General features: G+C 34.1%; 2 protein-coding genes across 2 annotated transcripts; both read left to right on the top strand.

The window, feature by feature from the left end:
• Positions 1-99,759: 99,759 nt before the first annotated feature.
• LOC124354618 (ubiquitin-conjugating enzyme E2 R2-like) lies at positions 99,760-114,420 on the top strand. The gene is made up of 3 exons (XM_046805220.1): positions 99,760-99,887; positions 102,376-102,510; positions 113,514-114,420. The coding sequence occupies exons 2-3, from the start codon at positions 102,452-102,454 to the stop codon at positions 113,737-113,739; spliced, it is 285 nt and encodes a 94-aa protein (XP_046661176.1). The 5' UTR covers positions 99,760-99,887; positions 102,376-102,451; the 3' UTR covers positions 113,740-114,420.
• An 8,909-nt stretch (positions 114,421-123,329) lies between these two features.
• LOC124355771 (DNA replication licensing factor MCM6-like) lies at positions 123,330-143,591 on the top strand. Its single transcript, XM_046806925.1, is given in 13 exon segments — positions 123,330-123,533; positions 125,968-126,021; positions 126,023-126,143; positions 126,583-126,707; positions 127,299-127,532; positions 128,717-128,884; positions 129,644-129,781; positions 132,071-132,220; positions 133,489-133,627; positions 141,602-141,733; positions 142,716-142,852; positions 143,432-143,512; positions 143,514-143,591. Coding segments are annotated over 13 exon segments (1,707 nt in total). The 3' UTR covers positions 143,538-143,591.
• Positions 143,592-144,179: the final 588 nt, after the last annotated feature.

Below are 144,179 nucleotides of genomic sequence, written 5' to 3'. Positions count from 1 at the left end.
CGCAGAAATGATAATGTGATTAATGGATCTCTCCCTCTCTCTCTCTCTCTCTCTCTCTCTCTCTCTCTCTCTCTCTCTCTCTCTCTCTCTCTCTCTCTCTCTCTCTCTCTCTCTCTCTCTCTCTCTCTCTCTCTCTCTCTCTCTCTCTCTCTCTCTCTCACTCTCTCTCTCTCTCTCTCTCTCTCTCTCTCTCTCTCTCTCTCTCTCTCTCTCTCTCTCTCTCTCTCTCTCTCTCTCTCTCTCTCCTCTCTCTCTCTCTCTCTCTCTCTCTCTCTCTCTCTCTCTCTCTCTCTCTCTCTTCTCTCTCTCTCTCTCTCTCCTCTCTCTCTCTCTCTCTCTCTCTCTCTCTCTCTCTCTCTCTCTCTCTCTCTCTCTCTCTCCTCTCTCTCTCTCTCTCTCTCTCTCTCTCTCTCTCTCTCTCTCTCTCTCTCTCTCTCTCTCTCTCTCTCTCTCTCTCTCATCTCTCTCTCTCTCTCTCCTCTCTCTCTCTCTCTCTCTCTCTCTCTCTCTCTCTCTCTCTCTCTCTCTCTCTCTCTCTTCTCTCTCTTCTCTCTCTCTCTCTCTCTCTCTCTCTCTCTCTCTCTCATCTCTCTCTCTTCTCTCTCTCTCTCTCTCTCTCTCTCTCTCTCTCTCTCTCTCTCTCTCTCTCTCTCTCTCTCTCTCTCCTCTCTCTCCTCTCTCTCTCTCTCTCTCTCTCTCTCTCTCTCTCCTCTCTCTCTCTCTCTCTCTCTCTCTCTCTCTCTCTCTCTCTCTCCTCTCTCTCTCTCTCTCTCTCTCTCTCTCTCTCTCTCCTCTCTCTCTCTCTCTCTCTCTCTCTCTCTCTCTCTCTCTCTCTCTCTCTCTCTCTCTCTCTCTCTCTCTCTCTCTCTCTCTCTCTCTCTCTCTCTCTCTCTCTCTCTCTCTCTCTCTCTAACTTTAAAACACCCTCAAGCTTTCTAAGAAAACTTTGGATCGTAATATAAAGCTCGGTGTGGCTATTCATTTTGCCTACAATCCGGCATAACGCAGTTTTGGTCTTCGAAGTGGAGTAAATTAAAATAGGTTGGTATTTAACACCTGCATTCCTCCCATTATTCCTTGACACTCTTATTATTATCTCTTTTCCCAGTTTCCCTTGTTCGTTATTTGCACTGGTGGCTGCGTAAAAAAGAATTAGAAAATAACAGATCAAAGAACACGTAGTATTAGACTGGTTAATTTATATAAAGAGTAACTAAGAGGCCATTTTGAAGCTACTCATGCTTAATAAACTTTATCAATCATATTAGGGAATCTACGTTTAATGAAAGGTAAAAGATTAAAAACAAGTAAATAGTCAAACGTCTTCAGGTAATAATTATTAAGAATTTAAGCTTCACTGGTCAAACTATAAATCACTCATTTACTTAACAAGCTTATTTGTTCACATTAACACACCTTTTAGACTTTACTGTAAATACGTAATAGAGAATAAAAAATGGGAAATTTAAGGTTGCCAGGGATTACTTATTAAAGGGAATAAAAGAAACCAATCTGAAACTATACTTTATTAACTTTGTAAAACTGTGAATCTCTCTTTTACTTAAGAGGGCCGGTATTACTAACAACAATATTGCAGACTAAAACTAAAATTTAACTGCAAATTTAAATAAATTCCTATTAGAAAATATTTTTTAGATTGAACCAGAATAAGTCAAATTTATTTTAAAATGTATATATATATATATATATATATATATTTATTTATTTATTTAAAATTAAATTGCTATGAGTAGGAGTAAAGTTGTGTCTTAAAAGAAGCTCTTCTGTAAATGAAAGCCACCGTCGTTGTCGAAATTAATAAATTTGCCATTTGAGAGATGAACTTTTCTAGTGACACTCTAAAAGAGAGCACCTTTCCTTTAAAGAACCCTTTTGTCCCTCATACAAATGGGAAAATGTAATTGACCAAAAGTAATGTTTATTATTTTGAGGTAATTTCCACTGTGGTGTTCTTGTGAGAATATTTTATTGTAAGAACTCTATGTATATACATGATTTGTGACTAATACATCAGTAAAGATTTATGTACATTTTACATTTTTATCTAAAACATGTGAGTTTGTATGTAATAAAGATAACGCGTAACTCACACTTGGAAAACACACGTTTAGGAAACCACTCTTAAGAGTTACAAAATAAAAAAAAAAATTATGGTTGCCTGTAAAGTCGGATTTACGGGCGAAGATTTTACGTGACAACGTCTTTTTATCGGTAGAATATTTATTGATACGAATATTATTAAATTGCACAATAGGAACAAGGAATTGAATGAAAATAAGAATTGCACAAATTTTAACTATAGAAATATATTTTGTTTACTAAATTTGTACATAATTTAGTAAACAAAATTATGTACAAACAACAAATTATGTACATTGTACATAATTTGAAATTAATTAAAATTTTTTATTGTAAATGGTAAAGTTGAATAAAAACATTTACTAAAATTGGAATTTGAAATTCTTGCTAAACACAGTTAAATTCTAACTCCGCGCGTGGTGATTGGTCGGTTTAGTTCGTTTGTTTGGTCGCACTGTTATGACAGGTTAGAGGTTATAATTTGTTATTTTAAATGTTTGACTAGCAATACGCGCTGTTTCTTCTCAATCGACTGAATTACGATTGATTGCAGAGTGATTTAAACTAATAATTTACTTAACACTATCAACATTTGTCAATAGTATGACATAACCTATAAACTCAGTTTCTCAACTTTTGTGTCAATCTAACAATGAATCAATCAATCATAGTTTACGATAATGAAATATCAGTGTACAATTATTTACCTTTATTGTTGTAGTTGTTGTAAATGACGAATCTAAGCAATCCACATTTTCACGAATAAACATAGTTATCTGCTTTATCCCGTGCGGCGGACCCACAGTTATCTGCTTTATCCCGTGCGGATCCCGTGCGGCGGACCCACTGGACGGGCATCGTAACGTTACCGGGCGTTACACTTTTTCATGAGTGACTCCGAGCCGCAACCTAATTTAAGACGTTGTCACGTCAAAAATTACATCATTATACAAATTTTCAATAATGTAATAAAGTATCAATATTCTTTAAATCCGTCATATTCTTATTATTTTGAAATACGCAGTATGAATGGCTTAATGTTTCGTACGAGTTAGATGTTCTCGTACATATCGTCTGTATGATCATTCATAAAAATCACTTATGCTTGTTGAACATACGAGACGTCTTAGTCTAATAATAACCAAACAATATGTAAAAACTTGTGGTTATGAACAGGAAAATTCTTATTTTAAACTTCAACTTAAATAAGCAAGAAAGATCAGAAAACAAGATTGTGAGTAGCTGCTAATCTAGTATGTAAACAATACTACTACCATGGAGACAAAGAGGTTTAGTGACCTGTTTAGTCTCACCCAGGAATCGAAATATTGCGCATATTGTTTAATTTAAATGGCCATTATACGAGCTTATATTATATCTTCTCGTATAACTTCACTAAAGACAGAGAAAAAGAAAAACTGTTTGGTGATTCTGGGGTAAATTGGTCATTTACCAGGGTAAGTTTGTATAAAGGCCAAAAATAAAACATGAGTATTTTCTTCGGAAATGAAATGATTTTAAAAGAGAGAGAAATTACTTTTTTGGATTTAATATAATTTAAGAAAGGAAGAAATGGGTTTTATATATTAAATTTTCAATATCTTTAAAAGTAAAGATGATAAATATCACACCCGTAAAATAATATATACCTTTACTCTTTTATCCCACAGCCATGTTCCTTCGGATCTTATTATAATATTATATTGCTCAATACTTCTCGTTATCATAAATAACAGATGTTTGTTCTTGCCTGTTGATAGGTAAAGAGATTTTTCCACTACCGTATGACAGATATCTAAGATATGTTGTTGCATTTTATTATTCAAGCTTTTTCAGTGTGCTAATCTCAAAATTTGTTATTTTTTCAGTTGAATTTAGATGCAAAAAACACATCTTTTTGTGTATATACTTAACATTATTACTATATAGACTTATTATGTTATGAGAATTTAGTAAAACTATGAAGTTTTAATTTTATTTCCCATATACCAAAAACCGTCGTTCACCACACGGAGAAAAACATGATAATTGAAAATTCAATACACTTCCAATGTCATAGCACAGCCCACACATCGGAGCGGTTGTTGTGAAATCTAATCTGAATATGCTACTGGTAGCAAAAGAATGAGTAATAAATGTCAACATGTTTTATCACTGCAAAGGATGAGATGATTTCGCATTATACTGCTATTATGTGCAAATTTATTATACTTAGTATTTATTTTCAATAGTCCCAATCCTAAAACGGATAGCTATTTGTAAAGCCTGATTTGATTGGTTTTTATGACATAAAGTGTATGTGTAGGTTTTATAGAAGACTATCGCATTTGGAAAATAGATGAGAGTAAATAAACACTGAAATTGAAAATTAACTAATGGATCCTTTCTATTAAATTACAAAATCATTGAAATTGTATCTTGCATCATTGAACTCAGTAACATAGGATTTAGTGTCGATATTCATCTCTTCTGACAATTGCAGCGCTCGTTGAGCATTCCACAACACTTCCCTGTCTGATGCCTGTTATTGAACCCTTATGGATTTGACTTGCTATTGTCGTATATTTCACATTGCTCTATGTATAACTGTTAACGGGTATTGTTCTATTCTGCCTAGAGATCTAGATTCAGGAATTGCTAAAGTATGCATTGGATATATAAATGTGTTTACTACAGCATTCTTCAATGTAAATAACCATAAGTAGCCTAATTTTAAATCTTTGATAAAATCTATTTCGATTTTACTGGTCATAACATAATACATAAATGGAAAAACATATAATTTTTCTTTACCTTTTAATTGAACCAATATCTTCATAAAATCTTATGTATTGTTTACCATTGTGGAATTGCTACTCAAACATATATAAAATTTACTTTACTAGTATAAGAATAAACCAAAAAATATATATTATATAATTTTATTTAGTATATAATATGTATACTTAATTTTGAATTTGTGAGGTCAAAAAGAGTGTTTTGTGTATGGGAACATTAACAATTTGTTAAACAACCTTAATTTTGAAATGCGACATCATGAGAAATACTTACATGATTATGTTCATATAATTACAGTCGTTGCAAATCTGAACTAGACGTTTTACACTAGTATATGTTCATCGCTTCCCGACAAACATGCAGCTAGACACGTCGTTTATTGGGCAGATAATATGATTTCATGTTGATGTCGAGCATTGGTTCGATAACAAACATTCTCCTCTATCTAACATCTAAAATTTCCGGCTCATATCTTGTTGATAAACTAATAATTCTTGAATATTTTGGAATCACTGTCGGAAGCCATCATTTTAAACCGACGACACTACTAATAATACATATCAGCTTATGCAGATGAATTGAAATGCGCGGAGATATATTGTTAATGATGACTGAAGCTTGACCAATCAACAATCAATATAACCAACAGTGATCAATATGGCTTCTGTATCACCGGTTGCAGGCTTGAGCACTACACGATATCTTTTTTTTCAGTTATTCTTGTTCGTGGTCATTGTAAAAGTGTCTGTTGCCATTCTTAAATAATTTTTGACAGCCATTTGTTTTCTCAAATTATATGCTGCAGTATAAAAGTGGCCACCACGATAATCAAATCAGTGGTACTCCTGATGATACTACCGAACAATACAAAATCAAGACGTCTAACCAAATTAAGCCGTTGCTGCTGTAGGCATTTCAAATTACAGTGTATTTCAGCAATGTTTAATAACTAATTTTTATGATTAGTTAAAAACTATATATGTATTTATTAAATGTAACAAATAAAACTGTACAAAAACTTATTTTTTTCTATCATGGATAGACGGTCAAAGCTATTATGAAGGATAGACGTACCGTAACGTGTCTACAAACTTGTGGCACAAATAACGCATGTTCATCGCTATTGTACTTGCATCCATTACTCAAATATTACACAAATGATTTCACTTTGCCTGAATATTATTTGTTTACAATATTTTTATTTAAGACATTAAAAAGGCTGACAGTAACTTACTCGATTGTCTAAGTAATTCTAATTGATATTTTGATTCACTAATTCGATTATCATGGTGGACGTTTATTATACTGTAGCCAAATCAAATTTAATGTTTGGTGTTTTAACTGTATCCCGCTAAGTTTATATATATTTACGTCACTTCCTTACACAGATACGGAGGAAATTACTCGTTTATTGGACAAATAATTATTGCAATTCTGTGTCGGTGACTGGTTTTGTATGTAATGTGTTCCTCCCTTTTGCGTCGCTCCATTAAACAAATCCGCTGAGACGCGTCTCATTGATCTAACAGGTGATTTGATTGCATATCGTTTCTTGTCAATGGTCGTGTACTAAAATATCTCTTCCATATTTATTATTCTTCTTTACACAGACACGGAAATACATGACATACTGATTAAACAGATTATGTTATTTCTAGCTTATCCCTGCCATTGGTTTTGTACGGAAAGTTTTACCCTTTTTCCATTAGACAGATATGCCAAGACGCGTCTCATTGATACTTCATAATATTTTATTGCATATAGTTTGCTGTCATTAGTTATGTAGAAAAAGATCTGTTCCTTGTATTTTGCTTCTGTACGGATGTTTATGCTTAGACATGAATCATTCATATGCTAGATGACTCTATTGCATATCATAGGCTGTCCTCTATCCTTACATAGTTACAGTGTGCATATATCGCTTTGGTTTGACTTATGATTCAAAATTTAATTGCTTATTGATTCCGGTTCATTGTTAATTTACCTACCTGATGACCTACCTAAATGAGAAATATACTTGTACAATTACTTGTGAATCTAGCAACGCCATTTAACAATTATCGTGTAGAAACTTCCAAAAAGACAAAATTGGTCAGACAGTAACTACATCGCACAATACAATGAACAAGAATAACATAGATGTACAAAACAATAAAATTAAAAATAATAATTGTATTTCTTTGTTTCACAGTTTTTCACAATTCGTTACAGTAGAAGTCTTGTATAAATCTTTATATAGCATCATACAATACAAAATAGACACAGTATCATATTTATACAATACACTTTTTATACACTTGCTAACAGATCTACACACCACACAACATTCATAAAATCTCGTAATTATATTTCCTGATCTTAGAAGCTTCCTATAAATTAAATCTAATACTATGTTGGCTTATGGAATGGAACATAATCAAAATCCCATGAATGAATTTTATTTAAAATGCGTTGACAAAATTCTAACCTACATAATATTAAAAATAATAATTTTAAATTAGCGCATCATTGTTACAAACTAAGCGTATTGATGTATTACATTTAATATACCATTTAAAGTTGAAATTAAAATGTATATTTTTTTTTTAATGTATTAATTAAACTACATAGTTTGCGTACTGTATAAACATAATACACCTTAGCTCCCTGTACAATGCAGTTATGTACTCGTTAATATACATTTAAAAAATTTGTATTTTTGTTTTTTTTGCAAATATTTATGTTCTTATTACCTCTTTAAATATTTTAACATAAAACTATAGAGAATTGTATTTATATGCAATTCCTTATTCTTCTGATTATATTATGTCTCCTAGATTAAACAGATAGTAATAGTTTGCTCGCATATTACAATTACAATGATTTCTACATATAGTTCTGCAATTACTATGCATGGCACGGTTTCTACATGTAGTTAACTGATTATGTATCATCATCAGTACGCAATTTTCTACACGGATTCAACAAACAGTTTCCCCCCTCCCCTTGGGGCGGCCTACTGCCATGCATTTAAGCCTCGAGGGCTTTTTGCGCACCCTGGAAACACACCATGAGGCCCACCAGTCTACAACTTCAGCAGTTCAACAAACCGCCGAAAACAACCTATCAAGTCCTCCTGGGAAAATTCACCACCCCTGTCCAAACTACCAAAGATGGCATACCGCTCTCTTGCTATTGCAGGGTCTCCTCCTGCTCATTACACCTTCCACAGAGCGGATCCTCCTGAAGGATGCCAACTCTGTGAAGATGCTTCCTCAGGTGACCATGCCCCGTAATGAGACCAATGACCTTAGAAGACATTGATCTGTTTAATGAGAGAAGGTCCGAAGCCACCTTGGAGGAAGGTGACTGTAATACCATTCTACTCACTCTCAAACCCGGATGCAACCTCCACCTTCTCCCATGCTCCGCGCTAATCCATTTCGAGACAACCCTAGAGGATTCACACCTTGGAACACCGCAGAACGGTTGAGGGCCCGTCATAATTGTCGCTGAGCCCTGGTTGGCCAGGGCATCAGCTCTTTCGTTCCCAAGAATCCCCTCATGACCAGGAACCCAACAAACGGTTACACTGTTGATTCTGGCAAGGGAGGAAACGGCCTGATAGCAATCCCAAACCAGTTTGGATTTGATCACGCAAGAATCCAGCGCCATCAGCGCTGCCTGACTGTCCGTGAAAATGTTAATCGTCTTGCCCCTATATCGCAGACGAAGATTCTCACGAGCACATTCCATAATAGCTGCGACCTCCGCTTGAAAGACTGTCGGATACGGACCCATAGGGACCACCAGCTCCCTACATGGTCTCACTCCCAGAATTCCAGCGCCTGTGCCGCTTTTTGTTTTAGAGCCGTCTGTGAACCATTCGAGCTCCGCTGGTGGAAGAGGTTTCTTCCCCTCTGACCAATCATCCCTTGAGGGTAAAATAATCCTAAAGGGTTTGTCAAAGGAAAACTTTTGTGGCATCTGATCACAGATCATGTGCAAAACATCCTCCTGCATCAGAGTGCTAATTCTGCAGTGCCCACCGCTGCAGCCCAACCAGAGTCCCATCTGCTGAAGACAGTAGGCACTCCTCCTGGCCATAGCTCGAATGATAATGTCCAGGGGCGCGAGATTAAGACAACAGTCCAGAGCCGCGCCTGGCGCACTAGGAAAAGCCCCAGTGATAGCAAGGCAGCCCATCGTTTGGATACCCGCCAGACGAGCTACCACCGTCTTGGCCTCCGTTTTTGGCCACCATACGACAGCTACGTACATTAGTGCAGGTCTGACCACGGAAATATAAAGCCAGTACAAGAGCCTCGGCTTCAGTCCCCAGGGCCCACCTATCACACGTCTGCATTGCATTAGAGACCACTTACCCCTGGCAATGACCCTTTCTAGATGAGGTCCCCAGTTTAGAACCCTATCTAGGATCACGCCCAGGTACTTGACCTAACACTTCAGCTCAACGGGTGAGCCTTTGAATAGAAAGGGACCAATGCCCTCCATCTGTCGCCTCCTGGTAAAGGCAACCACAGCAGCCTTGGTGGCGTTGACGGTGAGGCCAAACTTATCACACCAATTTCCCACCATGTTCAGAGCAGCATTGACCAGTTCCGTGATTGTTGTGTTGAACTTGCCACTCACAAGAATCACAATATCATCTGCGTACCCTTGTGCAAAGACACCGCTGCTATTCAAAGATCAAACAGTTACAAAGACTTTATTTGAGTAAATGAGTTATTTGGGTGTATTGGTGGTGGAGTCTAGAGTCAAAATTAGGTTTTTTTCATCATTCATCTAGCCTTCTGGAAATTTCTAGAAGTTCGAATTGTCCATCTGTTAAGAAGCTTTAAGATACCGGGAGGTCTCACTGAACACCCATATATCGAAGTTTGTTCTAGGAGGCTGGATAGCCCAACTGAACCTCTTAGTGATCGTAAGTTTCCATTAACCGGAGATTCGCAAAGTTACGATGATATCAAACGTTTCTTGGGACCTTAACAGGCAGTGGCTTTTGACAGAGGTTGGAGATTTAACACGATACGAAGCTACAATACATAACAAATCTCAAGCATGAAAGTTTTGGAAACCGTATAATTCCAAAGATAGAACAGACCAGGGGCCGAAAGTTGTAGAGACAGGTAGCTGTCATGAGTCCGAACTTCCCCAGTCCGAGAAAGAGTGGAGTGCAGAGAATGTGTCACTAATTAGCGTGATAGTTAAAGTTATGTATCGATTTTTATTATATTTCATTTACGTCACTTCCTGACCCACATACAGCGAGTTATGACACATTCATTGGACAAGTGACTACATTACACATTTATTCAGGTCACTGATTCTATACGGCTGGTTTATTTCCATATTAACGTTACTTCTTGACCTAGATACAGCGAGAAATTCAACAGTTAGTTTGTTTTAATATTATAATATAATGTTACCGTAATTTTATTAATTTATCATTGCACTCAAGTGCAAGAAATAATATATAGCCTCGTTGCCAAACTTTAACCAAAGGGCTCTTGTTCAATTTGACTATATATTTAAAATAGTATTTAATCTTTTGATTTTTTTTTTATTTGAAGTTAACTTTCCACAGTTTTATCCTCACACTAGTAATAAATGTCATTCCTACTTTTTGAAAAAAAATTATAACAGATGCAAATGAATGGATTACATGGAAATAAACTTGTCCAGTATATATTTTATGACTATAGTGACTATAATTTGCATTTTCAAATTCTTTCAAAAGCATTTTTAATTATCGCAAGAAAATACTTTAAATGGTGTATCAAACTTCAATTATATGGAAATTTTAAATTAGCCTGCGTATTTTAAAATCAAATCTAGTAGACATTTGTTAAATAAAATTTTTTAAAGCGAAACATTTAGTTTAGTACATTTTGAGATAGATTATAAAATTATATCCCCCACGAATCGGACCCGTGAACTATCGGATAGAGCCGCAGTCTTACTTCCAGGCGAAAGTTAAGGTCAATTAATAAATTTGTACAAATTAAGTTGTCTTTTTACTAAAGACAGTTTTATAACTTCCACAATATAATTTTAAAACACATCAAGACACTTTACCATTGAAAATTATGTAAATGGTGAAATTCCATTTCTTGATATTTTGATATCAAAAACAAAATAAAACACAATAAAACAAGATTATTTTACTTTCAGTGGACAGTACCTTAATTATAATTAAATTATCCTCAACATGCAAAAATTGGATCGGTACAAAGTTTGTTTAAGAAGATTGATAATTTGGTGACTGATGAGAAAGATTAAATTTAAAAAAAGGATACTACAGAACTTTTGATTCAAAAATAACTATCCTCTTTTAATTATTGTACTTGCTAAGACTAAAAACTAAAGTTACAAACCAATTAACAAAATAGACTATCCTAATCATCTCACTAGTTTAACTATTCCGTATGTAAAAGGAACATAAGAAAAACGTGTGTAACATAAATTATAAATTGAGAATCCGTACTGTTTTTTAAACTCATCAAACAATCTAAGAAGTTACTTAACAAAATTAAAACCATAAGCAAACGAGATGAAACCAAGAATGTAATTTATAAAATTAACTGTATGTCAAAAAGACTTATATTAGAGAAATATCAAGACCTGAGGAAAGGAGATTATAAGAACATATTTATAATTATAAAAAAGAAAATGTTTAAAAATCTAAATTTGTGGAACATGCTATAAATATAAATGTTAAGTCATCTCGTGTAGTTTTTAAAGAATCGTCCTGAACTTATAGAAACCAAATTAAAAGTTCCAATAAGTGCAAACAAAACTAGACAAAAAGTATGTGGTTAAATTACTACAAATTGCTTCTGTAATGCTAGAAAATATCACTTTCTTATTTTGCTTCAAAATAAGGTCCTGAACTTATCTCACGGATGCTACGGAACATATAGTTGTCCAAACTAATGTTCCCAAGTGACGACTCTGATGAAGACAATGAGAAATGTATAATTCTGCAACGAGACATGATACGTATTGAGCACCGTGCAGATTAAAAAAATAGCCTTTGTTGGAGATATGATAGGAAATGTCCCTGTTTATGCCGGATGTTTCTAAGGCATATTTGAAACATCATGTTGATCAATTAAACTGATTAATTATTAAGATGTATTTTCCTACTAAACACCATCACTTACCTCAGGTACACCATCTCGCTTTTTAAGTTAGCTATCCCTATTTTAGACAATTTGGAATCTATTATAGAACAGCGAGTTATTATCAACGTTACTAAAATATATCTCGTTGTAATGTCTCTGTTAAAGATCATGCCTTTTTTGAACAGACTCCAATAGCCATGCGGTAGCACCTCAGTTGGAGTGTATATTTTATTGTGAAGCGGCGCAGGATGGAGTTCAGAAATTACGATTGCTCTAAATGACAACAAAACATTGATTCATTAACAATATCTTACGTAAAGCTAACAGATTCTTTGACAAAATAACATATCCACTAACGCCACATGCTTGTTTCTGAACAAATTAACCTCCAGATTCCTAATTACAGTACAGTATAAAATCACCAAGCACTAAAAGTATTATAAAATCAGATTTAAAAAAAAACTTTTATAGTTTATTTCTCCCTTTCTCACAATTTTGATAGTAAATGCAAGGAGCGAAATTCAAAAATATATTTTAAACTCAGACATTAAAGTTAAACAAAGTCAACATTACATATTTTTACCGGAGGCACTGATTTTGAACTAGAATAATAATTAATGATATGAAACAACATTGGGTATAATAATTTCAAAAGTAGAACGCCGTTTTTAACCAGTTTAAAAGAGTAAAACTCACTTTTGACATGGTATTATGTACTGAATGCTCCCATTATACCTGTATGTATGAATCTCACTTTACAAAATCTCGTTGTATGATGACATTCACTAGCGTTAGCGTTAGCCGCGAATACGGTAAACTATCGATATTCAATCATCGCATGTGCTATCGTTATCATGTAAAGAACTAAACCGCATGAATTTTTTTCTTATTTTTAATTTTTTACTTTATACTTATAAGAACTGCATTTAGGGTAAATGTTTTTTATGGACCACTATTGGATTACATTTTTTTGTTATTGTATTTCTTAAAATAGGGAACCCCTTATAACATTTATAAATTACAATGACTTTTGTTTTCTTACATAAAAACTTATGTGTATTGTTTATTCTTTCTAAAGGTTAAAATTACACACTCCCACACAATATTTTATAGTATTGTATGAAGTTATGTAACATTTATGCTACAATGTCATTAATTAGGCACATAGTTTATTGATAACCGGGCAATCGTGAAAGCGTAATTTATTAAAAGTGCGTAATTTATGTATCTAATTCAGTCTCAAGAACGTTTAATTAATTATTATTATTATGATAAAATTAAGTTATTCAAAGACATGAGACAAAATTAATTGCCGTAAAACAAACAGAGTTCGCCTAAACTCGTGTTAAACTAATAACGTAACTCTAACGGAAAGTTTCAGACAGATGTTAATATTAGACTCGGCTCCGGTAAAACATCTGCGTCTCCGGTCTTGTGTTGAGGTCGACCTTCATGTTTCCGAGTTGTAAATTGTTTATGTGACATGAATAATGAACAGATCAAGCAATGTGAACACAGCATCTTCAGGAAATTTAAACTAAATTATCTTTTGTGATTTTCATAAATTACGTTAATGAAAATCTGAAAGTATCATTTTTTAATTAACTGGCATTTAAATTTTAAGTTACGCTCGAAAAAACCGATCAACTTGCGGAATGATAATTATAAAACCCTCAGCATGTTATTTTAAATAAAAAAATTATGGTTGCCTGTAAAGTCGGTTTTACGGGCGAAGATTTTACGTGACAACGTCTTTTTATCGGTAGAATATTTATTGATATGAATATTATTAAATTGCACAATAGGAACTAGGAATTGAATGAAAATAAGAATTGCACAAATTTTAACTATAGAAATATATTTTGTTTACTAAAACATTGTACATAATTTGAAATTAATTAAAATTTTTTATTGTAAATGGTAAAGTTGAATAAAACATTTACTAAAATTGGAATTTGAAATTCTTGCTAAACACAGTTAAATTCTAACTCCGCGCGTGGTGATTGGTCGGTTTAGTTCGTTTGTTTGGTCGCACTGTTATGACAGGTTAGAGGTTATAATTTGTTATTTTAAATGTTTGACTAGCAATACGCGCTGTTTCTTCTCAATCGACTGAATTACGATTGATTGCAGAGTGATTTAAAACTAATAATTTACTTAACACTATCAACATTTGTCAATAGTATGACATAACCTATAAACTCAGTTTCTCAACTTTTGTGTCAATCTAACAATTAATCAATCATAGTTTACGATAATGAAATATCAGTGTACAATTATTTACCTTTATTGTTGTAGTTGTTGTAAATGACGAATCTAAGCACTCCACATTTTCACGAATAAAACATAGTTATCTGCTTTATCCTGTGCGGCGGACCCACAGTTATCTGCTTTATCCCGTGCGGCGGACCCACTGGACGGGCATCTTAACGTTACCGGGCGTTACACTTTTTCATGAGTGACTCCGAGCCGCAACCTAATTTAAGACGTTGTCACGTCAAAAATAAATGTTATCTGTACTTCAGTTTATTCTTCAGCTTTATTACTGGGTTGAAATAACCATAGCTATATCATTAAAACCGGGGTGAGAAAATAATCCATACTTGTTTTAGCAACAACTCTGTCTCAAATAATATAGAGAAGTACATCGGTTTTTTCCGATTACATAATCTCTCAACTCCAAAAGTTGTATTTGAAATATACTTTCCTCTAACAATAGCCCCAATCTCGTAGGTTCATTGTGGTATTGAAAATACTCAATACGTTATTGTAAATAAACTGCCTTTGCCAACAACCGAATCTTGCAGGTTTTATTGTCACATTGAAAATAATCAAGAGTTAATGGAAATATACTGCTTTTACCAACAACAAATGTTGCTGTTTCATTGTAGTATTGAACATAATTAAACTATTAATATGGAATTACTAGTCTCCATATAGTTCCATATATCACAAAAATATTTTTCTTTAGCAATTTTCATATTTTTTGTGTAGTTTTTATTGTAGTTTAAATTTGGTTCGTTTACATAATTATCATCATTATAATTCAGAAGATACGTGTGGTTTTCAATAGTGGCTGCGAATGAACGCGTACATTCAGAACAGAATGATTAAAAAAGAACCCCAAAAATTACCAAAAGGCAGTTCCAAACTAAATCCTGTACTAACAAAAAAAATAAATAAATAAATAAATAAAGAAAGCTCAGAGTTCTTTCCTTATATAATTACAATATAAATGGTTACACAAGATGATCATCTAAGATTATGAATTACTCATAACTAAACCTACTCAACCATTTAATTAGGTAGTGTATCGTAATAAGTAAATTTTATTTCGATTAACATTATTAACTATTTTAAAATATACACATTCCTTGTCACTTAGATAGAATTGCCTCTCTTTGCTCCATCGCCTGCCATGAAACTTCATTCACAGTGTACAAAGCGACACTTTGTTCCTTTGATACATAATTAAGGCTGAATTTAAAACTTAATCAAGTCAAAGGACAGCTCAAGGAACTAGATTAGATCATTTCATTTTATATCTCAAATATCTCCTAATTTTTCTCCTAAACTTATTTAAAAACCTTTCGATACTTACATGAACTAAATATTTGTTTATATTTTTTAAATCAAATTAAATTTATAATACACTAGTTGTTACACTCATCACAACTAAATTTAAAAATCGAAGTACTTAGTCTTAGTAAAAGCTCATATGGAGTAATATGATGGAACCCTGCGACATTTTTCAAACTGAAGTAGGCTTATATGAAGTACATATTATCAAATTGCTTTAGAGTTCAGAGTGTAAAGGACTGATTCTTCTTTCAGGTTTTGCAACTGTATGAGCATTTCTTGTTGGAATTAATTACATTTCAGACCCCACACAAGAGCCGGCCTTGTAGCCCCCATTATGAAAATACAAATTTCTTTCAAACCTATTTCGATCAAACTGCGTTTTCTTCCAGCCCAAAGTGCAAGTCAAATACTTGCGGTCTAAAATATTTCAGGTGCCATAGATGAGTCGTTTAGTCCCGTTGAAGAAAGGATACATACCGAAGCATTCGTAGAACTGAGAAGCGTACTTCGGTAAAAATGTGTACTTCCGGCCTTTTAAACTCACTTCAGGTGTCACAGTTAAGTTTGACTTCTTGATCTCGTAAATAAATATGTACGAATGAATATACATATTTCGCTAGACCATCAGATATTACGTACATTACTACATACATCAGAATACTACATACATAGTAACGCTAGACCAATAAAATAGGTCTTGGTAACTAACATTCTGTCTAATGTATTTTCGATGCCACAGTTGGGTTTGTCTTTTCCCGATGATGAATAGAAGTACAATAGAAGCATAATATATCAATTACAAACGTAGGGTTGAGAAGCCTATTACTGTCAAAAAACATATAATTCCTTTTTAGTGGGGAAATCCTTAGTTTGTGTAACATTTTAAAATAATTGTTTATAATTATACGTTTCTTCTTTCATTCGTCTGCTTTTCCTTAAGCCACTGTAAAAAATCCATAACACAACGTCACAAAATCCAACCAGTTTCGAGTACCTTACGTGAAAGCATTCACAACTTTGTTCGCAATTTGGAGTAAAACTTAGATATTAACATTGTTTTTTCGGTCTTCATCACATTACTGATCAAGCACTTATTAAAATTGTTTCAGCCTCTTTAACGACCTTCAACTGAAAGTTGCAAAATCTGTTTGATGTCAGTTACATTTGGATTATGGCGAAACAAATGTGTTAGAGCGCAAAGAATTAGCAGCAACAGGTGCAAATGTTTAAATACAATATCATATAAATAATTTTGTTTCGTTCCCTCTTAGATTCAGCTTTTCATAAAAATTTCAAATTATCTTGTTCAATCATGAAGAAATATCCTGTGTTCAAAACTTATATACATTTCCTATATTGGCTCATGTGAAAAAGCATGGCTTTGAACCCAATAACTGTTATACATGTATTGTACTATACATATAGTATAATACATATAATTATAATAATGTGTTATAATACCGGGTGAGTTTTTTTTAAAGTGATCCAATAGCTAACTTTTTAATTACACGACTTAGCACCACACTTTAAATTTGTAACTTGCTCAAATTTTAGGTTTCACTCAGGAATACACTTTCAAATGTTTTGAAGATGGCCGCCATTTTCCAATATGGTGGCCAACTTTGAAATCTTTTATGGAACACCCTGTAATTTTTTGTTGTTTTTAGATTCTACTCTAAAAAATAAAACATTTTTGTAAATGAGTTTTTCAATAATCTCTAGTGGTTCAGAAGCTACGTGGACTGGAAGTTATCATCATCAGTAGTTGCATGAAATTCCTAAAGCACGTTTAATCAATGTAGGTTTTATGGTTGTTTGTTTGTTATGCGTGTAATTTGTATGTGAATTGAAATTAGACATATTTTACGCTGAGCATTAATCATTTTGCTTTGATATTCATTTAACTATTCGACTAAATATTTAGTAAAAAACAGATTTGAGATAAAACAAGATTTCAGAAGCATCGACTTAGATAGATCGTAGTTAAACAAACACATTTAAATAATACGTGTTTTATTGAACACATTTAAACATTATTTAAAATACTATTATTGTAATAGCAATACCAAAGACAAAGGACAGATCTAATAGCTTAGTAACTTTACAAGTTCAAATCAAATTTTTTAAAGTGCCCGCCCTTCTGCCTCAATGCACTTTTCTGAGTCGTTGCACATGCACTCTTTGCACCCTGATTAAACCGTCTTCGCCAATTGAGCTGCACTCGCTGCGTATCCTTTCACGCATGTCTTCGGAATTGTCGGGGCGTGCGGTACACCTTATCCTTTATGACTCCCCACAGAAAAACAATCAAAGGAGAAAGGTCAGGTGATCGAGGAGGCCAAGCTACCGGGCCACCTCTACCTATCCATCGCTCTTGAAATCTCTCACTCACCGCATTTTCGGGCAGCTTGATCGTAATGCGGAGGGGTTGCCATCTTGCTGATATACCACATGGTGTTCAGGGTCCTGAATAGGAACATCATCCAATAGGACAGGGAGAGTTTCTCTGACAAAATTCAGCATACTGCGGACCGTTTGGGTTTCCATCAAAAAGTGTGGACCAATAATCTTACTGGCTAGAATGCCACACCACACGTTAAATGTCCATTGCCTCTGATGATCTGCGGTGCGCATTCTGTGAGGATTAGGTAGCAGACCAATAGTACATGTTGTGCCTGTTTACCTCACCAGTACTCACAAATTTCGCCTCATCTGAGAATAGAACCATTCCTAAAAACATGGCATTATTTTCAACTTCCAGTAGCAGCCAATTGCACAATTGCCACTACGGAGAAAAGTCTGCATCCAATAACTCTTGATGTAAACTCATTTTAAAAGGATGAAATTTGCGCCGTTTCAATATCTTTAACAATGGAAGTTTGACTTACTCCTAATACATTACTTATTTCACGAGTTGAAATATTTGGACAGTCATACACTGATGCTAAATACATCAATTTCAGCTTTTTCTTTTGTAACTCGCTTTGCACGTTGACGCTTTCGCCAAAGATCCTGTAGATCGGGCTTGTTTTTCAAGACGAGCAAACGCACTAAATGATGGATGTGGTCTATCAGGATACCTTGCAGCATACAAATTTGCAGCATCGCGTTTGTTCTTGTGACACTCACCAAATATTAACAACATTATCCCCCTTTTAATCGAATGCCTAACTTTTCAATAATCAGGTTTGAAATTTATTAGAAATTTACAGCGTCAAAATGCAACAATTAGATTTGAAAACAATTTTGCCAACGCAAATTCAGTACGGAACTAAAAATACTCCGAGTCATATTTGTCAAAATATTACTTAATAATTAATCCCACGTAGCTCCTGAACTATTAGAGATATTAAAAAACTCTCATTTACAAAAATGTTTTATTTTTTAGAGTAGAATCCTAAAAAACAACATAAAATACAGGGTGTTCCATAAAAGATTTAAAGTTGGCCACATATATTGGAAAATGGCGGCCATCTTCAAAACATTTGAAAGTGTATTCCTGAGTGAAACTTAAAATTGAGCAAGTTCCAAATTTAAAGTGTGGTGCTAAGTCGTGTAATTAAAAAGTTAGCTATTGGATCACTTAAAAAAAACTCACCCGGTATAACACATTATAGTTATAATGGATGTGCTTAGCCTTATTCTTCCATAAATTAAAGTCATATCGCACTTTCAAAGTGGTGAACTTTTACCTTGATAACAGCTCCAACTCGCACTATGTTATAAAGCTCGTAGAAGATAAAATGATAAATGGGCAAAGTTTTTCAAACTTTCGCAATACCAAGTTGTATAGTATCTTAGAAAAAAATCAAAATGGCACTCTGTGAATTGAATAGTGAAGAATAAAAATTATTATCTTAGCAGTAGAAACTATTTTAATAATATGTTTCATGACTATTGGATATAGGTATTTTATTACTTCGTAGGAAGGCATGTTTTGTGTAAAAAAAAAAAAACAATTTAATCTTCAAATACGCTTTCTTCAATTAAAGATGGAATCATACGTTTTGTGGATTCTATGCAGCTAAAAATATATGAAAACTATTGTAATCTTTTGTCTAATAGAACTGAATAATGATTAATGATTTCCCTATTTAATTTATCAGCTAATACTAGCTGATGACTAACCATACATTTTATCGTACCTCCTAAAAACACATTTATGGCTCTTCACTGCGTTTTCTGGTATAATATCTAGATCATTCCCTGATTTACCTGTTATTCTCATAGTTATTTTTATATTACTGTATTTTATAGAATTATGCATATTTACAGGACAGCTCAATCATTGAAACGCTTTTGCTTATACACAAAAAGCAACATTTAGTCCTTGTTTAAAGTGATGATGAAACAATTTGAAAGGATAGTAAGAAAATAATCAAATAACGATTTCCCATTGTTATTTGTTATAAAAAGGAACTACGTTCCGAGGATAGAATCTAACTAACCTCTTCTTCAGGTGTCAAAAACCCAAATGATATAGGTTTTAATCCTTGGAACGTAGTGCTATACTTTTTTTAACATAGTATAACAATCGCAAATGTCCGAAATTCTAGAAACATCTACTTTTAAGTTCTCTTACTACAGTATATTGTAGAGCCTTGATTGTTTTTTATGCAAATTCTAAACAATTAATATATTAAAATATAGATTCCTAGATTTAATAACATTGGTAGTATACGAATATTTTTCAGATTTTAGGTTATAGCTAACTATAGACTGCAGCTAAAAAACTGTGAACAATACGGTTCATCACGTATTTTCTTAAATCACATACATTCACAACAGGTTGGGCCTGCTACTTTAAGTAGAACACTTTTAAATCATATAAAATACGCAGTATCCTTCTAATATTTAGAATTCTATGAAACAAGAGGTAAAAATTCTATAAAAAATACATTATAAATAATCTAATAAATAAAACAAAATCATCACTTAGTTGATAAAGAACGTAGTTTTAATAAGAATTTGAAAACTTTGTCCCTTTCTATAGTTCTCTAAACTTGGTAGTTGTATGTAAATTTAAAGCTTAATCAAAGATCTTCAAAACCAGAAACTTTTCCTCGACTCAGATTTTTAACTCTCAGAAGGGAAACATAAGTTCAATAGAATACTTAATAGAAAGTCGGCGCCTTTGTGCGCCCACTGCGATGATCTATTGTAACTCTCAAAGGGACTAGCTCTTTGTCTTAAAAACATAATGACCCATTGAATATTAAAGTTATTCTTGCATATGTAAGTAACTTAGAACTGAATCTAGAACTTGTTACAATAACTGAACCTACTTATTGGAATTTGGTAGTGAGTAATTTTAGAGAGAGAGTTATCTTAATGACAAGTACTATACCATTTATCAACAAAAGTGATGCTAAAATTTAAAATACTGGCAATATGGTAGGGAGGATTTAAAGAGAAAGTGCTATCACCAAATATAAGCAGTTTCTCGGAAAAAGTTATACACGTAAATATAGTAATCACTGAAAGTTTGGTAATGAGTGGTTTAGTATACATTATAAGGGCTAACAATAAAGCAATTCAAATAGGAGTACACATTGACTTTAGTAGTGAGTGAAATAAAAGATATTGCAAATTCCACATAGATTCTATTCTGGTTCTTACGAAAGAATTGCGAAATTCCATATTTGAGGACTTTTTAAAATCATTGACAAAATATTTTTCTAACATGTTTTAAAAAATAAAAAGATACTAATCAATAATTAGACGACATCGAATGTACCCAGAAAAGTATAAAAAAAATTGAAAATCTTAAGCTCGTACAATAAGTTATAAAAAAAAACAAGACATATAATACAATGAACCCCTAAATCAACGAAATCAAATTTAATAAATATTAAGGTTGTAAAGGTTGGAGATAGTGATTACTCAGCACGGGACCCGGCATCTCTATTACAGCTCAGCATACACAAGTTAGTATGTGTATGTATATGCTGTGTATAAGTAATAATATGTGTCCTAGCTTACTGGGACACATATTATTAAGTTGTTAGATTTATATTACATAAGGAAATGTTTGAACAAACTGGATTCTTAACTATTCCTTTGGTTTGTATGGAACTTTCTTTGGAGGTAGGTATTTGTAATAAAACCTCCAAATACACTCAAATTTGAAATAATCACTCAGTTATTCTTGGGTTTCAGTTTCAGATTTTTATATTCCATGTGGCAGTAATCGCTATCATTTAAAACCCTTCCAGTAGAAAATTTAATTAAATTTAAAATTGAAATAATCTGATCATTTACAACAAAATGTGCAATCCATTATTATAAAATTATTATTTTTTCAAATTTTGCATTAATTCACAAGAATTACAATCCAGCTAGCTTCTGTGTGTTAATCAGTGCGCTTCTTGTCTGGATCTCGCTCGATTAGCCCTTCTGCATATTCACAGTTGCCTTTAGTAATTTCTAATGAAGCATTGTGTGCGCTCTACATTATGGGGATTGAGTAGATGGTGTGCTCTACGACGTGAGTACAGTCGCATTCTCGTTGAGAAAGTTTGAGTTGGTCAGAGTCAGAGATAATGCAATAGAGTGCTTGCGATCATTTTTGTGGACGTTCTCAGTTTTGTTGAGGTGTATATAAAATATAATGATCCTTATAAATATAAAAGAGTCTCCGTTACACTTGTACCCGTAATATGTATAGCTTATGCCAATGTTATAAAATGGAAATGTAAAGAGAGTCTGTCTTGTTACATGCAAAGCCATCTTCTTTCCTAAATCCTCATCAATTTATAAATCTCTTAGTTTAATGACTTTATATATGAATAAATTGATTCTCAAGACAAAGAAGACCAGATATTTTTCTGGTAATGTATTGTACCTATTCATTCGTTTTGATTTTGGTGCTTAATACAGAACACTCACTGCCATATAAGACCTCATACATTCCAAACCTATTTTGTAATTATTTTCTTGTAATAGCTCTTAAGCTTTTTGAATAACGACAATCTGAAATTGGTTTAATTTTGATATTTTCATACAGACAATATATTACCAACTTTTTCAATAGTTTTTTGATGAAAAAAGGTATTTTACCTCCAGAAGCAAGCAGTTAGAAGGATGTGCTGCAAAATGTGTAATTTTTTTTCGTAGAGATCATTATGTAGACCTTGACATATTTGATTATTTATTTGATTTATTGACTTACCTACAAAACTCTATCTTCCTCTTCAATGTCCGAATCAAATTTGTACCACTCAAACCATGTAAACCATGTAACTCAATTGCAATTTTTAACCCTTCCCTCATATTACCACTAAAATTAATATATTCCAGTATTTTAAAAAATATATATTATGGTATAAATAATATACTGTTGACCATGTGTCATACATTACATGATGATAATGAACAATTATTTTTGTTTTGGAACTACTGAGTTCAAAATTTTAGTTAGCTCCCTAATACTTACTTTTAGGTCTCTATCTCTAAGGCTCTTAAAATCCCATATAGATCTTGTTAAATGCAATTGGCTATATATGTAGGAAAGACAGTCATATTAGAAAAGTTAGGCTACACGATCTTTAGATGCTCTTTACCTTTCAGAATTTCGCCATGTCACCATATGTGTTTCATATTACTTATCGTATTATAGGTCTATAATTACTTAGAGGAAGTTTAGGAAAAATACTTGTATATTGCGGCTAATTTTGATGTCGATCGAAATTATCAATGAAAATTAAACCTAGTGTATTGCTAAATAGCGACACAATGGAGACGTCTAGCAGTCGAATAAACCTCGTCCACTAGTCTGCCACTCGACGAGACAATTCCTAGAGGTAAGCAGAGAGTTCAAAATAATGAGTTACATTGTTGAACATTATTATAAAGGGGACGATAGAAGTAGCTAGTACTTGATTGATGTTTGATGGAGGCAGTCATAGAAATCAGCGATCTTTAAGAAGATAAATATTTAAATTATGTAGTAACTGAAAAAATAAAGTGAATCTGGACTGAATGGTAAAACAAGCAACAGAAAGATTTGTACTGAGGTTGCTCTAGTATAATAGTAAAAAAACTATTTTAGTTTGCCAGAGTAAGATCACCTACCAGACTTCCTAACATGAAGTTGAAATGTTTTCTTACGTGCTGTTTAGTGGAGGAGGTTTTCGTAGACGAAATTAGTTTGCTACACTTTTTCATCTCCTGCATATACAAATATCGATAGGTTTGTTAAAGGTTACATAAAGTAGGTTACACGTCCTTCGGACGTTTCTTTAGCTTTCAGGATTCACCACGTAACCATGGCGTGTTTCATAATATTATATTTTATGACTGCGATAAGATCGTTATCAGGTACAAAACGGCTTCCCCCGACTGTACCCGAGCATTATAACGTGAAGTTGATTAACCATCCGGAAGCACAAACGCTTGATGGGAGAGCTGACTTATCTAAAGTATTCCTTTGAACACCAAACTTCTATATCCGTTAGTAAGTTGTGAGACGGTAGCGTACTAGAACTCAACATCAAGTATCTCCGTTTATCTTTATTAAGTATTTTATTTTAATAGGAATCCCTTAAATCAAAATCCAAATCTGAATATTTCCATTAAAATACCTTTAAGAGTTTTTTTTAATAGGTTGATTTGGTTTAGTATTGAGGTATAAATTTAAAACTATTCAGTTTTTTCAGTACTCTTAAGGACACTAATGCGTTTGTAATTAGTTATGTGTCAGTAATAACATATATCATTTCGTATAGATATATCATCTGTATGCGTATATACTATATAAATTAGTATATAATGTATGAATATGCAAAATATAAATGTTGGTATTTTAGTTGGCTGGAATTTGTATATTATCTCAAAATAGCCCAATAATTTGTTACGGATTTTGAAAAGGTGGTATATCCGAAATATCGGAGTTCTTTACATCTGCTCTAATCCATACAGCTCTCAATATCCGGCAGTTTGAAATCAATTATATGGCAGGAGATTACTACAACATCCTAGTTCAGCGATTTGACCGGTTATTGATGATTGTCGACTATTCACTGGACTGCAGTGAAAAATTGGTTTTGCTAATTGACCATTGTGAATCAAAATCGTTTATACTCTCTAATGTGTACACTTATTTTAAATAGATACAAATTTATACGCTATCTATACTCTTTTTTATATTATTGTATACGATAATATAGTTTTTACTTATTTAAAAATATTCCCACGTGGTGATGCATGAGCACAAGTCACCATTTAGAATATATTTTGTTTGAGTTTTAAACCAGAAGAAATGTTAGAGATTTAAATTGAACCAAAAGAAAAACAAAATAGAATATATTTATGAATATTAAATAAAACAAGGAAAGTCGTATGGATAAAAAAATATTAATGTTACAAAGTGTTTGAAGTAAATTTTGATGATAACGTCATAAGAATGACAATATACGAACCGTTGTATGAGATGATCTTAGACAAGCATATTCACCATATATAAATAATATATAGAGATTATTTATCATGAAAACAAAACAAATTAGCATCAATGAAAATAAACAAAGACAGTAATTACTATAAGAAGCATTAGATGCCAAATTTGTAGTTACCGATTTTTCTTTAGAAATGTTGTGATGCTGTGTATTTAGTGAGCCTCCTGAACAAATCAAGTAGTAAGGTTTTTGCGAAATGATTTTGAGTTACAATGTTACAGAGAGAATGTGTATATAAATAGTATAAAACAATAAAATTTAAATATAAAATATAAAATTTATAAAGCACAGCATATCAAGGAAATAGCAAAACTAAAGAAAATAGCTCTTAGTTTAACTTAAATTTTAATACTCATCAAGATAGAGTGCAATGATCTCTATCATGTATGTGAAGCTACCACCACAATATTTTTTGTGAAAACCCAATGCCAGTTTGCTGCTTTTTGTGAGTGAAGGCGTTTTTCTCAGTTTTTTTAAGGTGTTTACGTAACAATTTTAGAAAAAGTTTATAGGTTTCTTGTGTAACTCAAAACTTACCATGATTATACCAGGGTAAAACTATAAATACAAACCTTCATCCTTAGAATCTATAGACTATGTAAGGCCAACTAAGTTACATACAATTAATTGTCACCTGTTACAGTATCTACAGTTTTAAGTCACACTTTACACGATCTTAACCATTTAATTGTATTTCTGACAAGTGTAATAACACGAACTGCAGGCTAAAAATATCAAAAAAGCTGTAATATGCCAATTGCCAATATCACACAACTTTTGATAATTCATTGGAATGGTCATTTATAAAGACCTGCAACAATACTGATGGCTCATGCATTATTATTGTGTAGTACTTAGATATTTAATTTGGTCTTACTCCAAATTATAGTCTGAGGTACATAATAAAACCGTACCTGTCACACCATATTTGTATATTTCACTTTCGTGGTATTACCTATTAATATTAGAGAGAATTTCGCTGATCAATGGTTAAAAAGTTACCAAACCTATGCCCTGGAGTTTGTCTAAATGATTATTACATAACTGAAACGTTTGCAGAGCTTATTACGTTTAACTAAAGCCATCACTTTGGTATTAGTAAAGTGATAACATAGAGCAAATTGGCGCTTAGACAAAAGCTACACATAACATCAAAGCGATACGGTCGAGTTATCTGCAGTACATTTCACCAAGCGTTTGACTCAGTAACACTAATTATTTAACACAAAGAGTGAGTTAATTTAATTGGTTGTCAAAATTCAGTTCATTATGTCAAACAATATTTGCCTGTAAGTATCTAGTCTTACAAACAACAACGTTACACAAAGTGCTTTAAATGTTTGATATCAAATACTGTTTAAAGACAATTGATATATTTTTTGTACGATTTACACTGATGCGTAGAATACACGGGATAATATTAGTTGTACGATATATTAGTCTTTAAAATTTGCACATCCCAAAAATAAAGATGTATTTATTTTAGGATTGGTTGAATAGATTTATTACGGTTCAAAGGACACACTCAATTCTCTAATTGTTTATATTGAAATATGCATATCAAACACCAATTGCAGTCAATGGCGACTACAAGAATGCATTACATAAACTTTATACTATTATTGTATCCACTAGCTCAAGTCATACAAGCAATTTTCAAATCCATCACTACTTTTGCCCGGATGTTTCAGATATAAACTACGCACCAGCAAAGGCGGACCACTGATTAGGAAATCACCTTGGGCATTTACTTTGGTAAAATTCAGAACCAAAGAGATCAAGGAGACGACAGTTGGTATGGAGAGGGGGTAGTATTTTTGAGAATAATTAAACAATATTGTTCAGTTTAGTTATGCTAAGTGACTATTTAAATAAAAATAATTATTACTTATTAACATCTTGCATTTAGTTAAGTAGTTTGAACATAGTAGCCTCCAATATCTTAACAATGGTAAATCCTGTCTGAAAATTACTGCCTTACATCTTGAGAGTATTATCTAATACAATCAGTGATTTTTGTTTCGATTTGAATAAAGATTTGTAGGTAATTATTGATTTAATTTTTATGTTATGTAGGCCTATGCAAAGTAAGGTTTTTGTGTGTTATTATACACTAGTGTACGGTTAAAGAAATTTAATGAAAAAAATCAATATCTGAAGAAGGAATAAATATATTTAGAAACTGATTGTAACATCGCGTTCCATCCAAAAACTCCATGTGTCGACATCGCCTTTAATTTTTACAAAATTGAACAAAAGTGAATTATATTTCCGACGCCAATTTTGAGTTTGCCTTGTTGCCACGATCAATAAAATACGTCAAAAATTTTATAGTTATGGCCATTGTAATTTTCTTTGTTCTTAATATGTTTTGTTTCTGTAGTTGGTTTTTTTTATTCCTGACCAAGAAAATATATAACACAGATCAGAGAAGCTTACTTGTGTCAAAAAAGAACTAAGAAGGGTTTTATATCAGCCTTTAAATTTATAGTAAAGGTTTTTAAATATTATAGAACATTTAGATCTGGAATTAGTACATTAGTTCAAAAGAATAGTCCAGCAAAATTTCATCTTGTTAACTGCTTCAAAGGGAGATTCCGGTGTCAAACCTTTTTATGTGTTAGGACAGTTTCTAAGGTAGATTAGTACTTGCATAATCACTGAAATCTAAATCGGCGTTAAAACATATGGTTACTTAAAATTTACAAACTATAAATGAAAACAAATTAAAAATCAAAGCCACAGAATTGATCTTCAAGCTCTTATTATTGAATACAACACCACAGACGCATCCTAAAAACAACGAAGCAAAACAAACTCAATAACAGAGGATCGCCCTTCTTCTCCTCGGCCCACTCGATCTCTCGCGACTGCCACTTTAGACACCGTTGAGCTTCGCTTATAGAGGATCTTCACGTATTGTTGGGACCCTTGAGACTCTACCAATTTATACAAATTGTTGGCGATAGGAAAGTGGTTCAATAGTTTGTTTTATGGAGGTCTAGTGTAGCGATGGGAAGTACTACAATAGTTTTATATTTTTTGTTCTCACATGGAATTTCCGTTTATAAACCTTACGTATAAGTATCATATTTTGACAAGTACAACCATTTGTTTTGAACATTTGTTACTGCGTTAGAAGGCCTATACGTAAATTACTATCCAAAGAACGATTTCAGAAATACGACTATCCTTTAATACTTCAGCTCGTAAGTACACGTCTAACTGAGAGCTAAATGTAATCTGATCATGGTTCAGTGATCTGAGAGTTTCTCAATTAAACAACGTTTATGGATCTTAAAAATAAATCTAATTAATTTCACGGAGCGAGAGGCTCTTTAAACGCAATTGAACTTCCACCGATCAGAGTAATATTAATAAAACCAACAATGTGTGTTGAACTGTCTTATTAATGAAACGTATATTGTGAATATTCTAAATTAAGGAATTACCCTCGATCACTTCATGTTAAATTACATAAACTCGGTTTTCATTCCAGTCTATCGGAGCGTTAACATTAAGTTGTTCTCTGACATTGCATTGTTACGTAAATTCGATTTGTAAAGAATCAATCTACTGTAAATATTTAATTAGATGACTTTGTTCAAAACATAAAATGTAAGCTGGAAGATATATTTTCTATGGTTTTAAAACGCCCAAACCTGACGTTTGTGTTTGGTTGAAGTAAATTTCAAAAACCTCGAGTATTAAAAGTAATTGTTTATATAGTTACTTAATGCACTGTTGAAAACTACCTAGTTGATAAATTAGTGTTAAATGTTATAAGGATGGTTTTTTTGTGATTTTAAAATTTGCATAACTTTCTTGATCAAAATGAAATCCTAAAAAGTCAAATTAAGCTACACAAATTATCAGGTAAACAATGTCAAAATACTGTTTTACTACTTGCACTTTTAGAAGTTACATTGTTTATACTAATTGTTTTTGTGACATGAAGGGATTCCGTTGAGGAGAAAGATTAATTTAGATTTAGAAGTAAAATAAAATATTTGTTTCACATTTTTTAATGTAACTCCATACAATTAGAAACACTTTCTATGTTTTATTGAAACATATAATGAATAATCTAATAATATTCTACTTTTCTTCGCAATTTCATTTCAGTGATTTATAATGCATTTTTTTTTTTTTATTTTTGCTTTGAATTTCAATTTGAAAGAGAAGAAGCTTTAAATTAGATCAGATCATCATAAGTAATTTAAAACAAAAATGTAAAAATAATACTAAAACGTCTTTGTTTAGGAAATAAACCAGATGATACCGAATTCTTAGACTATCTGAACGTCTAGTCTATAATACTCACGTAAGGTTTATAAAAATTAGTTTCATTTTAATTACATTTCAAATCATAATTTTTGGATTATACACACATTGGTAATATTTTTTTAAACCATTCTTATACACAAATTTTGTGTATGTCCCGTTGTGAACTATTTAATGACCCTCTCAACTTCTGGGTTTTCCGAGGAAATACGCTTAACATTGATATTTGGAACAAATTATAAAATAATACATAGTTGTATAATAGTATACTAAATATGGTCTACAATCTAGTATTTGATCGTTTTATAAAGCACCCAAAAATCACTGAAAGCTATAAGCCATACTTCAATTAGTTATTACATAATAATTACTTTTCAACTAACATGAAAATTAAATACGAATATTTAGATATGTCAAAAATAACCTTCAAACAAAGAATAGATATGTCCAATAGAATTTTCTAAACAGTTTTATTCATTATGTGAATCAAACAAGTAAAAATAAGGGGCAATGTCCAGTTATATTTTTAACAGCGTTAGTGATTGCGGAGATGTTTATTTTGTTTTGTAATTAACCTCGCACAAACATTACATAACAAAAAAGGAAGAGTAAAAAGTGCGCGAGTAATGGAACTCATTAGTGAGCTCCTTTCTTCCCCTCACAATATACTCTGGTTTCACAGCGCTTCAGGACACTCGGACTTCTGGAGCCAGGAGAGCTTCTACTTGTTTAATTGGTAATCTTGTTAGTCTTCAAGACGTGAGAAAATAAAGCGGTAAAGATTCCGTAGATGATGATGTATTATATAATTGATTTTCATCTTTCGCCACCACATTCTAGTAAAACTTCATGGAGTATTTATACTATTATTTTATGAGCTCAGTTATTTGTATTCTACATAAATGTTTCCTTATGTGTTTTTTTTGCCAGATACTCTACTGGTAGTGTAAGTATGTATGGTATTTATATCGACCACTGTATTAGACAAAACAACTCTGTATTAGTTAGACAAAATAACTAAGTAAGCATCCAATTGACCCTTTCACGTGACAATTACAAATGAAGCACTTTAATAAAAAAAACTATTCATTAAATTTGTGCATTTTAGATCTTGACGCTATACACACACAAACACACACAAACACACACACACACACACACACACACACACACACACACACACACACACACACACACAAATTATGCAAAAGAAAAATGTAGACACCAGTTTTGTTATGCAGGGTTAACTTTATTTAACAGGTTTATTACAGTATATGGTAATAGTGTATTTCTTGACTCTAAACCCAAATTTAAAATGAAAGCCGTGCAGTTTGTATTAAACCTTGGTCCTTGATAATTTATTTCTATTTGTTATATTTATTAAAATACTTTATTTATTTCTTGCATGCTTATCACACCTTATGTTATATTATGCCTGTTAATGATTTCTATGTTGTATTTATTATTGTTATTGCTGTTGTTATTAATTTGTTATTGTTAATTATTTATTATTGTTATTTATTTATTTATTGGCTGTTTTTAATTTACACTCATGTACACAAATGTACTCAATATTGTTGTTTACTTTTGTCACTCATATTTATTGTTATATTTGTTAATATCTAGTCTATCTGTGACTTATGAGTAGCATCTATTTATTACAAATTATTAGTTCGCATTGTGATTGGTTTGCCAACATAGAGACTAAATATTTTTGACTTGTAAGCTGCATTCCCGCACGCGCCTTGCAAGGTGCCTTGGGGTAGTATATAAATGTAACATGTCTTTTTCTGAATAAACGAGTTTGAACTTGAACTTGAACACACACACACACACACACACACACACACACACACACACACACACACACACACACACACACACACACACACACACATATTAGATAGTTTTTATCGTGAAGTATTTTCACTGTTCATTTTTTACATACTTACCCGGATTATGATCGAACACCTGAAGAAGGTTTTATATACCAATTCTCGAAACGTTGTGCTTCTGTTCTTGCAGCTCAAAACTAGAGGAAATATTCGGAGTCCTGTTGTACTTTTAAATATTTCATCGTTAATAACGAACATTAAACAAATAACTGAAACAAAAGGAATGGATTGCCAAACCACTAATTCTGTGTGTAAAGCTAACTAGTGTCATAAAGATAAGACTGAACTTTACAACCAGAATTTACTCTAAATTAGTGTTCTTTCTAAAAGATAATTTTATTCAAGGAATAAGGTCAGGGGAAATCCAAAACCCGAAATTTCTATTATATTGCCGACACCAATGTTTGCCTTGTGGCCACGATCAAGAAAATACATCAAAAAATTGATATTTATGGCCGTTGTAAATTATTTTGCTCTTAGTATGTTTTGCTCCATACTTTTTCTTTCTTGTTTCCCGATCAAGAAAAAAAATATCATAAACCAGAGAAGCCCACTTTTGTAAAAAAGTGAACTAAGATGGGTTTTATATCAGTCTTTAAAACGTATAGTAAAGGTTAGGAAATAACATTGTCTTTTAGATCTAATAATTAATATTTGATACAAATTTACAGTTAAAGTACTTTCTGTAGTTCAGTTTGAATTAGTGTTTAGTTTTTATTAAGTGCGTGTTTTAGAGTTAGTGTGCATGTAATAGACTCACAACATTGATGTGGTTCCTGACTTGTGCGTGCCACAACGCTCTGGTATGTTTTTTTTTTACTTTAACCTAGGTTTTAGTTATGCATTAGTTTAGTTATTTACCTGAAGAAAAGATCAGATTGCAGATCACGAAAACGTAGTGTTACTAATTGTATTGTATCACTGAAAGATGGCAAATGTCTGGAAAATCCTGTTCCCTTAAAAATCCTTCCATCGCCAAAGAAAACTTCAAACAAAGAATACTATCACTATAACCAACCAGTATATGAGAACGTGACAAGTATAATAGATTACCTTTTATAGTATTTACAAATCAACTTCGACCTGTTCTCCGTTGAAGGTTCGCTATCAACTTGTATGTAACATAAGATGTGTTAGGTTCAGTGTATATTCGGTACAAATAAAATAGTACTTCACTCTAGAAAAAGTAATGGCTGTCAAATGTCTCTATTAACTATTACTTGTCATGTGCCAGTTATATCTTTGCAACATTTCTTTACATGCACAGCTAATGTAGATTAAATATGTTATAAGAAAGTCCACAAAATAATACAAATATCAATAACTGGGGTACTTAGATATCTCATGTATAAAAACTAGCATTAGTATTTTAATTGTATTTTATCAAAATATTTGTTTTCAATGTGTAAGTTTATTGTTTATACTAATGGGAATAATCAGTTTGTCATATATAAATTGCAGGCATTGTTCTAGCAAACAGGTAATACATTCACCTCAGGGAACGAATCGACGCAAGCCACTATCAGAAACACGGCAAGTCAATCAAGCTCCAGACTTGTTAACGATCTCTCCTGATGCTAGATCCGCTGCTCTTCAAATCTACGGTAGTATTAAATGTTCAAGTAGTAATAAATAAGTGAAGTTGTTCGGTGTTTATTTTTTCAATCAATGTACAAGTGTATACTTAATAAAAATATTGCACACTAGTAGTCAGTAAAATCGGCCGTTCCTCTTTCTACGATGATTCCATGCTTACAGCATGTTAACTACGCGTTGATGAGGTACAATTCTCTTGGTATGGATGGCCTATGCTACTGAGTATTAATTTAGTCATTGTGGGTGTTTCATCGTATCTGAGAATACGCACTTTGGCAGTAAGCCTTGATGCTGTCTCCATACTCGTATAATAGCAGCCTGAAATCCGGACTTGACTTTACATCAAACTTACTGAGAATATGGCAGCTACACAGTTTTTTTTTTTATTTTCAGTATACATTTATACGCAAACAATTATATATAGTAATTCCCTGTTGGTTTTAAAAACTTATCTTTCCTAAGTCAAGCGATTGAAACCACTGGTGTATCTTCAACAATTTAACGCAATGACCGTGTACTTGCCGCACACGATACCCCATATACCATCTGCTGTCAGCATCCTCTCAACTAAATAAATTGTAAACAACTCACAGGCTACTCCACTTCTTCTCTCTATGTTTTATAGCTTTGTAAGTAGCCTAATACACAATAATATTAAGCCTGCTGATCTTGCCAAATGCCTTTGCGACGTCCGGTAATACACCAACAATCCTTCTGTCATCATTATTGCATGAGTGGCTTTATAATGTTATAGAAACTATGATCTCTTCCTAGAAATTTTTCTATTAACACAAAATAACGTTAATGCAGCATATTTTTATATCGCCCCGACGTAAGATATCTTACGAGTATGGAGGACAGCATCAAGGCTTACTGCCAAAGTGCGTATTCTCAGATACGATGAAACACCCACAATGACTAAATTAATACTCAGTAGCATAGGCCATCCATACCAAGAGAATTGTACCTCATCAACGCGTAGTTAACATGCTGTAAGCATGGAATCATCGTAGAAAGAGGAACGGGCCGATTTTACTGACTACTAGTGTGCAATATTTTTATTAAGTATACACTTGTACATTGATTGAAAAAAATAAACACCGAACAACTTCACTTATTTATTACTACTTGAACATTTAATACTACCGTAGATTTGAAGAGCAGCGGATCTAGCATCAGGAGAGATCGTTAACAAGTCTGGAGCTTGATTGACTTGCCGTGTTTCTGATAGTGGCTTGCGTCGATTCGTTCCCTGAGGTGAATGTATTACCTGTTTGCTAGAACAATGCCTGCAATTTATATATGACAAACTGATTATTCCCATTAGTATAAACAATAAACTTACACATTGAAAACAAATATTTTGATAAAATACAATTAAAATACTAATGCTAGTTTTTATACATGAGATATCTAAGTACCCCAGTTATTGATATTTGTATTATTTTGTGGACTTTCTTATAACATATTTAATCTACATTAGCTGTGCATGTAAAGAAATGTTGCAAAGATATAACTGGCACATGACAAGTAATAGTTAATAGAGACATTTGACAGCCATTACTTTTTCTAGAGTGAAGTACTATTTTATTTGTACCGAATATACACTGAAACCTAACACATCTTATGTTACATACAAGTTGATAGCGAACCTTCAACGGAGAACAGGTCGAAGTTGATTTGTAAATACTATAAAAGGTAATCTATTATACTTGTCACGTTCTCATATACTGGTTGGTTTATAGTGATAGTATTCTTTGTTTGAAGTTTTCTTTGGCGATGGAAGGATTTTTAAGGGAACAGGATTTTCCAGACATTTGCCATCTTTCAGTGATACAATACAATTAGTAACACTACGTTTCGTGATCTGCAATCTGATCTTTTCTTCAGGTAAATAACTAAACTAATGCATAACTAAAACCTAGGTTAAAGTAAAAAAAAAACATACCAGAGCGTTGTGGCACGCACAAGTCAGGAACCACATCAATGTTGTGAGTCTATTACATGCACACTAACTCTAAAACACGCACTTAATAAAAACTAAACACTAATTCAAACTGAACTACAGAAAGTACTTTAACTGTAAATTTGTATCAAATATTAATTATTAGATCTAAAAGACAATGTTATTTCCTAACCTTTACTATACGTTTAAAGACTGATATAAAACCCATCTTAGTTCACTTTTTACAAAAGTGGGCTTCTCTGGTTTATGATATTTTTTTTCTTGATCGGGAAACAAGAAAAAGTATGGAGCAAAACATACTAAGAGCAAAATAATTTACAACGGCCATAAATATCAATTTTTGATGTATTTTCTTGATCGTGGCCACAAGGCAAACATTGGTGTCGGCAATATAATAGAAATTTCGGGTTTTGGATTTCCCCTGACCTTATTCCTTGAATAAAATTATCTTTTAGAAAGAACACTAATTTAGAGTAAATTCTGGTTGTAAAGTTCAGTCTTATCTTTATGACACTAGTTAGCTTTACACACAGAATTAGTGGTTTGGCAATCCATTCCTTTTGTTTCAGTTATTTGTTTAATGTTCGTTATTAACGATGAAATATTTAAAAGTACAACAGGACTCCGAATATTTCCTCTAGTTTTGAGCTGCAAGAACAGAAGCACAACGTTTTCGAGAATTGGTATATAAAACCTTCTTCAGGTGTTCGATCATAATCCGGGTAAGTATGTAAAAAATGAACAGTGAAAATACTTCACGATAAAAACTATCTAATATGTGTGTGTGGTGTGTGTGTGTGTGTGTGTGTGTGTGTGTGTGTGTGTGTGTGTGTGTGTGTGTGTGTGTGTGTGTGTGTTCAAGTTCAAGTTCAAACTCGTTTATTCAGAAAAAGACATGTTACATTTATATACTACCCCAAGGCACCTTGCAAGGCGCGTGCGGGAATGCAGCTTACAAGTCAAAAATATTTAGTCCTCTATGTTGGCAAACCAATCACAATGCGAACTAATAATTTGTAATAAATAGATGCTACTCATAAGTCACAGATAGACTAGATATTAACAAATATAACAATAAATATGAGTGACAAAAGTAAACAACAATATTGAGTACATTTGTGTACATGAGTGTAAATTAAAAACAGCCAATAAATAAATAAATAACAATAATAAATAATTAACAATAACAAATTAATAACAACAGCAATAACAATAATAAATACAACATAGAAATCATTAACAGGCATAATATAACATAAGGTGTGATAAGCATGCAAGAAATAAATAAAGTATTTTAATAAATATAACAAATAGAAATAAATTATCAAGGACCAAGGTTTAATACAAACTGCACGGCTTTCATTTTAAATTTGGGTTTAGAGTCAAGAAATACACTATTACCATATACTGTAATAAACCTGTTAAATAAAGTTAACCCTGCATAACAAAACTGGTGTCTACATTTTTCTTTTGCATAATTTGTGTGTGTGTGTGTGTGTGTGTGTGTGTGTGTGTGTGTGTGTGTGTGTGTGTGTGTGTGTTTGTGTGTGTTTGTGTGTGTATAGCGTCAAGATCTAAAATGCACAAATTTAATGAATAGTTTTTTTTATTAAAGTGCTTCATTTGTAATTGTCACGTGAAAGGGTCAATTGGATGCTTACTTAGTTATTTTGTCTAACTAATACAGAGTTGTTTTGTCTAATACAGTGGTCGATATAAATACCATACATACTTACACTACCAGTAGAGTATCTGGCAAAAAAAACACATAAGGAAACATTTATGTAGAATACAAATAACTGAGCTCATAAAATAATAGTATAAATACTCCATGAAGTTTTACTAGAATGTGGTGGCGAAAGATGAAAATCAATTATATAATACATCATCATCTACGGAATCTTTACCGCTTTATTTTCTCACGTCTTGAAGACTAACAAGATTACCAATTAAACAAGTAGAAGCTCTCCTGGCTCCAGAAGTCCGAGTGTCCTGAAGCGCTGTGAAACCAGAGTATATTGTGAGGGGAAGAAAGGAGCTCACTAATGAGTTCCATTACTCGCGCACTTTTTACTCTTCCTTTTTTGTTATGTAACGTTTGTGCGAGGTTAATTACAAAACAAAATAAACATCTCCGCAATCACTAACGCTGTTAAAAATATAACTGGACATTGCCCCTTATTTTTACTTGTTTGATTCACATAATGAATAAAACTGTTTAGAAAATTCTATTGGACATATCTATTCTTTGTTTGAAGGTTATTTTTGACATATCTAAATATTCGTATTTAATTTTCATGTTAGTTGAAAAGTAATTATTATGTAATAACTAATTGAAGTATGGCTTATAGCTTTCAGTGATTTTTGGGTGCTTTATAAAACGATCAAATACTAGATTGTAGACCATATTTAGTATACTATTATACAACTATGTATTATTTTATAATTTGTTCCAAATATCAATGTTAAGCGTATTTCCTCGGAAAACCCAGAAGTTGAGAGGGTCATTAAATAGTTCACAACGGGACATACACAAAATTTGTGTATAAGAATGGTTAAAAAAATATTACCAATGTGTGTATAATCCAAAAATTATGATTTGAAATGTAATTAAAATGAAACTAATTTTTATAAACCTTACGTGAGTATTATAGACTAGACGTTCAGATAGTCTAAGAATTCGGTATCATCTGGTTTATTTCCTAAACAAAGACGTTTTAGTATTATTTTTACATTTTTGTTTTAAATTACTTATGATGATCTGATCTAATTTAAAGCTTCTTCTCTTTCAAATTGAAATTAAAAGCAAAAATAAAAAAAATGCATTATAAATCACTGAAATGAAATTGCGAAGAAAAGTAGAATACTATTAGATTATTCATTATATGTTTCAATAAAACATAGAAAGTGTTTCTAATTGTATGGAGTTACATTAAAAAATGTGAAACAAATATTTTATTTTACTTCTAAATCTAAATTAATCTTTCTCCTCAACGGAATCCCTTCATGTCACAAAAACAATTAGTATAAACAATGTAACTTCTAAAAGTGCAAGTAGTAAAACAGTATTTTGACATTGTTTACCTGATAATTTGTGTAGCTTAATTTGACTTTTTAGGATTTCATTTTGGTCAAGAAAGTTATGCAAATTTTAAAATCACAAAAAAACCATCCTTATAACATTTAACACTAATTTATCAACTAGGTAGTTTTCAACAGTGCATTAAGTAACTATATAAACAATTACTTTTAATACTCGAGGTTTTCGAAATTTATTTCAACCAAACACAAACGTCAGGTTTGGGCGTTTTAAGACCATAGAAAATATATCTTCCAGCTTACATTTTATGTTTTGAACAAAGTCAACTAATTAAATATTTACAGTAGTTTGATTCTTTACAAATCGAATTTACGTAACAATGCAATGTCAGAGAACAACTTAATGTTAACGCTCCGATAGACTGGAATGAAACCGAGTTTATGTAATTTAACATGAAGTGATCGAGGGTAATTCATTAATTTAGAATATTCACAATATACGTTTTCATTAATAAGACAGTTCAACACACATTGTTGGTTTTATTAATATTACTCTGATCGGTGGAAGTTCAATTGCGTTTAAAGAGCCTCTCGCTCCGTGAAATTAATTAGATTTCTTTTTAAGATCCATAAACGTTGTTTAATTGAGAAACTCTCAGATCACTGAACCATGATCAGATTACATTTAGCTCTCAGTTAGACATGTACTTACGAGCTAAAGTATTAAAGGATAGTCGTATTTCTGAAATCGTTCTTTGGATAGTAATTTACGTATAGGCCTTCTAACGCAGTAACAAATGTTCAAAGCAAATGGTGGTACTTGTCAAAATATGATACTTATACGTAAGGTTTATAAACGGAAATTCCATGTGAGAACAAAAAATATAAAACTATTGTAGTACTTCCCATCGCTACACTAGACCTCCATAAAACAAACTATTGAACCACTTTCCTATCGCCAACAATTTGTATAAATTGGTAGAGTCTCAAGGGTCCCAACAATACGTGAAGATCCTCTATAAGTGAAGCTCAACGGTGTCTAAAGTGGCAGTCGCGAGAGATCGAGTGGGCCGAGGAGAAGAAGGGCGATCCTCTGTTATTGAGTTTGTTTTGCTTCGTTGTTTTTAGGATGCGTCTGTGGTGTTGTATTCAATAATAAGAGCTTGAAGATCAATTCTGTGGCTTTGATTTTCAATTTGTTTTCATTTATAGTTTGTAAATTTTAAGTAACCATATGTTTTAACGCCGATTTAGATTTCAGTGATTATGTAAGTACTAATCTACCTTAGAAACTGTCCTAACACATAAAAAGGTTTGACACCGGAGTCTCCCTTTGAAGCAGTTAACAAGATGAAATTTTGCTGGACTATTCTTTTGAACTAATGTACTAATTCTAGATCTAAATGTTCTATAATATTTAAAAACATTTACTATAAATTTAAAGGCTGATATAAAACCCTTCTTAGTTCTTTTTTGACAGAAGTAAGCTTCTCTGATCTGTGTTATATATTTTCTTGGTCAGGAATAAAAAAAACCAACTACAGAACAAAACTTATTAAGAACAAAGAAAATTACAATGGCCATAACTATAAAATTTTTGACGTATTTTATTGATCGTGGCAACAAGGCAAACTCAAAAATGGCGTCGGAAATATAATTCACTTTTGTTCAATTTTGTAAAAAGTAAAGGCGATGTCGACACATGGAGTTTTTGGATGGAACACGATGCCACAATCAGTTTATAAATATATTTATTCCTTCTTCAGATATTGATTTTTTCCATTAAATTTCTTTAACCGTACACTAGTGTATAATAACACACAAAAATCTTACTTTGCATAGGCCTACATAACATAAAAATTAAATCAATAATTACCTACAAATCTTTATTCAAATCGAAACAAAAATCACTGATTATATATATTTTTTTTTTTTCCTTTGGGATATTGGGGTGGATTCCTAGATCCTCACACGTCAACCTGAGCTTATTGTGTGCCCCTTTGATGTTAGAGGGGTAAGCCTATCTTCGTGCCCTTAATTAGGCTAAGAAAGCTTTTCCCCGATACTAGCATCTGGTTCGTCGCCTGGTTGTTTATCACCGAAAAGAGCCCTTCTCCTTGCTCCCAGTCTCTCACAGTCCAGTATTATGTGTTTTGCAGTCTCTTCAGACTTATTGCAGAGTCTACACTCCGAGTCCTCATTTCGTAAACCTAGAGTGTTTAGGTGTTTCCTGAAGTGGCCGTGTCCAGTGATCAAGGCAATCACTTGCTTAACCCGATCCCTCCCCAGCCCCATCAGCCATCTGGTGAATCCGGAGCTAGAATCGGCAAGCAGTCTTTTGCCGAGTGCTTGTCCTTGGTGACTCTGCCACCGCAAGCGGTGTGTCTTCCTGGACCATTTGTTTATACTTTGATAAGCGGCTGACTTGCTTATAACACAACTCGGTTCTGGACCGGTGTATGGCATGCTTGCTCCGCTTTTGGCAAGCCTGTCGGCGCATTCGTTGCCACCTATGCCTGTGTGGCCCGGTACCCAACCAAGACGCACACAGTTGCGTGATCCAAGCTTGCAGAGAGTGTTAAAGCACTCCCACACAAGCTTGGATGAAATGCTGTTGGAGTCAAGAGCTTTAAGAGCTGCCTGACTGTCTGACATTATACAGATGTTCATTTCCTGGTACCTTCTGGTGAGGCCTAGGTTGGCACAGGCTAGGATACCATAGATTTCGGCTTGAAATATGGAGCAGTTCCGACCCAAACTGCCGCTAAGGGCAGTTCTAGGGGATTGACTAAACACTCCATATCCAGTTCTACCCTTAATAAGCGAGCCATCCGTGTACCAGACAAAGCTCTTTCTTATTGTTGGGATGTTATTTTGCGATTTCCACTCATCTCTGGAGTAGAAGTCAACAGAGAATGGCTTATTGAATACGAACTCCGTTCTCATTGTGTCGGAGACCATTTCGAGAATAGCGCTTGGGTTTACAGCTTCAGTGATGGCGCCATGGCTCGCGTTAGACGCGCCATTCCTCCACAAGCCAGCAACCATCAGCCGATAAGCTGACTTACGCGCTTCAGCTTTTATATGAACATCAAGAGGTAGAAGTCCTAAAGCCACCTCGAGGGTCGCTGAGGGACTGCTCCTGAATGCTCCGGTTACAAAGATTGTGCCAAGCCTTTGTAAGCTTTCAAGCTTGGACTGATTATATTAGATAATACTCTCAAGATGTAAGGCAGTAATTTTCAGACAGGATTTACCATTGTTAAGATATTGGAGGCTTAAGATGTTCAAACTACTTAACTAAATGCAAGATGTTAATAAGTAATAATTATTTTTATTTAAATAGTCACTTAGCATAACTAAACTGAACAATATTGTTTAATTATTCTAAAAAATACTACCCCTCTCCATACAAACTGTCGTCTCCTTGATCTCTTTGGTTCTGAATTTTACCAAAGTAAATGCCCAAGGTGATTTCCTAATCAGTGGTCCGCCTTTGCTGGTGCGTAGTTTATATCTGAAACATCCGGGCAAAAGTAGTGATGGATTTGAAAATTGCTTGTATGACTTGAGCTAGTGGATACAATAATAGTATAAAGTTTATGTAATGCATTCTTGTAGTCGCCATTGACTGCAATTGGTGTTTGATATGCATATTTTAATATAAACAATTAGAGAATTGAGTGTGTCCTTTGAACCGTAATAAATCTATTCAACCAATCCTAAAATAAATACATCTTTATTTTTGGGATGTGCAAATTTAAAGACTAATATATCGTACAACTAATATTATCCCGTGTATTCGGGATAATAATAATATTATTATCAGTGTAAATCGTACAAAAATATATCAATTGTCTTTATACAGTATTTGATATCAAACATTTAAAGCACTTTGTGTAACGTTGTTGTTTGTAAGACTAGATACTTACAGGCAAATATTGTTTGACATAATGAACTATATTTTGACAACCAATTAAATTCACTCACTCTTGTGTTAAATAAGTAGTGTTACTGAGTCAAACGCTTGGTGAAATGTACTGCAGATAACTCGACCGTATCGCTTTGATGTTATGTGTAGCTTTTGTCTAAGCGCCAATTTTGCTCTATGTTATCACTTTACTAATACCAAAGTGATGGCTTTAGTTAAACGTAATAAGCTCTGCAAACGTTTCAGTTATGTAATAATCATTTAGACAACTCCAGGGCATAGGTTGGTAACTTTTTAACCATTGATCAGCGAAATTCTCTCTAATATTAATAGGTAATACCACGAAAGTGAAATATACAAATATGGTGTGACAGGTACGGTTTTATTATGTACCTCAGACTATAATTTGGAGTAAGACCAAATTAAATATCTAAGTACTACACTATAATAATGCATGAGCCATCAGTATTGTTGCAGGTCTTTATAAATGACCATTCCAATGAATTATCAAAAGTTGTGTGATATTGGCAATTGGCATATTACAGCTTTTTTGATATTTTTAGCCTGCAGTTCGTGTTATTTCACTTTACAGAAATACAATTAAATGGTTAAGATCGTGTAAAGTGTGACTTAAAACTGTAGATACTGTAACAGGTGACAATTAATTGTATGTAACTTAGTTGGCCTTGCGTAGTCTATAGATTCTAAGGATGAAGGTTTGTATTTATAGTTTACCCTGGTATAATCATGGTAAGTTTTGAGTTACACAAGAAACCTATAAAATTTTTCTAAAATTGTTACGTAAACACCTTAAAAAAACTGAGAAAACGCCTTCACTCACAAAAAGCAGCAAACTGGCATTGGGTTCTCACAAAAAATATTGTGGTGGTAGCTCCACATACATGATAGAGATCATTGCACTCTATCTTGATGAGTATTAAAATTTAAGTTAAACTAAGAGCTATTTCTTTAGTTTTGCTATTTCCTTGATATGCTGTGCTTTATAAATTTTATATTTTATATTTAATATTTTATTGTTTATACTATTTATATACACATTCTCTCTGTAACATTGTAACTCAAAATCATTTCGCAAAAACCTTACTACTTGATTTGTTCAGGAGGCTCACTAAAATACACAGCATCACAACATTTCTAAAGAAAAATCGGTAACTACAAATTTGGCATCTAATGCTTCTTATAGTAATTAATGTCTTTGTTTATTTTCATTGATGCTAATTTGTTTTGTTTTCATAGTAAATAATCTCTATATATTATTTATATATGGTGAATATGCTTGTCTAAGATTATCTCATACAACGGTTCGTATATTGTCATTCTTATGACGTTATCATCAAAATTTACTTCAAACACTTTGTAACATTAATATTTTTTTATCCATACGACTTTCCTTGTTTTGTTTACTATTCATAAATATATTCTATTTTGTTTTTCTTTTGGTTCAATTTAAATCTCTAACATTTCTTCTGGTTTAAAACTCAAACAAAATATATTGTAAATGGTGACTTGTGCTCAGGCATCACCACGTGGGAATATTTTTAAATAAGTAAAACTATATTATCGTATACAATAATATAAAAAAGAGTATAGATAGCGTATAAATTTGTATCTATTTAAAATAAGTGTACACAATAGAGAGTATAAACGATTTTGATTCACAATGGTCAATTAGCAAACCAATTTTTCACTGCAGTCCAGTGAATAGTCGACAATCATCAATAACCGGTCAAATCGCTGAACTAGGATGTCGTGGTAATCTCCTGTCAAATAATTGATTTCAAACTGCCGGATATTGAGAGCTGTATGGATTAGAGCAGATGTAAAGAACTCCGATATTTCAGATATACCACCTTTTCAAAATCCGTAACAAATTATTGGGATATTTTGAGATAATATGCAAATTCCAGCCAACTAAAATACCAACATTTATATTTTGCATATTCATACATTATATACTAATTTATATAGTATATACGCATCAGTAGCGTAGCCAGAAATTTCGTTCGGGGGGGGGGGAGGTCCGAAACCGGGGGATCCGGGGGACGTTTTGTGTGTTATTTTGCCAATGAGTTCACTGGTAAAAGGTAAATACCAATAATTATGGGCTTTTAGTAACTACGCCTTATAGAAAGTGGAAAGATATAATAGACAAATTCAACTCTCACAGCAACTCTAGTACCACAAATTTTTCTTGTATAGCTATTAACTTCGTAGCTACAGAAACTCTACGAAGTTTGATTCTGGCCGAGTAGAAGGCACCAAAGTGATGTCGGATTCACTGGATAAGAAAGAAAAAGAACAAAACAGAGCTCTTCACTCAAGCGTATAATTAACACAACTATATTCTGTGGAGAAAATGAAATACCCCATCGGGGACATTGAGCCACTGACGGCCGAAAACCCTTTAGAAAAGGAGGGCAAACTTCGAGCGTTGCTCGGGTAAAGATCAAACTAACGGTCGGAAAATGCACCGGAAAAAACTCTAATGATTAGAACTTCAACTACTTCGGACTTCAGTTATTGAGGTAAACGTGGTATTTTTGATTGAGTTAGGTCGACGATTTTTTGTTATCATTAAACTGTACTTGACTACCTATTTAATTATCGAGACAAAAATCAAATCCGAAAGTGATTTTAAAATTTTTTTCGATAATTATATACACGTCTACAGTTTAATGACACTAAAATCAACGTCGTAACTTAATTATAAGCAGTCATTTTACGTCCCCAAGACGAATTTGAACGAAGTGGTCGCTAATTTAAACTGTTCAGGTTACTTTGCGACGTCACGTGACCGCGCCCAATAGAAATACCGTGATTACACTACACTATCCGAAAGGCCGAGCCCAAAAGTATATTTTTGATACTTTACGATTTAAACGAAAGGACAACTCTATTTTTAACAACGGCCACTTTAATAAATTAATTTAATGTTTGTAGACAAGTGTAATGATAACTCGGGTCTTTTATAATATGTCCCCGCATTCACAAAGATCGTAATTAAATATCAGTGATAAACGCGCGCCGCTTGATCTGGGCTTGGACTTTGCAAGCTCGAGTTAATTTTTTATCTAAAAGAGCAAACAGCGCGAAGCGCTGCGCAGCGGGCAAGCGTCGCGTGATCTAACCCATTTTGAAAATTTTGTTGATCCTACAACAGGAGCACACACACAGAGAATCGAATAGCTCTGGGCGTCGGCAAAACGGCGTAATAGGAACGAATGCGGTACAAGTCGCAACTTGCTAGACTCATACTTGTGTGAGTTTCTGTGGAAATATCGCCACCAAAACACAGATTTTGTTCGAACAAATCCTGGAGGACATTAAAGCGTTCTGGCCACCAGAATAGTATATTATATTTAAACATCTTTCATTACTAATTTGTGTTTTTTCGTACAAATTAATAAACTCGTTTTTTCACTTGTTTTTGCAAATTAGTGTCAAAAACCTAACTTAACATAACCTCAATTACCTTTAGAAATTACATTTGTAGCTCTAGTAACGTAATATAACTTATAGAAATTAAAATAGAGAATGCGGGGACATACTAGAAAAGACCCGATAACTCTTCTTTTTTCTCCTGCTCCATGCTTTATTTTTTAATGTCTTAAAATTTCGGAGGGGGTCCGAACCCCCTGGACCCCCCCCCTTCGCTACGCCACTGATACGCATACAGATGATATATCTATACAAAAATGATATATGTTATTACTGACACATAACTAATTACAAACGCATTAGTGTCCTTAAGAGTACTGAAAAAACTGAATAGTTTTAAATTTATACCTCAATACTAAACCAAATCAACCTATTAAAAAAACTCTTAAAGGTATTTTAATGGAAATATTCAGATTGGATTTTGATTTAAGGGATTACTATTAAAATAAAATACTTAATAAAGATAAACGGAGATACTTGATGTTGAGTTCTAGTACGCTACCGTCTCACAACTTACTAACGGATATAGAAGTTTGGTGTTCAAAGGAATACTTTAGATAAGTCAGCTCTCCCATCAAGCGTTTGTGCTTCCGGATGGTTAATCAACTTCACGTTATAATGCTCGGTACAGTCGGGGGAAGCCGTTTGTACCTGATAACGATCTTATCGCAGTCATAAAATATAATATTACGAAACACGCCATGGTTACGTGGTGAATCCTGAAAGCTAAAGAACGTCCGAAGGACGTGTAACCTACTTTATGTAACCTTTAACAAACCTATCGATATTTGTATATGCAGGAGATGAAAAAGTGTAGCAAACTAATTTCGTCTGCGAAAACCTCCTCCACTAAACAGCACGTAAGAAACATTTCAACTTCATGTTAGGAAGTCTGGTAGGTGATCTTACTCTGGCAAACTAAAATAGTTTTTACTATATACTAGAGCAACCTCAGTACAAATCTTCTGTTGCTTGTTTTACCATTCAGTCCAGATTCACTTTATTTTTTCAGTTACTACATAATTAAATATTTATCTTCTTAAAGATCGCTGATTTCTATGACTGCCTCCATCAAACATCAATCAAGTACTAGCTACTTCTATCGTCCCCTTTATAATAATGTTCAACAATGTAACTCATTATTTTGAACTCTCTGCTTACATCTAGGAATTGTCTCGTCGAGTGGCAGACTAGTGGACGAGGTTTATTCGACTGCTAGACGTCTCCATTGTGTCGCTATTTAGCAATACACTGGGTTAATTTTCATTGATAATTTCGATCGACATCAAAATTAGCCGCAATATACAAGTATTTTCTTAAACTTCCTCTAAGTAATTATAGACCTATAATACGATAAGTAATATGAAACACATATGGTGACATGGCGAAATTCTGAAAGGTAAAGAGCATCTAAAGATCGTGTAGCCTAACTTTTCTAATATGACTGTCTTTCCTACATATATAGCCAATTGCATTTAACAAGATCTATATGGGATTTTAAGAGCCTTAGAGATAGAGACCTAAAAGTAAGTATTAGGGAGCTAACTAAAATTTGAACTCAGTAGTTCCAAAACAAAAATTATTGTTCATTATCATCATGTAATGTATGACACATGGTCAACAGTATATTATTATACCATAATATATATTTTTAAAATACTGGAATATATTAATTTAGTGGTAATCTGAGGGAAGGGTTAAAATTGCAATTGAGTTACATGCTTACATGGATTGAGTGGTACAAATTTGATTCGACATTGAAGAGGAAGATAGAGTTTTTGTAGGTAAGTCAATAAATTAAATAAATAATCAAATATGTCAAGGTCTACATATGATCTCTACGAAAAAAATTACACATTTGCAGCACATCCTTCTAACTGCTTGCTTCTGGAGGTAAAATACCTTTTTTCATCAAAAAACTATTGAAAAAGTTGGTAATATAGGCTATTGTCTGTATGAAAATATCAAAATTAAACCAATTTCAGATTGTCGTTATTCAAAAAGCTTAAGAGCTATTACAAGAAAATAATTACAAAATAGGTTTGGAATGTATGAGGTCTTATATGGCAGTGAGTGTTCTGTATTAAGCACCAAAATCAAAACGAATGAATAGGTACAATACCTTACCAGAAAATATCTGGTCTTCTTTGTCTTGAGAATCAATTTATTCATATAAAGTCATTAACTAAGAGATTTATAAATTGATGAGGATTTAGGAAAGAAGATGGCTTTGCATGTAACAAGACAGACTCTCTTTACATTTCCATTTTATAACATTGGCATAAGCTATACATATTACGGGTACAAGTGTAACGGAGACTCTTTTATATTTATAAGGGATCATATATTTTTATACCTCAACAAACTGAGAACGTCCAAAAATGATCGCAAGCACTCTATTGCATTATCTCTGACTCTGACCAACTCAAACTTCTCAACGAGAATGCGACTGTACTCACGTCGCAGAGCGCACCATCTACTCAATCCCCATAATGTAGAGCGCACACAATGCTTCATTAGAAATTACTAAAGGCAACTGTGAATATGCAGAAGGGCTAATCGGAGCGAGATCCAGACAAGAAGCGCACTGATTAACACACAGAAGCTAGCTGGATTGTAATTCTTGTGAATTAATGCAAAATTTGAAAAAATAATAATTTTATAATAATGGATTGCACATTTTGTTGTAAATGATCAGATTATTTCAATTTTAAATTTAATTAAATTTTCTATTGGAAGGGTTTTAAATGATAGTGTACTGCCACATGGAATATAAAAATCTGAAACTGAACCCAAGAATAATTGAGTGATTATTTAAAATTTGAGTGTATTTGGAGGTTTGATTTACAAATACCTACCTCCAGAGAAAGTTCCTTAAAAACCAAAGGAATAGTTAAGAATCCAGTTTGTTCAAACATTTCCTTATGTAATATAAATCTAAGAACTTAATAATATGTGTCCCAGTAAGCTAGGACACATATTATAACTTACACACAGCATATACATACTCATACTAACTTGTGTATGCTGAGCTGTAATAGAGATGCCGGGTCCCGTGCTGAGTATCACTATCTCCAACCTTTACAACCTTAATATTTATTAAATTTGATTTCGTTGATTTAGGGTGTTCATTGTATTATATGTCTTGTTTTTTTTTTATAACTTATTGTACGAGCTTAAGATTTTCAATTTATTTTATACTTTTCTGGGTACATTCGATGTCGTCTAATTATTGATTAGTATCTTTTTATTTTTAAAACAGGTTAGAAAATATTTTGTCAATGATTTTAAAAAGTCCTCAAATATGGAATTTCGCAATTCTTTCGTAAGAACCAGAATAGAATCTATGTGGAATTTGCAATATCTTTTATTTCACTCACTACTAAAGTCAATGTGTACTCTATTTGATTGCTTTATTGTTAGCCCTTATAATGTATACTAAACCACTCATTACCAAACTTTCAGTGATTACTATATTTACGTGTATAACTTTTTCCGAGAACTGCTTATATTTGGTGATAGCACTTTCTCTTTAAATCCCTCCCTACCATATTGCAGTATTTTAAATTTTAGCATCACTTTTGTTGATAAATGGTATAGTACGAGTACTTGTCATTAAGATAACTCTCTCTAAAATTACTCACTACCAAATTCCAATAAGTAGGTTCAGTTATTGTAACAAGTTCTAGATTCAGTTCTAAGTTACTTACATATGCAAGAATAATAACTTTAATATTCAATGGGTCATTATGTTTTTAAGACAAAGAGCTAGTCCCTTTGAGAGTTACAATAAGATCATCGCAGTGGGCGCACAAAGGCGCCGACTTCTATTAAGTATTCTATTGAACTTATGTTTCCCTTCTGAGAGTTAAAAATCTGAGTCGAGGAAAAGTTTCTGGTTTGAAGATCTTTGATTAAGCTTTAATTTACATACAACTACCAAGTTTAGAGAACTATAGAAAGGGACAAAGTTTTCAAATTCTTATTAAAACTACGTTTATCAACTAAGGTGATGATTTTGTTTTATTTATTAGATTATTTATAATGTTATTTTTATAGAATTTTTACCCCTTGTTTCATAGAATTCTAAATATTAGAAGGATACTGCGTATTTTATATGATTAAAAGTGTTCTACTAAAGTAGCAGCCCAACCTGTTGTGAATGTATGTGATTTAAGAAAATACGTGATGAACCGTATTGTTCACAGTTTTTAGCTGCAGTCTATAGTTAGCTATAACCTAAAATCTGAAAAATATTCGTACTACCAATGTTATTAAATCTAGGAATCTATATTTTAATATATTAATTGTTTAGAATTTGCATAAAAAAACAATCAAGGCTCTACAATATACTGTAGTAAGAGACTTAAATGTAGATGTTTCTAGAATTTCGGACATTTGCGATTGTTATACTATGTTAAAAAAGTATAGCACTACGTTCCAAGGATTAAAACCTATATCATTTGGGTTTTTGACACCTGAAGAAGAGGTTAGATTCTATCCTCGGAACGTAGTTCCTTTTTATAACAAATAACGATGGGAAATCGTTATTTGATTATTTTCTTACTATCCTTTCAAATTGTTCATCATCAATTCCAAACTTTAAACAAGGAATAAATGTTGCTTTTTGTGTATAAACTAAAGCGTTTCAATGATTGAGCAGTCCTGTAAATATGCATAATTCTATAAATACAGTAATATAAAAATAACTATGAGAATAACAGGTAAATCAGGGAATGATCTAGATATTATACCAGAAACGCAGTGAAGAGCCATAAATGTTTTTAGGAGGTACGATAAAATGTATGGTTTGTCATCAGCTAGTATTAGCTGATAAATAAATAAGGAAATCATTAATCATTATTCAGTTCTATTAGACAAAAGATTACAATAGTTTTCATATATTTTTAGCTGCATAGAATCCACAAAACATATGATTCCATCTTTAATTGAAGAAAGCGTATTTGAAGATTAAATTGTTTTTTTTTACACAAAATATGCCTTCTTACGAAGTAATAAAATGCCTATATCCAATAGTCATAAAACATATTAAAATAGTTTCTACTGCTAAGATAATAATTTTATTCTTCACTATTCAATTCACAGAGTGCCATTTTGATTTTTTTCTAAGATACTATACAACTTGGTATTGCGAAAGTTTGAAAACTTTGCCCATTTATCATTTTATCTTCTACGAGCTTTATAACATAGTGCGAGTTGGAGCTGTTATCAACGTAAAGTTCACCACTTTGAAAGTGCGATATGACTTTAATTTATGGAAGAATAAGGCTAAGCACATCCATTATAACTATAATGTGTTATACCGGGTGAGTTTTTTTAAGTGATCCAATAGCTAACTTTTTAATTACACGACTTAGCACCACACTTTAAATTTGGAACTTGCTCAATTTTAGGTTTCACTCAGGAATACACTTTCAAATGTTTTGAAGATGGCCGCCATTTTCCAATATGGTGGCCAACTTTAAAATCTTTTATGGAACATCCTGTATTTTCTTCTGTTGTTTTTTAGATTCTAATCTAAAAAATAAAACATTTTTGTAAGTGAGAGTTTTTTAGTGGTAATATCTCTAGTGGTTCAGAAGCTACGTGGACTGGAAGTTATCATCATCAGTAGTTGCAAAAAATTCCTAAAGCACGTTTAATCCAGTCTCTTTACCCACCTCAACACATCAGCCCAACATATTTATGATGTTATGAATTTCCTTGATCTTAAGCATTACAATAATATCTACAATGATCGAGGTGTCCTTCTGGATTTGGTCTTTTCTTCTGTGAACTTGCAAGTCCTGAATGCCTCAGACCCTCTTCTTCCTGTGGAATGTCACCATCCCTGCGCTGGAAATGGACCTGGATATTAATACTTCAGAAAACCTCTACTATAGTGCATTTGTTCTCAATCTAAGGAAATGTGATCTAGCCCAAGTGTTTGACTGGGTTTTCAGCGTCTGAAAACTATCCTGTGTTCGATAACAGTGTTTCCTGTCGAAGACTTATTTTCAGAATTTTGTTTCCAACTTAGCTGCAATATCAGGAGCGCATGTCCATCTAAATACGTTTGGTAAACGAGCCTTTCCTGTTTGGTTCTCCCTGAACTAAAAACTGTGATCATCAGGAAGAAGATACTTCATAGGCGCTACAAACAAACTCTTGATAACCGTCTTTATTATCAATTTTGTGGTGTTCGTGCAGCATGTAGTAGACTAACGAGGGAATGCAACTCAACATATATTCAGTCCATTGACTCATCTCTGAAGAGTAACGTTCGAGTCTTCTGGAGTTTTGTCAATTCTTCCAAGAGGACTCCATCACTTCCTTCTCGATTGCAGCTCGATCATGAATTTGCTGAAAATCCTCAAGACATCTCTAACATGTTCGCCAGGTTTTTTTTTCCTCTGTGTACAAGGCTCCATCTTCATCTCCACCTTATATATGACCTCAAGGCATGTACCACTCTCTCTTCCTGCTGTGTAACCTGTGCTGAGGTGTAGGGTGTACTGAATTCGCTTGATGTGAACAAGGGAGCTGGCCCTGACGACATCTCTCCATTGATTATGAAATTCTGCAGTAGCGTCTTATCTCCTCACCTTACCATATACTTCAACATGCTCATGGCTGCCGGAATCTTTCCCTCTAATCTCAAATTGGGTTATATAGTACCTATCTTAAAGTCTGGTTCTCCCGCTGACGTCAAGAATTATCGCCCGGTAGTTGTTCAGTCATCAATTGCCAAGATCTTTGAATCCCTGGTTCTGAAGAGGTTGTCATTCCATCTGAAGGGTGTTATCTGTGCTGAACAATGTACCATAGTTCTAATTCTTTATGCTGAATCGCGGTAGGAAGTAGGCTCCTGTTAACTAAGACGCGGTGCGTGGACATTGTTTGTTTAGTTGAACCGGTAATCAGCTGATCGGTCTACGTTCCGACCCGGCAAGCCTGGAGAGGGAGAGAAGTGTTCAGTCCAGTCTTGAAGCCACGACGAGAAGGTGTACCGGTCGAGTTAGATGCTGAATTTCTTTCTCTAAACCCAATAGTTGGGATTTAGAGTAATTATTTATCGCGTGTAAATTCAAGTTCAAGTATTTAAATTTTTAGTGCGTTTTATTTTCTGATCTGCCTCCGTAATCTTCAAAGTATTAAGTCCAGTACCAGCGTATAGTTAATATCTTTTATTTTATAATACTGTAATTAAAATTTCTAAAGTTTCCCATCTTTCAGAGTCTGAAAATTTAATTCAATTTTTTGAAGTATGGTGAATTAAATTTTGGTCATAAAGTAAATATCAAGTTTTGTGTTATATTAATTTTGAGCATTTTGAGAAGAGAACTTTTTATTTTGTTTTGTTAATTTAAACCATTTTTGGAGAAGTATACATTTTTAGTTTAATTTTCATTTTAATATCTTTTAATCAGACTCTTAATTAGATTTGTTCGATTGAGTGACATTTGAAAGAAAATTGAATCAAAAGTTTGTAAACTTTGTAAACTTTTGGGTGAACTTAAATTTCGGAATAAAGCAAGTATTTCCGAAAGGTTGTTTAATTTATAAAGTATTTGCTCCATATAAATTTAAAATATATGTGCTATAAAAACGGTACAACAACATGGCTTTTATGAAAGGACGCTCGACTACTACTAATCTACTAGCCTTCCAAGATCACATTCTCACTGCCTTTCTCAGAATTCTCATCAGGTGGACTCCATATACACAGACTTCTCTCTAAAGCTTTCGATCGTGTAAGCCATGAAACACCTGGTGGCCAAGCTTGAAGCTATTGGACTCAGTGGAAGCCTCTTGATGTGGTTGAAGAGCTATCTTCGGGATCGTTCTCTTCGGTTTCGGGTTGCTGGCTGTTTGTCGAAGCCTTTCTCTGCTATATCAGTTGTCCTCAGGGATCGCTGTTGGGCCTTGTTCTCTTCTCAATATTTATCAATGACTTAGTCCAGTACACCCAAGGATCAAAAGTTTTACTCTTCACCGATGATGCTAAATTCTTCAGAACAATAAAAACCCTCAAACGATTGCCAGGCTTTACAGAACAGTATTGATCTGTTGATGAAGTGGTGTTATGATAATGACATGTCATTAAATATTTCCAAATGCTCTATGATATCTTTCTCCAGGTCTAGCACACCTAACATATTCCCTTACACACTTGAAGATCAACCCCTCTCGCGTTCTCTGATGATAAAGGACCTTGGAGTCATGCTTTTCTCCTAATTTAAACCCTCAAGAACATATTAACTATATTTGTAAGAGAGCTAATTCTGCCCTATACTTCGTCATACGGAACAGCCGCAACATGTTCTCTATTCATGCTCTACGGATCCTTTACATCCATCTGGTGAGACCCTTAACTGGAATATTCTTCACCTGTTTGGAGCCCTTACTTGATTGGCCAGATTGATGGACTTGAGAACGTTCAAACCCGTTTCGTCCGTTTTGTTGGTGTGCTGCTAGGCTTCGACTACCGCACTGCTCCAATTCATGATCTGCAACTTCAGTTAAACTTGATGCCACTTCACACAAGACGAATAATCAATGACCTACTGTTCCTGAGGAAGCTGATTAACTCGAACATTGATGCCCCAGATCTACTTGTCAAGCTGGACTTCTGCACTTCTCGACACCTGCGCCACACCCATCCTTTCGCTAGACGTCATGTATTCGACCCAGTACTTGTTCCACAGCAACCTTTCCTCGCCTCCAGCTGCTGGCCAACAGCATGCCGGACGACATTGATCTGTTTTGTACAGGTGAGGAGGCCTTCAAAAAGAAGTTGTTGGACTGGAAGGCACTGCATTGAATCTGTATTCGGCAATCAAAACTGTAGTTATTAGTATAACATATGGTGCATGTTCATTAGTTTTTTTCCTAATTTCTATTTACTTATCATGATCCTCAATATTTATTATAAATTATTGTTATTTATTTGTTATCGTTGTTAAAATTTTGTTACGAATTCTATAGATTCTATTTGTTACTCTAATATACTGTTAATATTTATTACAATTATGTAGATTTTATTTACCTTTACTAGTATAGTTATATTTATTGTAAATCATATAGCTTTATTTATTGTTATTGTTGCATAGTGTTGGCTGTATTGTTCCCTGCATGTTTGGCTTGGTGCTTGAAGCTAGGGCTTAAGCACCAATTAGTTTAAAGTCCAATTGCATGTTTTGGCTTGTCCCTTCTCATACCTTAAGTTTTTTTTTAAGTTTTAAATTCTGTTGCATGTTTGGCTTGGCCCTTTTGTGTTTATAAGTATTGGTCATCTTGAGAAACTATGTAAAACTGTAACCCGTTGTAAATTGGTCTTTTGACCGTTGGAAGTTAAATAAATAAATCAATGTAGGTTTTATGTGTTGTTAGTGTTTTTTTTATGCGTGTAGTTTGTATGTGATTTGATATTAGACATATTTTAAGCTGAGCATTAATCATTTTGCTTTGATATTCATTTAACTATTCGACTAAATATTTAGTAAAAAAAAAAGATTTCAGAAGCATCGACTTAGATAGATCGCAGTTAAAACAAACACATTAAAAAAGTACATGTTTTATTGAACACGTTTAAACATTATTTAAAATACTATTATTGTAATAGCAATACCAAAACAAATCATCATTTTTATCTTCTACGAGCTTTATAACATAGTGCGAGTTGGAGCTGTTATTCAACGTAAAGTTCACCACTTTGAAAGTGCGATATGACTTTAATTTATGGAAGAATAAGGCTAAGCACATCCATTATAACTATAATGTGTTATACCGGGTGAGTTTTTTTTAAGTGATCTAATAGCTAACTTTTTAATTACACGACTTAGCACCACACTTTAAATTTGGAACTTGCTCAATTTTAGGTTTCACTCAGGAATACACTTTCAAATGTTTTGAAGATGGCCGCCATTTTCCAATATGGTGGCCAACTTTGAAATCTTTTTATGGAACACCCTGTATTTTCTGTTGTTTTTAGATTCTAATCTAAAAAATAAAACATTTTTGTAAGTGAGAGTTTTTAATATCTCTAATAGTTCAGGAGCTACGTGGATTAATTATTAAGTAATATTTTGACAAATATGACTCGGAGTATTTTAGTTCCGTACTGAATTTGGGTTGGCAACATTGTTTTCAAATCTAATTGTTGCATTTTGACATTATCCAGCTGTAAATTTATAATAAAATTCAAACCTGATTATTGAAAGTTAAGGCATTCGATGAAAAGGGGGATATGTTGTTAATATTTGGCGAGTGTCACAAGAACAAAGGCGATGCTGCAAATTTGTATGCTGCAAGGTATCCTGATAGACCACATCCATCATATAGTGCGTTTGCTCGTCTTGAAAAACAAGCCCGATCTACAGGATCTTTGGCTCCTCGAAAGCGTCAACGTGCAAAGCGAGTTACAAAAGAAGAAGCTGAAATTGATGATTTAGCATCAGTGTATGACTGTCCAAATATTTCAACTCGTGAAATAAGTAATTTATTAGGAGTAAGTCAAACTTCCATTGAAAAGATATTGAAACGGCGCAAATTTCATCCTTTTAAAATGAGTTTACATCAAGAGTTATTGGGTGTAGACTTTCTACGTAGGTGGCAATTGTGCAATTGGTTGCTACTGGAAGTTGAAAATAATGCCATGTTTTAGGAATGGTTCTATTCTCAGATGAGGCGAAATTTGTGAGTACTGGTGAGGTAAACAGGCACAACATGTACTATTGGTCTGCTACTAATCCTCACAGGATACGCACCGCAGATCATCAGAGGCAATGGACATTTAACGTGTGGTGTGGCATTCTAGCCAGTAAGATTATTGGTCCACACTTTTTTGATGGAAACCTCAACGGTCCGCAGTATGCTGAATTTGTCAGAGAAACTCTCCCTGTCCTATTGGATGATGTTCCTATTCAGACCCTGAACACCATGTGGTATCAGCAAGATGGCACCCCTCCGCATTACGCTCAAGCTGCACGAAATGCGGTGAGTGAGAGATTTCAAAAGCGATGGATAGGTAGAGGTGGCCCGGTAGCGTGGCCTCCTCGATCACCTGACCTTTCTCCTTTGGATTGTTTTTTGTGGGGAGTCATAAAGGATAAGGTGTACCGCACGCCCCTACAATTCCCGAAGACATGCGTGAAAGGATACGCAACGAGTGCAGCTCAATTGGCGAAGACGGTTTAATCAGGGTGCAAAGAGTGCATGTGCAACGACTCAGAAAGTGCATTGAGGCAGAAGGGCGGCACTTCAAAAATTTGATTTGAACTTGTAAAGTTACTAAGCTATTAGATCTGGTCCTTTGTTTTGGTATTGCTATTACAATAATAGTATTTTAAATAATGTTTGAATGTGTTCAATAAAACATGTACTTTTTTAATGTGTTTGTTTAACTGCGATCTATCTAAGTAGATGCTTCTGAAATCTTTTTTTATCTCAAATCTTTTTTTACTAAATATTTAGTCGAATAGTTAAATGAATATCAAAGCAAAATGATTAATGCTCAGCGTAAAATATGTCTAATATCAAATCACATACGAACTACACGCATAACAAAACACTAACAACACATAAAACCTACATTGATTAAACGTGCTTTAGGAATTTATGCAACTACTGATGATGATAACTTCCAGTCCACGTAGCTTCTGAACCACTAGAGATATTACCACAGAAAAAACTCTCATTTACAAAAATGTTTTATTTTTTAGAGTAGAATCTAAAAACAACATAAAATACAGGGTGTTCCATAAAAGATTTCAAAGTTGGCCACCATATTGGAAAATGGCGGCCATCTTCAAAACATTTGAAAGTGTATTCCTGAGTGAAACCTAAAATTGAGCAAGTTCCAAATTTAAAGTGTGGTGCTAAGTCGTGTAATTAAAAAGTTAGCTATTAGATCACTTAAAAAAACTCGCCCGGTATTATAACACATTATTATAATTATATGTATTATACTATATGTATAGTACAATACATGTATAACAGTTATTGGGTTCAAAGCCATGCTTTTTTCACATGAGCCAATATAGGAAATGTATATAAGTTTTGAACACAGGATATTTCTTCATGATTGAACAAGATAATTTGAAATTTTTATGAAAAGCTGAATCTAAGAGGGAACGAAACAAAATTATTTATATGATATTGTATTTAAACATTTGCACCTGTTGCTGCTAATTCTTTGCGCTCTAACACATTTGTTTTACCATAATCCAAATGTAACTGACATCAAACAGATTTTGCAACTTTCAGTTGAAGGTCGTTAAAGAGGCTGAACAATTTTAATAAGTGCTTGATCAGTAATGTGATGAAGACCGAAAAAAAAAATAACAATGTTAATATCTAAGTTTTACTCCAAATTGCGAACAAAGTTGTGAATGCTTTCACGTAAGGTACTCGAAACTGGTTGGATTTTGTGACGTTGTGTTATGGATTTTTACAGTGGCTTAAGGAAAAGCAGACGAATGAAAGAAGAAACGTATAATTATAAACAATTATTTTAAAATGTTACACAAACTAAGGATTTCCCTACTAAAAAGGAATTATATGTTTTTTGACAGTAATAGGCTTCTCAACCCTACGTTTGTAATTGATATATTATGCTTCTATTGTACTTCTATTCATCATCGGGAAAAGACAAAACCCAACTGTGGCATCGAAAATACATTAGACAGAATGTTAGTTACCAAGACCTATTTTATTGGTCTAGCGATACTATGTATGTAGTATTCTGATGTATGTAGTAATGTACGTAATATCTGATGGTCTAGCGAAATATGTATATTCATTCGTACATATTTATTTACGAGATCAAGAAGTCAAACTTAACTGTGACACCTAAAGTGAGTTTAAAAGGCCGGAAGTACACATTTTTACCGAAGTACTCTTCTCAGTTCTACGAATGCTTCGGTATGTATCCTTTCTTCAACGGGACTAAAACGACTCATCTATGGCACCTGAAATATTTTAGACCGCAAGTATTTGACTTGCACTTTGGGCTGGAAGAAAACGCAGTTTGATCGAAATAGGTTTGAAAGAAATTTGTATTTTAATAATGGGGGCTACAAGGCCGGCTCTTGTGTGGGGTCTGAAATGTAATTAATTCCAACAAGAAATGCTCATACAGTTGCAAAACCTGAAAGAAGAATCAGTCCTTTACACTCTGAACTCTAAAGCAATTTGATAATATGTACTTCATATAAGCCTACTTCAGTTTGAAAAATGTCGCAGGGTTCCATCATATTACTCCATATGAGCTTTTACTAAGACTAAGTACTTCGATTTTTAAATTTAGTTGTGATGAGTGTAACAACTAGTGTATTATAAATTTAATTTGATTTAAAAAATATAAACAAATATTTAGTTCATGTAAGTATCGAAAGGTTTTTAAATAAGTTTAGGAGAAAAATTAGGAGATATTTGAGATATAAAATGAAATGATCTAATCTAGTTCCTTGAGCTGTCCTTTGACTTGATTAAGTTTTAAATTCAGCCTTAATTATGTATCAAAGGAACAAAGTGTCGCTTTGTACACTGTGAATGAAGTTTCATGGCAGGCGATGGAGCAAAGAGAGGCAATTCTATCTAAGTGACAAGGAATGTGTATATTTTTAAAATAGTTAATAATGTTAATCGAAATAAAATTTACTTATTACGATACACTACCTAATTAAATGGTTGAGTAGGTTTAGTCATGAGTAATTCATAATCTTAGATGATCATCTTGTGTAACCATTTATATTGTAATTATATAAGGAAAGAACTCTGAGCTTTCTTTCTTTCTTTATTTATTTATTTTTTTTTGTTAGTACAGGATTTAGTTTGGAACTGCCTTTTGGTAATTTTTGGGGTTCTTTTTTAATCATTCTGTTCTGAATGTACGCGTTCATTCGCAGCCACTATTGAAAACCACACGTATCTTCTGAATTATAATGATGATAATTATGTAAACGAACCAAATTTAAACTACAATAAAAACGACACAAAAAATATGAAAATTGCTAAAGAAAAATATTTTTGTGATATATGGAACTATATGGAGACTAGTAATTCCATATTAATAGTTTAATTATGTTCAATACTACAATGAAACAGCAACATTTGTTGTTGGTAAAAGCAGTATATTTCCATTAACTCTTGATTATTTTCAATGTGACAATAAAACCTGCAAGATTCGGTTGTTGGCAAAGGCAGTTTATTTACAATAACGTATTGAGTATTTTCAATACCACAATGAACCTACGAGATTGGGGCTATTGTTTAGAGGAAAGTATATTTCAAATACAACTTTTGGAGTTGAGAGATTATGTAATCGGAAAAACCGATGTACTTCTCTATATTATTTGAGACAGAGTTGTTGCTAAAACAAGTATGGATTATTTTCTCACCCCGGTTTTAATGATATAGCTATGGTTATTTCAACCCAGTAATAAAGCTGAAGAATAAACTGAAGTACAGATAACATTTTATTTTTTTATTTAAAATAGTATGCTGAGGGTTTTATAATTATCATTTTACGCAAGTTGATCGGTTTTTTCGAGCGTAACTTAAAATTTAAATGCCAGTTAATTAAAAAAATGATACTTTCAGAATTTTTCATTAACGTAATTTATGAAAAATCACAAAAGATAATTTAGTTTAAATTTCCTGAAGATGAGCTGTGTTCACATTGCTTGATCTGTTCATTATTCATGTCACATAAAACAATTTACAACTCGGAAACATGAAGGGTTTGACCTCAACAACAAGACCGGAGACGCAGATGTTTTACCGGAGCCGAGTCTAATATTAACATCTGTCCTGAAACTTTCCGTTAGAGGTTACATTATTATTTTAACACGAGTTTAGGCGAACTCTGTTTGTTTTACGGCAATTAATTTTGTCTCATGTCTTTGAATAACTTAATTTAATCATAATAATAATAATTAATTAAACGTTCTTGAGACTGAAATTAGATACATAAATTACTCTGATCATCCTTGTAATAAATTACGCTTTTCACGATTTCCCGGTTATCAATAAACTATGTGCCTAATTAATGACATTTTAGCATAAATGTTACATAACTTCATACAATACTATAAAAATATTGTGTGGGAGTGTGTAATTTTAACCTTTAGAAAGAATAAACAATACCACATAAGTTTTTATGTAAGAAAACAAAAGTCATTGTAATTTATGAATGTTATAAGGGGTTTCCTATTTTAAGAAATACAATAACAAAAAAATGTAATCCAATAGTGGTCCATAAAATATTTACCCCTAAATGCAGTTCTTATAAGTATAATTAAAAAATTAAAAATAAGAAAAAAATTCATGCGGTTTAGTTCTTTACATGATAACGATAGCACATGCGATGATTGGATATCGATAGTTTTACCGTATTCGCGGCTAACGCTAACGCTAGTGAATGTCATCATACAACGAGATTTTGTAAAGTGAGATTCATACATACAGGTATAATGGGAGCATTCAGTACATAACACCATGTCCAAAAGTGAGTTTTACTCTTTTAAACTGGTTAAAAACGGCGTTCTACTTTTGAAATTATTATACCCAATGTTGTTTCATATCATTAATTATTATTCTAGTTCAAAATCAGTGCCTCGGTAAAAATATGTGATGTTGACTTTGTTTAACTTTAATGTCTGAGTTTTAAAATATATTTTTGAATTTCGCTCCTTGCATTTACTATCAAAATTGTAAGAAAGGGAGAAATAAACTATAAAAGTTTTTTTTTTAAATCTGATTTTATAATACTTTTAGTGCTTGGTGATTTTATACTGTACTGTAATTAGGAATCTGGAGGTTTAATTTGTTCAGAAACAAGCATGTGGCGTTAGTGGATATGTTATTTTGTCAAAGAATCTGTTAGCTTTACGTAAGATATTGTTAATGAATCAATGTTTTGTTGTCATTTAGAGCAATCGTAATTTCTGAACTTCATCCTGCGCCGCTTCACAATAAAATATACACTCCAACTGAGGTGCTACCGCATGGCTATTGGAGTCTGTTCAAAAAAGGCATGATCTTTAACAGAGACATTACAACGAGATATATTTTAGTAACGTTGATAATAACTCGCTGTTCTATAATAGATTCCAAATTGTCTAAAATAGGGATAGCTAACTTAAAAAGCGAGATGGTGTACCTGAGGTAAGTGAACAGTTTAGTAGGAAAATACATCTTAATAATTAATCAGTTTAATTGATCAACATGATGTTTCAAATATGCCTTAGAAACATCCGGCATAAACAGGGACATTTCCTATCATATCTCCAACAAAGGCTATTTTTTTTTTAATCTGGCACGGTGCCTCAATACGTATCAATGTCTCGTTGCAGAAATTATACCATTTCTCATTGGTCTTCAGTCAGAGTCGTTCACTTGGGAACATTTAGTTTTAGGACAACTATATGTTCCGTAGCATCCGTGAGATAAAGTTCAGGACCTTTATTTTGATAGGCAATAATGTAAAGAAAGTGATATTTTCTAGCATTACAGCAAGGCAATTTGTGAGTAATTTTAAACCACATAACTTTTTAGTCTAGTTTTGTTTTGCACTTATTGGAAACTTTTAATTTGGTTTCTATAAGTTCAGGACGAATTTCTTTAAAAAAAACTACACGAGATGGAACTTAACATTGTATTATTTTTATCAGTCATTGTTTCCACAAATATTTAGATTTTTAAACATTTTCTCTTTTTATAAATTATGAAAATATGTTCTTATAATCTCCTTTCCTCAGGCTGTCTTGATATTTCTCTAAATATTAAGTCTTGTTTGACATACAGTTTAATTTTATTAAATTTACATTCTTGGTGGGGGGGGGGGGTGGGGGGGGGGGGGGGTGGGGGGGGGGGGGGGTGGGGGGGGGGGGGGGTGGGGGGGGGGGGGGGTGGGGGGGGGGGGGGGTGGGGGGGTTAGACCACGTTCTCAATAACACGTTTGGCGTCTGGAATCGATTTTTGAGTTTTTCATAGAACAGACTGTATCTGGAATTTCAGGCTGTATTAATTATTTTGATGACATGATCGTTACGGGAAGTGGCACCTTTGAACACTTTCATAATTTAGAACAAATTTGTTTACTTGACTAAATGAAAATGGACTTCACTGTAATCTGAAGAAAATGTGTTTTTCTCCAGGAAGATCGAATATTTGAATAATACTAGCTCTGAAAGTCGTGTCTGGAGCCCAAGGTCAGACCTAAAACAAAAAACCTTACCTAAACTAAAGAATCTAGCTGAACTTCTGTCGTTTATTGGGAAAATTACGTACAGGTTACAGATTCATTCCTAACATTGCCACTATTGCTGCTCCTTTGAAGAGGATTAGGAAAAAGAACGTGTTATTTAAATTTGGGAATGAGGAAGAGCCTGCTTTATAAAATTAAAGAAATTACTTGTTAATGCAACAAAACTTGTTACTTATAATAGCAATTTTCATGACGCATTGCGATTCTTCTTCATTTGGATTAGCTGCTGTGCTCTCATTGAAATATCCAGATGGTTAAAAACGTCCTACAGAACTTGCTTTTACTAAGACACTTAATGATCCTGAAAAAGGATAAGCCAGATGGAAAAAAGCTCTGCCTATAATATTTGGTGTCCAGAAGTTTTCATCAATACTTGCATGGAAGATCTTTTGAATTAATCACGGATCAGAACCCTTTAGTGTTACTTTTTCGTCCAAATAAGCAATTACATGTTTATACCTCATCCAGACATCAGAGCTACCATTTTCCATCCGTTATAGATTACGAACACCAAAATTCTGATGCTTTATTTTGTCTTCCTTGTGGTCCTAATTTTATATTTGACAACAAAGAAGATTGTTGCAATTGGATTACAAAAAGTAATTTATGTTTCTACCTTTCCGATAAGTTATAAGCACGTAGCTGAGGAAATAAACTAGAATACTATTCTTGGAAGTGCATTTCTCTTTGTGGCACATTAGTGGCCAGATTGTTCTCTAACAATAATGTTAAATTATACTTCAACCTGTACAATCTGACGTCCTTATATTTCAGTATGACCATCCTCCTCCGCATGCTGTAGTTCTATCAAAGCTTAAAACTTCAATTACTTCATACCGCTCACTGAGGCAGTACTCGTATGAAGCAGTGGTTTCAAATGGACCACGACATAAAGAATGACTCCCAGCCTAATACTCAGTGTTTAAAAGTACAACCGAAACCAAAACAAACATTCAAGTGCTGGTCTCCTAGAAACAAAAGACATGGGAAAGAGTTCACATGGATTGTCCTGGGTCGTTCTGAAATAGTACATAGTCGATTGCTAGTGATGCGTTTTCAAAATTCCTTTTGTTGTTAAAATAAATAATACTACCATTGAATCACTAGTCAATGTAAGTTGGTGATACCGATTTAACCCAAAGTGGGACTAACAGTGGAGGGAAAGGAGTTATCACAAGTAATTCTGGTCAAATAATGTACAAAGTAATACTGAGAAAGGACCGGTAGTTAAGCAACACGAAAACCAATTAAAGTTGTTACAGGCATCTCGTTTTCATGCCCGTAAGGTATACTCGAAAAATATTACTGGGCACACTTAAGACATCTATAAAAAGGTCACAATGGAGAAAACACCAGACAAGTATTCGTACCTAACGGAATTACAACATATTGATTTATCAACACAATAACGATGACATCAGACAGTATTTTCTCATACAGATTTTGGAAATGTTAATATAACCAAGAATTATCCGATTCTTCTCAATTAACTGTAACATTTCAGTTGCCAACATGTGAAGCTAATGAGAAGGAGCGAGCAGCGTTCAGGACTAGTGCACAAACAACCACAACGGTACTCTCCCTAATACAAGGGGAGAAAGTGTTAGACTTGAGTTCAGTATTGTTTTACAGCTGATTTAATTTAGTATTTTATTTGACAGTTGATTTATTTACTGTGTCCCCAGTGTTCTTAGTATTTTATTTTGTTTATTAAACTAACGTTTTCTTTGCAAACTTTAATTCTTTAAATACACTGACGAAGAATATAATGAAATATTTTATTTACACATGTAATCCTGAAGGCATACATTAACACTGTTGCAATGGCACGTTCACTAGCAATGGTTACAAGACCGCTGTGTGGTGCGTTTATGTGTAAACAAGGACGTTTTGGTCTAGGTCAAGGACCACTAATTTTCGTGGTATTTTTTCTGTCCCGTCACTTACACTATACACCACGTTAATAGTCAAAGCTTATTATTAATAGACTAGATAGACATACGCCACGGTAATCGAAAGAGCTCATTAATAATCAACTGGGTTGGCACGCCCAGTTTTAAGCCACGCACGACTCCTTTACCTTTGTTTTGGCCTCACACTATACGCCACGGTAATCGAAAAGAGCTCAATAATAATCAACTGGGTTGGCACACCTCGTTTAAGCCACGCACCACTTATTTGCCCTCGTTTTGGCCTCACACTATACGCCACGGTAATCGAAAGAGCTCATTAATAATCAACTGGGTTGGCACGCCCTCGTTTAAGCCACGCACGACTCCTTTGCCTTTGTTTTGGCCTCACACTATACGCAAGGTTAATTGAAAGAGCTCAATAATAATTAACTGGGTTGGCACGCCTCGTCAAAGCCACGCACGACTTCTTTACCTTTGTTTTGGCCTCACACTATACGCAAGGGTAATTGAAAGAGCTCAATAATAATCAACTGGGTTGGCACACCTCGTTTAAGCCACGCACCACTTATTTGCCCTCGTTTTGGCCTCACACTATACGCAAGGGTAATTGAAAGAGCTCAATAATAATCAACTGGGTTGGCACACCTCGTTTAAGCCACGCACCACTTATTTGCCCTCGTTTTAGCCTCACACTATACGCAAGGGTAATCGAAAGAGCTCATTAATAATCAACTGGGTTGGCACACCTCGTTTAAGCCACGCACCACTTATTTGCCCTCGTTTTGGCCTCACACTATACGCAAGGGTAATTGAAAGACCTCATTAATAATCAACTGGGTTGGCACACCTCGTTTAAGCCACGCACCACTTATTTGCCCTCGTTTTGGCCTCACACTATACGCAAGGGTAATTGAAAGAGCGCATTAATAATCAACTGGGTTGGCACGCCTCGTTTAAGCCACGCACGACTCCTTTGCCTTTGTTTTGGTCTCACACTATACGCCACGGTAATCGAAAGAGCTCATTAATAATGAACTGGGTTGGCACGTCTCGTTTAAAGCCACGCACGACTCCTTTGCCTTTGTTTTGGCCTCACACTATACTCCACGGTAATCGAAAGAGCTCATTAATAATGAACTCGGTTGGCACGTCTCGTCAAAGCCACGCACCACTTGTTTACCTTTGTTTTGGCCTCACACTATACTCCATGGTAATCGAAAGAGCTCATTAATAACCAACTGGGTTGGCACGCCTCGTTTAAGCAACGCACCACTTGTTTGCTCTCGTTTTGGCCTCACACTATACGCCACGGTAATCGAAAGAGCTCATTAATAATCAACTGGGTTGGCACGCCTCGTTTAAGCCACGCACCACTTGTTTGCTCTCGTTTTGGCCTCACACTATACGCCACGGTAATCGAAAGAGCTCAATAATAATCAACTGGGTTGGCACACCTCGTTTAAGCCACACACCACTTATTTGACCTCGTTTAGGCCTCACACTATACGCCACGGTAATCGAAAGAGCTCAATAATAATGAACTGGGTTGGCACGCCTTGTGTGAGTCACATACGACTGCTTTGACTTTTTCAGGCCTGACACACTATACGCCAAGGTAATGTCCAGAGCTCACTAATAACTATTGCTTTGGCTTTATTCAGGCCCGTCACTTTCAGTCACGGTGGTGACAGAGATGACTAATAATCGACTGGGTAGGACTGCTCTTTGTTAGGTCACAGACCAATGTCTCTTGGTTTTATTTTTACCTATATTCACTAGGCTACTCTGTACGCCATGGTGATGGGCAAGGCTGACTGACTGCTAATCGATGGGGTAGACACGCTCTGGCTTAGGTCACGGATCACTGCTTATTTGGCTTTGTTCTGACCCGACGTCACGAACAACAAAACGGTGACAACTAATCAATTGGATCGGCACGCTTTAGTACGGAGTACGGACCAATATAACGCTTTTCTTATGGCTAATATGTACGAAAACAACACACCACGTGTCTGTAAAGAGCTGACTGCTTATCGATTGCCGGCACGCTCTAGTACGGGGTACGGGCCAATATAATGCTTTTCTTATGGCTAATATGTACGAAAACAACACACCCCGTGGCTGTAAAGAGCTGACTGCTAATCGATAGCCGGCACACTCTAGTACGGGATACGGGTCAATATAACGCTTTTCTTATGGCTAATACGGGTATGTACAAAAACAACATACCACGTGCTGTAAAGAACTGACTGCTTATCGATTGCCGGCACGCTCTAGTACGGGGTACGGGCCAATATAATGCTTTTCTTATGGCTAATATGTACGAAAACAACACACCCCGTGGCTGTAAAGAGCTGACTGCTAATCGATTGTCGGCTCGCTCCAGTCGGTCACGGACCACTGCGGGTTTGGATTTCTTCTGATCCTAACTAACTTGTTACAATTCGGTTCCTTCGTACCAAAGGAAGGTAATCAAATGATTTACATATATACTATTATTTAAGAATATAAGCAGATATGAACAGATATAATGCTCTAACTAAAGTTAAGTAACCCATATACGGTTTGTTTTCCTCCTTTAAAATATTTGCACTCCTTTTACACAGTTTTTTTTTAATATGAGATTAGAAACATAGAAGAAATACTGCAATATTTATTGCCACACACTACTTTTACTAATTTAAACACTTTTGTTACTATTGCGAGAAGTCTCTAACGAAAAATTAACAATTTAATTTCATGGTTTATTATAGTCTGTGTAGTATTATAAAGTGCAATCCACAACTATTAAACAACACAGAAAAATATAGTGAGTTTATTAAAAGCCTATGATTGCTTATTGACGGCTCGCCGATAACAAAATGTGCAACCAGCTATCCTTCTCAGATGGAACAGCTAAGGCCTCACAATTATGCGGCAGCATTTACAAAACAACAGTGAGCAATGTTTACAGAGCTTTTCGTTTAAACCATGACACTCGACGTCAATTATATCCAGCTGTGCAATTTGTAATCCGATAATTTGAGTTTGTTGTCAGATGAAACTTCGAACCAGGGATATGCAATAGCACCTGCATATAACAGTGTTTAAATCCCTACAATTAAAAGCGTGCGTATTCCACCTCAGTATCTAATTGCAGTCCGATCTCTACTTTTTTACACATTTATTTTGTGTGATTAAACTATTTACTAACACAGATTTACTCATTGTCCTTGAAATATGTACTACGTAGTTAACTCACAGTATTATGTATAATTTTATTTTGATGTGAAACCGACACTATTAATGAGACTAGGACAGAGGAGTTCGTCAAAGAATACTCGGGGATTCTGTCTTCAGTTAGAATTTTTGTTCGACACGATTGTCTGATGTGGAGCATAAGCTGTGTTGTAGTTTCTGTCTACTTCTCGCCTCGCTGTAAAAATATATATGAGAATTCTTCTTATGAGTCATTCCATATCAAATCAACACGGGGTATAAACATGACCTCTGAGTTTTGGTGAAATTTGGTATGGAAGTAATCCTCATATAGATTAGGAAAATTGCCAAATTTTCCCCAAAGATTTCAAACTGTTCAAAGTTACTGCTATGTGAAGTTTCTCAAATCCCACCAAAATGTGATTTGGATTCAAGAGGCTTGATGTAAGAACAAGCCTACAATGTCCATATCAACACAAAATTTTAACTTATTTCCCACTCCATGAATGGGCAGTTAAAAATTTATCTGGAATTAATTTGACCTTCTCTACCTTCTCTGTGTGGTCTTTTTCCATGGACAGTAGCAGAAAAATGCTGCTCTGCCTCTACACCAAAATCTTGCTTATAGTAGTATCAGTTAATACTAGTGTTTCTTATTTTTACATTGTGTACCACATGAAGAATCTTTTTTGTCACTGACTTAGAGAATTATCTAGACCAGGATCTCCTGTTTATTATTTATGAGTGTCTCCTTAAAATTTTAAATAAAGTTCATCATAAAATAAAACAATTCTTAACTAAAAACAATTATTTTTTAATAACTAAATTGCTGCCTTAAAGGCAGCCTTTATTAAGTACTCAAATTATAATTATAATAATAACCACTATAATAATTAAATTCAGTAAAGTAAGGATACATAGCATAACATTTTTACAAAAACTTGCAAACGCCCTTTCTTAAATTACTATTTAACTATGAACTATTAGCCTCTCACTTTAAAATTTCGAGAATTACTTACAAAAAAAATGAAATATTTATAGATTTGATTTCAAAGTTTTCAAACTATCACTTTTAGAGAAAATCTAGACCAAAATTTTGAATTTGAATTTTAAAAACACTTCATGACAAAGTATGTTGTGTTGTATTTCAAAAGAAAGAGCATTTAAAAGCATTTAAAAAGAGTAAAATGACTACTCCCATTTCTGTAGCTCGATCAGGAAAAAGCTACAGTGATTTCAAAATATGTTGGTACCGAGTTTTTGGTGGATTTTGAGAAACTTAAAACAACCTTAACTTTGAAACCGTGTGAAATATTTGGGGGAAATTGACAATTTTCCTAATCTATATGTGAGGACTACCTTCTTCACACCAAATTACATCAAATTCTGAGGTGGTCAAGTAATTTTTGTGTGTGTTGATTTCATACGGATTAACCCTTATACTATTATACAAGGACTATTAATCGTCAAGAATGTTCGAGATGGCCGCAAGAGTTCCGGATTCTGAGCTACACAGCTTCTATCTTCTAGCCATCTCACACCAAGATCTGCCACGTAACATAACGTAACAGTACGTCACGTTTTACATGGACGATTCACACCACAACAGGTGTTTGTGGAGTACTGGATTCGAGTCTGTAATTATTAGACGCCAGCTGGCTCAGTGCACATGCGGGAGGCCGCGAAGGCCAGCTAGGTTTTCATAATATCGCTCACTTCTCGAACAATTCATGCGACTGGTCCTTAGTTCGCAGGCTCTGTAGACGGGTTTCTCAGCTGTGTGAACAGCCATATTCGAAACAAAGGGACGATTTAAAAATACGTGGGCAACGTAACACAGTTACGTCGTGTGCCTGTATAAAACAATGATTAATTGTTGACCATTTGGAACGAGCTTCGTGAGTTGCAAAGCAAAGGATCATGAAATAGCTCTTTAAATGGATTTCAATATTGGCTAACGTTAAACATGCGCTTACACGCCTTTCAGAGACTATTAATTGGTGACAGTTGTGTTGTCGGGACATATTTTACATAGTATTAATCCTGATATATGCTAAAATTGCAATTGTTCCGAGTTTTTTATTGAGTCATATTATTTCTAGATTGAGCTGAGTACGTGTTAAAAATACCAAGTCACATGAGGTAAATATCCCATACAGGATCGTGGTTAGTGAACCGTCCCTATAAGAAACTTTACGATCCAGTGAGTCGCCCAATTAAAAACACCTCTGCAAAGACAACTGATGTACTACAAAATCGTTTTATTTATATATAACTTGCATACTTTATCTATCACGATCTACGACAATACAGCAAGAATAAAGAGTCCTCACTCCCCCTACAAGCCTAAAAGCATCAGAACCTATGCAGGAAAGCCGACATGATCGTGTGAACAGCGGGTGTTCTATGAAAGGATATTGAAGAATGTACACCACGCTGAGCTTGGACTGCGAACAAAGCGACTGACACCTTACAAATAACCCGGGAAAGACGTAAATCAACTCAAGTAGGCCTTCCAGAAATAGACCAAGAGGAAGTAGGAAGCAGCAGTTTCTAGGACGTACCCCCCCTCCCCTATCGATTCAACGATAGAGTTCTACATTGGGCGGCTATGTAGACCGTTTATGTCAACCCCCATCCCTCTTGCTCGCCGGGTTTATTGGGACAGCGAGATTGTCAAATACACAGGATCGTAAATTCTTTAGAGCATTTTAGACGTCCCCTACTTTGTCAATACGCCTAATCTTATCAAGAGAATGAATAGGTATACACTTTACCCCATTCGAGTTTAAAATACTACTTTCATTCTGCCCATGCAGCAATCCCTACACAATCTTACATCAATATGTTTTAACTGAACAGATTCTTTAATGTAATCTTAACTTCTTTAATGTATGCATAAATGAAGGGTTTCCCAAAGTGTGCGCGCCGCGCCCTGGAGCGCTTCGAAATCCTTCCAGGGGCGCCGCGGTTGAGCGACAGTGATTAAAAAAATATCATATCGTGTGAAAATTTTAAAATATATATTTATTATTGGCTTCACGCGGCACTACATTAAATTATGTCATACCAGATTATCTAATTATCTCTTATATAAGCTACATAAATTACTTTTATATTAAAACAATTAAGCATAAACAAAAGTGATGGCTACGTCATTGCATGAATAGACACGCAGACGCACTCACCACTATTTCTTGGAACCTGTTGTCTTGACGCTACGCATCACGCCACCCAGATAAGCCAATAAGCATGACATTGACAAGCAAAAATGTGTTCCAATATGTAGTCTACTGATAGTTGTAGTTCAATGGGGGCTTCAAGCTTCGTTCGAGTGAAAACGACCATTTCGATTTGGACCAATTGCATGATCCATAGAGAAGAATTAGACGCTGAACATCTCACTTAGTAACTGCACGATATACTAAAAATTGTTATCGGTGAAATCAACCACATTGAAAACATTCCTAAAACGTAGGATTTTTTAAACAAATGTACAAGGACATGTGACCTGATCATTCGTGTTTTATTCGACAGTAGTTCTTGTTCGTTGTCTCTTCGTAACCCCCTGTCCAGGGTATTTGAGCTGAGACACAAAATATATGTTTACCAGAAGGGATAAAACCCGTGTCATTGCCGGTAAATTTATGCATAAGAACTTTCCGTCGAATATACCTAAATGAATACTTTGAAAAGTTGAACATACTAATTAGGTAACTGCAAGAAAGAACAAAAATGTCTGACAAAGTGGAAGATCGAAGGCAAGAAGAAACTCGATTTGCGGAAGGCTGTCAAGGCTAAAGCCCTTAAACATTTTATTGAAGAAAGATCCTTTCAGACGGAGTGTATTTTTATGAATTGTTTTACCTATCGACGTTGCCAAGCCTATAATGTAAAAATACAACACGTTCCTTATAAAAATACACTTCGTTTCTTGTAAATATACTTATAGTTATAGTATTACTGTCAGCTACAACTAACGAATTAAACAATTTGCTGTCACTAAAATACAAATTACACAAAGCAATTCAAAACTAATTTAATATTGTCATTAGTAAGATGGTATAAACCGAAAATCTTAACACATTAAGCACATAACACATAAATCTTAACATTAATATTAAGCTTATTTGACTTATATTACAATTTAACCAGATAGATAATTCAGAGTATTAAGTAAATAAAATAAAACTCATTGGGAAAATTAGAAAAAATAAGTTGAATTGCAATACATACAGCACGGACCAACCGATAACCAATACAACGGATAATATAGAACGTAACAAAAGACGTACAGCACAGACTGCCATTTTACCTTTGGATCCCAAAACGGCCAAGTTGGACCTATGCACCAAGTCTCAAGTCTCTAAGGCCTTTCTCTCAAAAACTACCGTACAGACAGACAGACAGACTGGCATACACACTAACGGACTGCCCGCTGACCTTATGACGACAAAATCAATACGGTTCTTTTTTTGAACCGAGAGGAGTATATATCTCAAGTTTACAGTTTCCATTAATAGTTACAGCACATACAGATGGATGAGCAGACGGATGACGACACAATTTCAATAAGGTCCTTAATAAAAACGATTACACGAAAAACAACCAACACAAATTACGGTGTTAAGACGAAATATAAATAAAACTATCTGACTAGAATACAATTTGAAAGAACTGATTATGTTGCTAATAAGATATAGATTGAGGTAATAAGACGAACTAGGAGTAGCAGATTATGGTGAAGGAAGTTGCAATACCCAAGATCAGACCTCTCTTGATTAATTCAAGAGAAGAGATTAATTGGACATGGCATGTGACGATTATATACGAGATATAAAAGACAAAATAAGTTACAGTGGGGGCATGAAGCTAATATTAAAAAACATTGTATATTGAGGCGAGAACACGACAAATCTAGGAAAGATTACGACGATAAGACGAGAAATCATACCACTTCATATTTGGCTAATAAGACGAAATACCTCTTTAACAGAATTTGATGGTAAGTTGTGATATCAGATAGAGATCAGATTAGAATAATACAAAGAAGTAACAAAGCCGGGTAAGTGTTTATAAAAGAATAAATTCCAGAGGACCGCAATCATGATTCATTGTGTCCGAATGTAAGGTCCAGTTCAAGGGTACTGCTGTATTTTTATTGATGCTTTCTCAGCGCAGGGCTATTTGCAACATGGATGCGAGACGGCCAGTGTAAACTTCGCTGTCTGCCAAACCTCTCCGAACTGAACTGAGGTCCGGGTCGCTGGTCTCATCAACTCATGTTGCATCTCCTTGAAAGCGTGTGGCAATACAACACAAAACATAGCAATACTAAAGATTTAAAGAAAATTGAGAATGACTTATGTACAGTGTTTTCTATTCTATTCTGGTCAGATCCCTTTCAATCCAAGACCGCCCAATAGGAGGTACTATCGGTATTAGATTAGTTTTTAATATTTTAATAATGATGTTCAAGATAAATTTTCTTAAGACAGACACAACAGAAAATATATATATATCATTTTGCGAGAAATGTGCTGGGATTTAAGTTGAGATATATTTTTTAGCTTTGGTTTTATTTATTTTGTAATCGATATTAAAGAAAAGGGCTGGAGAATATATAAGGTACTGTACAGTACAGTATGTATACAAACTATGATAATTGACAATATCATTAGAGCGAAAAGCCACAGATGGTTCTAACTCTTCAAACCGAAGACCTGGTAGAGATTCGTGTATGACACCTCCGTCGTTTTCCCTCACAGAGACATTAAATTCAATTATTTTTGTCCCGCATAAATATCATTTCTACCTCCATTTTTCACAAATTAAAGGTAGAACACCAAAACAAAGTCCCCTCTCTATAATTATGAGTATAGTAAGAGATAGGGACGTCCTTAGAATAAGAACAGTTTACCGTAAGAAAACACACATTGGTCAACATCTAAATTTGTACTCGTACCATCCAACACCTGTCGATGAAAGGAGTATCGCATACTCTTTATTTTACAGCGCTAGAGAGCTTGTGCTCAGGCAAGTATGTGTTAAAAGAAGAAATAAAATATATTGTAGCAGACCTTTTACCCTCAGACTGTCACAGATAAGTACAAACGAAATAATAGGAAACAACCTGATTAATAAAACGGAAAAGAATCATTCACGTACATGTCAATATCTTATCTGCTGAGATAATCGGAAGAAAACAACATTAGAACCCCCTTTTAAAACACAAAACACTCTTACACAAAGACTTGCAAAAACCAAACCAAAATAAATCACACTGAAATAAAAAACTTATGTTTACAGTCTAATATTTTCTTTTATAGGCGAGACAAAAAGATTACTAAATGTAGAGGCAAAAGAAATACCGTAAATATAACTTCCAGTTGAACACATACTGGGTACAGAAAAACATGGTTTGTCACTCAAGAGGAGCAGACCACTTAAAACTCATTTTTTCGTTTTTGCAGTTAGTAGCCTAAAATTCCTCTATAAAACAACATGTAACATTTATATGTTTTCTAATGGTACGTTAGGTTAAAACAATATTTTCTGACGGTTTGCAACAAAGAAATGAGCGCGACGGAACCGAGCTTGCGTTTATCTTACACCAATGCTAGCATATTTTTTTTACAGTACTACTTCGTTAAGGCCATGTCACACTGCCGTGGCGTCGCGTCCGTCCATCTGCGGATGGATTTTTAAAAATAATCGCTGACCATGTTGTCAGATAGGACAAGTCACACTGACATAACCGACGTGGCGCAACGTTCGTCGCGTCGGCCACCGTCTGCTGCGCTATGCGGCTGGAGCGATCCTTGGCCGACGTCGGCGATGCTACGAAGGCTCGCGCATGCGCATAAAGCACTTCCCCAACCCCCTCACCGGGGCACCGCGCGCTCTTGCCACTGCCTACTCCTTTTATTTTATATTTTTAATAATTTGTTTAAAAAACCCTTGCGCGAAGCTCTAAAACAGCCCGACACTCCAGGATGAAATGACCGCCAGTTCTAGGGTTAATGAATACTATGGTGTCATGTTTATATGCAATCATTTTATTTGTTATTTTTCATATTATGTTTGATCTATAACAAAATTAAATAGGCCTTATTTTAAAAACATAAAGTTACAACAAAAACAAAAATTACAAAATAATCCTTTCAAGTGCATCTTATATATAAAAATCAATAGTTTTAAAGACTTATTTAAAGTATTGAATGCCCTAATCACTAAGTTCATAATAGAAATAGTATTGCATGTAATAATGAAAATATAATTTTGATAATAATTATTAATGAATACGCTCCAAGAACAATTAATTAATTTTGTAGAGCTATAACAAACTATTAATTCCACTATCAGTGTATAACTAAACAAATTCAAAGTAGTTGAAATGCATAAGCAACTCCTAGAAAGACGTGGCGTTGGCCGCGGACGCGGACGCGTGTCTGGTAGTTTGACGGGATTCGAGACCGTCGCGGCATACGCGGACGTTCATACTATGGATGGACGGACGCGACGCCACGGCAGTGTGACATGGCCTTTAAGGCCATGTCACACTGCCGTGGCGTCGCGTTCGACCATCTGCGGATGGATTTTTAAAATAATCGCTAACCATGTTGTCAAATAGGACAAGTCACACTGACATAACCGACGTGGCGCAACGTTCGTCGCGTCGGCCACCGTCTGCTGCGCTATGCGGCTGGAGCGATCCTTGGACGACGTCGGCGATGCTACGAAGGCTCGCGCATGCGCATAAAGCACCTCCCCAACCCCCTCACCGGGGCACCGCGCGCTCTTGCCACTGCCTACTCCTTTTATTTTATATTTTTAATAATTTGTTTAAAAAACCCCTTCTAAAACAGCCCGACACTCCAGGATGAAATGACCGCCAGTTCTAGGTTTAATGAATACTACTCTGGTGTCATGTTTATATGCAATCATTTTATTTGTTATTATTCATATTATGTTTGATCTATAACAAAATTAAATACGCCTTATTTTAAAAACATAAAGACTTATTACAAAACTGAAAACACCAACACAAAAATTACAAAATAATCCTTTCAAGTGCATCATCTTATATATAAAAAAAATAGTTTGAAAGAGGTATATCAAAGTATTGAATGCCCTAATTACTAAGTTCATAATAGAAATAGTATTGCATGTAATAATGAAAATATAATTTTGATAATAATAATTATTAATGAATACGCTCCAGAACAATAAATTAATTTTGTAGAGCTATAACAAACTATTAATTCCACTATCAGTGTATAACTAAAAAATTCAAAGTAGTTGAAATGCATAAGCAACTCATAGAAAGACGTGGCGTTGGCCGCGGACGCGGACGCGTGTCTGGTAGTTTGACGGGATTCGAGACCGTCGCGGCATACGCGGACGTTCATACTATGGATGGACGGACGCGACGCCACGGCAGTGTGACATGGCCTTTAGTAATGCTACACGATCAACAGTATTTTAGAGGCATTGAACACTACGGCTTCTGAGTACTAAATTTTGTGAGCTGTTTTTTTTTCGTACTTACAGTTTTATTTTCGGACACATTCTCAGTAACTGTTAGTAGTAACATGAATTTATTTACTTTTTTAATTTTTTAGTCTATTATAACAGAGCTTTATACCAGAGGGGTTGTAAAAATATAACTTGAAAAAATAAACAAAAAAATGTTTAATTTTATTTTTAGGCTATTTTAACATTATACAAAACACAAATAAAAAATTAAAGTATAATTTACAATATCCTCTGGTGTACAGATGTGTAAAGGATCAATGTCAATACATGCAAAGTTTCAATCCTGTAACTTTTAATAGTTTTTGAGTAATGGTTACATAAGTTAACATGGCGGAGACAAGGTTAATAAAAGTGGCTTGCCCCTTCAATCTAGGCAAATTTATGGATGTTCAGGAGCGGCAAATCACTAACCGCAAATGTCGAGATTTTGGGGCGCAAGGATAATTCGATAGATCTAGTTTTACTGCGGGAGGTGGCTGTTGGAGTTGGTGGGATTTGTTCCCTAAGAGTCAAAGGTTCTTGCCAGCCTAGACATAAAGGGTGCGCCACCCTCTACCTTTGACTATAGAGGCTGGTTTTGAGCTGCCGGCTTCTCCTTCTTCCTAGTGAACATCACTTGAAATTAGTGCCCCAAACTTTATCTAATGAATCTCGACAGGAGTCAGCCCCTCCTCTCAACCTTGCCCATCCAAAATATCCTGTCAGTCCGGAAGCAGCGCAAAGGTCCTTATAGGAGTAGGTACAATGTTTGTGTCTTAAGAGAAAAAAAACCAAGGCCCAAGAAAGCTATTTGAATGTAAGAGTTGGAGCTAAAATTGATTTGGTTAGTGATAAAATCAAAAAGGTAGAAGATCCTCCGCTTATTCAGAAATAATAAGTTATCTTTGCGAATGAGATTGGAAAAAAATATTAAGATAAAATCATCTTCTAGACGCACATGGACGGTCGCCTAAGATTGTCGTCGAATTTGGACCCAGTATCGCGGCTGCTGGATAAATAATTGCTTTAACTCTGAGGCAGGAAAAGCTGCGGGATCTGCTAATTTCATTTCACCTCTTTAATGTATTACATGAAAAAATATTCAAGGCACGGCTCATACACACCATTTAATTTCCTCGTCTTAAGAATTATTGGTTTTCAGAAAACCTTTTTTAAGATATAGACCACATTACCGACTACTACTTGCGCGTGGACGTTGTAAATTAGCAGCACTACTCTGCTGACAGTTCCTCTCTCGATAATCAGTTGGCTGATGGCCTGTGAAAAATCTATAACAATTATTATTATTAAAGAACCTTTATTTGACTGAGCTCCGATTCATAAAACCACAAGTGATATCAATTCTGAAAAAAAGTTGAAACTAATTTTAATAAACATATAATGTCAGTCCGTACGAATTTAAAATGGAGACAAGCAACTAATATCGTGATTTACGAATTTTTAGAAATCGTGAGTCTGGACGTACGGATTGAACTCAACCAATAAACTCAAATCACGTTAATCAGACGAATTTAAAGGGCGATACAGACTGAATCCCGCAATATCCGGATTAAAACAGACAACCTACCATGTCCATTCAATAGTCTGTTCGAGTAGAAATGTTGGCACGACCGTCATGAAAACCGGAAAGCGAGTCAGTCGCGATATCCTGACAATGTGAACGAGTAAAGCGGGTGGTACAGACTGAAAATAGCGGGATCTCAATCGTAAAAATACGTTAAAACTCGTCATTCCATGCCAGGTGAAAGGAAGACAAGGAATAAACCAATTACAGTACATATCCAGATTTCAAAGCAAGTCAAATATCGATGGTCCGGAAGATTGAGTGTGGCATCTGCCGATTATACATGTATAATTTGTCTGGTTAACCAGCTAAACACCGATAGGTTTTATATCCATTGTTAATTGTGTAGTTTTTAATTCATTTCCTTAAAAACCATACACACGATGTAGAAAATTACTTCGTATATTGCATTTTATGAGAATCTTACCTATTCCGGTGACGCGACTCTAAGATCTGAAATGTAACCGAACTGTTCGACTTGAGCTCTAGTTGTGTCAAGGTCAGGTCAGATAAGAAGGAACCTTCTCCTTGACAACAACCTTGGGCCGAGAAAGTCACTCAATCGCAAGGAAAACTGGCGGTCGGGTGTTGAGAAAGGTGGTAGTGAGGCACCAAGTCTTCATCTTAGCAATATTTTGTGATCGTACGACCTAAACGTTGACGAGTAAACAATACATATCGTATAAAATACAAATGGTCAATTAAATAACATTCTTGAGACTACAGTATATCTCGATAAAAATTGTTTCCTTCACGATAAGAGATTGTTCTCATATTGACACAATTGCATGTGAATTGGCTTCTTAGAACTTAACTACAAGTGTCGGCGTAATTTTTTTACCCGGAAAATCGTTCTCAATTTCTACCCTAACCAATTCTTTCTAACAAAATATGTAATGAATTGGGGTTCTGAGAACAAAAAAATACAACATTTTCATCACTTTTGCAAACGAGGCATTAAAAGTAATTTCTTGTATTAAGAAAAAAGACCTATATCAATTTTACTGTCAAACAATAACATAAGTAGTGGGATTTCCGCCCATCAACATTTTTTTAATGTTGCTTTGTGATTATATTCCTATTACTCGTGAATCGCCAAAAAGGCCAATCATAAACCCGTGAATTTCAAAAACGTAACACTCGTCTCCACAGAGTATATCCCTTTAGAAACAATACCAAAGAAGACAGAGTTATATACTTTGTAATAGTTGTACAAGTGTTTCGTAACAGAATATAGCTTATAGTAATGAATTCTTTAAGAATTAAATTAATATTCTTTATTAAATGTATTGTTTACAATTCCATCATTTTGTCTTGACAATTTCCAATGCAATGTTGTTTCGTGCTAATAAAGAATCTTTAAATCTTTGAAACGCTAAAACCGCGTTTACCCTGTGTCTTCCAAATTTCTATTTCAATTTATCGAAAAAAAGGTGAAGTGAATCGTATGTTGATGTTAAATCACTCTAGATACCAATAACAAAAAAAAAAGAATTAACTAGAAAACCTGGTCAAATTATAAGATATTAAAGACCCTTTGCCGACAAATTTCGGACACACGATAACTTTGGGATACGGAAAAATGGTATAAGTAAATAATAGGCCGGAAGCGTCTGTCTATCCATCCCTCCCCAACCCACGTCATCCTGTCTTTTGTCGGCTTTCAGGTGTGCCACTGAGCCCAAGGGGTTGTGATGATAAATAAATAAATAAATAAATAAAAATGCCTTTATTTCAAGCGTCTCTCAGTGTACAACTGTTTTACAGAGTAACTCAAGTCAAACTTAAAATTAAAAAACTACACATTATTTTCATGGTGCACATAAATGGTAACAAAAAATATAATTAAGACGTATTCATAAAATGAGATTTTACTCTAGACTTAAATGCTAGGATGCCCATTTGTTTGAGGTCCCAAGGGAGGTCATTATAAAGAGTAGGGCCAAAATAAGAAAACCCTTTTCTACCCACCTCTAGTCTGACCTTTGGAAAATGGAGTAGCGCATCCTGCCGGGTGCTTCGCAGAGCCACCCCCCCACGAGCAACGAGTCTTTCCACCAGGTACTGAGGCTCCTGCTGTACCAAGACCCGGTGGATGAGGTTGCAAGTCTGCATCCTACACACGGCATCAGTTGGCAAAAGACCGGCAGCCTCACGATAGGCAGATATACGCTCCCGTCTACGAATGTTGTAAACGAAGCGCACTGCGGTGTTCTGCAGCCTCTGCAATCGGGACATTTCCTCCCTGGTAATGCTGTTGCCGTATGCAGGAAAACAGTAATAGAGCACTGACAAAACTAATGACTGGACCAGCTGCAGCTTAGCAGATTCTGGCAGTATTGATCGGTACCTGTACAGACCTCGCAGCCTTCCTAAAGCCAACTGGGAAACATGAGTGATGTGATCTGAGAATGTGAGGCCCCTGTCAAGCACCACTCCCAAAGTCTTGACAGTATCACTCACCATCAACATTTTGTCACCAAGTTTAACGTGCATATCTCCAAGCAGGATTTTTTGACAGACAGTTGGCGGGGCAATATGAAGAATCATGCATTTTTCAGCGTTCAACTTGATGAGGGGCGCATTGTGTGTTTCTGCAGTACATTTTCGCTGTTTCGCGAATTTTTGTATGGTTTTCTTAAAACCTAAACCTTGATGTCAGATATGTTTACAATGTTTAATAAAATCTGTTTGCTGTCACCTTTGACTTTGGCGCGTTTACGTGTTTGAATTGGTGTACTTTTTGTCTCTTGGTTATGTTCGACGTTTTGTTACGTTCAAAACAAAGCAAATATTAGTTCTCGAAATGTCGTGTTTCTGTAATAGGGCTGAGCTGAAATGCTTCTCTCCATTCTATCCATGATGAATAAAATGCCTACTCATTAAAAAAAAACAAATGTATCAGTTCTTTGTTTGAAGTTTGTTACTGACGGTATCAGATTATCAAATATTTTCTATCGTTATAACACAAAATTTACAACACTACAATCTGTGCTCCCAGTGACCCACTTTCGCTTGTACGGTGTGACGTGTGTTTGTGCTCTTGACTTTTGTGCATTGACGCCTTAGTTCATTTCTCCTGTCTAGCAGTCCTGTTCTTCAAGCAGTTTTCCGGTATGATTTCTTTTTCTATTTTAGTGGCCGTCCATTGCCGCACGTTGTAAATTTTAAATATATGTTCTTTGTTTTAATTTTCACCTGATGAACAAGGCAGATTTCAATTCTGGAAACCTAGTGCATAGCATTTTATAACGATGGTAAATATATCACGTACTGTTCGTGGTTTCTGTCAACTTTAAAACTTTTGCTTGAAAAGAAGCATAGTTGCCTTAAAAATTAGTTCAGGCCACTGCAAAGACTGCATTTTACAAGTGTTGACTACAACTTGAAGTCTTAGCCAATGAACTTATTTTGGGAAGAATTTTTACCTTGATCCCAACAGTCAATATTAATTTACATATAACATGCTGTGCTTTCCTTGAAGAGTGAAGTATACAACTGCAATTCTATCTTATCAATGTTTTTGATAGTGAGAAGTTGTATATCGAATGTATGATGGTAAATACAGAGTAATAACTTGCAAATATGATATGATACTAGGTTAAGAAAAATGCCACGACTTTTTTATCTCTTGAGCGATTTCAATAAATGAGGTAGTGTTTGTTTCAGAACAAAATTTATACACTTTTTTTATTCTAGTACATTTTTTTATACAGGAAGTAGTTTTTAAGAAATTCCATCATCAACGTTTTAACTAACCACCGTTCTGAATTTGTTGACTAAAATTCTTATTTTTTTTAAATTTACACCTTTACTAGATTAGCATACTTTGAAAATTTTTACTTTATACCTTTAATATTTTAGAAAAAATGTTAATTAAAAAAATCAGACAGACGGAAAACCATCATTTTAGGACATACTTTTATAGGAACTTTTTAGTTTGTTTTAGCCTCAAGTACAACCTCTTGAAGTTTGCCAATTTCAGTTAAATCTTGTATATCTGAGTTTTAAAAATGTGGATAATCCTCCTGTATCACATCCTACTGCCAACAAGAACTTATAAACTCTCTCAACTTATGAGATTGACATTATCTATGTGTTTCTCCTGTGCTTGTTTGAACACGACAGTTCATCTCAAAATCTACAATAATCATGACAAGTTCATAAAAGACATAAGAACTATATTAGAACAATTCCAGTTGTTGACATAATACTACATACATTCTAAAGGGTCACAAGTACCTTATTTTTTACAAGCATTTGCCATTTTATATATCCAACATAGCATTAGTAGTTATTCAACAACCACAAACTTGTTGCATACAGCACAAGATAGACCTTAGGTCAAAGTCAAGTTACTTTCACTTGTGGTTTCAAAAACCTTTTAGCAAGCTCCCCTTACTCTCTTTCTGATAAATCTAATCCTAGCTTTTAAAAAGGGATTTTATAGTATGTTTGGTAGTGTACTCTGTTTTGTTGATAATTCAGGGGTGCTTCAAGGTTCCAATTTGGACTCTCTATTTTATATATGTAACATCTTCAGAGAAGTTTAATATTGTCTAGAGTTGCCAACCAATTAGTGCTGCATCTATTGATTCTGCTGAAGGATATCCTACAACTAACCTCCCATTCAACCACTCAACTCATAAAACGAATTTATTGCATTGAGCAAACCAACTCACTAACTAAACTGTTGTCACTGGGAGCAACAGGATCAATATCATGCAGGATGTTGCTACTGGCAAACACAGTAAGCTAACTTTTTCTGAACACATAAGCAAAAATGTTTAAAAAGTTAAGAGTAACTTGGATCTTTTGATTTGTACCGCCCCATTTTTCAACAACAAAGATTCTTCATTTACAGAACATTTGTCTGGATATATACATATTGAGTATTCAACAATTATCTGAAGTGGAACGTAAGATTATATAGAGCCATAGCAATCAAGTCAAGAAAATTCCTTGAGTGATAATGCATGCTAAAGATTCCTGAGTAAGTTGGATCAGATATGTCAAACAAAGGAACATTAACTTCATATTCTCTCACCTCGTCAAACTATCGTTCCTAAAGAGATCTGAATGGTATACAATATTAAAAAATTTATAAGAATTCAGTTTATATCTTTCACATGCTGGACCCTATTGTGGAGTATGTAAAACAGTAATTAGAGTACAGGTATTTCAAATACCTCGTAACACTTCAATTCTTTGATACCGATTTTGGTAAATTTTCTCTGAACGTCAAAAGTGTCATGTGAGGTATTACTTGAATTTTTGGTTTCTAAGTGTTTATTATTAAGCTAATGTTTCAAAACATCTCAGCTCAAGCTTTTTGTATTTAACTTAAAACATTTTTTATTTTGTCAACTGAGATTTAAAGTTTAGTTGGAATTGCATAAAAAATGTTTAGCTTTGTTTTTTATTCTTTAATATTATGGTGTCATTAGGAGCTTGATAGTTGACATTCGGATTTTTTCAGACTGATGATGAAAACTTCCAGTCCACGTAGCTCCTGAACCATTAGAGATATTGGCGGCCATCTTCAAAATTGTTAAATTTAAAATTGAGCAAGTTTCAAATTTAAAGTGTGGTGCTAAGTCGTGTAATTAAAAAGTTAGCTATTGGATCACTAAAAAACTCACCTGGTATATATATATATATATATATACTATTGTCTGCACTGGAACTATACAAAAAATACCCCGTTGTTTTTGGCCAAATGAATAAAACTTTATGTTACTTTACTCAAATTTTAATAGTTTTTCACACTAGGTAGAAAATATATTTATACTTGCTTCTACCAAGCATCAACTTAAATTATTATTTATCGAAAACCCATAGTCGGTTAGCATTCCAGATAGCTGAAATAGAAGTCAGTCATCAGTCTCTATAATTTTACACACAAGCACTCAATACAATAGAGCTTTATTCAGTTCATAGAAACAAATCAAGAGTAGATTTTAAATCTACGTAAACTTAATAATGCTGGAGAAGAACATGATAACTTTGTCTCCTGCATACTTTGCAAATTAGCACACAGTTTAAAACTCTTCATTGTACAAGACATGTCAAAAGTTTTAGGAAATAATATGTCGTGACAAATAGTGTCTTCCAACAAATTTAACAACCATGAAATGCCACATCAAACATTAAAAAAAAAACTGTAATTCAACTAAAACCTCTTTTGTCAATTTTTAAACACGAGAAATTATTGACATTTATTATCAGATGAATAAAACAACTTTTTATTATTGTGCATACTGAGTTTAGTTCACCTTCCTCTTAATGCAACATATGGAATCTGATATCGTCACAGATTTGACTCTTGGAATTTGGAGTCATGTTTGTCTGAAGATATCCAAAAAAAGTTGGTGACGAATAAGCTCAACTAATCAAGTTGCTATAACCAAGAATATTATAAAATTTAGAGTGAAGTTAATAAGCGCTTAAAACTTTTTATTAATGTTAGATGTAATCTCAATCCAACATCCAATATTTTTATGTTAGTCCGAACCTACACAATCCAACGTAATACTTAAATAAGAAATTTTTACCTGCCAACCTAGAGAATCTTAGCTTAAACCAATCAATGAAAAGAAAGTAATCAGTGTTGTTAAGTATTTATAGAATAAAAATATTAATGATCATATTGTTGGATTTTTATTAAGGAAATAATTTATTTTATTTTAACACCGTTGATATTGATAATAAATAGTTGTTAGAGACCAAATAATTTGACCACATTATTAAACTCTCAGTAAAGTTGTAGTGATATTTAAGAAAGAAGAAAGAAGGTGACCTAAATAATTTAGATCTGTTACTTTTACAGGGTATCATGAATTTTGAACGAGAAGATGAATAGACAGAGTCAGATTTTAACATGTAATATCTTAATGTATTTTACAAGGATATTTTTTGTGGATTATCTTATGAATATCTAACAAATCTATTGTATGCAGACATAAACATTTATTTGTCAGTTTCCCATGATCCAAAAATCATTGAAGAGGTTTTCATCACATCCACATCCATGATAGATATATTTTGAACATATATATATATGTTCAAAGTGACTAAGTGGAAAGCTTGCCACAAAGCTCAACTCACCTATCTATCTTACTGCGTGTCTATCAAATTGTTTATATATATATATATATATATAAACCGGTACATATATGGTTAGTAAACAATTTGATAGACACGCAGTAAGATAGATAGGTGAGTTGAGATTTGTGGCAAGCTTTCCACTTAGTGTTAAGATAAAGTCCATAGGAATTGTACTAGACAATGATCTTTTACATTGTCATCATACCACTCATGCGAGTTGTTGTTGAGCTTGTAAGGTCTGTATATATTCAGAAAAATGTTGTCATAATCCACCATCCATATAGTCCCCAGTTCCTAAAGAATTTTATTGTTGCTGGTTTGTGTATGGTAAGAGGATTTTAGAAGATGAGGACAAAACACAACACAATATATACCAATTTGGCACATTTGAAAACATGTTTCATCCTACAAGCACGGCTTAAATATGCTTTAAATAGAAACAGTATGTGGCATGAACCACTTGCACAATACATAAAGTTAAAAAGTTTGAGAACCACATTAATTAATTTTACAAGAGATTGTGTTTTTGACATTAGATTTCACAGTGTAGTGCCTGCCATGATATACTCGTATAGTGAGGCTTGAGCTGGAAAGATAGCATATTTCCTATTTCCCTGCTGACTCACCATAACACCTTTCCTGAATGTTTAAACCCATTAAGATAGACAAAAGTGCTGGTTATGTGGTCCACATTGCATTATATTCTTGTTTGCTATAGATATCAGCGTTCAACTATAGTTTCAGAGTATTTAGATACAACAAATGACCAAATAATTTAATATCTTTGGGATGGTTAGCATGATTATTCTTCTTTTTGTTTTTGATTTCATTTATCTTATGTTTGGAGGAATTAATTGTGTTCATGATCTAAGACTTCCTTTACATAACATATGGTGATGAAACGAGAAAACACACGATTCTGAAGTTTATTAAGTGTTGTATAACGATTGTGATTAGTAATAATGATGTAACGAAAGCAATGAAGATTGTTGTACTTTCCGCTGCAACTAGAAAATGTTTCAAGGTTAGCAAATGACTGTAATTTAATAAATGAACCTTGTCAAAGCTGTAAACATTCCACCTGTACACAGTAAACAATTTGTAACCTTAGATCTTGCAAATATTTATAGGGTTATGTTTGAAAGCACTTTGACAGTGGCATCCATTCGTTTCAACGAACATTTTAATATACCATTTTTATAATGATATTTTATAAATAGTACATAATTATGATAATTTATGTTTTATACATACACATATACGAGGTGTGTTCAAAAAGTATCGCAAATTTTAAATTTTCACGGGTTACGTATATTCGAATTTCGATTTTTTTGTGGCGTTATGTTGGTACATATGTCTCTCACTTATGTTGGCAATTTCGGCCAATTTGAATGTTCAGTTAATTGTTGACAGCTGCTTTGCTTGCACGTGCTTTGGTTCGTCTTCGATTTTTACCTATTCAAAAAAATGGAACAAAGAACCTGTATCAAATTTTGTATGAAAAACTAAATTAAGTGTGCGGATGCATTCCGAATGTTGACTGTGGCATACAGAGAAGCTACTTTGGACAAAAGCAACGTTTATCGGTGGTACAAAATGTTTTCAGAAGGCCGAGAAGATGTGAACGACGAAGAGCGTGCCGGATGCCCGAGAACTTCAACAACAGACGAAAAAATTGATGAAGTGAAGAAAATGGTGTTGGCCAATCGTGGAATCACCGTTAGAGAAATTGCTGAGGACCTAGGCATATCGATTGGTTCGTGCCATTCGATTTTAATGATAATTTGGGTATGAGACAGGTCGCCACAAAATTCGTACCAAAATTCCTCAATTTCGATCAAAAACAGCATCGCATGAACATTGCTAATGAGATGTTGAAATCTGTCCGCGACGACCCGAATTTGCTCCAGAGGGTCATAACTGGTGACGAACCATGGGTTTATGGTTATGACGTGGAAACCAAAGCACAGTCATCTCAATAGAAGCTGCTGCACGTGGTGGGGGGGGGGGGGGGTGGGGGGGGGGGGGGGTGGGGGGGGGGGGGGGTGGGGGGGGGGGGGGGTGGGGGGGGGGGGGGGTGGGGGGGGGGGGGGGTAGACTTTGGTTTTAAATAAGGTTTAAATTTGTAGGCTGTATCGTATATTTTCACCTTTAGAGTACACACATGTGTCCTATCGTCAGTACATTCCTGTCTACAATGTTAATCTGTCTTTTCTTTGTCCAAATGTCTTTCGCAGTATCAGCTGGACAGTGGTTATCGGCCAGACGGGTAAACGGAGACTACAGGCGACATACAGGCGGTCTGACCACAGCGGTACTCTGTAGACACGTGCATTATATCGACAGTACACAATCATGTACGTAGACGACGTTAAGCTGTCTTTCCTCGTCCAGATTTATGTCGCGTATCAGCCGGACAGTGGTTATCGGCCAGACGGGTAAACGGAGACTACAGGCGACATACAGGCGGTCTGACCACAGCGGTACTCTGTAGACACGTGCATTATATCGACAGTACACAATCCTGTACGTAGACGACGTTTAAGCTGTCTTTCCTCGTCCAGATTTATGTCGCGTATCAGCCGGACAGTGATTATCGGCCAGACGGGTAAACGGAGACTACAGGCGACATACAGGCGGTCTGACCACAGCGGGGTACTCTGTAGACACGTGCATTATATCGTCAGTACACAATCCTGTACGTAGACGACTTTAAGCTGTCTTTCATCGTCCAGATTTATGTCGCGTATCAGCCGGACAGTGGTTATCGGCCAGACGGGTAAACGGAGACTACAGGCGACATACAGACGGTCTGACCACAGCGGTACTCTGTAGACACGTGCATTATATCGTCAGTACACAATCCTGTACGTAGACGACTTTAAGCTGTCTTTCATCGTCCAGATTTATGTCTCGTATCAGCCGGACAGTGATTATCGGCCAGACGGTAAACGGAGACTACAGGCGACATACAGGCGGTCTGACCACAGCGGTACTCTGTAGGAACACGTGCATTATATCGTCAGTACACAATCATGTACGTAGACGACTTTAAGCTGTCTTTCCTCGTCCAGATTTATGTCGCGTATCAGCCGGACAGTGGTTATCGGCCAGACGGGTAAACGGAGACTACAGGCGACATACAGACGGTCTGACCACAGCGGTACTCTGTAGACACGTGCATTATATCGTCAGTACACAATCCTGTACGTAGACGACTTTAAGCTGTCTTTCATCGTCCAGATTTATGTCGCGTATCAGCCGGACAATGGTTATCGGCCAGACGGGTAAACGGAGACTACAGGCGACATACAGGCGGTCTGACCACAGCGGGACTCGAGTTACCGCTACCGAGGACGACCCCACCAGCCGCGTCCTCACGGCGACCTTGGCCCAGCGCCACGGCCGATCGTGGCTGTCGTCTGCTCGCGAGGTCGGTCCATACATAGTGTGGCAGAATCATGCGGCGATCTTGAACCGTTCTAGTCAGAGATCAGAGTAGACTGCTTATACAAATCAGCTTGATATGTCAGGTCACCGTCGTTTGCCACGGATGCCCAGTCCTCAGAGAAACTCAAAGAAGCCGGAAAATTGGGCCAGAGTTACAATACGATTACAAATTTAACTAGTATTGCGTATAATAATGAACACTCTTAAGGATTGACGAAGAACATAATTAGTGTTTATTAGCAGAAAATATAAATAATAAAAGATATTGTGCATTGAAATTTTGTAAATCATAACACTATTTATGAATAACGGGTGTATAATTTAAATTAGCTGAATAGAATCACCTATCTTCTATATTACTGGAAATTAGAATTACTTAGTCACTGGAATATGTAAAGGCGGCCTTAAATACATTACTAGTCTGCTGGACTGGTGGATCATTGTCATAACAGACTTGTGCTTGGGCTAGTCCGACTGATGAGAGATCCTCAACCTCAGTAGGTTGACTGGCCTGCAGGTCGCATGTTTGTGATGGGTACAATCTGGCTCTGTCTCGAGCTCATTTAAACGATACTTGGTCTAGTCCGCCTGGTGACAGATCCTCAACCTCAGTAGCCAGCAGCTCGCACGTCTGTGATGGGTGCAAACTGGCTCTTGATCGAGCTGACTTGTACGTTGCTTGGCCTGGTCCGCCTATTGACAGATCATCAACCTCGGTAGTTTGACTGCCCTGCAGCTCGCACGTTTGTGATGGGTGTAATCTGGCTCTTGATCGATCTGACTTGTACGTTGCTTTGCTTGCTCCGCCTGGTGACAGATCCTCAACCTCAGCAGTTTGACTGGCCTGCAGCTCGGACGATTGTGATAGGTACATTCTGGCTCTGACTCCAGCTGACGTGTACGTTGCTTGGCCTGGTCCAACTGTTGACCGATTCCATACCTCAGTATTTTGGCTGGGTAGCGGCGAGCACGATTTAGATGGGTACATTCTGGGTTGAATAATGTAATGGAGTGTATTGATTGTCACCGCAGTAGTAACTCAAACTACTAGGTTTGTAGATCAGGTACTACGATAACAGTATCACTGTTACTCTACACGTGTTTGTCTGGTAGGTTAGAACGTGTGGAAGCTTCAGCTAAGCTGTAGTACGTGTTGAATAATGTAGTAGAGTGTATTGATTGTCACTGCAGTAGTAACTCAGCCTACTAGGTTTGTAGATCAGGTACTACGATTACAGTATCACTGTTACTCTACACGTGTTTGTCTGGCAGGTTAGAACGTGTGGAAGCTTTAGCTAAGCTGTAGTACATGTTGAATAATGCGAACAATGTAGTGGAGTGTATTGATTGTCACTGCAGTAGTAACTCAAACTACTAGGTTTGTAGATCAGGTACTACGATTACAGTATCACTCTGTTACTCTACACGTTTTCGTCCGGTAGGTTACTAGGTTATCCACAAACCTAGTAGTTTGAGTTACTACTGCAGTGACAATCAATACACTCCACTACATTATTCGCATTATTCGAAACGTACTACAGCTCTGCTGAAGCTTCCACACGTTCTAACGTACCAGACAAACACGTGTAGAGTAACAGTGTGATACTGTAATCGTAGTACCTGATCTACAAACCTAGTAGTTTGAGTTACTACTGCAGTGACAATCAATACACTCCACTAACATTATTCAACACGTACTACAGCTCTGCTGAAGCTTCCACACGTTCTAACCCTACCAGACAAACACGTGTATATTAACAGAGTGATACTGTTATCGTAGTACCTGATCTACAAACCTAGTAGTTCGAGTTACTACTGCAGTGACAATCAATACACTCCACTACATTATTCAACACGTACTACAGCTCTGCTGAAGCTTCCACACGTTCTAACCTACCAGACAAACACGTGTATATTAACAGAGTGATACTGTAATCGTAGTACCTGATCTACAAACCTAGTAGTTCGAGTTTACTACTGCAGTGACAATCAATACACTCCACTACATTATTCAACACGTACTACAGCTCTGCTGAAGCTTCCACACGTTCTAACCTACCAGACAAACACGTGTAGAGTAACAAAGTGATACTGTAATCGTAGTACCTGATCTACAAACCTAGTAGTTTGAGTTACTACTGCAGTGACAATCAATACACTCCACTACATTATTCAACACGTACTACAGCTCTGCTGAAGCTTCCACACGTTTCTAACGTACCAGACAAACACGTGTATATTAAACAGAGTGATACTGTTATCGTAGTACCTGATCTAACAAACCTTGTAGTTCGAGTTACTACTGCAGTGACAATCAATACACTCCACTACATTATTCAACACGTACTACAGCTCTGCTGAAGCTTCCCAACTAACCTACCAGACAAACACGTGTAGAGTAACAGTGATACTGTAATCGTAGTACCTGATCTACAAGCCTAGTAGTTTGAGTTACTACTGCAGTGACAATCAATACACTCCACAACATTATTCAACACGTACTACAGCTCTGCTGAAGCTTCCACACGTTCTAACCTACCAGACAAACACGTGTATATTAACAGAGTGATACTGTTATCGTAGTACCTGATCTACAAACCTAGTAGTTCGAGTTACTACTGCAGTGACAATCAATACACTCCACTACATTATTCAACACGTACTACAGCTCTGCTGAAGCTTCCACACGTTCTAACCTACCAGACAAACACGTGTAGAGTAACAAAGTGATACTGTAATCGTAGTACCTGATCTACAAACCTAGTAGTTTGAGTTACTACTGCAGTGACAATCAATACACTCCTTTACACTATTCACATTATTCGAAACGTACTACAGCTCTGCTGAAGCTTCCACACGTTCTAACCTACCAGACAAACACGTGTATATTAACAGAGTGATACTGTTATCGTAGTACCTGATCTACAAACCTAGTAGTTTGAGTTACTATTGCAGTGACAATCAATACACTCCACTACATTATTCGCATTATTCGAAACGTACTACAGCTCTGCTGAAGCTTCCACACGTTCTAACCTACCAGACAAACACGTGTAGAGTAACATTCAGCGATGGCGTAGTATGTCTTGAATAATGTAGTTGAGTCACTGCTGTAGTAACTCACTGTGACAACTAGGTTTGTAGGTCAGGTGTTGTGTTGACAGTGTGACTCGGTTACGCGTCACCTTACTGTCTGGTGGGTTAGGTTGTGTGGAACATTCAGCGATGGCGTAGTATGTCTTGAATAATGTAGTTGAGTCACTGCTGTAGTAACTCACTGTGACAACTAGGTTTGTAGGTCAGGTGTTGTGTTGACAGTGTGACTCGGTTACGCGTCACCTTACTGTCTGGTGGGTTAGGTTGTGTGGAACATTCAGCGATGGCGTAGTATGTCTTGAATAATGTAGTTGAGTCACTGCTGTAGTAACTCACTGTGACAACTAGGTTTGTAGGTCAGGTGCTGGTGCTGCATTGACACTGTCACTCGATTACTTAACACCAGAAAACTTCCGTTCGATATATCTTAAATTGAACATAGTGAGTTTCTTCTGATCACTTTCAGAAACGTCTTTTTCTTATTATAAGGAAGATTCTACAACTAAACAAATAGTACGAATTGTCTTGTTTAATATAGATTTAGGGAAACAGTTGATTTGTAAAGATTATTGTATTTTACAGTATAATTAATATCTCGATGGAATATGACTAGAACTCAGGTAATAATGACACAACTCTTTACCGTTCGAAACTTGAGTCAAAATATGATTTTTAATGTTGGTTTTGTGAAGGTTAAACTGTTGCCTACTTCACTGCAGAGACAGCGTTGAATTAAGACCGACTAAGACGATGGTTGCCGTTTATGGATGTAATGGGTAGTTTTCCAAAATTAATATAATTGATCTTAGAAAAGACACTATATTTTAGATGCCCCCTACAGCAACAGAAACCCCTTTCTTTAAATCAAAATTAAAAATAATATAGTCTGTTTTAAAAATCTATAATTATACATTTTTACATTGACATAATTATCTTATTAAACGATAGTCCTATGGATCCGTGACATGTCGTCAATACGTATGTAGCTTTCAATGACAAAATAATTCTCATGGATCAATTGCTCGTAAATAATACACATTTTGGTGACTGCTATCGAACACAGAAATGTTTCTTCAACCCGATACAGATTGATGCTCACAACGTGGGGTAATTTAATAATATTTACTGTAGGATATTTAACTATCAAAATGGTGATTGGGATCTTTCCGATGTTTAAGTTGTAATACATTGTTAACGTCTTCTTGTTTTCAATATTTCATTTTCTCTACTTACGGCGCCTTTTATTTTTTATGAAGTAATTAGAATCATTGTGGCAGTTGAATTTAATAAAAATGTATAATTTTAATAATTATATTAATTAGTTTTTACCAAGTCATTAAACACGAAGTACAACATACTGATTAAAAGTTAGTATAATATCTTAGCGTTTTTAAGTAATTTTGAAATATTTTCCTAAAAATAGACTTTTTATTAAATTAAACAGTTATTGAGCTACATTTGTAAAAATGTCGGCAAATTCGAAGTCTTACTTTAATTAAAATTAACGTGTGCTACACATTGTATGCTCAGATCGAGAGACCGCCGTGTTCCAGCGTCTCGGAACGCACGTAGGGCCCATCTGTTCCCCTTGTTTCGCCCGGTCTGCTGTGTTCACACAATTGGGTAATTCTCGTCACTTTCGAAACGCGTTCCGCTCTCTCGCCCGTTCGTTCGGTTTCTTAACGGATTCACGGCGTGTACATCGACTTTGACTTGGACTGTAGTGGTGTCTTCGGTACCGGGCCTCGTTAACTCGTCATTTCGCATATGTAAATGTGCCATATATTTGTGCACTATGCTATCAGTAAGAGACATATACAGTTAACTGTAAAGAGAAATGGTAATATAAAATGGTTAGCTAGACCAGCCAACATCCATGTATTCATGATAATAATTAGCAATCCAAATCCTATTACAACACGTAGACTACTTATATTAAACCATATGGTATTTTAATATTAATTGTAACAAAGATAATGTAAATATGTATTTGTCGAGTCGCCTGATGATGAAACCTTTGGTTTCCAGAGGCCTCGTCTAAAAAATAAATAATTTGGATAAGTATTGTTTTTATTATTAACATTTAGTAATATTTAAAAAAATGTTCCAATTGCTCCAAGAGTTTTCAACGTAGACTACTGTAAAGGTTGTATTTGTGCAGGGTCTGCAAATGGTGAAATTGTTATTTTAAGCAGGTTAATCATATGGCTGTTTCAAAAGTAAAGTTTCAGTAAGTGCTGATGATTACTTCATTTCTAACCGAATTAGAATTTGTTACAAAAAAACCTGTTTAAAAGTGGTTTTACTTATAATTGGTCTGTTTCAGAATGTAAAATTTCATAAACTGTAAGAGTACAGTCAACCTTAAAATAGATGCATGGTGCATATAACAGGCATGTTTAAATGTTGAGTGTGTAATTCCAGAAAAAAAAAAAAAAAAACACTGCACTCTGAGTTCTTGTGTTTTGGGGATGCAGTATTTGAAAATTTTAGACTATGTACATGAGTTGTAGCTTCAGAGTGTGATATGTCTTTTAATATTTTTTTTATCATGTTATTGGAACAGCTTTTAAAAGAGGCGTTTAAACTCTTTTTTTGAACAGTTACCCTACAGCGCTCAGGAGTATTTAAATTACACTATTATAGCCACCAGAAAAATTTAGTACATGTATATTTGTAATTAGTAATAGTTGTTACTTTTTAATACCTATTTCTAGAAATAGAATTTATTACTGATGCTATTGTACAATTGAAAATTGTTGTAGTAAGGAATTTTGAGTTCTGAATTCTTAACTAAATTACTTTTTTCCAATAAAAAACACATTACTTCTTGAAGCTATATATATATATATATATATATATATATATATATATATATATAATATATACTAATCACTGTGTTGAATAGAAGAAAAGAAAAGAACTATTTTTTCACTTCTATATTTCGGGAGGATTTAATACCGATACAATCTTGATATAGGTCTTCAGGAAGTTTTAAAATAAAAATGAATACAGAACTATAACATGTAAACAAAAAATTAATAAAACATAAATGTAAACACAGTGCATAACATTTGACAAAGTCCAGCTGACGTGAAAGTTTTTCTAATTCAATCTTTGTTGGAACAGTTGATTTTTTATAAAGGGTGGAATGCAACTTGTAAATTTATGGCGAATTTTGAATGTTTTAAAAATTATTTAAAAAGTTACCTTAAATTTAGACCAAATGGATTTTTTTGTCTTCAACATAATTTGATGAGCTTGCTCCATGTGCTTTAATTTTAATCTGTTGTAGTTTTCATCAGGGCATTGTGGTAGTTGGTGTATTCCTTTTTAATTTAAAAACACTCTTCAATTTTTGTCTTGTTTGTGTTCTAGACAGTGTCTTGCCAATGGTTTATCTTCATCTTTATGGAATATGTCAAATACCTATGCCCTGTCATACGGATTCTCAAATGGTTTCGATGTTTTGGCCAATATATTGTTTGGAGCAAAACTTACAATTAATTTGGTATATTACATTTTTTGAATTACAGTCAATTTTGCCAATTATAGGATAGGTCATTCCGGTACTGCTGCTATTGAATTCTCTTGAAGAAGTCATAATTTTACATGTTCCACAATCGTGATTTTTTACATGGATCACATCCATTTCTTGTATAGTTGATAGATTTTGGAACTAGTGTGTTAACAAGCTTGTTTTTCAAATTTGGAGGTCTTCTAAAAATTACTCGATGGTGCTTTTTGAAATAAAATTTGAAGTGTCAGGGGAACTTTGAAGTAAATTAAATCCAATTTTTATAATAGAATTAATTTTGTGTAGACCAGGGAAGAATTGGGTAATAAATTTTAGGTTCTTTTAAATAATCATATGAATTTTTTTGGACATTTCGGTTTATTAATTTGATTTTTGACAATTTTTTTTCGGGGTAATCCAAATCTTTGAAGGTTTTACCCAATTTTTTCAATGTAGTTTAAGAAATCAGGATTGGCTGCTGCATAGTTTCTTTGCTCTTACTGACAAACTTTTTGGAATGGATTTTTTGACGTACATTGGGTGACAGCTGGAGAAATGTAGGTAATTCATGGTGTTAGTCTCTTTTATGTGTAATTTAGTTTGGAGAAATCCAGATTCAATAAAAACATCTAAATCTAGAAACGTGACTTTAGATTTAGAATATATCCATGAAAATTTTAAAGAAGAGAAATCTTGAAGATCATTAAGAAATTGTGTCAATGAATCGACTCCATGAATCCCAGATGAAAAAAACATCGTCTATATAACGTAGCCATTTCAAAGGTATTAAGCGTTGTGTATCTAAAAATTCTTTTTCAAATAAGCCCATAAATAGACTTGCGTAAGATGGGGCCATTCTAGTTCCCATTGCAGTACAGAAGTTTGTATATAATTTTGGTTATTGAATTTAAAATTGTTCATTGTAAGTATCATTCTGATTAACGTGATAATAAAATTGTGTTGTAGGTTTAGTATTATTTGGTCGTGAATTTAAAAAATATTCTGCTGCTTTTACTCCTTCTTCATGTGGGATGTTAGTGTAAAGGGAATTAACATCCACTGTTACTAAAATAGAGTCATCAGGTAATGGTTGGTTGATACAGGAAATTTGATCGATGAAATGCAATGAATTTTTTACATATGATGGAAGAGATTTTACATGTGGTTGCAACTGATCATCAACAAAAGAGGATATCCTTTTCAGTCGGTGACCCGTAACTGGATACAATGGGTCTCCCAAGGTGGATTTTGGATACTCTTATGAATTTTGGGGAGTGTATAAAGCGAGGTTTTATTGGTGAAAGTAATGCAATGTTTTTTGAAGAAATATCTTGTTCTGGACCATTTTCCTCCAAATATTCTTTGATTTTATCATAAATTTAACGGTTGGGTCTTCATCTAAAGTTTGATATGTATCATGGTCTGACAATTGCTTTTGTGCTTCTTTAATATAATCTTCTAAATTTTGAATAACAATTTTGTTCCCTTTATCGGCAGGTAGAATGATGATGTCTGTGTTATTTTTTTAATGACTTTATTGCTTTAAATTGGTGTGGACTGAGGTTTTCCTTTGTATTTAATGACTTTTTAAATTCAGGGTTGGATAAATTAAACAGACTAGGTTGATAAACTGTTCAACAGGGGTGATCCGGAGGTAGTGGAGGAGGTTCCCAACTTGATTTTGTTTTGAATTTTTTCTAAACATGGAATAATATCAGAGTTTAATGTTTCTTGCTGTTTACTGAAGAAGTATTTTTATTCTTAACAACTCTAGCAAATGCTTAGAGCATCATTCAATAAATTAATTTGATTAAATTGAGGGGTCGGACAAAAAGTAAAGACCTTTTGAAAGAACTTCCAGTTCTTGCCTTTTTTGGAGCATAACTTGAAAGGTTTACAATTAATTGAGTTTTTTGTACATTCGCTTGCTGCTCATCGTTGAGATTAGATGACTTAATTTGTGGTTGTTCGTAGTTAAAAGATTCCGAATTCAGTTTTGTGACATTTCATTATTTAAAAAATCAAAATTGTGACATATATTTCCATTTTGTTGGTATTTCATTTCCTAATTCTATGTTTCTTTAACAGATACGTAAAAGTTTACATTTGAGTTTTTCTGTTTTGTTTGTCATAAAACTTTGTAGTTTTTTTATTATGTTATTTATATCGGTTTTAAGTTCTTCACTATTGTAAAGAGACAATAATAAAATCATAGATATTCTTCAATGAATTACCGTGTTCTTTAGCTAATTTTTTATATGAAATAAGTACTAGATTTGACAGGTCAAAGCTAGTTTTTACTGCAAGAATTTCAACATCTTCATGCATAGATGGTGGGTAGTCCAGAGAAAGGAAACTTCGGGACTTAATCCACGAGGTGTCAAACCAAAAGACAAAAGTACACTAAGAAACATAATGTGACAATTTACGTTAACAATTTTAAAAGAATTGGTATTTAAATTGTTTCATCAAATGTTTTTCTGCTAGGCTGTGAAATCATTTTTAAGGAAAAAGAAAAAAAAAGAAAGAGAACAAAAATATAAAGAGTATAATGAAGAGTTTACCAGCAGGCTTTTGTTGGTCGATTTTTCGTATCTGCCAAAATGGCTTACTTACTAATCACTGTGTTGAATAGAAGAAAAGAAAAGAACTATTTTTCACTTCTATATTTCGGGGGATTTAATACCCCCGTCTTCAGGAAGTTTTAAATAAAAAATGAATACAGAACTATAACATGTAAACAAAAATTAATAAAACATAAGTGTAAACACAGTGCATAACATTTGACAAAGTCCAGCTGACGTGAAATTTTTCTAATTCAATCTTGTTGGAACAGTTGATTTTTATAAAGGGTGGAATGCAACTTGTAATTTATGGCGAATTTTGAATGTTTTAAAATTATTTAAAAAGTTACCTTAAATTTAGACCAAATGGATTTTTTTGTCTTCAACATAATTTGATGAGCTTGCTCCATGTGCTTTAATTTTAATCTGTTGTAGTTTTTCATCAGGGCATTGTGGTAGTTGGTGTATTCCTTTTAATTTAAAACACCTTCAATTTTGTCTTGTTTGTGTTCTAGGACAGTGTCTTGCCAATGGTTTATCTTCATCTTTATGGAATATGTCAAACCTTTTTTTATGTTAATTAAACAAGAATCAGTTAATTTTTTACTAATCTATTTTTAATTTTTAAATAAATTACCCGAACTGGTCTAGACATTCCCGAGAGTAGCACTTCGCAACACATTTTGCAATTATTTTTTATTAGTTTATGTAGAAGTGATAATTTGGGCCCCCCTGAGGAAGTAGCCGATCACTGAATATGTGATAAAATAGATTTTTTATGTCCAGTAACTTTTGTGTAAGGTTTTGTAGCTCTATTTTAAATATTTTGAAAAATATTCAACCGACCCGGGACTTTTTGGACATTCTGTATGTATATATATATATATATACATATATAGTTTTATAGTTTGGTTCCTTCTCTGAGCTTTGCTACTACTGTTGAGCAAAATGCATACAATATTCGTGAGGCAAGATCCACAAGTATGGAACATAATGTACTTGGTGCTGCTGTCAGCTCATCTTAAAACTAAAACTAGTGATTATTATAAACAGGCTATTTTTTCAAAAACCTTTGTTCAATACAATAGTACTGAGCTGGAGTGATGTCTGGAACAGACTGTTATGGTCGTTATAAAACTTTTCTTTTTGAAACTAGGCATTGTTTAAATATAAACTATTGAACACATGTTATGTTTTGAACCTTTACATTATAAAACTTACTTTTTCACAACATGTTAAATTAAAGTAGCAAGCCATTCACAGTTAACATCTGCCATTGGCATTGTGAAAGATTATATGGTTTAAAAATAGAAATGTTTTGCCACAAATTGGCCATAATACCTAGGAGTTGGCACAAAATTGGGTAATTTGAACAATATTTCCCTTTTTAATGAAATAATCAGGATAAAAACTGGTTTTCAAACCCCAATGTGGCTGAACCACAGGTCGAGTGTGTAAATCTGTAGAAAAATTTGTTAGTTATAAGTTACATAGTCTTCAAAATTGGTCTCTTGAAAGTTATGCTCTATATACAGGATGACTCTGAAATTGGCACATTTCAAATGACCATTACAAAGTGAATTGATAAAGTAATATTGTTTTATTGTTTCATAAAGTAATAGTAAAATATAATATTGAATAAAACATAGGTAACAATTTTGAAAAAAAGTATATCACTCATGTGAATAATCACTTTGGTTGCCCATATGGGGATAATTAGGCAACATTTCTTCAAGGAAAGTGACATTACAGTGACAGTGAAATCTGGGATACAGATGCAAGAAATATATGAGACATGTTTATTTTTAACAGGATGGTGCAGTAGCACATTGCACAATTCTATATCAGCTTCATGAGAAAACATTTTTTACTGGGAAGCTGAATTCGCTTTTTGGTGATGTACTGTGGTCGCAAGGCCACAGATCAGTCCTGATGTAGCTCTTTCCTGTGAGGATATTTTAAAGAGGTTTTATGCCTACAAACCCCAACACAATGTTACTAGACTTGAAAGATGCAGTTACAGAAGAGGTACATACGATCAACAAAGACATGTTGACAAATTGTAGATGATTTTCTGTTCAGACTATATTCATGTGCAAGACTACCAAAGAGTGGCATAATATTTAGCAAATGGCTATATTTAGACTTTACTTTGTGTAGCAATAAAATAATACTATTTAGTAAACTAACACTTCTATTTTGCAAAATGTTTGTTTTCCTTATGTAACTTGACGCTGTTAAGCCTGAAACAGGCTATCGAATGGGAACTAGAATAATATTTTGAAATGCATAACCCACAAACTTTACTCTACTTCTATTTGATTTGTCGTGTAAATTTATGAATGCTTGTGTTGGCAGAACGGAGACCTGTGCATCTCGATTCTACACCCGCCTGTGGATGATCCTCAGTCTGGCGAGTTGCCCTGTGAGAGGTGGAATCCGACTCAGAATGTCAGGTCAGTCTCACTCTTTTTGCTCATGTGTCATACTACATTCAATAAAGTTTGTGCTACTATATAACTAAAGGCTTACACAACGTTGAAATAAAGAAAGTTCATTGCGAGAAACATACAACCACTTTAAAACATGAGTTCAGAACCTTTTGAAACAAGACCTTATGTAAACTTCTAGAATTTGTATCAAATGCATCAGAAGTTTAGTGTTCTGAGAGGTAAGTTTTGCCTCACTGCTGATGGATAGTATAAGGAAATTTGAGATTATTGATACTTAATGCTGAAAAGATAGATTTAAGATCACATTCCAAATAATGGTGATTTCATCCATGTTCTGTTTTAGTATTTTTTTGTTTAATATGTCTAGTAAAAATATACAAACAATAGAAGAGAGTATGTTGTAGTGTAATTAGTTTAAGGAAGAAGCCAGGAGGAAAGGAGAAACAAACTTTTATTTATACATGTTTACGCATCACAAATATATGTTATGTATTGGCTTTAAAATAAATCATTAGTGTTATTTTTATATTTTTTTTGCAGTGTTATTCTCACTTAAACTAGTGCTAATAATGAGTTTTATATTTGTATTAAGTGAGATATCATTCATTATGGTTTTTAGCTCCCCTTATCTTAATATGTTGTGTGAAGTGAAGGCATGGTTAAGTTTAAAATATAGAAATTATTCAATATTTTACTGTACACAGGCAAAAGGGACATAAAGGTACTTTACTTCAAATGTGCCTGTATTTCTGATTATGGCAGTGCTAGTCGTGCGGCTGACTCCAATTTGAAGAATGATGAACTCATCTCAATTTGTTTTGTATAATTACTAGTTGTGTTTTATAAAAATTGATGACACCTTCTCAGCAAATTAAAGTGAGTGAGCCTAATAATGAAGAACAAAGCCAATAGTTGTTTGGCTCTTGCAGGATAAAAAAATAGGGCTTAAATATATTTGACTTTAATGTTAAGGGTATCATTTATTATTTTACATTCAAGCTTGTATGTTTACCCACTACTGTAAAAAATGTCCTTTAAAGTAGATGAGTCTTAACATATTTTACAAAAAAGTATAAAAACACAATTTTCTTAATTTTGTTATACTTTGCTATTAATATTTTTGGTAATATTCTACAACAAATATTGGGACAGACAGAAAATGTTAAACTCATCATTATGCGAATGCAACTTTGAATAAATTTAGATTTAGATAAATAGTGAAGTAAAGTCCTCATACCATAAAATATTAAGCATTAATTCATTCATTGAATAGAAATGTATCATTTGTGAGCTATACTCATAAAATATTCAGAACGAAATTTGTACTATAATATAAAATGTTAGACAACAATCACTTTCCTATTTTAATGGTTGGAGTTTTTATAAAATAATTTTTTTGATTTTATAAAATTGTGTTTACAAAGTTTCAATCACAAAAAAAGCCTTTTGTTAATGAATTAAACATGCAGTGGGTAGATAATGGGCAGGCATGGCACTTTTAAAGACATTGTTTATGTTGCACGGGATTGACTGCATGTAGACTAAGAGTAGTAAGTGCTTTACTTTCTGAACATACACAAGTAATAAAAACAGATGGTATTTTATAAAATATCAGTACAATCTCTAATAATCCTAGAAGACAGTTTGGATGGTCTAATAATTGTTATGTTAAATGTATTCATTTTTGAATGTTATGTAATTAAAGTGTTGTTTTAACAAGAATAACTTGTTGATAGATCTGGATTTTTATGTAGGATTTGGTATTATGTGATTAAATAACTATTTATTTTTTTGGGTTTAGGTTTTCTAAATAAATAAATTTACAAAAGCATTTCTTAACTGCACCATTTTATTTGAATGCCATTGTTGTAAAAATACTTAAATGTCTAAGAAGATTTTATAAAATCACAGACACTTCTTTTGTCACCAACTTTTTCTGTATCCTACACGCATTTGATCAGGCAGGAGTTGCATGATAAGCATAAATTCTGTAGGTTACTACAGTCCTGATCTCCCTTACTTTAGTATAGAAATTATCCTAAACAATTTTGAGGTTAGAGAGAAATACCTAACTCCTAAAGATGCTGTAAATAGCTTGCACAAGTTTGGACAAAGGAAACCCACCCCAATTGAAAGCACTTGATCTAATCCTGTCTTCTCCAGTTAATTTGTTTGAACTATGTTAACCAACCATTCATCTTAGAGCTGTCAGATTCTATTTTAAGTGATCGGTGTGCCACATGGAGTGGAAGGATGTTTGCTTTTAAGACAATATTGTGTTCTTTAAATGAATACAGACATATTCAGTCAAATTTAAGATGAATATTCTCATGGATCTACACTGCTTACCGGCCAGCCAATACATGATATGATGAGCCAACTAATCATAAGAAGCTTGTTAAATTGTCAGTAACATTTATTATGCATGGATCAATTAATTTAAATTTGTGCTTAATATGATTACCCTAACTGGATGCCATATTTGTTACAGAACCATCTTGCTGTCAGTGATTTCACTGCTGAATGAGCCCAACACGTTCAGTCCAGCCAATGTGGATGCTTCAGTCATGTACCGGCGTTGGCGTGACTCTAAAGGCAAGGATAAGGAGTACGAGAACATCATCAGGTTTGTAGCCCAGTCTTTGTCAGTACTTCTTTTTTGAATCAGACCAAACTTCTGATTTCAACCCTTAAATTCTAAAATTCACTAATTGGAGAACTTCTAGAGGACGACTTTACACAGCAATTTTTTAGATAAATTTATCAGATTGACTGACTATTAGGCCTAAAGTGATATGTACTGGTCGTGGGTATCTGTCCACAAAAACGGACGTTAAATTAAAATATATTGGTTAGAATTAATGAAAATTGGTTTTAGTGTTTTGAAAGATTTCTTATTTTGAATATTTATTTTATTCATGGTCAGACCCCCTGAGATGTGGAAAATATTTGAGTCTTAGTTACATCCTGAGCTGAATATAGTTTAGCTCAGGATGTACCGTTATTATAGTACATATGTTATATTACTTTGGAGCTAATACTTTATAAATCAAAACAACTTTTCGGAAATACTTGATTTATTCCGAATTAAAGTTCACCCAAATATTTAACAAAGTTTACAAACTTTAGATTTGATTTTCTTCAAAAACTTCTCACAATCGGTCAAATCTAATTAAGAGTCTGTTCAAAAAAATGAATTAAAATTAAAATGAAACTAAAAATGTATACTTCTCCAAAATGGTTTAAATTAACAAAATAAACTAAAAAGTTCTCTTCTCAAAATATTCAAAATCAAAATAACACAAAACTTGATATTAACTTTATGATCAAAGTCTAATTGACAATACTTCAGAAATTCAGAAATTGAATTAATTCACAGACTCTGTAATATGGGAAACTTTAGAAATTTAATCACAACAATATAAAAATAAAAGATATTAACTAAACGCTGGTACGGGACTTACTACTTTGAAGACTATGGAGGTTGATAGGAAACTAATACGCACTAAAGAAAATTAATAACTTGATTTAAATTACACCCGATAAAAAGAATGACTCTATATCCCAAACTAGAGGATTAGAGGAAGAACTACTGCTTCTCAACTGGACGTCTGCACCCTGTCGTCGACACTCGAACACTGCTCCCCTCTCTCTCAAGACAACCGACTCGGGAACGTATCACCGTAGACATCTCGATCAGCTGTTATCTGGTCAAACCAACAAACAATGTCCACGCACCGCGTCTAGTTAACAAAAGAGCCTACTTCCTACCGCGATTCAGCAAAAATAATTACAACTACGGTACATATTTTCCCTACCCCAAAGCTGAAATCACGGTAGGAACCTAAACCATTAAAACACTCATCCCGGACTAAGTACAATAATTTCCCTCCACATTCACACTTTTAAATAACAATCTTTTGTACTTATCACTACGTGGAGGGCGTGGTCTGTAGTCCAAGGGATGATGTGGTAAGGTTGCCCGAAGTCCAGTAGGGGTCCAGATGTAGCCATCGTGGAGGGATGTGATAGGCGAGGAGTCGAGCCACAGCTTCCCCAATGACCAGGCGGCCGGTGAAGTGCGGCGGCCTCGTTGATCTTGTGGTTGGCTGGCTCTGATTCACTAATAGAACTGCTACCTGCTCCTCCCATCTAATAACAATTTCAGCCCGCGAGGCATTTAGCTTTTGGAGGACATTCTTTTTTACAAAATATTTCCTCCGTATTATTGTATGGCTGTCAGTCTTTCACAGTGTTCTTAATTGTACGCCTGCGCCAGTGTCACAAATGTAAACCATTACCAGATGTTGTTAATTACAATACAATCAATTTACAGGGATTACAATGGCACAATAATTAATTATTTACACACAATAAACCTCATATAGTGATTAAAATCAATATTACCCTGTCCTTTGACATTTGAAGGAACAGGGAAGAAATATCACTATCAATACAACTCATTGTATACCAAAATATTACCCTGTCCTTCTCTATTGGAAGGAACAGGGGACAATAATACCACAACATTACCAAAATTACCAAAATTACCCTGTCCTTCGATAATTGAAGGAACAGGGAAGAAATATCACAATATATCAGTGTATCAAGTTCATACACCATTTATGCCATTCATTGTCCCTGAAAATTACATGGTTTACAGCACTCCTATTACACACTTACACTGGCATTTTATTTCACGACTTCTCATTGTTTAGCCATACAATTTGCTGTAATAAAAACGTCGTCACATTAACCTTTTATATTCCATTATTTATTTTTACTATTATAATAAAATACTTGACACTCATACTTAACCCTTTGGATGCCAAGCAAATTTCAAGATTCGTTTTGAGTAATGCCATGCATGTGAGCTGTGGGTGTGTTTCCTGAGTGCCAGTGGTAAATGGCCTATAACAGCCAAGTGGGCCAAGCACAAAACAGCTATTTTGTTATGTTAGACTAAAAATTGTATAACTCCTATCCTAATACTGATAAATGGACAATTTTTGTTTTGTTTTGTAGGTTATGAAATATACTGTTATGTAATAACAAAGTTTTATGATAATATCCAAAAATATAAATAAGTAAATTAAACATATGTTACATTTTACATTAGTATGTATAATTATGAACCAATATAGAAAATTTCAGAAAGAAATATTGAGAAATAAAAGTTTTATAAGATTTTTAATAAAACTTTACATTTGGACTAAAATGCTAAAATATTGACAATGTAATGTAAGGGCATGTTATTGTAAGGACTTTTCTAAACAAAACTATATTTATTAAACTAGCATTGAGATGGTTGAAAACACATTGGTTAGGACCCTAATGCATGTTCACAAAAAATAAAAATCATGACAAATAGCCTATTTTTTTATATTATTTGCTTTTACTCACCCTCAGTTATTGAAAGGCAGAAAAAGTCCAATCTTCAATCACTCACTATTTTTTAGTGCCTATAGTCTATAGCATAGGCCTATTGAAAAATGTTACTAAGTCTATAAAAAACTATGCAAAGAAATGTCTCTATATAAAATATATACATTGTTACATAAAACGTTCAGTCTATTTACACTCGTGGCGGGGGGAGACAGTCAAGGTGGCAACCCCGGGTGCACTTGACACATACTGTCCTGGACCTTATACTATAACAAATTATATATCAATTTGTTAAGTAACTCTTCCCCTTTTGTTTGATGTATCTGTTATGAAGATTCGCTTACTATATGATTTAAAAAAATAATATAATCGCAAAGCCGAAAATATCGGCCCGCTGCACACTTCGGTTTAAACGTAATGGGCCGAAAAACATCGGCTCTCGGCACGCTTTGGTTAAATATAGTGAGCCGATAATATCGGCCCTTGGCACCCAAAGGGTTAACTTGTTTTATGTTTTGGGCCAAATTAATACATAAATAGATAATCAATTCTCTTGAGGTTAATTTAGAAATGAATTATATTGCCAATTTTATTGTTTTAGACCCATCTTCTGTTCCTTTCGACAATATAATTTTCCTGAAAATAAAACATACTGACCTGTGCGGCGGGCTAATGTTTATAGAGTTCTCAAATTTCACATTTTCGTATTTAAATTTTAATTTGGAATATGCACCTTCTAAGAAAAACATGCTATCTTTATTTTTAAAAACACATTTAACCAGGATCGATATGTCATTATTATCTCCGATAAGTATTTAATATCAGTACATTCAAACATACTGGCCAGTCCTTTCTTTACTAATGGGTCATAAATACTTTCACTTATCGGGTTCACTTCGCTTTCACTTATCAGGTTCACTTGTAATAATACTTTATGATAAGTACTCCCACCAACAAACACTTTTACAACAGGCAGGGTTATATTGCGGCTTGGGCACATCCGGACCTTTTTACATTTACACAGGAAGCTCTCACAATATTCCTATCTCCTGCCCTTATTTGTTCTTGACCTTTTCTATAACTATAATTATTTTATACCCCCTTTCAGATTACTAGCATTGTCCCTAATATTTAATTTCAAAAGGGACCTCAACATTTTTCTAACATTCGGGACGGTGTCACTTTCAAAAGCATTTCCACCCCTAAAAATTTATTTCAAATATTAATTCCTTTTTGAGCAACAGATCCACATGCGCTAGCTCCATTTTATTTTAAATATAATTTACTTAAAAATAAATCAAATATTCTAAAATCACAATACTGTTCTAAGTCCTAAGTCTTACACACTACACAAGATTATGCAGGTTTATACACAATTTTCAAGTTTATACAAGCCTTACACAAGTCTTATACAAGTTATACACACTTGCAGGAATCCGACAAGTTAATGCAAGTTCACAAGTTCTTTCCTGTAAGTAACCTGTCGTACAAGTTTAATGCTCAAAAAGAAATAGCAGAGTGGCGCAAATTATGTACCGTTATTATAGTACATATATTATATTACTTTGGAGCTAATACTTTATAAATCAAAACAACTTTTCGGAAATACTTGATTTATTCTGAATTAAAATTCACCCAAATATTTAACAAAGTTTACAAACTTTAGATTTGATTTTCTTCAAAAACTTCTCACAATCGGTCAAATCTAATTAAGAGTCTGTTCAAAAAAATGAATTAAAATTAAAATGAAACTAAAAATGTATACTTCTCCAAAATGGTTTAAATTAACAAAATAAACTAAAAAGTTCTCTTCTCAAAATATTCAAAATCAAAATAACACAAAACTTGATATTAACTTTACGATCAAAGTCTAATTGACAATACTTCAGAAATTCAGAAATTGAATTAATTCACAGACTCTGTAATATGGGAAACTTTAAAAATTTAATCACAACAGTATAAAAATAAAAGATATTAACTAAACGCTGGTACGGGACTTACTACTTTGAAGACTATGGAGGCTGATAGGAAACTAATACGCACTAAAGAAAATTAATAACTTGATTTAAATTACACCCGATAAAAAGAATGACTCTATATCCCAAACTAGAGGATTAGAGGAAGAACTACTGCTTCTCAACTGGACGTCTGCACCCTGTCGTCGACACTCGAACACTGCTCCCCTCTCTCTCAAGACAACCGACTCGGGAACGTATCACCGTAGACATCTCGATCAGCTGTTATCTGGTCAAACCAACAAACAATGTCCACGCACCGCGTCTAATTAACAAAAGAGCCTACTTCCTACCGCGATTCAGCAAAAATAATTACAACTACGGTACAAGGAGATGCTTTAATGCACTGTATTATCACCACCAGTTTGTTTATCATATGGAAATAGTTAATTAAACAGAAGACTTCATAAATTGAATTAAAATATAACACAAAGGCGGCAAGGTCAATAAATAAAACAACATGAAATACACAGTCAAAAATAATGATAGGCCTATCACCAGAATATTATCTCGGCCTAGCCAGGGACAGATTTTAATTCACACACCGCCGCGTCCTGTGTTAGACACTTATAACTGTAATTATAACTACAGTATAATTGTAATATAGCCTACAGTACATTTTTGTCATAAAAATGAAAAAAAAATGCTAGTGTTTTGCAGTTTGACCTGCTCATTGCTTAATCTGCAGAGTTGATAATTTAAAAAGTGTTCATTCTCTGAAGATTTTTCATCAGATTATCATAGAGAACAGATCAGATGCCACTCTTTGGGAAGATGATGATGATGAACAATCTTTTACATCCATAATACTCGTAAGACCACCAACATTACTGTACTGTTCAGTGTGCATCCAGTTTGAAATAGTTAAGACCAGGGAATTTCAAATTGTTGATATCTGGTTATGACTGAAGATATATCCCTAAAATAAAATGGAATCTGTATAAAAAAGTTATGTTTATCCTGCTGAAAGAGTAAATTATCTGGTAACAATCACAGACAAGTTTGGTGTTAAATATACTGGAGTTTAATGCCTTGTAATTTGCCTATTAGTGACATGTTAATTGTCCTGCCCCTTTTTTGCAGATGAAAATACTCACAAGCACACTCCATAATTACAATGGAATCTGATTGGCTATATGAACTGTAGAACAAAATTCCATAGGAATCACTGAACCCCTGAATCATGATTGAATGTGTTAGCTATTTGTATTACAGCTTAACAGTTATAGTATTGTAATTTAACCCAATGACTGTGGCAGACGTCTTATGGTGTGGTCTATGATGACACTACTCAAAATCACTCAGTATAAACCACCATTGAATGAGTTAGCTATATGTATTACAGTTATAATACTGTAGTTTAACACAATGGTGGCGGCAGATGTCTTAGAGTGTGGTGTGTGATGAGACTACTAAAGTTCTCACTGTATAAATCAGCATTGACTGAGTTAGCTATATGTATTACAGTTATAATACTGTAGTTTAACACAATGGTGGCGGCAGATGTCTTACAGTAGAAGGCACGAAAGAGTGCAATTGGCGGTGACCAATAAATGGACAGGCCCGCGCGACGTTGCCGCAAGACGCTACAACTACCGCCTGGTACATAGCGCTAAGGTTTCAACGGGGAACAAAATTGGCAACGCCGCTCAGTCCTCATTGGCTATCCCAAGGTCACGCACCAAATGGGCTCCTCCCTCAACTGCACTCTCTGGTGACTCTTACTGTAGTGTGGTGTGTGTGTGATGAGACTACTAAAGTTCTCACTGTATAAACCAACATTGACTGAGTTAGCTATATGTATTACAGTTATAATACTGTAGTTTAACACAATGGTGGCGGCAGATGTCTTAGAGTGTGGTGTGTGATGAGACTACTAAAGTTCTCACTGTATAAACCAGCATTGACTGAGTTAGCTATATGTATTACAGTTATAATACTGTAGTTTAACACAATGGTGGCGGCAGATGTCTTAGAGTGTGGTGTGTGATGAGACTACTAAAGTTCTCGCTGTATAAATCAGCATTGACTGAGTTAGCTATATGAATTACAGTTATTAATACTGTAGTTTAACACAATGGTGGCGGCAGATGTCCTAGAGGTAAGGTGTGTGATGAGATTACTAACAAATTTCTTGCTGTATAAACCAGCATTGACTGAGTTAGCTGTATGTATTACAGTTATAATACTGTAGTTTAACACAATGGTGGCGGCAGATGTCTTAGAGTGTGGTGTGTGATGAGACTACTAAAGTTCTCGCTGTATAAATCAGCATTGACTGAGTTAGCTATATGAATTACAGTTATAATACTGTAGTTTAACACAATGGTGGCGGCAGATGTCTTAGAGTGTGGTGTGTGATGAGACTACTAAAGTTCTCTCTGTATAAACCAGCATTGACTGAGTTAGCTATATGTATTACAGTTATAATACTGTAGTTTAACACAATGGTGGTGGCAGATGTCTTAGAGTGTGGTGTGTGATGAGACTACTAAAGTTCTCACTGTATAAAACCAGCATTGACTGAGTTAGCTATATGTATTACAGTTATAGTACCGTAGTTTAACACAATGACTGTGGCAGATGTCCTAGGGTGAGGTGTGTGATGATACTAACAAATTTCTTGCTGTATAAACCAGTATTGACTGAGTTAGCTATATGAATTATAGTTATAGTACTGTAGTTTAACACAATGACTGTGGCAGATGTCCTAGGGTTTAGAGTGTGATGAGATTACTTAAGTTCTCGCAGTATAGACCACCATTGAATGTGTTAGCTAAATGTATTACAGCTAAATAATAATAATAATAATAAATCTTTATTGTCACAAACGTTTCAAGATAATATAGCACAGCTATAAAACAGATGACATTGTCAGATATAACTTACACTACTCTTGTTTGACTAAATCCAAAGAACCTAACACACATAACAATAAAACAGCAATAAAACACACACAGTAAAACAGGGTATTAATTAACTTATCACAGGAAATAAATATGCCAACTTGTAAACCTACTTAAAAACACAAAAATCAACATTAACAAATAGTAATATAGTGCTTAAAAATTAAAAAATGTCATTTAAAAATTCATTTACATTATAATATGTTTTTTTCAAGTAACAACTCCTTAATGTTATCTTGGAATGCGCCTGAATATATTAATTCCTTAAACCTTAAAGGTAATTTATTGAAAAATCTTTTCCCCATGTAGGATGGTGTCTTTTCCACCACTTTCAGATGATGTTTGGGATATTGAAAATTAGTTTTATATCTAGTATTATGACTGTGTTTATGGTTTTTATTAAAAAGGTTGTCATAATTAGACTTCACTGTTAATAACGTTTTGAAAATTATTAGGCTTGGTACAGTTAAAATTTTTATGTTCATTAAAAATAGGCTTACAAGAAGCCTTCCAAGGTGAAAATGTCATTATTCTTCAAAATTTCTTCTGAATTTTAAAAATTTCTTCTCAATTTTGAAAATTTCTTCTCAATTTTAAAAATTTTATCTATATCTTTTGAAAACCCCCAGAACTCAATACCGTACTGAAGGATTGAATAAAAATAAGCATAATATATGATTAAGTGTGTTTTTAAATCTATGGTATGTCTCAAAATAAGCATTTGAAAAGCATGCTGAGTTTAACCTTCTTAATATACTTTCAATGCATTTAGTCCAATTCAAATGCAAATCCAGTTCTAGCACCAAAAATTTTGTGTTTCCACTAATAGAAAATCTCTGATGTTCAAATTCTAAATCATTAAAATGATGATTTCTTGATTGAGGAGTACAAAATTTTACCAATTTAGTTTTTTCTTGGTTTAGTTTGAGCCCATTTGTTTCAAACCATTCCTTTAATTCAGTTATGGTTTCACTGATTTTAACTTTCAATTCATCGTCATTCTTAGATCTAACAAGTGCAGTTGTATCATCTGCATAAAGTGTTAGACTGTTTGATATGTTTGCAGGGAGATCATTTATGTACAAAAGAAACAAAAGAGGTCCCATAATTGAATCTTGTGGAACCCCAACTTTTAATTGCTCCCAATGTGATTTAGATTTAACATATTTTCTACAGATGACTGTCCTTTGATAATGATTTGTTGATAGATAGGATTTGATCCAAGATATTGAATTCGTAGAAAATTTATAAGCATTAAACTTTTTAATGAGTATATCATGATAGTTGAATAGTTGTTGTTCTGTAGTTTTACACAGTGACTGCGGGGATGTTTTAGGGTTTGGTGTGTGATGTGATTACTCACTATCACTCAGTATAGACCAGCATTGAATGTGTTAGCTAAATGTATTATAGCTAAATAGTTATTGTTCTGTAGTTTTACACAGTGACTGCAGGGATGTCTTAGGGTTTGGTGTGTGATGTGACTACTCACGATTACTCGGTATAGACCAGCATTGAATGTGTTAGCTAAATGTATTATAGCTAAATAGTTATTGTTCTGTAGTTTTACACAGTGACTGTGGGGATGTCTTAGGGTTTGGTGTGTGATGATACTAACAAATTTCTTGCTGTATAAACCAGTATTGACTGAGTTAGCTATATGAATTATAGTTATAGTACTGTAGTTTAACACAATGACTGTGGCAGATGTCCTAGGGTTTAGAGTGTGATGAGATTACTTAAGTTCTCGCAGTATAGACCACCATTGAATGTGTTAGCTAAATGTATTACAGCTAAATAATAATAATATCAATGATCTGGGTGAATATCATCTTCGTTTCTTGTAGCTTAACGATTATACAAACAATTTTTAAGTATACTTTAGGAGGCAGATATAACTTAAATGATAAATAAATGGTTTTATTTTGCTTTTGTGATCTGTGTTATTATTTCTGAACAAAACTGTGAAAAAAAAATTTCAATAAATTCAGATCTGTCATTTACGAACATATTAAGAAAGAAACATAGGTAATGGCCATTAAACACTAACATTAAATAAAGCTTTCAGTTGAATTTCTAGAAACCTGTGTAAAATTCTGCAACCTCTTTAAATAAAGGAATTCACAGATATCTACAGTCCGTAAATATAAATCCTTCTGGGCTGGATTAGGATCTCTAGTTTACAGATTATTTGAATTTGTCCCTACTCCATCGAGGTAAAAATGTCACACCTTTTTTGAATTAATATGTTTATAACATGTATGAGGTAGTAACCAAATATAGTGCGATATAATGCAATTCATGGCCAGTTTAGTACTGTCTTATTGTATTAAACTGGCTCAGTTCATTTGCAGTTATTCTTTTTCCTAGTGCTACTTTGTTCACGTTTTGTTTTTTGTGATTGTAAGTTTTTGTAAACAATGTTCAGCAGTGAAATTTTGTTTTTTACTTTGTAAAAATGCTGCTAAAACTTTTAATATTGAAAACACTTACCAAGATGACACTTGGGAACTCAAGTGTGCAAGTGGTTTGCTTGGATTTAAAAATGAGCCAGGAATGCATACTACCTGATACTTGCCTATGGTTTTTGGATAAACTAAATTATAAAGTTCCTTGTGATACCGATACATTAAATTTATAGCCTATGTTACTTACTTCAAAAGGAGGAGAAATGAACTGGTATCTCGTAGTGGGGAATACTGAGTTTACAATAATATGGAATGATATCTATAATATCTTAAGAAAGAATGAAGGAATTTCATCTGCACCTTAACAGCTTAATTAGCATAACAGAACAATACAGTGAGTTCTGATTAAGGCTTTTTATTTATTAAATATGAATAATGAAATAAAGATCTATGATTATAATTACAGGTATCACTCTAGTTTGGTTGTGTGGGTTGAAGGATAACTATTGCTCAATGACAATACAGTATTTTACAGTAAGTTTGACGTTATTTCATTTAAGCAAACAATGAAATAATCTATTTGGTATAAAATCACAAGCTGTGCTAATGAAAATGTGAGCTTTCATGAATTTAGAGCAGTCTATTGAAGGCGAATTGATATGTGTTTACAAAATTAGTACAAACAAGGGTTAATTAATTATACATAACAATAATACGTACAAAAATAAATACAAGGGTTAAGTAATTAACACAGTAAGTAATTCATAGTCTTAAATGTTATTAAAACTCAATTCCCAACATTACTTTATAAAAATTAAGATTAGGCTACTTTATGCATGACTGGAACTATATTACATACATCCTTATCTGTTTACTAATTATCAGAAGTATGTAAAACGATGCTGTATGTGACAGGAAACAAGTGTCCGGGGGTCGAGCTGAGGCAGAGAAGGATGGAGTGGTGATACCGACCACCTTGGAGGAATACTGCATCAAGACCAAGGTGCGTGCTCCTGAGGCGCCCGTGGACATGACAGACTTCTATGTGGACGACTACGACCTGGACGATGATGACGACAACTTGGAGCTGTCAGGCGATGACTACGATGATGCCGATGACAGTGGCAATGGCGAGTCGTGATCCTCTCCTCTTTGTGCTCACCAAGCGGACTTGAGTGTACCGGACACAAACTTAACACAAATTTCCATGTGAAAACTACATAAGATCTCAAAGCGATCATTGTTGTGTTAAACTGTGTAATAACATAGTAAATTTCAAGTAAATTTTATATAAACATAGTTAGATCCGTTATTTCATTTTCTTTTCTTAAGAATCTTCTTTGATATTTATTTGGTTTTTATAACAACTGTTATGATTGCTGATTTTTTACTCTAGTTCTTTGTTTGTAATAATGTCCTAGGGTATGTAATGTTTAGTAACTAATTTTGTTGTTGAAATCCTTAGCGCCTAGGATCGGATTGAAGGTTTAGTTTGGATGCTCAGTTTGTTCCATTACTAACATCACTGTTCGATGGCTATATACCTGCCTGCATCTAGATGTAAGAGCATATGATTCTTTTTGTTTTATGAGATTTTGAAAGTGAGTTCATGTAATTGTGTAAACAATTAAGTACTTGTATTGAAATTAGGCCGTCTGTTGAGGCGCTTTTATTCCTAAAAATGTCCAAGCGATTTGTGATTTGGATGTATTCTCTTTCAGCTTCTTCATCAGCCTCAAGCTAAATAGCTGTTTGGTCTTACAAAGTGAGATATTTGTTTATAGTAAAACAGTGTAGACTTTATAATAAAAATCAACAAATACTTTGTGTTTTATTTCTTGGTGGCTAATCTTTCCTATTCTAGAATCCAAATAATCAGGACCAAAGAGAGAGAGAATTTGATTATGTAGTCCTACAAAGAATGCTACACACTACAGAGTAAAGTAGATTAACCTTTTGAGTGCCACGGGTATTTTCCGAAGGCATATGCATAAAGTGCCACGCTGTTTTTCGCATATTTGTAAGCTTTTGGGAAAAAAGCTGTTGTAAAATAACTACCAAACAGATTTCCATCATTTTGTTGTTGTTTTTTTCTTATTAAATGCAGGATATGATACATATCGTTACAAATAAAATTTGATTTGATAAAAATATAAAAATTTCAGTACAGTATTTATAAAAAAAGTTTTTTAATTTTGTATAAAAAGTTAAGTTTCGACCTAATTTGAGTGTATATGGTAGTTTTAAGATTTTTTCTTTATACCATGTTAAAGGCCATATAATTCTAAATAAAACCCATGTGTAATATCTTATTCTAGAATTTTAAAAACATGGTATTATATGTATTAACAAAATGCTGCCCGGTATGACATTTTATAAATTGTACTTCATTTGTCAGAGTTTAGATATTACTTAGTAATGATGTAGTTTTCCCAATAAATCTAATAAAACATCAATATAACACAAACAAATATGATTGGTAAATGGAGAGACAAATACTTGCTAACATATTTACATAAAAGTTTACATTTACTAAATAATAACCCTAATAATATTTACACTAAAAATTTACGTTTTTCACTTGGACACAACTCGAATCACTACATTACTTTTGTAAAGAAATACAGTAAAATACTGTATAAGTTACTATTTTATTTTGTATTTACAAATGCTTGGTTATCGGCATATAAACATCAAGAAAGGCCATTACGCAACACAGTACTCCGTCCGCTATGTCGCGTGACTGGAAGACAGAATCATCACATAGGTACTTATCAATAAACTTATACTTACTTATAAACTTCATTATACGTTCCTTCTTACATAATGAATCGAAAAATACTCAATGAGTCATACTTCCTATTTCCAAATCGTCTTCAAATAGACACACGAATGACCTGACATTTTCGAATAATGAAACGTTGTTCTTTTAGTTTTTTATTTCATTGATTGTCGTAATAACTTGTTCATTCCAAAATAGGTTAAATTATTTTGTTTTTGTATAATAGGTTAACACATTGGAGTCTGGCTCGCTATTTGCTGTTTTTATAACCCGGTCTGCATAAATTAATTGGTTTTCACATTTTGTTTTTAGAAAAATGTTAAATATTATGTATAAGATATTATATTTTCTTGAAAGTTCTATCTTTCCTCTTTAAAATGATATGTAAAAACTGTATTCCTATGAAATGTAATTAATTAAAAAAAAAATTCAAAACTTACATTTTTTTAAGAAAAATCAAAACTCCCGCATGTCTTGTGTTACTTGAAAACTAACTTTTGAATAAATAAAACAAGTAATTTCAATTTTTTTAAAGGCATTTACTATATACATATTTACAAATAATTATTTTAATTGCCAAAAAAATTTCAAATGCTAAAAAAATTATTGTTGTCGTAGACAGACTGACGACGCGCCAGGCCACGTCAGTGGATAAACAAAAGCCTCAAGCGGGTATGACGTAGTAGCGCCTAGCGGAATTGTTCTGAACTGACCATTAACGCTGGCTTTCTAATGCAGCAGACGGCACTCGAATATCACTCGAGCAACTCCGTATATCAATCGGCAAAGCTGTGCTCGAGTCATGCTCGAGCGCCGGCCGGGGGTTTAAACAATGGCACTCGCGTCTGGCTCAAGCGTAGACTCGAATGTGTTAAAATTTCAAAATAGTTGTGTTTTTAATACTGTAATTTATTTTGTCCCCGATAAGGAAAACTCTTCCAAAAATAGTGGCTTCTTGATAAGTACCAAAACAACATAAGTTTCACAGATAAAATAGTAGAGAAACAACATAAAACTCGTATTTATTGATAGTTTGGAACCTATTAAATACAGCTGTCTGGTTATTTGGCCTAATAAACTGGTGCTATAAAAAATATTATCCAAATACGAAACATCAAAATTGGCGATGCTGGCACTTTATGCACTTTTCGTACCGTCAAAATTAGCGACGCTGTGGCACTCAAAGGGTTAAGAGTTATGATAGTTTACATCTACTAATATTTTTTGAAAATTTAAGAAAAACATACTGTTTTATAATAATAATGAATTCAATTGCCATATTGTTTGACATTCACATTACTGTGTATAAATGTGAGCTCAAGGATGGGTACAGGTTTTTCTGTAAACAGAAATCACATTGAACTTTTGCTAATGCATTAATAATAGTTTTAATTAATTAAGGAATTAACTATAATTAATTCAGAATTAAAATATGTCACATTGAATTTTGTTAGTAATTATAACTTAAAACCCTCAATTATTTTATGAAAGCCATTTATTTGAAAAACTGGTGATTATAGTAATAAGTACCACTCACATATCATAAAGAAATTAAAGTCACTATGTAAAGCATACCAATGAAACAATTTCTCTGATATAATGAATATTTTGTAATCACTTTTAAATATCTAGCAGTGTTAAAAATGCTTCTTTTTTACAAATTATTGTGTTTATTAAATTCAATACGAAAGTGTACTAAAATTTTATGTGAAAACATGAACTTCTAGGTTGTGATGAATATACAGTATACAAAACCTTTCATAGCTAAAGTAAATTGTAAGTAGTGCGTTACTCTCAATTATACTCACAACCATGTTGTTTACAAACTGTTTAGGAGTAGTGACTCAGACCCACATCTGATCTGAACACCTACTTCCCATTCTCTTCCTACTCCAGCAACCAGTCTCATAACCCAGTGTTATTGTTTACAAACTGTTTAGGAGTAGTGACTCAGACCCACATCTGATCTGAACACCTACTTCCCATTCTCTTCCTACTCCAGCAACCAGTCTCATAACCCAGTGTTATTGTTTACAAACTGTTTTAGGAGTAGTGACTCAGACCCACATCTGATCTGAACACCTACTTCCCATTCTCTTCCTACTCCAGCAACCAGTCTCATAACTCAGTGTTATTGTTTACAAACTGTTTAGGAGTAGTGACTCAGAGCCACATCTGATCTGAAACACCTACTTCCCATTCTCTTCCTACTCCAGCAACCAGTCTCATAACCCAGTGTTATTGTTTACAAACTGTTTTAGGAGTAGTGACTCAGACCCACATCTGATCTGAACACCTACTTCCCATTCTCTTCCTACTCCAGCAACCAGTCTCATAACCCAGTGTTATTGTTTACAAACTGTTTAGGAGTAGTGACTCAGACCCACATCTGATCTGAACACCTACTTCCCATTCTCTTCCTACTCCAGCAACCAGTCTCATAACCCAGTGTTATTGTTTACAAACTGTTTAGGAGTAGCGACTCAGACCCACATCTGATCTGAACACCTACTTCCCATTCTCTTCCTACTCCAGCAACCAGTCTCATAACCCAGTGTTATTGTTTACAAACTGTTTAGGAGTAGTGACTCAGACCCACATCTGATCTGAACACCTACTTCCCATTCTCTTCCTACTCCAGCAACCAGTCTCATAACCCAGTGTTATTGTTTACAAACTGTTTTAGGAATAGCGACTCAGACCCACATCTGATCTGAACACCTACTTCCCATTCTCTTCCTACTCCAGCAACCAGTCTCATAACCCAGTGTTATTGTTTACAAACTGTTTAGGAGTAGTGACTCAGACCCACATCTGATCTGAACACCTACTTCCCATTCTCTTCCTACTCCAGCAACCAGTCTCATAACCCAGTGTTATTGTTTACAAACTGTTTAGGAGTAGCGACTCAGACCCACATCTGATCTGAACACCTACTTCCCATTCTCTTCCTACTCCAGCAACCAGTCTCATAACCCAGTGTTATTGTTTACAAACTGTTTAGGAGTAGTGACTCAGACCCACATCTGATGTGAACACCTTCTTCCCACTCTACTTACTTCTCCAACGATCATTCTATCATAATCCAGTGTTGTTGTTTACTAACTGTTTGAGAGTAGTGACTCAGACCCAAATCTGATATGAACACCTTCTTCCCATTCTCTTTCTTCTCCAACAATAGTTCAGTCATAACCCAGTGTTGTTTTTTTACAAACTGTTTGGGAGTAGTGACTCAGACCCACATCTGATGTGAACACCTTCCCATTCTACTTCCTTCTCCAACAATCATTCTGTCATAACCCAGTGTTGTTGTTTAAAAACTGTTTGGGAGTAGTGACTCAGACCCACATCTGATGTGATCACCTTCCCATTCTACTTCCTTCTCCAACAATCATTCTGGTTATAATCCAGTGTTTGTTTTACAAAATGTTTGGGAGTAGTGACTCAGACCCACATCTGATATGAACACCTTCGCACTCTGCTTCTTCCTTCTCCAATGATCATTCTATCATAATCCAGTGTTGTTGTTTACTAACTGTTTGGGAGTAGTGACTCAGACCTACATATGATAACTGATACTGTACTTCCAGCTCTCCTTCTTTCTCCAACTATTCTGTCATAAACCATAGTTGTACTTACGGCAATAGTGATCTATTCCATATAACAGTTTTAGCATCTTGTTTACTGCCTTGATGGTGTTAACTGTTTGTGGGTGAACAAAACCTTGAAGAAATCTCTTACTGTAGATTGCTTAAGTTATTGAAAACAAACCAAAGAAGAAAACATTTAAGTCAATTAAATTTGTACATTATTCCTTGCACTTAGCTATAATAAAGAGAAATATGGGGTTGGCAATGGACTACGCAAAATTGTGAAAACGACTATGCAAAGTAATTTATTCCTAACAAGTTAAAAACGTGAGATACTAGTTTAGCTTAAGGAATATCTTTATAACATTTCTTGGGCAAAATTAACCCCAATATAACAAATGTTGCTTTTAAGAGTTTCTTGTTATAATTTTTTTTAAGGAAGAGACCTATCCCCTTTTAAATCTTATTCTGTCCGTCCTCATGGGCCACAGGCCTGTGGGGGGGGGGGGGGGTGGGGGGGGGGGGGGGTGGGGGGGGGGGGGGGTGGGGGGGGGGGGGGGTGGGGGGGGGGGGGGGTGGGGGGGGGGGGGGGTGGTTACTTTGTTTATAAATATTTTTTGGGTATTTGTTATATTTATTGAATTTCATATGGGATGTAAAGGGATTGATCTGGTAACACCGTATTACCGAGCAATATAACTACAGGTGAAATCTTCCTCATACCAAAAACTAGTGGACAATAAATCATTTCGGCAGGATAATCTTGCGTATTGTTCTTCTCTTAATACTGGGAATGTCACAAAGGGTTCTTTTGTCGTGTAAGCATTCGTCTTGCTTGAAGCTATATGCACATTTATGCAGAGTCAGTCAATATATTGGTAAAATAATGCCTTTTTTTATACATAACAGTTTTAAAGATTAATGTTAACTATAAGAAATTATCTTAAGTACTTCAAACCTTTGGTGGATAACATTTGATATTAAAAATGTTGTTTAATTCGTTCAAATTCATCTCATAAGATATTTTGATTAAAATTTCACAAATGTAGATAAAAGTAGATAAAAAAATGGGGAATGTACCATTGTTTATATATATATATTAAAATCAAGTTGACTCCACTAAGAAGAAAGAGACAACAAACAGATGTGAAGAAGAAAAGAACATTTGACCCTCTTCAACTAATTCAAAATGAACAATATAGAAAAGTTACAGAAGGTATAAAGTTGACTGAAAATTTGGAGGAAATAAAACAAATTCTCAAAGAACACCGCAACAAATTTGGCACCACTAAATCCAAGGAAAAAAACGATTGCTTGGTGGAACCACGACTGTGACGAAGTGCATGAAAGAAGGCATCAGGCTTGGTTGAAATTTCAATCTCATAAAACCGAGGAAAATGCCAATAACCTCAAGAACACAAGGAAACTATTCTCCAAAATAATTATTAGAAAATGTAAGAGACAATATGAAACACAGTTAATTAACTCTATAGAGAAGAATTACTATAGAAACCAACTCTAGAGACTTCATTACAAAGCCTTTCATACACAATTACAAAAGTACAGCCCTCCGAACATTATTGTTGAAAAACAAAAATGGAAAAACTGCACATAACAATAAACAATAGACAATAGACAATTAGACAATTGCTTTATTTTCGTATTCATTAAGAACAGAAATGGCGTCAAATATGATAAGACATATAGTCAATTGTAGATAAAAGTTTGCTAAACTACATTAACAATTAACATGTTTAAACTGACACAGTTTAGGTAGCTATTTCTTTAAAACATGATAAAAGTTTTACCAAAATAACAATTACAAAATACACATATAATTTACATATTTACATTGGTTATATTCTTGAACTCTTCAACACTATATATATTGACCTTCCAACAAGCCACTTAATAAGTCTTTTCTTCAGAACCTGCGGAGTGCTGGTTTTTTGAAAGTTCTTCGGAAGCATATTATAAAGCTTCGCTCCAGCATAAGACAGCTTTCTTGGCAAAAAGAGCTGAGTGATGTAAGGGAAGACTGAAGTCATTGGCCCGCCTTGTGTTGTAATCATGGATGTCACCATTCCTCTCGGGACGTTGTGTGTAGGCGTGTAGAATCACTTCAGTAATGTACAGAGTTATCACTGTAGGAATTCCCAAGGTCTTGAAAGCCTCTTTGCAGCTATCTCGAAAGTCTAGATCAGCCATGATTCGTATTGCACGCTTCTGTAAAACCAACACTCGCTGGAGATTCCCTGCAGATGATCCACCCCACAGTACTATACCATAACGAATGTGGGTCTCAAACAGAGCATGGTATGCGGTTCTTGTGTGCAGTAGGTGTACCAATTGATTTTATCCTCTTTAGCACAAAGAGTGCTGAGCTGAGTTTTTTGCATAAGCCGTCTATGTGGCAGTTCCAAGTCAACCGGTCATCGATCACTACCCCAAGGTGTTTTGTGGTTCGTACTCTTTCAAGGTTGGGTGGAGCATGAACTTCATCCTTATTTTTACCAAAAGTAAGGCATTTTGTTTTTGATGCGTTGAAAATTAAATCGTTCCTAAGGCAGTATTCCTGAGCCATATTTACAGATGTTATGGTGTTCATTTCTAGTCCTGGAACTGACTTGCTGTTGCTTATTAAAACTGTGTCGTCTGCATAAGAGACAGGGTAACAGTGGTTCCCCAAGTAGTCAGGCAGTGTCACCAGTGAAAAGTACAAATAACACAGGTCCCAACACTGACCCCTGTGGAACCCCTCTCCTTATAGTCATTGGCTTAGATTTTTCAATTTTCAAGTTTCCCTCAAACAACTTTTTTTATTTCAACGATCTGCTTTCTTTCGTGCAAATAACTTTGAAACCACCTGAGTGGTGTTCCTACGATACCTAGGGAATTGATCTTGGACAGAAGCACTGCATGGTCAAGGCTATCAAAAGCCTTGCTCAGGTCCAAGAAAACACCAGCTGCCGTATTCCCATCTTCCAGGTTGTCCATAAGATGTTCAATTAGATCAATAAGGGCACTCGTAGTTGATCTTCCTGAGATGAAGCCATGTTGCCTTGGAGGTAGGAGGTTGTTTGTTTCAAGGTGTTGCAAGAGACGTGAAAGCACTACCTTTTCAATTATTTTCGATATTGTTGGAAACTAAGGAAATGGGCCTGAAGTTCTTTAATTCCTTTCCCCCTTACTTCTCCTTGCTTGTGTAAAAAGGATAGATTTTTGAAATTTTTAATTCTGTTGGGGAAGACACCTCGAGTTCAGCGACTTGTTGATAATATTGACGAGAGGTTGACTGATTTTCACTTCTACAGAACTTCAGTACTTTAGAACTTATCCCATCCAATCCCACTAGATGTTTTTGATTTGAGTGATGCAATGCAATTATTTTAAGTATTTCTTCTATTGTTGAAGGTTGATATTCGAATAATGTTGTTGCTGCATGGAATTTTGGTTTATGGGCGGCAGGGGCCCTTATCGGGATGTTGTTGGACAGGGTCATCTCTGCAGCATTTATGAAATGCTTATTAAAATATTCTGCAATTTTTCCCAGATCCTCAATGGTCTCATCTGCAAGGTTTAACTGCCACATTACATCTGAGACGTGTCTTTTTTGATGCCCTTTCACTGTTGATTATATTCCAGATCGTCCTGCTTTTGTTATCTGATTGGGCAATAGCCTCTTCATTTGCTTGTTTCCTGAGGTTTTTTAACTTAAGATCATATGCCTTTTTTCTTTTGAAATGCATCAAATTTATCCTCTACTTTTCCAGTTAGCAAATATTTGTTGTGGGCTATAGTGAAAATAGATCTTAAGTTATCCGCCTCTGGATTTGCTAACCACGCAGTTATTGTGTTTCCTTTTCTTGTTTCGGGTTTTCTTCAGTGGACAGGCGACATCAAGTGCAGTTGTGAAAATGCCAATAAAAGTAGAGTAGGCTTCCTCTGGGTCAGGTGCTGAATAAACTTTTTCCCAGGATTGTAAATCAAGGAGTCTTTTAAGGTTCAACAGGTGTTCTTGTCCAAAATGTCTTGTCAGTGCCATCTGAGGTTTTCTTGTTTCACACGATATGTCTAAATCACAGATTTGGCCAGTATGGTCTGAAAGATATGTTTGTAATACTTTTACATCAATTTTGTCTTCATCGAGGTCTGTGCATACCATATCGATTGAGGTAGCAGATGTTGGAGTTACTCTTGTTGGAGGCAAAGAAACTCTTGAAATATTGAATGAGGCAAGTAACTCACCAACAGCAGAGCTTTCTTTTGTTTGCACAAGACTATTGACATTGATGTCCCCTAAGATGCAGATCCCACAGTTCATGCTTGGAACGTCACAATAAGGAGAATGCTGAAATAATGGCAGAAGCATTTAAGGAACTCCTGAATTGTAAGGAACCGGAGGAAATTTTGGAAATCAACACTAATACTCCAATAAAAACCAAACCTGTAAATATTAACCCCCCTACAGTAAAAGAAGTGGAAACTGTACTTAAAGAATTGAAGAACTACAAAGCAGGTGGTGAAGACCAAATGTTTGCAGAGGTGTGGAAGTATGCTGGAGTATCTAGTCATACCTCTCTTCATATGATACTACAGAAAATTTGGATTACTGAGAAATTTCCCGATCAATGGACTATAGCTATAATTCACCCTTTGCACAAGAAAGGTGACAGATGTAATCCGGATAACTATAGAGGTATATCACTCCTCGATTGTACTTATAAGATTTTTTCAAAGATTCTCTACAACAGGATTAAGGACCAACTAGATCAAGAACTTGAAGAATACCAAGGAGGATTCAGGCCTTGGAGAAGTTGTACAGAGCAAATAATTACACTAAAGTTAATTATGGCATATTATAGAAAACAAAATAAACAACTCTCGATAACATTTGTTGATTTCAAGAAAGCCTATGATTCCATTCATAGAATATCACTATTAAAAATACTGAGACATTTTGGACTTCACCCCAAATTAATTAAATTAATAGAACTAACATTAACTAATACAAAGTCTAAAATAAAGTTTAGAGGAGAACTTTCAGAACCATTTCAGATAAAGACTGGCTTAAGACAAGGTGATGGATTATCACCGCTTCTTTTTAACTGTGCATTAGAGTACGTCATGAGGGAATGGGAAAGAAATAACCAAAAAAACATAAAGATTGGATATCAAAGGGACAACATTAATCTGAACTGTCTGGGGTTTGCTGATGACTTAGCTCTTTTGGCCAATGACATTCAGGAAACAAAACAGCAAATTAAATCTTTACAAGATATAGCTCAGAAAATTGGTTTAAAGATATCGTTTGAAAAAACAGAAGTTTTATTAACGCAGCCTCCACTTGCAAATAAAATAAGGTTGGACAACCACAATATAAAAATTGTGCAGAAATTTAAATACTTAGGAGAAGTAATCACTTATAACCTGAATGAAAAACCATCTTGGCAAAGTAAAATAGACAAACTAACTAAGATTAAACATACTACTAAGAATACGTATAATAAAAAATGTCTTTCAATAAATACAAAATTAAGACACTACAAAACAGTTGCTCTGCCACAAATTACATACGCAAGTGAAACAATATTTAAAACAACAAATACTATTGCAATAGATAAGGTTCTTAAGATGGAGAGAAGAATAGTCAGAACTTGCTTAAACAAAAACTATCAAGTAGACGGAGTTTGGAGACTAGCTTCCAATGAAACAGTCTACAAAAAATATAGAACCCATTACAAGTATAATTAAAAAGAAACGAATATCATTCCTGGGGCATTTGTTAAGAACACCTGAAAATAGAATTAGCAGGAAAATAGTAGAAAAACTGTGGTATAGTAAAAGTGACATTAAATGGATCACAGAATTAAAAGAAGATATGAGAGAGTTACAAATTACAGTAGAGGATTTAAAACACAAGACAAACACATTGAAGATATTGAATGACAAATACTCTACACTACAGCTGAAAAGAAACAAACAACGAATAGGAAGAGTGGTTCCGGAGGAGGAAAGGAAATTACGCTCGGAAAGGATGAAGAAATATTGGGTGGATAAAAGAAGAAAGACTAGAAAAATATAAAGTGACTAAAGTGGTCCAATGTAGGCCATAAAATTATAAATAAATAAAATATATATATATATATATATATATATATATATATATATATATATAAAACAACAACACTTTTGTATATTTTAGACTCATTCAAATAAATATCACATTGCCTGTAAGGGTGCTATACATTGGGGACAAGTTTTTCCCTTACTAATTTATGTATGTTAATAGATTTATTTTTAAAAGATAAATTCAAATGATTCAGTATTTAATTCTTTTGTTGTAAACTATATTTATTTCTAACAATACTGTTATTTTTTAAGATGTCTATATCTTGAAAAATAGATGAGCAGTGATTAAAAAATATATAAATAAAAAAATCACTTTAAAAAACCGCAAAAAGTGCTTACCATTTTGGGGTCATTGATGGCCAGTTCCAGGGTTAATTCCCAACATTTAACCTTTTCTTTAAACCTTTCCGAATCTCTTGTAAGAAGAGTAATATTCCTTACTTTTTTGTGCAATTAGTCGGTCTCAAAAGGTTTAACAATGACAGAAATTCAGTTTGATAATGATTTTAAGTAAATCAAATTTCAGTTGGCTATAAAAAAGGCTATTAGGTTTTTAACATTTTAGAAATGACAATCAATCATTTTAAAATTTTGAATCGGATTTTAGACTATAAAACTCTGTTCTTGAAAAACTCCTATTTGGTGGAAAAGTATCAATGAGTACTGTAACATGTACATGCTGAACCTGCTAAAGATTATTTGAGGTTGGTTGAGAAACTGTGGGAGTATTCAGGTAGCTTCATTTAACCTAAGTAATGTAGATTGATTTCAAACTGAAACATTTTTGTTGTTGTGATAAAGTAGACTACCTGATCATTCCTGAATTAATATTGTGTTTCTTCAGCCTTAAGAATTTGTGTTCTAGTTTGGAGGTGGTGGAGATTTCCTGAGTGAAGAGATAACACCTGAAGTGATGCGTAAAAAACATGACAGAGGCAGAGTGGGCCAAGATATACGACATGAACCGGGACAAGAAGCTGTACTCTAACCTAACAAACAGCCTCTTCCCCTCTATCCACGGCAACGACCAGATCAAAAAAGGTGGATTATTAATTGCCTGGGGAAAGAAGGGGGTACTGTTAGCTTTATTTTTCTATTGGCTGCAGTTGGCTGGCAGCTTAAGCATTTTTTATATAATGTGTGTTCATGTGCACGTGTTGCATTGAAATTACTATTTTGCTGTGTAATATTTATTTAATCATAATTTACTTAACATTATTTTTTTTAAATATTTTCTTCTAAAATTTCAAAAATTATGTTGATATTATACAGATTTTTAGGGATTTATGAAAACACCTGCCTTAAAAACCGGTTGGAACACATTTCTGTGCAGCAATCTCCTCTTCCCTTTCCACTACTCCATAGTCCATATAATTTGTCCATAGTCCATACTCATCTTGAGCTCCAGTTATTTTTATTGCCACTTTTAAAATTAAGCTAGTTCCTCAAGAAGTCTAAAATTACATTCAATACGTTTTAGGAATACTTCTAATGATGTTTGGAGGAGTGCCAAAGACAACAACAGAAGGAACAACACTCAGAGGGGACCTCAACTGTTGTATTGTGGGAGATCCGAGCACAGCCAAGTCACAATTCCTCAAACAGGTATATTTTAACAATAAATTAAAGTTGCTTTACTTGTAACTATTCTAAACACTTTATTGGTTCTATTTTTATTAAATAATAGCTAGCTGTGACTGTATGTCCTATAGTCATAGTATTGGTGTTTTTAGTTTATAAACTATAACTATTTGGTATTGTTTTTCAGTTCTTAATGTTGAGCGAATGAATTGTACATATTGACTAAAGCAAAAGTTAATCATAGTTTGTAGTTTGATGTCAGCTTACTTGCTTTTTTATATAAATACCTGCTGTTGTGACATTCATACATGTGCATACATGATAAAATGTTTGTATGCAAGTTCACAACATTCTGAAAACTAATGCAATATACAATAGAACTTTATCTAGACACATGTGTGCTTCCAACATGTTGCAAAATAATAGATTCATTAAATTTAGTGGGAACGTCTTTGCACCTGTCTACACATCAGGCAAAGCATTGAATGTGACAGTTGTGACACTTGCTTTTCTCAAAGCCATTGATTTATTTGATTTAGTAATAAAAGCTGGACCTTACGCGTTAGCGGATGTTGGTGTCTGTTGGTATTGTTTGATGATCATGCCTCTGTGCAGGTGGCTGACATGAGCCCGCGCGCTGTTTATACGTCAGGCAAAGCATCGAGTGCGGCGGGTCTTACAGCTGCCGTTGTCAAAGATGAAGAGTCATTTGACTTTGTGATAGAAGCTGGAGCTCTCATGTTGGCCGATAATGGAGTCTGTTGCATTGACGAGTTTGACAAGATGGATCCCAGGGATCAAGTGGCCATTCATGAAGCCATGGAGCAACAGACAATCTCCATTGCAAAGGTAGGCTTTATTCATTGGGTAATAGCAAAAATATAATGGATAAGTTCTGATTCAAACATTTATAAAAAAAATGTGGTGTTGAAAGCCTAAGTTTTTCTTTGTAATATTGATAAAGCATTGTAAATACATAATAATCTATTTTTGTTATATGGATATAGACTGCGTATCTAGTCTGCTGTATATGTACACAAGTATGGTACTTTTTTCAACTAAAAGAAAAAGTGACCACATATTGTTAAAAAGTGATAAGAACAAATGTATACAAATTATATTTATGAATATTTTCTTCAACATTTTAAAACTTAGTTAAGAATTATCTTCTTTTTGAAGAAAAACTAAAAATAACTTCTTGTGATTGAAATTGGCCATTTTCATCCAACTATGATTCTCGTAAACTATCATGCTATAGCATATAACTATTAACAAACACATGTGATATTGTAAAAGTAGTTCTTGTATTAATACATTTTTTATAATATGAACGCCTTAATAAAACAAATTGTGAACTTTTATTCAAATTGAGTTCTGAAAGTTTGTGAAGAGTATTACAATAACAACTCTATTGAATAAATATGTTTATGACATATACAAATTATTTTTTAGTCTTTAAATTAGCTTTTTTATGACAAGATTTTTTATGTAGCCAAAGATTCTGTTTGGCATTGCTATGTAAAAAAGTAATATGTAATGTTTTGTTGATTAAGATGTATAATAAAATGTATTCAATAGCACATACAATGTGCTAAAAAACTAATAAAAATATAATTTGCCCAACACATTAAGGACAGTAGTAAAACTTCATGTATTGTAAAAACATTAAATCAAACTTAGACTAAAAAAATCTATTAGAATTCAAAATTTAAGATTAGAAAATTCTGAATTGCACCATTAGGCTACAAATGACTACATTAATGGAACTGTGAAGTTTAAGTTATTTATTGTTACATTATATTTTGTACTTTAGTAAGTTAGAAGGAAAATAATTAACATTTCTTGTCCATACACATATGCACTAAATAAACTGTATTTGTATGACAACAACAAACAATCTAGTATAATATTTGGGTGTATTCTGATCGGATTCAAGGCCTTATTCAATACCAGAAAATCGATTTGGACAAGTCCTCTCAAAAGACTATCCAACTGTTTACCCGTATTATATTTCTATCTGATCTGTTCAACAGGCTGGAGTGAGAGCCACACTGAATGCCAGGACATCAATACTGGCTGCTGCTAATCCCATCGGAGGACGCTACGATCGTTCAAAATCCCTCCAACAGAATATTCAACTGTCTGCCCCCATCATGTCACGGTTTGATCTGTTCTTCGTACTTATCGATGAATGTAATGAGGCAAGTAAATGATATATCTTACAGAGTGGGTGATAATCCTTGAAAAATGTCAATAATAAATTGCTAGATATTCTCTTAAATGTGTTACACATTAACTTGATCAATTTACTATATACACTATTGCAGTCTTTTTATTCAAAGTCAGTTATAATTGATTTTACAACAAAGATAGACTACTTAACTGATCAGGTATTTATATAATTGGCAATGTTTTTTTTCTAGCTGTCCAGCTAGTTGTATGTGTCCTGTTTACAGGAATCACAAAAAATACTTCCTCCGCCGGGACTCAAACCCGGATCTCTCACTTGCTGGGTGAATGCGCTACCATTGCACCACAGAGCCCTTACTTTTTACGATTCAATTATTTTGTATTTGGCTATATCTGTCACATATGCGTTTAAATAACCAAACTAACATATGATCAGAAGACCAAATACCTGTCAAACGACTTTTATTTATATTAGATAAATTTGTCTGAATGGCAATAGCCGAATTAAATTTCAATAAATATTGAATCCCAAAAAAAATAATTTTTAATGCACACTAGAGAAGTCTGCCAATTTTTATAGCTCTGCCTAGCAAGATATGTGAGGTTTGGCACGTGTTAACACAGGCGTGGCAGTTAAAGGGTAAAAAACTATTATATATTAAGGGTTATAAAGCTATAAGTAAGTTTGAAACTTAATGAAGAAAATAAAAATGTATTTGTCAAAAATTGCCGATGAAGTGTACTTATTTCCAAATAACGGTTTTTCACAGGTCCTGGACTATGCAATCGCTCGCAAGATTGTCTCACTACACAATAATGTGGATGAATCTGCAGAAAGAGTTTATACTCAAGAGGAGGTTCTACGATATATTGCTTTTGCTCGTCAGTTCAAACCAATTATAAGCCAGGTCAGTTCACAAAATTTAATGTGAAAAGTGTGGATGTTTTAACTTGATTTTTATAGAAATGACTAAAAATTTCTATGGCTCATGATTGCTCCTGCTGTTAACTCTAACAGTATTAATATTTATTATTAAAGTAAAAGAGCTATATTTTTTGGTGTGCCACCTATTCTTCAATTTCATCGACCTGTTTGTGTAGCAATGTTTTTCTCGAAGTGAGTACATTTGTATTACCTCTTTTCATATATATACATATACTCACATACACATACAGTACTGATTCACTCACAGATAGACAGTGATGAGCAGACTTGTAAATATTTTTTTTTTCTTGGTATGTTTATAATTTTCTCAGAGTGTTTTCTTTCTGACACATTTACTTATAAGTAATTTTGTGCCATGTTTTAATTTGTCTACACTAGTGTATTTTTTTTCATAATTTGATGTCTTTTGAATACTTTGGAGGAAAAAAATATATATTTTTTTTAAATGCTGTGACTTGAAAAAGTTAGGTATTTTCATTTTTTTTGTAATAAACTGACGAAAATTGGTGAAGTTGTTTACTATTAAACGTACTTGTATGCACATTTATCAGATTAGTTATATCAATCTTTTTTCTACACCTTTTAAAAAGTCAAATCAGAATTTTTAAAATAATACATTTTTTTAGTATGCAATTTTTATTATTATAAAAGATGTATTAAATGTATACATAATTTTTACATTTATTGTAGTAGAGTACATTTCATACCAAATAATAAAACAAAAAATATTAAATTTTTTTGGAAAATTAGAAAGAAACAAATATTTTAACCAAACTCTAAAAATTGCAAATTAGTGTTGGGATTTTTGGGAGATACTTTTGAAAAAAATTTCTGGGATTGAAGGGGTTAATTTTAAAATAAATAAATACTAATTTTTAACTTTACTGAAATATTGGCTTAGTTTAATGTTCCAGAAAGCTTAAAAGAAAACCTAGGTGTTACTGTCAAGGCCTAGGTTGTCTGAATCTGACTGATCAACAAGTTCTGTAATCTCAGATGACCTATTAGCAAAATGTTAGGACATTGAAATGAGAGCCTAAACCAACATAATAAACCATACCTATGATATATCACTGATATTGTAGCTCCTAAGCACTTTCACTGCACTACAACATATCTCACGTAAAACCATGAAATTACTAACAAAAGCACTATCTCGCAAAATAAATATCTTTTGTGACTAAATCAAAACAGTCATTTGAGTCAAAATGGCTGATAAAGACATCTTTCTGAGCAGAAAGTGAGTTTTACAATGTTACTGGGACATTACTGTTACCAAAACAACAAAACATGTCATCATTGAAATCAGTGACTCTTTCTGTTTGAAATGGTATATAAATAGTAGTGGTAGTTTTGACTTATGTACTATATGAACTGTCAATATAGGTGTGTGTCGGATCGACATTATAATGTCGACTGCCACTACAGAATTATTCGGCTCGACATTACAATGTTAATTGCCAAATTAATAGTTCATGAATTTAAACACTATTTTAATTTTTTTTTACTTTTCTGCTTTTGAAAGTATAGGGTAAGCTTGATAGTAACAAGACTTATTATTTCAATATTTTATGCATCCACTGATAAGCACAGAGAAAGAAATTATCCAGATAAGAAAATTGAAAATTTCTGTAAAATATTCTTTCAACTGTACATTTAAGAAAATGTTAAGTATGCAGTGCTTGGTCAGTACTGTAATGCAGATATGAAAGGCAAAGTTAGTATCTTACATGTACTCTAAATTTAAAGACTGTTATAAAACCCACCTTACTTTTGACAGAAGTAGGTTTCTTAGACATGTATCTGTCTCTTTCTATATATCCTTGATCAGGAAAAGAAGGCAAAATGAACTACGTCATGAAAAAATACTAAGATTGTAATTGTACATCAGCCATTTATTTAATGGCCATAAACATTCACTTTTTGACATAATGCTTTGATCAGGGAAACAAGGCAAAATCAACTATGATGCAAAAAATACTAAGACCGAATAAATTTACAATGTCCATAAATATACACTTTTTGGCATATTTTCTTTATCGTGGCAACAAGGCAAACTCATTATCGGCATCCAAAATATATTTCCGTCGAACCAGAAGTGCTCACACAAGTGCAGAGCCTACGAGCGTATTATGTGTAAGCCGTGGGCAACTGCTAGTATTTTATAAAATGAGAAAGTTAGAGCCAATTATCTGGTACCGTTAATTGCTTTTTGTGTAGTGAGTTACCACAAAATAATATGTGCAGGAAGCATCAACTTTTGCTGGTGGAGGTGTACACGCAGTTACGCCAGCGCGATGCTACGGCCAGCAGCAAGAACACATGGCGCATCACAGTGCGCCAGTTGGAGAGCCTGATCCGTCTGTCTGAGGCCATGGCCAAGATGGAGTGTTTGGACGAGGTCTGGATGCTTGATATCAGTTTACTTTAAAATTTAACAGATTGCGATGAGAGAGAAAATCAACAAAATTCATTCAAATACTGACAATTGTATATATTATACTACAGATATTTTCCCACTATATTTTGGTCTAAAAAGCAATCAGTTATAGTTATCTTTATCAGTCAACGGTGATTTTTGCTAGTTCCATCTCAGTTTTTATGTTGTAATATATACATTTTTGCAATCATTATTGTAAGAATAAAATCGGTTTATTGCATTTAGGAACCAAACATTATTTTTAGGCTATGCAATATATTTTCAATTCCATTTCATTTATATGTAACCAAAAAAGGCTGAGAATGGAAAATTAGTTAATGTTATAAAAATATGAGTATCTTAATTGGTCTTTATGAGAACTGAATACAAACATAACAGATTTGAAGGGAAATAAGTATGTTTTAGAAATAATAAAAGATAAAGTATATATTTATAAATTTAAAACTAAATCTTTACTTCATAGGTTTTGTTGAACAAATTAAATAACTAATAATGAATGCAATCAGCTGGTTATATTATTTAAAAAAAAATACAACAAATTTAAGATCTCAAAAATACTTAATGGAAATAAACTGAAAGAAAATCACACATGTGTAAAAAACATACTGTTTTGGAGGAAGTGCTCGATAATGTGGTTTGTAACTTATCACCCATGTGTCTGATATCATAAGGAATTCCATCTCAGTGTTGATTTGAGGACATGTTATTCAATTTTATCATTGTTGCTACTGTTTCAACTGATACTGATGTGTAATTAAAGTTGATTTTGGAGTTGAGAAAGAAATGCTGGTTCGTGGTAGAAGTCCTGTGTGTGTTCCCATTTCTCTATCCCAGTTGTTTGCATCATAAGATTATTATGAAATTGTTTTGTGAAAGACTGAAGTTATAAGTGAAATTTGGTTTCAGTGTGTTCACTTCTGGCTAGTTTATAACTTCCAGTTAATCCCACATTGGGCACTTAAAAACCATGTGTTGCTTACATCTGGGTAATCCCATGGATGTCCAAGGGTGGGGTGATAGACCTCATCTACTGCAGAGTATGACTGTTGAAATGGGTTCACCCATATTAAAAGTGACTTTATAACGTAACTCATATTCTGTATTCTATGCTAAAATTTCAATCTGAATCTGAATATTTTTTATCTTAAGAGTAATATATACAAACATTTTTGAGGGTTTGAGAACGTTTTGGAAAGTTAAAGAAGCTAACATCTGTTCACATACTACAGGTGCTGGCAAGACATGTGACTGAGGCATACAAGCTTCTCAATAGATCCATTATACGAGTAGAACAACCCGATGTATATCTGGATGAGGAGGAGACGGAGGCAGAGGATGCAGGTCTGGCAGCACAACCTCAAGATCAAGGTAGAAATATGCCACATTTAAACTGCATTATGACGTTTCTTCCATATAATATTTTTCTGCCTATAACATATATTTTATCCTTCACCAAAAATAAATGACTAGGATAAACTTCTGTATTGACTCCATTTGTTCAGAAGTAAGTAGGGTTTCCAGAAAATTGGAATGAAGTATTCCCACCGTTATACCCTGCTTGTAGGATGGTTTATGGAAAAGTACAGATTGCTCCTTTCGTGTCCTTTTTTGTCCTTCTTCATTCCTTGTTTTTTCCTCATGTGAGCTTCCGGAGCCAAGCCATCAAAGTGAGATATTTTTGACAAGCCCTCTCTTTGTTTTTTAACATTGGTGTTGCTCTATCGGGATTGGTTTTAAGGCCAATTCTCTGGTTTTTTTTTTTTTTTTTTTTTTTTTTTTTTTTTTTTTTTTTTTTTTTTTTTTTAAATTCCCAAATCTCCGAAACCATGCCATTGTCAGTGCCACATAGTTTAGGGACTTATGGGGCTAGCCTTCCAGCTTGTCCTTACCCTTTGGTGGTCATCTTTCAGTATGGCATCCTCTTCAGAAGTATCGACTCATACTGAGTCAGAGGAGCTAGGAAACTATTGGGAAGTGTTTCTGTCTCATTGTTTGGTTGTGATTATTCAGGATAACAAGGGTCAGGTACACCCATTACTAGTCTCTATTTTTCATGCACTTTCATCCACAATTTAAGAGCTTCTAGAGTTCTCTGGTTTCAGTTTTGGGTTTTCGTAATGTGTACTCATTGTACCCGCAAGGCAAGTAGCGGAGAACTAAAAGTCACTCCAGGTAATGGCCCGTTGCGTGGGGAAGGCTATTTAAACTGGAAGTTGCCAGATATTCAGAGCTCGCATATTTAGAAATCAACCTCTCTCTTGACCACGCAGCCCTCGCATATGCTGTATCACTTTGGATTGGAAAGCAGAGAAGATATCAGTTATATAAAAGAATAGTAGAAGTCAAATTTTTGGGAGAAAGTTTTCCCAAAAGTTGAGCGTAGACTGAAACAAAAATAAGTGGATGATAGAAAAGAAGCCAGTCAGTTCAATTCAGCCTGATCGGAAATTGTTAGAAGACAAGAAGTGGATCAAACAGTTTCCAAGTGCGCGCGCACTAAAGTACAGCACTAGATAATGAGAGAAGGTGGTTATGATTGTGCTTCGGGGACACACTGACTTGGCTCATGTATTGGGGTATGAAGGCCGTGCCATTTTGCACCCAAACAATACAGTTTAGATTTGCTCTGTAATATGGTTTACACACATACACGCAGCAGACTCAAGGCAGTGCACAAAAATAAATATAGAAAATGCTAACTGCAATCAAAAAATTATTTACAAAAGTACTATAATTTGTTAATTAGGTTACCTATATACAAGTTTTCAAATACTACGTTCAACAAAATTACGCATTCGTGATTGGTAATTTGTATAATGCCAATCAGCTATAGTCTGTGAATAAACACAGCACTCTGTGCTGCTCAAAACACAACAATAGAAAATGCCAGCTACAAGCAAAATATTATTTATAAAAGTATGATAATTAGTTGTAATATATTTATGGTTTTTAAAAATCAAAGTACAGCGAAAACAAGTTTTGGCTATTGGTAATTTGTGTACTGCCTATCAGCTGATTGTTAATGACGCTGTGGACCTCAGTAGATTCGAATATGGAAATCCAACGTTTGATTCTCAAATCCAAATCTTTGAAGATTTGTTTGATTCGGGATTCGGTTTCAACCCTTACCATGAAACTTTCATATATACAGATGTCCCATGCAAACTAAATTTTCAACAACTCTGGTTTACTCCTATACAGTAAATGACTTTTAATTTGGATAGTTGCCATTGTTTAGTGGAAAACACATTCTATTTTACTGTCTTAATTTGGATAAGATACATTAGGTTATTTATCTTGTTTTATATATTTGCTTATGCGGTCGGTTAACTATTATTTGTAATATGTCCAACAAAAACTAATTTTCTTTACATTATTAAATATTCTTATGTTATTATTGATACTGGATGGTTGAAAAAAATGTCAAGAACATTATAAATATTTATAAAAGTTATTTTTCAGAGTTATTATATTTATTATTAGATTTTATTAGTTATGACTACATTTATGAGAAACCTTTTGAAACTACAGTATTTTATTGATATATCAAATTTTGAAATCCCATATACTCAATATTGACTGATGCATGGCTCGAACTCACCAATTTATTAGTTACATTTATAAAATATCTGATTTTACAGTTGTTATAAAATTACAACTTAATTGTTGTAAATAAAAATTATATTACAACCTCTTTTATCCGGATTAATTCTGACCAGGGAATACAGTAAAAAACAAATAATGAGGAACTTAATTTTTACAAATATAACAGCAAAAGTAAGCAAGGTTATTATTTACTGTTTTATAAACACTCAGTGAGTCCTACAATAGGACTACACAAACGTTTCACAGCCATTATTTCCACTGATAATGTGTCAAACTGCTGCAGTCTATCTGCACCGTGGCATGTTATTATTTACTGTTTTATAAACACTCAGTGAGTCCTACAATAGGACTACACAAACGTTTCACAGCCATTATTTCCACTGATAATGTGTCAAACTGCTGCAGTCTATCTGCACCGTGGCATGTTATTATTTACTGTTTTTATAAACACTCAGTGAGTCCTACAATAGGACTACACAAACGTTTCACAGCCATTATTTCCACTGATAATGTGTCAAACTGCTGCAGTCTATCTGCACCGTGGCATGTTATTATTTACTGTTTTATAAACACTCAGTGAGTCCTACAATAGGACTACACAAACGTTTCACAGCCATTATTTCCACTGATAATGTGTCAAACTGCTGCAGTCTATCTGCACCGTGGCATGTTATTATTTACTGTTTTATAAACACTCAGTGAGTCCTACAATAGGACTACACAAACGTTTCACAGCCATTATTTCCACTGATAATGTGTCAAACTGCTGCAGTCTATCTGCACCGTGGCATGTTATTATTTACTGTTTTATAAACACTCAGTGAGTCCTACAATAGGACTACACAAACGTTTCACAGCCATTATTTCCACTGATAATGTGTCAAACTGCTGCAGTCTATCTGCACCGTGGCATGTTATTATTTACTGTTTTATAAACACTCAGTGAGTCCTACAATAGGACTACACAAACGTTTCACAGCCATTATTTCCACTGATAATGTGTCAAAACTGTTGCAGTCTATCTGCACCATGGCATGTTATTATCAGGTTTGTGTTCACTCTTCTCTGTTACCATTGATGAACAAGCTGCTGATACAAATCAAATCAAATATTTATTTGTTGTAAACATGTTCACATGTATAAACAAAGTCAACTTAAAAGGTTACTTAACCTAACTTAAAGAGTTTTTTTTGTTTAGCAACTTCGTAAAATTCTGTTACATCGTATAAGCAGGTTGCAACTAGAAAGTTCTTTAGTTTTTTGTCTAAATCTAGTGAGTGGCAGCTCTTTAATACCTTCCTGGCAAAACATTAAACATTTTTATGCCTTGGTATAGAAAACTCTTCTGAGTTGCAGAGTATCTGCATCGTTCACTTATAAGTTTATTTTTGTTTCTAGTTGCATAGTTATGGACCTCAGACATTGCAGGCAAAAGAGTGCCAAGTTCCTCTTAACAAACAAGAGTGTGCTAAATATATACATAGAAGGCAATGAAAAGACACCTAAACCTAATGAAGAGCTCTTTACAGTGTGCCTGCCAGTGTGGCATCACAAATCAGGACGGATTGCTTTTTTTTGCAGCACAAAAAGCTTCTGTACATATCCATGGTTTGCCCAGATTGAAGTTCCATAAGAGAGGTAGCTATGTATGTGGCCATAGTAAACACAGAGCAAACACCAACAGAGACACTGCCTTTAAGTGCTCTGATCATGAAAATGCCTTTTGAAATTTTGTTCGCAAGACTGTCAATTTGCTGATGCCATTTAAGATTGAGCTCTGGACTGTGAACCCCAAGAATTTTTGAGTGGGTTACTTCCCCCCGATTGCTAAGGCTGAAAGCAAGGTCCTGAGTTTTCCCGTCATTAAGGCTTAACTTATTTGCATTACACAGTCATGAATGGTTTTAGTTTTGGCGTCGAGTATGTAACCCACATTTTCTGCACTGTTACCCTGGACACACACTCTGGCCAAATCGTCAGCAAATAGAAATGATTTTACTGAATGAGCATTTTTAGGTTGTACGGCAGGTCATTAACATAGAGTATGAAAAGCAAGGGTCCCAAAATGGACCCTTGTGGGACACCTTGTTTTACACTTAACTGTTTTGAGTAAGAGCCATTTAGGAATACACGGATTGCCATCGATTGTTCAAATAAGATCTTAAGAACTGCACTACACTGTTTGTCAATAGAATAAAAATACATCTTATCCAGTAAAATATGATGCGACACTGTGTCAAAGGCCTTGGACATATCAAATGATCTGAAAAGAACGTTCAGGTTGTTCTACAGTCCTTCAAAACAATTCAAGATCAAATCCTGAGTAGCTTCAACAGTGCTATGGTTAGGTCTAAAGCCGTACTGATTCTTGGACAATAACTTATTTGATTCCAAGAAGGAGGAAAGTTGTTCATGAATGAGACGTTCCAAGACCTTTGACAGCGTCGGAACAATGGATATTGGCCTATAGTTGCACAATCATCCCTAGGCCCTCTTTTGTGTATTGGAATGACCTTACTTACTTTTAGTTTTGTCAGGATAAATACCCTGCTTAATACACAAGTTGAAAAGATATGTTAGTACTTCACAAATAGACCTAGCTGATAACTTCAGTATTGCTGCATTGGTGCCATATATATCAAGACAAGTGCTATTATTCAGTTGGTTTATGGCTAGGTAGACTTCTTCTACTGTAAAAAAAAAAAAAACTTCTAAGAGTGAATAACCCTACTGAATTGTTTCCTGTTGCACAGTTCTCACTATTGTCAAGAAAAACACTATGATTAGGCTTATTTACATCAGTTGGTAATGCTATTACAAATTTGTTCTTACACTGGTAAGAAAAAAATTGTTAAAAGCATCAGGCGTTAAATTAGCGTTTAAATATGGGAGGCTTACTGTTAACATTTCTAAGCTGATTTATGACAGACCATGCAGCTTTTGATTTATTGTTTGAACTGTCAATTATGTTGTTATTATGATTAAGTTTGGCTTTTTATAAATTTCTGCCTTGTACGTTCTCTTAAGAGCAATATAATTTTCTTTAGACCTGTTTACAGTTAGTGTTGCAGAATAAAATAGGTAAGCATTGTCAAGTTGGACCTTTAATATTCTTAAGTCCTCATTGTACCATTTGTTGTTAGATGTACTATTTCTGTTGGTTATCCCAACAGTTTTCATAGGCATTGCGCTGTTTACCGCCTATAACAACAAATCAAAGAACTTATTGAACTTATTGTTTAAGTCATCCTTACTAATTATATATAGCTAACCAATTTATACTATTAAGGTAAGTTAGAAATAGCTTAGAGTTCTGAGGATTGATAGGCCTAACAAGTTTCTTCTTTAACTTAAGATTGTCTGAAGTCACATTCATTGGTGTACTGAAAATGATGGCGTTGTGATCAGACACACCTGTGTGCAAAACGGAAGCAGTCCATCTATCAGGATGTAAGGATGTAACAATATTGTCCAAACAGGAGCCCCCCTACTTGCCGCATTTGAAGATAGATTTGGCCTGGTAACATCCTTAATCGTTATGTGTAAACCAAAAGGTTTTAGTTAAGTTATACAGCTCTAAGGTATCATTATTATCGGCTAACAGATCGATATTCAAATCTCCTGCGCATATAAAGTCAAAGTTCTCACCATGCACACACGAGAAAAACTGCATGCAGCTTGTCAAACAAAGTGCTGGTCTTACCTGTAGGTGGTCTATAAAAGCAAACGATGATGGTATTAAAATCAATTAACTGTATTGCTGTAAGTTCAAAAATTTGCTCTTCAACTACCAAGTGATAACTTATTATATACTTGGAAACGCACATTCTCCTTCACAAAGATCACTGTACCACCATGAATCGCATTTGATCTAACAAAGTAGCTTGCAGTTTTATAATCTTGCAGTGTCAAAAAATCAATGTCAGAGTTAAGAACCCAGTGTTCAGAAAACACAGATAACATCAGCACTGTGCAGTGATGCTAAATGATTCAGATAGTCCAGCTTGTTTGTTACACCCTGCGCGTTCCAGTACAGTAGCGTTAAGTTAGACAGGGCATTATTTGTTTTTGTTGGTAATGTAGGGCTATTTAAAATGTCTTCATCATTTGATTTGTGTTCATTTAGGTGTACCAGAGAATTTTTAGGTACTCACCAATGTCTACAGAAGCCTTAACTTTTTGTTTTTGAGTTTTGTACATTCCCCAAAAAAGAATCTTGGTCCCCATTTGTACTTATTCTTTTAAAGTTAAAGTTAAAGTAACTGACATAGGCTCCGGTTTGCCAGAATTCGGGAATAAAAATTTGGTCCATAGATTACCTGGTACACCAACCTTAAAAGATCGGTAACCAGAAATTTATTCCTCATCTGGCTGACTTTATAGTTACCTTTAAGGCCATTCATTAAGATAATTTTTTACTGCGTCACTGTTTACATCGGTTTTGAAAGTCTTGAGAGAAAGAGGTACCAGTATTTTTCCACAACTTTAAGGTCATTCCCTTTGGTAGCCGTTCCTAGAATACATCTTCCTTTATTAAGATTTTTAGTATTTTTTCTGGGACTAATGCTGTTTTTAGTAACCAATAGGTTATCACTAGGACCATGTTTTACTTTTAGGGTTATGTTATCATGGTTAGAATGGCTACTGTTTGAATGATCAGTACTAGGCCTAGACCTGCCCGATTGCTTTGGTGATGTTGTAGAATCTTTTTTCAACTGTGTGAAATTCTGAATGTTTTCTACAGCTTGTGGTTTGGCACACACTGGTTCCAACGTTAATAGGAGGTTTAATGGTCGTAGAATGTGGACTAATGCCTAAAGGGGCATTAGTTAACCTATCACTAACATTGAGGTTATGTACAGGAGATATGCAATCAGCTCTATTTGCTATTTCATGCTTACTATTTACATCATTACTCTTTAGTGCCTCAGAAAAGGTTTTCCTATTTCCACTTGTTGCAAGCATCTCATCAAATAGTTCTGCTTGGTTTAAGCAAGGCTGCTTTAAAACGTGGCATTTTCATTTTGAACTTGAGTAAGCTGTTTACGAATTTCAATATAATTAACACTAATTTCGTAAATTTGGTCTACCAAAATTTTTGTATGATCAGTACAATCACCTTTGCAATTTTGAATTTGATCCTCAATAGGATTAATAGGATTTAACATTTTCGTTACTCCACAGACCTATCTTGTCGGGAGCACATACTCCAGTCGGGGGGGAAAGTGTCCAGTGGGCACTACTTATTATTTTTGTCCATTTTAATTATTATTTCCATCACTTAAAACAATGAACATGGAAACTATGTGCACATTTTCCTTCACATTTTAAGGCCTTTTTGTGAAATTATTTTATTGCAAGAGCACATTTGAGTGACTTGCTTCTTCCCGCCATCTTGGATCCAACTTCTTTGTTGGTCTGAAGCCAATCATGTACAGTTATCAACATCTTATAGGCGTACTACAACATTGCCAGTTTGTTATTACTGTATGTTTTTATGCATTATTCTGAATCCCAAATGTGTTCATAGAAAAATTTACACTAAAAATTCAATAAACGCTTTATTCTTGAAAAAATGTATGTTCCTCTATTCTGTAAAATCAATCCAGATAATCCGATTCAGATAAATGAGATCCGAATAAACAAGGTCATTATATGTTAGAAATGGGAATATACTTGATCATATCTTAGAACTAGTTTGTATTGAAAGGAACTAATGCATGCTTTTTGTGTCAGAAATGGCAGATGCCAGTGAACCTGTTGCAACTGATGCATCTCAACAGAAGAAGAAACTGAAGTTGTCATTTGACGAATACAAGTCTATTGCCAACATGTTGGTCACCTATGTTCGAAATGAAGAGGATAAATGTGAGTTGACTTTGTTATTAGGATTTTCAGAGAGCTTAAAAATTCACAGATCTTAAGCAGCAATATACATTGCTTTTTTTTGTACATTACTTGAGTTTTTTTTATTTACAAAGAAATCTTAACAAGCAGTTTTCTTAAAAAGTATAGTCTATTTCTGTTTGTTAATTTGATTTTTATGATGACTTGTTATACTAGGGCTTTTATATATTGTACTATATATTTTAATGGATTCTTTTAGTTATCATTTAACATTACAGGATTTCCTACAACCATCAAGTCCATTTCCAAAAACTGTAAACCTATTGTGCTAAATAAGTATAAATTAGTACATAAGTGGAAGCATCTCTCTCCCCATATTTGTCATACTACAAAAAACCGAGCAATGTCTTTTTACGTTCACCTATTTCTTGTATTGTTAAAATATAATGTATTACTGAATCAAACTTCTTCAGACATTCTTAAATTTGTTTTCTCAAACTACTTCAATAGCAGTGTAAAAGGCTCTGAAATTGTCAGTACACCTCTCAAACAGTTTCCGTACTTATCTGTGTCTCTTTATTGAACTTTTAAATGGGTTCTATAATAATAAGGATAGTTATGTTTTAGTTTATACTAAGATGAATAATATCTCATGTTACCTAACAAAATGTATTAATGTCAGCGTACAATTGCTTTGTAACATATGTTTACATCTGAGATGTAGAATGTTCCTGGAGGTAATTCTTCTGATAGGGTCTAGTTAGATTTATGCTATGTGTTTAAAAGAACTTGAACTCCATCTTCCATTTATAAACCGTTTAAATTAGGTAATAAATCAAAATTTTCACTTAAATTGTGGTTCACAATGCATAGTAAATCGGTACCAAGGATTAAGTGTGGTACGTTATAAAATCATAACCTAAGTAACAATTGTTTCCACCGTAGTGTTTTCAATGAAATCAGTTTACTGATTTAACTAATGCAATGTCTTAAATTGTTGCAGCTGATTCAGAAGGTATCAGGAGAAGTGATGTTGTCAACTGGTATCTAGAGAAAATCTCAGATCAGATTGACACTGAAGAGGAACTGGTTGAAAAGAAAGCCTTGATTGAAAAAATTATTGACAGACTCATATTCCATGTAAGTTTTTGATATTTAGTTGATGACTATATATTGTTATAGCCACTAATCTTGTAATATGCTCACTGATCATTGTTCAACTCAAACCCCTCATGATGTAGTATGGATGCAGCACTGTATTTACTGTTATGTAAAATCGTTGCTTGCAGTTCAGAATGTCAAGTGACAATACCTGACTGATTAAAATACAGAGTATTTACCCTCGAGTCGCAGGCGATAATCTAATACGGCAGAAGCACTGCATTTACTGTACTGGTAAATCGTTGCCCAAGGTCGAGAAGGTTAACAGTGACCATTTGTAACATCTCATGTTTTTAGTTCAAACATAATACTTACAACGCCCAAAAAATTTAACCCAACAAATAATTGACCTTTTTTAAGACCAAGAGTTCAATTATTATATTTTATCCAAATCAAATTATTACCTTCACTCTATATTGAGAGAGAAACTAGTGTCAATTGTGCGCTGTCTGCCGCAGTCAATGTTGAGGCCATTATATTTGCTATTTTGAAGTAAAATTTCCTTAATTTTTATAACATTTTTTCTGTGTGAAGTGTAAACTAAAACAATGTTTGCAGGATCAAGTCATCATTCCATTGACGTCGTCAAAAGCCAAAAGTGATGAGACAGAAGAGGAGGACCCGCTCCTGGTTGTTCACCCCAAATTACGTTGTAGATATCTAGTGTTTCAATTGGTGATTTTTCACAAACTGTAAATATACATTATGTTTTTATAAATATCACTGTCAGATTATTTTCCCACCTGTTTTCACAGCTAAGAGTTTTATAAAATCAGGGTTTATTGTCAATATTTGTACATATAGTATGCTAATTCTTCCTGTAATAGGGTGGGCAGTAATTATTTCTGTAACACCATGTAAAATACCAATTTTCGTTTAATATTAAAAGATTTTCTGAAAAACAATTACTCTTAGGATTAAGGTGGTTGGTTATAATTGAGCACATACATTATTTTCAGAGTCATTGTACTGTATTTGCTCAAACTACACTAATAAGTGTGTATTCTGATACAGTTAACACCACGTACATCGAAGAAGAATATACATTTATATTAAATAGTTAAAATGGATCTTTATAGAAATAAAATACTGTTTGTGAAATTAGGCCTAATTAGTCCTTGATTGTTCTCTCTACTACTGGATCACTCTCACTCTATGTTCAAAGTCAATTACCAAAGATGTTTTAAACAAATGTTACAACTTTTTAGGATAAAGTTATTTCTTTATGAATGTCCTGCTCATAATCTGTGACAAACATACTAAAACACAAGGGCTGACCGTGCTTTAAACTCTGTAAGCCACGTAC

This window comes from Homalodisca vitripennis, chromosome 2 (genome assembly GCF_021130785.1).
Source record: "Homalodisca vitripennis isolate AUS2020 chromosome 2, UT_GWSS_2.1, whole genome shotgun sequence".
In the NCBI taxonomy this organism is placed as follows: domain Eukaryota; kingdom Metazoa; phylum Arthropoda; class Insecta; order Hemiptera; family Cicadellidae; genus Homalodisca; species Homalodisca vitripennis.
The sequence above is the reverse complement of the archived record's forward strand: the minus strand, read 5'-3'. Positions and strand labels throughout refer to the sequence as shown.

Bases quoted from the DNA above. Each gene is read 5' to 3' on its own strand.
- LOC124354618 (XM_046805220.1), top strand. From the start codon at position 102,452: ATGTACCGGCGTTGGCGTGACTCTAAAGGCAAGGATAAGGAGTACGAG. The intron at 102,511-113,513 runs GTTTGTAGCCCA...TGTATGTGACAG, and splicing joins GAGTACGAGAACATCATCAG to GAAACAAGTGTCCGGGGGTC.